The sequence below is a fragment of the Musca autumnalis genome, unplaced genomic scaffold (genome assembly GCF_047663935.1).
Source record: "Musca autumnalis isolate F117 unplaced genomic scaffold, ASM4766393v1 scaffold_5, whole genome shotgun sequence".
NCBI classification, from domain to species: Eukaryota; Metazoa; Arthropoda; class Insecta; order Diptera; family Muscidae; genus Musca; species Musca autumnalis.
The window spans coordinates 178,074,167-178,218,345 of NW_027412088.1; the positions used below are offsets into that span (position 1 = coordinate 178,074,167).

The window sequence follows — 144,179 nt, forward strand, 5'->3', positions numbered from 1 at the left end:
AACCTATGTCAATTTACAAATTTGTTGTTTAATACTGAAAATGTTAGCACATTATGCTACTAATGCTAACTAAAGAGCAAATAAAGAATTATTTTATCGCAGTTTGCCCATCTAAAATAAATAAACGAATTAATTTATCGTTTAGACATCATAAATATTAGTCTGGGTTGATTAAAATCAACTTTGTACATCAAAACAAATTTAATTTTTCCGCCTTGTTTACAAATTTTTACATTTTAAATTATTTTTAGTGTAGCAATTCACCGATGCATCTACCTTGTTTCTTGTGCCAGCTTGCAACTTTTTGTATTTTCTAGCAACATGTTGCAAAAACAGAGTTGTATACAAGGATTTATGCCAGATTTAAAACAAATCCACTCAATAGGACGATTTATTTTTGTATGGAAATCCGGTAGATTTTGGCTGGATTTAGCAAATAAAACCTGATAATGCGCTAAATCCGGCTAATGGTGTCATATCTAAATGGCATATAACGTCCTTTATGAGGTTTTTTGCTTAAATTCACTAAATTTGATTACAACTGCCATAAAAAATTAAATCCTCTCACGAGATCTTTTATTTTAAATCCAACACAAAATCTGCCATGCAAATCTGTTTTGTAGAAAACCAATCGAAACAATTACTGTAAAACGCCGTTTGTATTCGAGCTTTCTGCTGGGTTAATCTTCTTCATGAGGATTTATTCAATGGAATTGACATTTGAAACTCAGTGATTTTATTAAATCCGATGATATTCAAACGTGCTATAAAAGTACTATTTCACTATTTCGAAAGAAAATTAACGCGAACGAAAGACACCTAAACTTTGTTTTTCATGGTAATATTGACTTTGTTTTTGCTTCGAACCAACTACAAAATTTGAAAATCATACACGAGTTTAGAAGTTTTTCTTTCGTTTTCATTTTCGTTCGACATAGTGAAACAGGCTGTAAATTCTTTTCAAATCTTTTGTTCTTAAACCGTTAAATAAAATGTAATCAACAGCCATAATTACATTTTATTTAATTGAGAATATTAATGTAATAATTTACAAGAGACTTGAAAATCAATTTTATACTCTGTGCATCATCTACATATGACATTAACCCAGGTCTAGCGCATTTACATACATCAAACCAGATTTAGTAAAGCTCTAATTTGAATTGTCAACTCCATTGCATATTATACAAATTTTACATTTACGAAATCCACTCGTTTTCAACTGTCAATTTCTTTACATATACGTCAAATGAAAACTCGTCTAAAATCCATTGGATTTCATTTGACGTTTGAGCAATGGAATTGACAGTTGAAATCGAGTGGATTTAGTAAATGTAAACGTACTGTTACAGTGTATAGCGTTTAGTGCAACGCTTCTTTAGGTTGTCTGTGTATTTTGCCGAATCTTTTATTTTTCGGGCCAGAGTATTATATGCTGTTTATATTAGAGCTTTTTGGGGGGTTAACCTTCATTATAAGGATATGTTTGACGTACATATATGTAATGGAATTGACATTTAAAACCCAGTGGGTTTGTTAAATCCGGTTATATATAAACGTACTATTATATTCCATAATTACCAACCATAATAATTATGGACTACTATAAAGAAAATTCATGCGGGATATTTAACAAAATTACCAGCCATATTTTTGTTAGTTATACTCAGCATACCAGTTTCAGCTATATAATTCGAAGACCGTCCACAACACATTTTGATAATTAACACTCACAATTATTAAAAAACGTGTAGTATTGGTCATCTTCTTTAAATTTTCTTTTTCTTGTCCTTCGCTCAATCTTTTTGCCCAGAAAAATGTATGATCATCTATTCTGAACGTTAACGTAAATTCTTCTACATGAATCAGCATTGTTTTATCTAATGATTTGCGCAAGTACTTTGCGTTATGCGAAGATATTTTGTCGCCAAGCGATAAACTCTCGATACCCTCCAAAAATATTATGTTTGTTTATTAATCTAGGCAAACGCCCCTCTACAATGTACGTCATTTTATCACAAGACGGATTATTTTTTATCTACGTATGACGGTAGCCAAGTTAGATAAGTTCGGATTAGCACCTTAGACTTTAACAATTTTTGTATACTGACATCACAAGTTATAGAATGACTATAAGTTATAACTGCACGAGATACGTGAACGTGATTATGGGAACGTACGCATTTTTTTCCAAAATTCCCATTGATGCGAAGAAGACTGTGGGCCTGTTCCATAACTTCGTAAATAAAAAGTATTCGCAAGTTCTGGCAAGTACTTCTCAGTTCTTTTTTATCGAACAGCATTTTGTTCGAACAGCATTTTGTACAAGTTTGTACAAATTTTTCCAAAGTTTTGGGTTATCGTACAGAACTTATGAATGAGATGAGATGAAACAGTATTTTCCCCACTGTTTGTATTTGGTATTAATCATGGCGGAATAAGAAGGTGTTGCACATGGCGTAATAAGAAGGCGTTACATCGATAACTATAATAGGGCCATTTACCACACCAAACGTCAAAATAACGCGTTACTGTGAATTGCTTGTTTACCTTTTGTATGTAAGTTTATTTACAATAATGTATTTTGACAACTGATGTGATAATCAGCTGTTTTTGCCGTTGTACCTGTATTATTGTACCATGGTGTTACATCAGTTAGTCAAAATCAGTCTAACTAGGCGTTTACACCAGACAGTTTGTCTTCAAATACAACCCTGATTTACTAACACATACATACATTTGTCGGCTGTCTCCCAGCTGTCTATCAGTTTTTCACAGACAGCAGTGTTAACAAATTTTTGACATTTTTGTGAATAAGAAGTGAGATGATAATTTAAATGTGTTGAAAACAAAAGAATATGTACAAAAACAAAATATGTGAACGGAAAACAAAGGGAAATCTATGGTTTTCATTCATAATTTTACAACTGTTTTTGCAGTTGTCTGGACGCCTACGTCACAGAGGCAAGTTTTGGGTTTTTGACAATCAATACATGAAGTCAACTGTCCTGTCTTTTGTAAACGCAGGGTTAACGTCAACATTTGTTCACCATAACCCGTTATGCTTGGTTTACATTTACGAAATCCGCTCGATTTCAACTGTCAATTCCATTGTTTAAACGTCAAATCAAATACAATGGATTTCGGATGAGTTTTCATTTGACGTATACGCAAAGGAATTGACTGTTGAAATCGAGTGGATTTCGTAAATTTAAACCAAGCATAACAATGAATTGCCTGTTTACGTTTTGTATGTGATTTTATTCACAATAATGAATTTTGACAACTAGGTTAACCCGACATTTACATTTTCATACGATCATTTTACAGGCACAATGAATTTGACAAATTGGGTGCAATCAGTTTGCCTTTCTCTGTCACCTTGTAAATGCACCATAAATACGTCATTGACAGGTATTCAATTGTATTCACAATATAAATTACTTTTTTAATAAAACAAGTTTGATGTAATTGCGGCTGTACCATGGCACAATTACCCAGGCAGTGGCATCGTAAAATTTTGAATATATTTGCTCTGTTCCAGAACCTGCAAGAAGCTACTATTTTTTACTACGATAACATTTTGTCCTTTATGTTATCGAAAAAAATAGCAAAAATTAGTAGATTCTTGCAGTACTGGAACAGACCAATTATGTCAAAACTTTCTTTATGTTGTTGGGGAAATTACAACAAAAATACTTTTTTTATAACGGGATTTGACTTTTCATATTCGATCAGCTGGTGTGATACCACTACCTGGTAGGTCTGCCATGGGCTGTACGTTAAATTACCATATGGTTGAAGCGCCCTAGCTACATGTCGAATATTGAAAGGAAATTGTCATGGTATAGCAAACCCACAACTCTTTTTTCTCTTCCCTCATTTTCCCGTCCCCTTTTCTGACCAAAAGATAAAATAAAACGAATGAAATTTTTGGGAGATAAATCAAAAATTGTATGCCGTTAAAATAGTAGATTTAGGATAAAATATTTATTAAAAATTAAAACCACAAACATACAAATAAATAAAAAGTCTATATGTATATTTCCATGATAATTGTTGAAACAATGAATTCCTAATATTATAAATCAAATAATAAAACAAATATTATTGTTGTAATTATAAATAATAGCATATTCTCGACCGTGAAAATAAAACGTTGCCCTGTACAATAAGTTAAATATACATATTTTTATTATTAGAGTTAAGCAGATTTATTATATTATTTCATAAAGTACCGTTCATACAGTGCAATGTTTGTTGAAGAAATTATAAAGTCAGAATCTCATATCTAAAGGATAAATTGCTTTATAAAATGATTCTATGAATATTGTACCGTGTAAACCGAATCTAATGCTAGGTTTACATTTACGAAATCCACTCGATTTCAACTGTCAATTCCATTGCTTAAACTTCAAATGAAAGCAAATGGATTTTAGATAAGATTTCATTTGACGTATACGCAGAGGAATTGACAGTTGAAATCGAATGGATTTCGTAAATGTAAATGTCATTGTCATTGTTTACGAAGCCTATTAAAATCTTTGTTTGGTATTAAGTTGTTAATTTTAATATAACAAAAAAAGCAATAATGTAAGTTACGTTTTTACTTGGGCTTATTACCATAATAGTGGCTCAATCTTGATCTATTTGACAGTTATTTTTCTACACTTTACATCAAATAAATCGAGATAGAACAATTTATCATAGTAATAAGTGTTAGTGTAAACGTTATCAATGCGTGGTTATAAAAGCAATGTAACACAAATAAGCTTATTTATTCGTATATAAATTAAATAAATTATAACTATTAATATTAAAAATAGTCAAATCTTTATTTCATACACTGTCAAATGAAATGTAATCAACAGCCATTATTACATTTCATTTAAATGAGAAAAATAATTTAAAAATGTACAAGAGAAATATTTTAATGTATTGAAAACCTATTTCATACTCTGCTTCATTATCTAGCCCTGTACGTAAGCAATATTTATAAGTAACCTAATATATACATTTATATTCTTAAATTATTAATAAAAGCAAATGTTTTAGGGAATAAAGGTAAAACCAAATTATATGTAGTTCAATTTGTTGTAATTTTTATTGCATAAATAAAATAATTATGTTACAGTATTATTATTAATTTTAAACAAACTTTGTTCATTATTTGTATTAGCATTGTTTGTTTTGTTTTTTCAATAAGATTTTTATTAAATAATATTTTTTACATTATTTTATAAAACAAAAATGTGTTTTACTTTTTAATAGAGTTGTACTTTCGGGCTCATTTCTTGGAAAATAGGCCGTTCTATTAGTTCAGTAGTTCAATCGTTCGTCAATAAGCTCTACCGGTCAATAACATCAATAGCAATAATTGTGCCATGAACCACACTAATGTTTGGTTTACATTCGGCGCTGTTTCGTGATTTCGAAGACGTTTCGTGATTTCGCGCGGAATCAAGCAAAATTTAACATGATTTCGCATACAAAAATGAAATCATCTCATTTCGTTATTTCAGCGAAATCAACATCGAAATCACAGTACACATGATATGCAACCCTGATTTTGCCTAAAAAAGTACCAAAAGTTGCAACACTTTTCACGTATCACAATAAACAAGGTAGATGGTCAATTGTTACAACAACAAATTTTAGTATCAAAATTTGCAAACAATTTGTAAAAAAAAATATTAAAATATTTTGTTACAATTCTATTTTTCATTGTGTTCACGTACTTTTTAAATGGTAATGTTAGAAAAAAGAGCGAATTGTCAAAAATTGGCTCCCCATACAAATTTCTTAAAAAAATACGGGAACGGAAAGTGACGGAAATTGCAAAAAATTCCAGCAGAAATGTCAAAATTAACGTATCAGCTATCGTATTTAGATGCCAAAGAACATAGTTTCTACTAGGCCTGTACTGTATCGCAGAAAACAAGAGAAGAGGGTGTTATTCGGCGCTATTCGGCGTATTTTTAGCACCAAACGGGAAAACTACTGCAAGTAGTACTATTTTGCAGGTTCCGAACACAGCTTTTATCTATCAAAATTTATTATTATGATGTCTCAACGATAAAATCATTTTTTATTTTTTTTTTCATTTGTTAGTACCATACATAATTAATACGATATATATACACAATAATTACGATAATTTTCGAAAAAAAAGTTGTAAAGTTCTATATTGTCGTATATTTTGATGACTAATTCAATTTACAACAACTTGTTTTGAAAATTCATGTTCGATCAGCTGCGCATAAGCATCTACCTTGATCATTGTGATATCTCTGAAATCAACAAAAAATAAGTGTAAACACCAGGGTGTATTTCAGGATTTCGTGAAATCCAGTGGATTTTGGAGCACAAGTATAAACTTGGCATAAACGTCAAAATTTGTTCACAATAATGCATTGCTGTGTATTGCTTGTTTACCCTTTGTATGTCGAAGGTCACACTAGTGTGGTTTCATTGAAACTTTTAGGGATTCTTAAATCGAGTTCCCCACTACAGTAATTTCATGATTTTACTCTAGTATGGAAATCGACCTAGGAACCCTGGATTTCATAAAATTTTTTCAATGAAACCATCCAGTGTGACCAAGGACTGTATGATTTTATTTACAATAATGCATTTTGACAAGAAGAACGATAATCAGCTGTTGATCAGCGTAGTACCTGTATTATAATGCCCATGCTGGAATAATAAGGTGTAAAGCCAACAGCTGATCTTCATACCAGTTGTCAAAATGCGTTATTGTGAATAAAATCACATACAAAATGTAAACAAGCAATTTACAGAAATGCATTATTGTGAGCAAATTTGACATATAAACTGTGTTTCGTGTGGCGGCAGAGACTGTTTTTTTTGACGACGATGAGTGCTGCTCCTTGCAGCCGGTAACGAAAAAGAAACCGGATACATATAAGGCCGCCGGTTCATAGGCAGAATTCTGAGTGTTGCCAACCCATATGAAATTATAAAATACAACACTGTGGGTATCTATAGGGATCTATAGATTAGTTTCAGGACGAAAGCGACAACGAAAGCGATAAATGTCGGGAAATCTAGGGAGAAGCCTGAAAAGCGGGAAAATATGCATTACTTTATGCGCTATAAAAAGGGCAAAGAGGAAAATGTCTTCCTCATTAAAGCTTGGTATAGTATAAAGGAAACATTTTCGTGGCGATAAGCTCCTACAAAGGAAATTCCCTAATAATAAAACAAACAGTGAAAAAATTCAAATTTGTTTACCAAAAGATATTGGTGTACTTTTATTGTGTACTGGCTGGTGGTTTAAAAACGTTGAAGCGAGAAAAAAAACGTGAGCTAATAATAATTAGGTAGCAAGTAGAGGCACAAATGTGATAGTGTTCCTTTTTTAATGTGGATTAAAGATATCGCCAAACCAAACCGGAACCTGGAACGATAAAGTCCGGCCCCTCCAAATACATGACTGGAGGCGGTCGGCAATACTTTTTGGAAGAGTTGACGCAAATTTTTTGGATTTAGAAGTCTTGTAATTTTGCTTTAAATGGCTGCTAGTTTTATGGGGAGTTGACCAGGATTGATGTTAAGAATATCTCCACATACATTAAACGTTTGCCGTAAAGTTTCATCCAGGAGTGAGGTGTTATTGCCTGGAATATTATGCATTAAATTCATCGTCTGAAAATATAAAGAGAAGATATCATAAATAATTGGCCACCAGGTAATTATTTTAAGTTTATACGTACCGAGTTCTAACTGAGATCTTTGACGAGCTGAGTTGCCATTTTTGATATGCGCACGCGCGCTAGATGATGAGTGTGGCCTAAAAAGAGATTAATGTTTTTTATAATTGGGAAAGATGATGTCATCAAAACTTAACAAAAACTACAATAATTAAAAGATAATTAAATTATTTTTTTTTTTGCTAACGATCATTTTCAAATGAACTTATTTGTCTCCTAGGTTAAGTGTGATTGTCTGTAGTGAGTAGATAAATAATTAAGTTTTAAATTGTGTGGATTTCTAACGCCCGTATTTGGGCGTAGGGTTACCCATATGATATAGGATTCATTTGATTTGTGTTTGTTGGACATACATATATTAACGTCCATGAGCACCCCTTAACAGAGCTCTTTTAGGGAGGTAATACATTTTAGAGAGGCCAGTTTGGCAATAATAAATATCCTGAATTATTCTTTGGTAGCCTGAGCGATTGACTCATAAAACAATCAGGGGGTTAGAATTCTATGAAGAATTTTTACTTCGATTATATGTCTCAATGTTAGGATTAAGTTAACAAAAATGAATAAATACTTTTATATTTGATTGTTTGTCATATAATATGAATTGCTACACTGTATTTTTTTTTTGTAAGAGAGATGATTAGTATGTAGGTTATTAAGCGGTAAGTGTGTGTGGCTACTGGGGCCCTTTAAAAAAAAATTTGTCTTTATTTCGTATGGACCAAAGGGTCAAGGACTATGGCGGGCTATGTGTGGGAACGAGCCACCAAGTTCCCTTGTCATGGTTGTATATCGTGTTTGTGTCGTTTTATTTCGTGTTTTATGCTGTTCTTTTTTCGTTCCTTTCGATTGTTTGACCCCTAGGGCTGACGGTGGAAGGGTACGCCCCGACTGAGCTTGTCGGAACGCCACCGTAGCGCCGCATTAGGCGGTTCATAACAACTGTATGCTTTTAAATGTAAGGGAACACTTTGGGGGTATAATGTGGTAAAAACTGGTAACCTCAGGCACGTAAAGGAACACGACTCTTGTTATTCCACCATGATTATGCCAAGACAAAAGTCATTAACATGATGCAATTAATAAGATGAACCAGAAACTACAAGATCAATTTACCAGGTCACGTAAGTAGCACAACAACAACTCTTTTTTGGTCGAAAATTCTTCAAGATCTCAAAAGGTTTGTTTAGGTTTTCATACAATTTATTCACAGTAACAAAAAATTGACAGATAAACCCATGGTGGAATAAGAAGGTGTTATATCAAATCATGTCAAACGTCAAATTTGCTTACAATAATGCATTACTGTGAATTGCTTGTTTACATTTTGTATGTGATTTTATTCACAATAACACATTTTGACAACTCATCAGCTGTTTTTGGCGTTACACCTTATTATTCCACCATGGATACTGCGACGCTGGTGTTTTACGCCATGACACAATAATACAGGTACAACGGGAAAAGCAGCTGATTACCACACTAGTTGTCAAAATGCATTATTGTGAATAAAATCACATACAAATGTAAACAAGCAATTCACAGTCGTGAAGAGTGGGCCAAGGAGTATACTAGCTGTTAATTTTCACCCAAAAAAAGTAATTCTCAGCAATGCGTTATTGTGAACAATTTTGACGTTTGGTATGATTTGATGTAACACCTTCTTATTCCACCATGTTCTACGCCCTCTTATAATTTCATCATGAGAAGCTACAACAAGACTATTTTGATTGAAAGTTCTTCAAGTTGTCAAAATTTTTGTTTACATTTTCATACGAATTATTCACGCTAACAATGAATTTGACAAATTGGGTGAAAACAACTGGCCTTAGTGTTCCACCTTGATCATTGCCATCCGTTCAACCGGGGAAGTGCGTCGAAAGAGGGATTTCATGAGATTCGTCAGAGTTTTCCCATCAGGTTCCATTACTTTTCTTTATATAATTGGGATTTGGGCGCCCCTTTGCAATAACTTTACTTAGTTCCATAATAAAGTAATTTTATAAAATTGCTACAGTGGGGAACTTGATCTAAAAACGCCTCATTTCATTAAATTATTTCTTTGAAATCACTTTAGTGTGGACCGAAACTTATAGTATGTCTACATTTACGGAATCCAATTGATTTCACACATTGTTTAAACGTCAAATGAAATCCAATGGATTTCACATGAATTTTCATTTGACGTATACGCAAAGGAATTGACAGTTGAAATCTAGCCTATTTCGTAAATGTAAGCATACTATTAGTCTGGCTGTATCTTTGGTGCTATCTTACGATCCGAAGAATTCTATCCAGGGGCTCAATTCTGTTTCTATGAAAATGTGAAATGAAAACTTTTATAAAGGAGAAAACTGTCAAATGAAAAAAAAATTATAAAGGAAACTTTTTTCATTTCAAATTTTCATAGAACAAGAATCCAGCCCCAGGATTGCTTTTTTGCTTTGACTTTAGGATTTTTGAACTCCTTCAGCTTATCCTTGTATTTCGGCCTGAATCCGCTTTGGTAGCGGATATTGAAAGCTTTTCTTGACAGTTTACCTATGTTTGAGAGTTCGGACATTCACCATTGTGTAAAGTGTTTCTCTAAGCGCATCAAGGGGCATGCTAATTTATAAGTTGTACGGATTCCTCTATAATGGATACAGATTTTCCTATATCAGTTGTATTCCGCAATTCCCAAAGAACGAATTTGGAGAAGTTCAAAAGGGCTTAGAAAGATAACTTCCACACATTCCACACTATTATCTATTGAACTTATTTTCCCTGTTCGTTCTTTGGGAACAGCAGAAAATTTATCTGGCGTTAATTTTTTAGATATGTTGAAATACTTATATACAATTGTGATCTGAGAAAGACATCTTATCGGATACTGCCCAATTAAAAATTTCGATTTGTCTTCTATCGGAAACTAGAGTGAGATCATTGACCATCTGCCATCCGAGCTTGGAAATACAAAAGTTGGCTTAGTACATTGTTAGTATTTATGAAATCAAAGACTGACTCACTGGAAATAAGAAATGGCGTTTTAACAATAAGACACGATCCAGCCTTCGTTTTCGAAAGCGTAGGGTTCTTGTATGATGTATATGTCTAGATCCTCTCCTTATGCCAAAGAACAGTCACATGAGAATGCTAGTACAATTATAGGAACACTGGGTTCATGATATATGTAAAGAGGTACATCTAGATGAAAACAATTTATAGAATCCTGCTTTTCCCGAATTCTTAAAACTTCAAATTTGTTCAATATATAAATATAAATGAAGCGTGAAGGTTTCTCCGCATAATCAAAATGTGAATATGATAAAATGTTTGAAAATAATTGAATTCGATTGTTTTTAAAATTGTTTGGCGTATTTTTCAAAAAATAAGGTGTGTATTGAAGTTTTAGAAACACTCGATAAGAAAAAAATTTAACTGGCACAAAGCTTTTAACGGCGTTTGCATTAGAGCTTTTTGGCAGGTTAACCTTCTTTATGAGGATTTATTTGACGTTTGCGCTATGGAATTGACATTTGAAACTAGTGGGTTTTTAAATCCGGTTAAGTGCAAACGGGGTATTAGCCAACCTTTCTGATTAAATCATGGTTGGATTTTTCAGTAATAACAGTGTTGTATACGTTGATTTTAGCCGGTTTAAAAACCAATCCAGTCAATATGAGGTTTAAACATCTGTTAGTCTATGAACTTATACTATGATTTAAACTGTCAATCCCGTACAATATACGTCAAATAAAATCATGGGGATTTACAGCAATACCTAATTTAAGTCGTGACGTACAAAAAATATTCACCTACCTACAACAACAACGCTCTCTGAGCGTCCGTATTACCCAAATACGTTGAATCCGAAATCTTATTTAAAACACAAAAACCGCGACTGAAACTTTATTAAATGTTTTCATTCGTAAAACAAACATTTTTCCTTTGCAATAAATTGTATTTCATGTTTTGTTGGGCTTTTCTTTTCAAAATACAAAACACACACATACATACATTCAATAACATATCGTACGTTCTGTCAAAGTTGAAAATGTTCAACATACAAAAACTATACGCTCGACGTATTTCGGTAGTTCTCATTAGAATACATGTGTTCTACTTTTTTCACCACACACGCCCTGGGAATACGGTCGTATTTAGGCATAGCAGTTAGAACTACGATTTATTTGACGTATATACTAGAGTTGTATAGTTCATGAACGAACTAGTTCAATTGAACGATTCAATAGGTCTGTACGATAACTCAAAAGTTTGTACAAATTTGTACAAACTTTTACAAAATGCTGTTCGATAACAAACTTGTTCAGTATAAGAGAACTGGGAAGTCTTGCAAGTAGTTGCAAGAACTTGCAAATACTTTTTACTTGCAAAGTTATCGAACAGGCCTAATGAATAGAGCGTATGAACTAGATCAGTCGATATAGTTCATTATAGTTCAATACTTCACTGAACTATAATCAGCGACCGTACGATCAACGAACGAACGATTCACAATCTAGTTCAATATGTCGTTCACATATGCATACAGTTACGCCGTCGTCTGTGTTAAGTGGTGCCTTCGTAATGTGATGAGTTTGTTTACGTATTGGATAAAGGTACAATGAATATCTGTTCGAAAGTGAAGATTTCTTCAAAAACACAACAAATTCCACATATTCCCATATTGAATGTGCCTGGTTTTTGATAGAAAAAAAAAAAAACAAATAAAAAGAAACACACACGCACAAAGCTTTTTCGCATTGACAGTTTCTACACAAACACACAACATAAGATTTTTGCCAGCCAACTAAATGAAGAACGTGTATTCTTAAATTAATACCAACTTAATCTTTCTTTATGAATGGGATAAAACACGTAAATTTAATACTTTTGTTCTGGTGTATTTAAATTATATTATTCTATTGTTTTTTCTATTTGGTGTATGTATGCGTTTGATTGAACGATTATGATCCGAATGATTGAACTGGATAGTGAACTATGAACTAGATTACTGAACTAGTTCAGTTAAAAGAGCTGTACTATTGAACTAGATCTTTCAAATGAACTAGATTCTACAACTCTAGTATATACTATGGAATTGACATTTGAAATCTAGTGGATTTATAAGTCTAAACGTACTATTAATTTTGTATGGCAAATCTGATCGTATTTAGCAAATAATAGGCACTTAATATTTTTGTCGGGTTAACCTTCCTTATGAGGATTTGTTTGACGTACAATATGCAATGGAATTGACATTTAAAAATCAGTCCGGTTGTATATTATCGTACTATTAATCCTGATAATTCACTTAATTCAGGTAATGATATCATACCTAAATGGTCTATTAGTATTCTCATGACGTCAAAAGTTCCTGTAGCGAAGAATTTTTACTTGAAAGTAATGCCTGTTAAGGCCTGCGTACATAAGCTGCCTCGCCTGCTTACCTTGCTTGCTTCTGATAAAAGAATAAAAAAGAAAAGGGCAACCCAGTCCGAAATTTGCTCGGCCTTCTTTATTCTTTAGGATGGTTAGGATGGACGTTTTATCACAAAATAAAACGAATTAGGCCCAGAAATTTTTGAATTTTTTGCATATCGTGCATATTTTGACATATTTTTATATATTTGCATAAAATGAGCATATGCAAAACCATATGGAAAAATATACATAAGTCTTCATTAGGGATATGAAACTTTACACCTGAAATTTGTCCGCATGGGTCCACATCTTCATATAGCCCCCATAGAACCGTACCTCCCGATTTCCGATATTTTGAAGGTTGTGGCATCAACATCACACTTAAATGGCTGACATTTTGTATAAAGTCTTCGTTGGGATTATAAAACTTTCCACCTGAAATTTCTCAGTATAGGTTCAGGCCTTCATATAGCTCCCATAGAACGATACCTCCCGATTTTTGGTATTTTGAAGGTTGAGGCTGTGGTTATACTTTTCTGTATTTTATTGGCTTGTCTGAAAAGAATTTTAAACAGAACAATTCTACATACATTTTTGTGGCTATTATTGAAATATTTGTTAGATGAGAAAATATGCAAAATGCATAAATTTTGCATATGCAAAAATTTATGAATTTTGCATATGTCATAGGTTTCGATTGCAATTTAATCAGAAGCCAAAAATATGCCTAGTCCCAAAATTTGACATGAATCGGACCAAAAATTAGGGTTGCATAAAATTCCGAATTTTTACATTTAAATTTGTTGTTGTAGTAATTCGCCTATGCACCAACCTTGATTATGGTGTTGTGCATGACTAATTGTAGCTCTTGTTTCTACTATTTCATTTGGCTATACAGTGGAATACAACTCTGCGCTTAACATAGCAGAGACTTCTCTGCTACTTAACGAAACTTGGACGAAAATCATAAATAGCATTAGATGGCAATGCTATGTATTTAGTCTATGGCAATACCATGTAAGTAGCAAATATCTAAACCTTATATACTTGAGTCGATGCACAAACCTCAAATCGGCTATTGTGAATGGCCAATCGCAAATGACAATCCCACACACACACTATGTTGTTCCTATACTATATTTTCGTAACGTGCATCAACATGGCGCCGTGGCTTAGTTGGTTAAAGCGCCTGTCTAGTAAACAGGAGATCGTGAGTTCGAATCTCGCCGGGGCCTATCTGTTGCAAAACTGAAGAACTTTTTTTTATTCAATTTAAAATTTTTATTAATTGAAAATATGTATTTCAAATGTTTTTAATTGAACACGATGGACATTTTTGTTTCTATTTTCTATGTACAATATTACAAAAATGTTACTTTATGTTATAGGCTGGATTTCTAATTGCGAAATTAAGAAATGTTGGGGTTTTTTGGAAACTTATGCGATGAATATGAATGTGTTCGTTCAATCCATCACACTTTTTATTACGAGCATATTTTAATCGCCTGTAAATGACAATGTTATAAACCCTTTAATTATTATGAAATAATTTTCAAAACCCTAAATTCACGTAATCTTTATAATATTCACAAACAAACATATGCCTCATACGTAGGTATACCTTTATTTGTCAAAAAAATCAAAAGAACAGCCACGCCATACCTATTTGTCAGTCACAAAAGGCACACAAACACAGACCACACAATCACGAAAGGCATTTTGTGAATAGGTAAAGGATAATAGAAGAAATCCTGCGGAAAAATCAAACACACAACACACAAAGGATACCCCAGCTTGTATTTATGTATGTGCGTTTAAATCCTAACGCATTCATATATACATACCTAGCTACCTATCGTGAGTATACAACTCAACGCGAGTCCTTTAATAGAAAACTAAATGAATTGAACATTTCAGCTGCCGTTTTGTCATATTTGTTCCTATGGATTTCAGCAAATACCTGTGCACATCTCTAATGATGCGTAATAGTAAAAGACTGTACATTTTATCTGAACGTTTCAAGCAGAAATTTGCGAAAATTTTCCTTAGTTTCTTAGAAAGAAAAGTGTATTCTTGTCACTTAAAGAAATATGATAATCCTATTTGAAGGCCTTATTCTACATGGCAATCAAATTAATTATAAAATTATACCTACATCTCAGGTTATTAATAAAGTTCATAATTCTTCTTTTTTATCATAACGCTGATTTATGCAAAATAAATCATTGGTCTGTTTCAGAACTGCAAGAATCTACTATTTTTAACGATAGCATAAAGGAAAAAATTTTATCGTAGTAAAAAATAGTAGCTTCTTGCAGGTTCTGGAACAGATCACATTAGAATTAATTGTTGTTCATATTTATAAATTTGGTCTATATTCGTTCAGTCCCAATCATTTTTCATACCTAATTCATTCAAACGGGGTTATTCACCCTACATGCAGATCTGGCAAAATGTTTCTCCAAGCACTTCTTTATTCAAAATATTGTAACAGTTAACGTTCATTTCATTGCGGAGGGTAACAGCAGCACAGCAATAAATGCCATTTGTTGCAAAAACAAAAAAAAAACAGCTTAAATAGAAATATCCCTTACGGTAACAAAAGCCCGCACCAAAAGGCGCAATTACATGCAATTCATACAGGACATGCAACCCTTTTATGGCCATAGACATTCTTTTCATTTTTCGACTTATGAAAAGACGTGCAGATGTACAAGTAATCGTGGTGGTCTAAGGATATTTACATAAAACAAAGTCCTTGAGATGAAATAAAAAACACGGGAAGCTGCAACATAAGGCATATATTATGAACAAGGACTCACATAGAAAGATGAACGCTCTGGCAAAATGTGGAAAAAAAGAATTTGTGGAACATGAAAGGAAATATTTCAAAATGGACAACAAGTAGAACGGGAGAATGCAAGAACATGATTGCAATATAAAGGATGCATATATGACAGGAGAATAGATTCTTAAATACTAGGCTGACTTCCATGCTTAAGTTATATCTTCGCGCCGGAGAAGAGCAAGATAGTTCGAATTTGGCTCGACCGTTCTTTATTCCCTTATCAGAAATGTCTTAAGGCATCGGTACATAAGAAGCCTCGCCGGCTTAGAGGTAGTTCACACCATCTATCAATGTTATATGACACGAAATAAAAACATTCCATATCTACCCATGCAGGCAATGTGGAGATGTAATTTTATTAAATTTTTTCTGGTGTGGACGCGCAAAGTAAATGGCGTAAGGAAAATCCCCAATATTGCACATATTAGCTACTATATAATGATGGAAAATTTCATGTCATATGACATTTACATAAAGTGTAAACTACCCCTTACTTTCCTGCTCCGCTTTATTTCTAATAAAAGAATAAAAAAGAAAAGGACAACCTAGTTCGAAATGCTCTGCCTTCCTTATTCTTTTATCGGAAGCAAGCAGGCGAGGCAGCTTATGTACGTAGGCCTTAAAGGCTTTTAGACTCACATAAAGTAGGGTTTATTGACGCCTAAAATTGGGGGTACCCAATTCGTGTACTTTAGTCATTTTAATTAATGCCGGCAGGTTTTTCTAGAACTTTTGGACCAATATTTCAGGAAGCATAGTGTTGCCCCCGAAGAAAGTGTACCGTCGTTATAAGGACAGTCTCTCGCAAAAATGCGTCTAAAATCCTGTTTCATAAGCGTGCCTATTTAAAGGCACATTTATTGGCGTCTCCCTTTAAAACGTTTATATCAGCGGCTTAATGGTGTTTGTAAAACGTACCTAAAACTTAGTTTAGACTATGCACTTATACTATGATTAAGTGTATTATATCAATTTATTTGACATACATACAGTATCGGCCAAAACTAAAGCACCCCCTCAGTACATTTTTTTAAATGATAATTTTTTTAAGAAAACAAAGTGATAAATTTATTTTTTATTATTCTTTTTATTTATTTATATCATTATTATTGGAAAACACAATAATAAGCAATTCAGAATTTAATAAACAAAAGTTAAAATTCAAAAAACATTTTAGGTCGCAAATATAAGCGGACAAAACTAAAGCACCCCCCAATTTGAAGTACAACAAAAACTGTTGAAATCAATATTTCGTTGCGTATCCTCTATTCTGGATGATACAATCACATCTTTTAGGCATAGAGGATACTAAATTATTAATTATTGCAGGCGAAATAATTGATTTTCGGAAAATTTAGCTTAAATCCCCAAAATACTGAAAATGGGAAGTTACCGTTATATGGGAGCTATACCCAAACGTGGACCCAGGTTCACGATTTTTGGTGGGTATATTTAGTGACCACTAGGAACCCTAAGTACCAAATTACAGCTACTTTAGTAGGAAAATGTGGCTTCAATATCTAAAATACCGAAGATCGGAAGGTACCGCTATAAGGGGGCTATACCAAAACATTAGCCGATATTGTTCATATTCATCCAAAAATGATGCTACAGCATCCTCTGGTCAAATACAAAATCGCTTAGGTTTAAAAATTAACAAAAGAACGATTCACAGAAGAACGGTAGACGCCGACTTATTCAGCCGACGACAAGCAAAAAACCCTTCCGCCTCCATGTTTTACAGTGTAACGGTTGCCAAGTTGGCCCACGCCTTTTACCATCTGACTACTTTAAATTAATCATAGATTCATCGGAAAACCGCACAGTCCTCGATTTTTTCTACTCCAGTTCAAATGGTTCTTCCAGTCTGGCTCCTTCATTTTTAGTCGATATGAAAGGTTTTTTTGCTGACTGAATAAGCCGGCGTCTGCCGTTTTTCTGTGAATCGTTCTTTTGCTAATTTTTAAACCTAAGGTATTTAGTATTTGACCAGAGGATGATGTAGCATCATTTTTGGATGAATATGAACAATATCGGCCAATGTTTTGGTGTAGCCCCCTTATAGCAGTACCTTCCGATCTTCGGTATTTTGGGTATTTAAGCCACACTTTCCTACTAAATTAGCTGTAATTTGGTACTTAGCGTTCCCAGTGGTCACAAAACATATCCACAAAAAATCGTGGACCAGGGTTCACGTTTGGGTATAGCCTTCATATAGCGATAACTTCCGATTTTCGGTATTTTGAGGATTTGAGCTAAATTTTCCGAAAATCAATTATTTTGAACGCAATAATTAATAATTTAGTATCCTCTATGCCTAAAAGATGTGCTTGTGTCATCCAGAATAGAGTATACGCAACAAAATATTGATTTCAATAGTTTTTGTTGTACTTCAAATTGGGGGGTGCTTTAGTTTTGTCCGCTTATATTTACGACCTAAAATGTTTTTTGAATTTTAGCTTTTGTTTATTAAATTCTGAATTGCTTATTATTGTGTTTTCCAATAATAAAGATATAAATAAATAAAAAGAAAAATAAAAAATAAATTTATCACTTTGTTTTCTTAAAAAAATTATCATTTAAAAAAAATGTACTGAGGGGGTGCTTTAGTTTTGGCCGATACTGTATATTGTATGAAAATGACAACTTAATTCCGCTGGATTTGCTAAACCAAACATAAACACATTTTATACTTGCACTTAAAACTGGTGTTTTGGGAGTTTACGTCATTTATTTGACAGAAATGGTGTGAAATTGACAACTTATATAATGCATGTTTTATAAAACATGTTAAATGTAAAATGCGTTGTAGTCTAAACCAAGCATAGTCTATATGCGTCTATTATAGTACGTTTAGATATAACCGGATTTGATAAACCCACTGGGTTTCAAATGTCAATTACATTGCGTATACGTCAAATAAATCCTCATCACGAAGGTTTATTCGGCAAAAAGCTATTATATAAACAGGATATTAAAGCCTAGGTACATAGGTTAGGTTAGGTAGAAAACTGTCAGAGAAGTAGTTACGCTTATGGGTCGCGCCGTCCCAGCCAATTCAAATTTTTGATGATGTTATTGATGATTGTTGGTTCCATGTTCGAGTAGAAGGTTAAGCTTGTGGGAAAGCATTCTCCTGTTAATCTATATCGCTTTCGAGTTAACATCGGGCAACGACATAAAATATGCACAATAGTCTCCGTTTCCTCCTCATCTTCACAGAGCCTGCAATAGTCCACGCCATCATCCTGCCGATAAAAGCTCGGATGTTGCAATGACCGGTAATGACTCCCGTCAATACCCTGATTTCTGATTTGCTCAAATTTAAGAGTGAAGTTGTTCTGTTTGTTGATATAGTAGGCCAAATGGCCCTTGACACGTTGCACCTTGGTTCATTATGCCATAGTTCCTTGGCTCGTTCTTCAAAGAACGTCTCCACTCTCCGAAAAAGGTGACATATGGGTGGTTTGATTGAATCAGTGATTACTAGACTTGTTGATTGGGATCCATGTCTTGCCAGTTCATCTGCCTTCTCGTTTCCCACAATGTCCCGGTACCCAGCAGAGTCGGACAGCGTTTGTGAGGTTCGCCAAAGCAGTTCTACACTCAAGAACGGCCTCAGACTTGATGTTGGAGGATTTGATGGCTTTAAGAGCCGGCTGACTATCAACGAAGATTCAAAGATTTCTGCATCCAGACTTTTTATCAACTCTGCAGCCATTTTGATCGCGAAGATTTCTGCTTGGAAAACACTACAGTCGCTGTTCAACCTATATGAGTATTCGAGACAAAGCTTTTCGCAGTAGACGCCAGCTCTGGTACCTTCTTCCATCTTGGAACCGTCTGTGTAGAAAGCCAGACCGTCCAGAGGAGCGTTACTACGGATCCAGTCATCTCTACTAGGGATAACGACCTCAAAATCTTCAAATCTTTGGATTGGTGATAAGTAGTCGCTGAATTTCCCCTGCAGATTTAAGCTAAGGTTTGGTCCTAGCTCCCGAAGAATGCATGCATGTCCATAGGTGATGTCACGGCAACGATTCAATTCATTTAGCCTTAGGGCACTACGTGCTGCTTGACCTTTGATGCTGAGTCTCATGGGCAAGAGGTTCAACATCGCATTTAGAGCTGCTTGTGGTGTACTTCTAAAAGCTCCAGTTATCAGGATCGAGGCTGCCCTTTGCACCTTGTCTATGTTGCCGGAGTTCGATTTATGTCGAAGCGCATGCCACCAGACAAGACATCCGTAGGATAAGATGGGTCTCACAACAGTATTATACAGCCAGTGTATAATAGATGGATTTAATCCCCAGCTTTTCCCAATCGAATTCTTACATGAATAAAGTGCAATAATACCTCTCTTCGTCCGTTCCTCGACGTTCTTCTTCCATCTCAATTGAGAATAAAGGATTGTACCTAGGTATTTGGCCTCAGGAGATAGATGTAATTGTACTCCATCCAATGTTGGTGGCACGAAGTCGCCGAGCTTACGCTTTCTGGTGAACAATACCAGTTCTGTTTTCGTTGGATTTACACCAAGGCCATTTGCGGTGGCCCAAAGGGACAGCTTTGATAAGGCTCTTTGTATAAGCTCCGATATTGTGGACAAGAATTTACCAGTTATTAGTATAACCACACCATCCGCGTATGCGACAACCTTGATGCCCTGATTGTCGAATTCCGCCAAAATATTGTTTATCACAAGTAGTTAGAGCAGCGGTGAGACTACACCTCGCTGGGGGGTACCTCTAGTTACTGTCTTCTTTATTGTCAACTCCCCAATACTGGAATTAACGATCCTGCTCTCCAGCATCCTATTTATCTAGCATATCAGGGTTTCCGGGGTGTTGATCGCTCTAAGCGAGAAATGAATGGACTCAAGTTTTACGTTGTTAAAAGCTCCTTCTATATCCAGGTAAGCCGCCAAGATAAAGTTTGAATTCTCCATGTTTCTCTCAATAAAACCCATGACCTCGTGAAGAGCGGTTTCCACAGATTTACCTTTGATGTTAGCATGCTGCGAGTTACTCAGCGAGGCAGTGTCTGCAAAACTCATAATCTCCAGATCGATCAGTCGTTCGAGTGTCTTGAGGAGAAAGGAGGATAAGCTTATAGGTCTGTAGTCTTTCGGTGCAGAGTGACTGGCTTTCCCCGCTTTGAGGATGTAAGTTACCTTTACCTCCTTCCACAGATCTGGTACGCAGGGAAGAAACAAACGGGTCCTGAAGATCTCCTCCAGAATTAGGTATATCTGCGGTGCGGCAAAATGAAGCATCGCAGGAATTATTCCATCTGGACCAGGCGACTTATAGGGTTTGAATGTACTTACTGCCCACTTTATCTTGTTTCTGCTTACAACCTTATCGATGAGGCTCTCGCCCACTGACTCTTGGACTTGGAAGTTGTCACATTCAATGTGAAGGTTAGTGGCGTCCGGGCAGTCAAGGAAGTGGGTCTCAGCTAGAAGGTTTAGAGTCTCAAGACCTAAAGGTCGGCGTACATAAGCTGCCTCACCTGGTTGCCTTGCTTTCCTACTTCATTTCTGACATAATAAAAATAAAAGAATAAAGAAGGCCGAGCAAATTTCGGACTGGGTTGCCCTTTTCTTTTTTATTCTTTTATCAGAAGCAAGCAAGGTAGGCAGGCGAGGCAGCTTATGTACGCAGGCCTTAAGTCTGTCCACGTGCCGTCCGGTTTTTTGATACTACCAATGGATTTGGGGTCCTTGGAGAGTATCTTGCGGAATCTGGCAGCGTCGTTTACTCCTTCTACAGACTCACAGAAACAAACCCATGACTTCTTTTTGGCGCGCTTGATTTCACTCTTGTCTTTGTTGAAACTCGCTTTATACGATTCCCAGTCACTGTCAAATTTCGTCGCGTGCTCCCTGTTATACAGATTTTTGGTGTTTTTCCGCAGTTCGCCAAGATCCTTGTTCCACCACACCGGTTGGGATTTCTTCCCAGGATAAGTTAATGGACAGGCATCCTTATGGCAGCGAAGAAGGGTTTCTGTTAGGTTGGACACTTTACTGTTAAGCTCAGCAACCATTACTATCCTTCTGGTGAGTGTCAGTTGATGGTTCGTCAGATCAGTGAACCTGCCCCAGTCCGTCCTTCTCGGGTCCCTAAAAGGATTTTGGCGGACTCCGCCAAAAGAGATTTCAAAGTATATCCTCATATGATCCGAAAAGGAGCATTTGTTGGATACCTCCAGTTCTTGACGACAGAATCATCTAAATTTGACAGAGTTAGATCAATGACCTCCTCCCTGTCTCTAATTTTAAAGGTAGGGTCATTTCCTTTATTACATATTCTTAGATTGTAAGATAATATAAAAGTGAAAATTGACTCACCTCTAGTGTTTGTATCTTTACTGCCCCAGTGGAAATGGTGGGCGTTGGCGTCACATCCAAGGATTACGTTACAAACGCCCATGTTCTCCTTTAGCAGCCTGTGTACCCCCTGATTTGGTGGATCAGGGTCCTCATGGGTACATAAGCTGCCTCGCATGCTTGCCTTGCTCACTTCTGATAAAAGATTATAAAAGAAAATGGCAACCCTGTTCGAAATGGTATGGTAACCCTTTGCCTCTCCACACTCTCTCACCTACAAACTGACAATTGCCGCAAAGAAAATTGCCTAATGTAAACATGGACTATATTTTTTTCAAACCCAAACAACAAAATACCAGACATATGCATGTTCGAAGTTGGGGTTGGACAACTGAATTGCGACTCAAATGTGGGCGGTCTCAAGTCAATTTAGCTTGAATTTTCACAGGCAAATATTCACTATTCTGGCAAGAAAAGAAAAGGATTGAAGTACGAAATTAAATGTGTTTATGTAACAATTTGAGTAACCATATAGACCTGTTGTTTTCACATTTGTCATGTATATGGACATAATTGCTCTATTCCAGAACCTGCAAGAAGCCACTATTTTTTACTACGATAACATTTTTTCCTTTATCTTATCGGAAAAAAGTAAAACTTAGTAGATTCTTGCAGTTCTGGACGAGACCAAATATTGGAAATTTTAGATGAAGGCCATCCTAACGATGAAATTGAGGATACTACATAACCAGAATTTCAATTACTGTCAGAGGCATGTCTATCTGTAGAAACTCTGCAAACATTAATAGGTCTGCTCGATAAACCAAAAGTTTGTACAAACTTTTAGACAATGCTGTTCGATAACAAACTTGTTCAGTAAACGAGAAATAGAAAGTAGTTGCAAGTACTTGCAAGAACTTACAAGTACTTTTAACTTGCGAAGTTATCGAACAGACCTAATTTATTCAGAAAACTTATAGTACCAAGGTACATTTATAGAAGGTAGAAGTGACAATCAGCTGTGTTCTTACTTTTTTTGTAAATTTAGTTTTCAAAATGTAATAGGGTCTAGTCATGGAATTTCACACTTCGAAATTTGTTACCACAAAATACTGTTTTTCTTCCTAAACGTGTAATAAAAATGATCTACGACAGTTCTGGATGCTTTATATTTACATTGTCATTCAAATTTGTTCTATTTTGGAGGATTTTCAAAATGTATTTATGTTTTTCCTGAGAAAATTTTTGGAACGACCCTATTATTCAATATTTTCTTTGACAATTAATTTTCAATACCAACAATGTTGTTTTTGTAAATTTGTTAGTTGTTGTAATTCATGCACATACCTTCTATAAATTTACCTTGTATAGTACGTTTATATATAACATGGTACAAATACACAGGTAGCCGCATCGGCAATTTTTGGTAACATAAGGTGTCAAAATTTGACATCAATTCAATGCAGTTGACACATTATGTTACCATCAGCTGGCATGATAATGCTACCTGTATGATTGTACCATGATATATAACCCATGGCACAATTACCAAGGTAGTGGAGTCACACCAGCTGTTCGAATATGAAATGTCAAATACCTTTATAAAAAAATTATTTTTGTTGTAATTTCCCCAACAACATAAAGAAAATTTTGACATAACATATTCAAAATTTTACGATGCCACTACCTGGGTATTTGTGTCATAATATAACCACATGGTTTAATAAGAAAGGTTAGCTAAAGCTTCCTGTCAATTTAATTTTTTTTCTTTCGACTGTTCCTAAAACTTCAACACAATATACACAATCTTTGTATGTGTGTGTGCTGTTTGAATAATATGCCAAACAATTTCAAAAGCAATCGAATTCAATGGTTTTTAAAACAGTTTTGATAACATTTGTATGGAAGAAATTTGTCAGTTTTTCATTGAAACAAACATTTTATCATTTCCACAACTCGATTATGTGGAGAAACCTTGGCCCTTCATTCATTTTTCTTGTTTTTTATAAAATGCTCAACATTGGTATTGTAAACAAACCCACTTGTTGCTTTTGTGTTTACGAATTTTGATGTTTTAGGAATTCAGGAAAAACAAGGGTTCTATAGATTTTTTTCCATTTAAATCTACCTCTTTACTTATATCATGTATAACCAGATTAAACAAACCGACTGGGTTTCAAATGTCAATTCCATTGCTTATATTTCAAATAAATCCTCATAAAGAAGGTTAACCCTACAAAAGGCTATAATATAAACATGGTCTAAAGGCCTGGGTACATAAGCTGCCTCGCCTGGTTGACTTGCTTTCCTGCTTCATTTCTGACATAACAAACATAAAAGAATATTCTTTGTGTTTATTTCAGCTTTAGTCCATATTTTGTTGTATTCAAGTATTTGAATAACAACAAAATGTTTTACAGTGGATATGAAATTGATTAGTTGCGGGCGGAGGGTAGGGAATACTATAGTTTCAGTTGTCACCAAACAACTTCATCAGTTCCCTTTTCCGCCGACTCTGTATCGATAAACAGGTCAATAAGCCCATCCAGCAAATTAAACAAAATGAGAAATTTGCTATATGGCCCTAAAGCTGATTACCCTACAATTTGAGTCGAACTAAAGAATTTCATATCCACCACTGTTTTTATGTCGTCTTTGCTTTGCAAAGAATACGAACATAGGATTGTTGCTTCAATAAGCGGGGGTAAAGAATATAAATTAAAGAAATTAAATATTCTTTTATTTTATGTTATGTCAGAAATGAAGCAGGAAAGCAAGGCAACCAGGCGAGGCAGCTTATGTACCCAGGCAGATCTGAGTTAAATTTAAAACTTATACCCCGGTTTCACTTAACCGGATTAACTCAGTGGGTTTGGGTTTCAAATGCCAATTCCATAGCGCAAACGTCAAATAAATCATATAAATCCTCATGAAGTGGGTTAACCAGGCAAAAAACTCTAATGTGACCGTACCAAAACCCTGTTTGGTAAAAAATCTAATCTTCTTCTTCTTTATTTGCAAATCCGTATTCGGATATTAGCGATCATACAATGTTGATTATTACAGAGTTGTTTGATTGTATATGTATAATAAAATAAAAAAAAAAAAATATTTCATTCAATTATAGCTAGATCTCTATTTCTGGCGGCGCTTAAAAGGCTTGTTTCATCTTGGTGTCCTGTCCATTCCTGAATGTTTTTGATCCATGTTATTTCTCGTCTCCCTCTCGGACGGCGTCCTTCTATTTTGGATCTTATGATTGCTTGGAGGAGATTATATTTTCTGTTTCTCATAAGATGTCCCAAATAAGCAGTTTTTCTCGTTTTTATCATTCTGATCATTTGACTTTCGGTATTCATTCGCCTCAGTACTTCATTATTTGAAATGTGATCTATCCAGGATATCTTTAAGATCCGTCGGTATATCCAAATCTCAAACGAGTGCAGTCTTCTCTCGTCTGCTGCTTTTAGTGTCCATGTTTCTGCCGAGTATAATAGTACTGACCATATGTAGCATTTAACAAATCGTTTTTTTTGTTTCCAGGGTTATGTCATGGCTTGTTAATATTTTTCGATACTTAAAAAAAGAGTTTCTTGCCATTTCAATTCGACATTTTATTTCCATTGATGGATCCCAGTTTTCGTTAATTTGAACTCCGAGATATTTGAATGTTGAGACTCTTTCTATTGGAGTACCATTGATGCTTAAAAGAGTGTTGGATTCGACGCCTCTTCTACTTATAATCATGAACTTTGTCTTTTTTATATTAATTTTTAAGGCATATGACGTACTTGCATGTTCAAGAGCATCTATTAATTTTTGTAGTCCTGCGAGGCTGCTTGCAATTAGGGTGGTGTCGTCGGCATAACGAATATTGTTTATAATTGTGTTGTTTATTCTTATTCCGATATTTTTCCCACATATTGACTCCTCAAATATTTTTTGAGAGTACAGATTAAACAGAAGGGGCGATAGTATGCACCCCTGCCTTACACCTTTTGAAATTGGAACATTTCCAGTAATTTCACCATCTACTTGAATGTTTGCGGTCTGTTGCCAGTATAGGTTTCTGATGCATTTTATGTCGCTATCCTCTAACCCAATTGAAATCAAAATTTCCATTAATTTGTGGTGGTTGACCGTGTCGAATGCCTTTTCGTAGTCGACAAAACATACGTAGACATCTTTTTGTACATCGCGGCAGTTTTGTATGAGTACATTCAAACTAAGTAGGGCCTCTCGAGTTCCCATGCCTTCCTTGAAACCAAATTGCGTTTTCCCCATATGTGCTTCACATATTGGGTATATGCGCCTATGTATTATCTTTAAAAATATTTTTAGGGCATGACTCATAAGGCTTATTAATCTATAATCTCCGCACGTCTTCGCATTGTTTTTCTTGGGAATCATAATAAACGTAGATTTTAGCCAATCTTGAGGGTACTGTCCTGTTTCATAAATTTGGTTGTATAACTTCAACAATAGTTGTGTATTTCTTCCATCTAGTAATTTAAGTAATTCAGATGGGACTTCATCCGGCCCGGTAGCTTTGTTGTTTTTCATTGAATTTATGGCCACATCTAATTCGCTTTCTGTAATGCGTCTTCCCCCAAAATTGGCTTCTCCATCTGTGCTATGCATTTCGGTTCTTGCGGTATCTGTGAACAGACTTCTAACATATTTTTCCCAGTGTTTTTTCTTTTCTGCAGTTTCATATATGGCTGTATTATTCTCATCGAAAATAAATGTAGATGATCTTTTTGAATATATTCCAGATGCCTCTTTTAACTTTTTGTGGAGATTGAAATCGTCATGTAAGATTTGGAGTCTTTCAATTTCCTGGCACTGTTTGTTTAATTGCGCATTTTTTGCGGCCCGAGTTGCGATGTTCAAATTAGAACTTTTTGCCGTGTTAACTACTTTTCTAAGGATTTTTTTTGCTCAGCCCTTCACATCAAATTCCCCTCTCCTACATACGCTTTCTTAAAATCCACCTTTTCATAGTGGCCATACAAAGTACTTGTTCCATACCACAAATTCCATTCCTGTTAATTGGTGCGATAACTAACTACTAACCACACCAGTTGCTTCCCTCAATCATAATGGTGATTTGTGATTCTACGGGCTTTTGAAAGTGGTCAAACGTGATTGCATTCATCGTGGGTGGTGGTGGTCGGTTAATTGATTTATTTTCTAACGTTGAATGTCTGTCTGTCGTATGTCTACCAGACAATGGATGCAGAAAGGATAACGAATCACGACGACTGGCTGGTTGGATTGCATGCTGTATTTGGGCTACCTAGCTAAATATGGTACTACTAACGAACAACCGACTAACCATCCAACCGTTACTCGAAATTGTGTTAAGGATATACGATGACAACGAACAACATTTCGATGTGCCATAAGGGATTCTGAATGAAAGGCATTAGAGATGAAGGCTATGCTAAAAATGGCATACGATATGTTGGCGTTATGCTGATGATGACGACGTTAGATGTGTTCTATAGACTGGGAGGGTTACGTGGCAACCCACGTGAATGTTGTAGATTACGCTAACGATGATGGTTATGTGAATGTTGACAAAGGAGATCAGCAAGAATGAATTTTCGTTTGTCGTTTGTTATTTTGCAAATTTGCAATGAACGTGTCTGTCGGCCTGGATGTCGTCGCCGTCTGTCTGGGTGTTTCACTGACCCCGTCTCTCTTTGTCTGCTGAGGAAGGCATCACATTTTTGGTATATTTGTCTAAAGTGAAACATGTGTCTTGTGCATTCGGTCCTTAATATCCTTATATGTATCTACATAGGTATTCATGATTGTTTAATGGGTTAGTAAAGTAGGTCACTTGGTTTTGGGAACACGTGAGTTATGTATTCAATCCAGACTGCAAGTTGAAAATATCGATGATAGACATACTCGTAGTAACCGTGTTGTTACTATGTCTACAAGCGAAGGAAGTGACTTAGATGGCAACAGGGAGATTCCTTTAGAGGGACTGGAAGAGAAGCCTAAATAGACGGATGTACAGACCGCTATCAGGGAACGTTTTTAAAAGCCTATAAAGGAGTGTTTTTAGACGCGTATAAAGCAGCGTTTTTAGGCCCCTTTAATTAGTGTTTCTGGACGCCTTTGAATGTGCCTTTATACACGCCTGTCAAGGAGAGTTTTTAGAGCCTTTATAGACGCCTATAAAGAAGACTGTATAGACGCCTATAAAGGAGGCTTTGTAGAAGTCTATAAAGTAGTCTTCATAGACGTCTATAAAGAGGTTTTTAAACGCCCAATTTGGGCGCTTTACCCTTCATAGATACCTGTAAAATGGTCATTACTAATGCGTGCCATCCCGCCTATTGTAGTATGTTAGGTATAATGCGATAATGCCATGAAATTTATTTCAAGTATAACCAAGTCGCTTCTAATATGTGCCAAGCATCCCATAACCTAATCAATGTTTGTACAATGTACATACACCCGCTGGGTGTATTACACACTTCCTAACACACATGTCATTTAGTCCACGACACCCCGTGTGCCCATGTGTTGTGTTGTTTGTGGTTATCTTCATAAGTCTTCATTGTATTTATTATTCCTCGAAAGCGTCATTTTATTCTGATACCCTGTGAATTGGTAGTGACACAATGAGATGGCATATTGAATTCGTCATTTGAATTGTATGTACTCGTATAGCAGAAGAGTTTTCCAAAGCGATCTAAACAGATAGATTTATGTCTAAATCCGATATCTGATGTAACAATATGTTTATCCAGATTAAATGGGTTGGCTCGGTTTTAAGATGGATTTTCTTTATTTATTGACCTTGAAAATTGTGTCACAAAATCTGTGCATCAAAATTTCAGCATAACCTTAAATCTCTGCAATATCAGACTTATGTACCTAGAAAGTTGCCAATAGCAACAACACATCAACAACAATCGTTTGTCATTCGTTTAATAAGCATAAGTGTATTTGTTGGTTGCTGCATTTGTGTGTAAATAGCGCCCACCCCACAACCGCCCAAAAAATTTAACAACCGAAGCTAAGACCAACTGTACTGAAATGTGTCAAATTGAAATTTATCTGCTCGTTAGCTGACTGACTGATATCGTTGTCGTCGTTGTTACATATTCCTCAGCCCACTTTTAAACATTTGTTTACACATTGAAACACTTTCGGTCGTCGTGAGCGTCACTGTTGCCGTGCGTTCTCAGTGGGTGCTTAATGTTGTCGTTATATTGTTTACACAAACAATGCTGACGTCAACGCCAACGTCGCCGTCACTGATAATGGATGGTGGAATGGAGAAACAAGTAAACGTAAAACTGTTAGGTAGGCAAAGAACGCGAGAAACGTTCAACATTTAGAGAGCAGAGCCCGAACAATATAACAAAAAATAAGAGTGTCTCAGTCGTCGTCGTGTGCCACTGACAAACAGAAATTTTGAAATTTTCGTTAATCATACAACGTTTATCAACGAAAATGCAACTTTCGTTCATAAATGATTTATGAAGAAAAAACAGTGGAGGTTAAAAGTTAAGAAACACATCGTTCTATTTTCATTAAAATAAAAAGATGAAAGGACGGTAAATACTAATTTCGAACTAGGTTGCCCTTTGCCTTTTAGTCTTTTAACATACAAATAACTTTGTTGCTTGCTTCACGCTTAATTTCATGTAAAAGAATAATGAATGCGATTTTGCATTTTATTATTTTACACTAGCAAATGCCCGCTACTTCGTATGCGGAAAGGAAACGAAATATATATAAACAATATTTAATACGGGAATGGTGAATACTGGAGATTCTGTTGTACTAAGACCTATTTTTATTACCAATATTTTTTCGATTGTAGTCAGAATTTAAAAAAAAACAATCTGCCGAATCGCATCCCTACACAGCTACCACATTTTTTATTGCGAATTTCCAAAACTACGTATCATATTGCAAACTTCAGATTTGACTCCTGGTTTTACCCCTTCATTAACACAGCATTCCCTTCCAGTACGAATTTCCAAACACTTAACTTTATCTCACCCCTTCACAACAACAATCACGCACATTCACAATTCAAGGTTCTAGCTTTAGCGGTTTCGCCCAGAACCCGAATAGGTCCGTTAAATTTTCGTCATTCAAAATGGCCATAAAAATCCACGTTTTCGGATATTCTCATATAACGGCACCTCTCGACTAAGTGTCCAATTTTCTTTAAATTTGGACCTTGAATACTCAGAGGATATAAAAGTTTAATTTAAAAAATCTCCACTTCAATCCACGTTTATTAGAAGAGATATTTTGAAGATTTAGAGTATTTTGAAAATCTTCTGCACATTTTCCAACCGAAATTCGGAATTTGTGTTTTCTTTACAAAAAATTGTACTTAATGTGAACGGGTATGTCAACCGTATATAACGGAAAAATTTTTGAAGGCATTTCAATTTAGGATTTTTTAATATCATGGGGTTAATACCTTCTAGTTAACAAAATTGTCGTATTGGACCACGTTTTCAAATTTACATACCAAAGCGGTCAGAACAAAAAACATTTTTTGAAAAGATACTTCACGTTTGACTACTTAATTTCAGTACATTATTTATAAACTCCTTGGCGTTAACATCAAATCAATGGAACAATATTCAGTACAATTTTTCAAACTCAGAACTTTGTCTCAAATTTTAGAGCTATCTTCATAACAAATATTTTTTCTATTTAAAATGGTTTTGGTGCCAATATGTTACCCAACTTATCGTACACATAGGTAAACGTTTTAAAAATTACTTTCTTAAGTCCAATTTACATATGCACATTAAATGATTTCGTTTTACGAAATCCTAGAATCAAATAAAGTGTATTTACATCTGTTTTTTGCGTCATTTGCTTACGCACACAATCGCACATACACACTTATACGATAACACAAACACACGCACGCAATATATTTATTCAGAGAAATAGGAATTTCACAACACAAATGTGTATCAAATAACTTAAATTAATTTTAAAAACAAAAAAACATAATTTTTGCAAGTTTTTTAACCATTTATTTTCACTTTTTGTCATCGTTTGAGTATTTTTGTTTTTCTACAACGCACACAAACAAACAAAGACATCATAAAACAGTTGCATTTTTTGGTAGTTTATGGCGAAAAAGCTGGGTTGCATATAATAGTATGGTGTTTTCGTGCGTTGTTTAGAATAAATGACGCAGCTATCGTCATTTATTTTTGTATGGTAAATGACGCAAAATGTTGCCTGTTTTAGCAAATAAATGACGAAACAGCTCTAAATGACGAAAAAGTTGCTAATGTAAATTGGACATTATATTCAACATATATCCTAACCCCAATTTACTTTTCCAGTTGTACCAGTTCCCCTGAAACCCAATTGGGCACTATTTAGTAGTTTTTGTATAAATAAGTACGAATTTTCAAAACTTCCTCCCTACCTCCACTCTAAACACGAATTGCTAATCTAATACCGAATTTCAAAATTCCAGTTCTACCCTTTACAAAATCACAAATTGTACAAAATTCTATACCATATAGCAAATACCAAAAGGTACCAAATTTTGTACCATTTAGCACTTTCCGTACACGATTTCCAATGATAGCACTTTTCCATAAGTACGAATTTCCAAAACTACCTCAATCCTACACTCCAACAATAATCTGTTCACGCAAATACAAATTATAGCGAATTTCGTACCATTTAGTACTACTTCGTGCACACTAGTACGATTTCCCAAAGCTACCTCCATATCTCAATTTTATATTCCAACAGTAATCTTAATTCCAAATTTCAGGATTCCAGCTCTTCAAATCCAAATCATACTAAACTCAGTACCATTAAGGACTTTTCGACCTTTGGTACATCTTTCTTACTCTTCATCAGTGACCCCCATTCCAAATTTCAGGATTCCGGCCCTATTCGTTAACCCATATCCAAATTCTACTATATTTAGTACCATTTAGTAGTTTTCGTATACTTTTAATTCGAAAATAAATTTAGTACCATTTAGTACTTTTCGTGCACTTATAGTTCAAATTTCTAAAAACCTTTCTGTGCTACTCTCCATCAGTGACCCTCATTACAAATTTCAGGATTCCAGCTCAATCGGTGCACCCAAATCCAAATTGTACTAAATTTAGTACCATTTAGAACTTTTCGTGCACTTATAGTTCAAGTTTCCAAAAACTTTCTTTGTTACTCTCCACCAGTGACCCTAATTTCAAATTTCAGGATTCTAGTGCCATCCGTTCACCCAAATCTAAATTGTACTAAATTTAGTACCATTTAGTACTTTCTGTACCCTTATAGTTCGAATTTACAAAAACCTTTCATTGTTACTCTTCATCAGTGACCCTCATTCCAAATGTCTGCATTCCAGCTCATTCCGTTCACCCAAATCAAAATTGTACTAAACTTAGGACCATTTAATTCTTTTCGTACCCTTACAGTTCGAATTTCCAAAAACATTTCATTGTTACTCTTCATCAGTGACCCTCATTCCAAATGTCTGTATTCCAGCTTTATCCGTTCACCCAAATCCAAATTGTACTAAATTTAGTACCATTTAGAACTTTTCGTGCACTTATAGTTCAAGTTTCCAAAAACCTTTCTTTGTTACTCTCCACCAGTGACCCTAATTTCAAATTTCAGGATTCTAGTGCCATCCGTTCACCCAAATCCAAATTGTACTAAATTTAGTACCATTTAGTACTTTTCGTACCCTTATAGTTCGAATTTACAAAAACCTTTCATTGTTACTCTTCATCAGTGGCCCTCATTCCAAATGTCTGTATTCCAGCTCAATCCGTTCACTCAAATCAAAATTGTACTAAATTTAGTACCATTTAGTAGTTTTAGTACCCTTACAGTTCGAATTTCCAAAAACCTTCATTGTTACTCTTCATCAGTGGCCCTCATTCCAAATGCCTGTATTCCAGCTCTATCCGTTCACCCAAATCTGAATTGAACTAAATTTAGTACCATTTAGTACTTTTCGTACCCTTGTAATTCGAATTTCCAAAAACCTTTCATTTTTACTCTCCATCAGTGACCTTCATTCCAAATTTCAGGATTCCAGCTCTATTCGTTCACCCAAACCCAATTTGTACCAAATTTAGTAACATTTATTACTTTTCGTGCACTTATGGTTCGAATTTCTAAAAACCTTTCTTTGCTACTCTCCATCAGTGACCCTCATTACAAATTTCAGGATTCCAGCTCAATCCGTTCACCCAAATCCGAATTGTACTAAATTTAGTACCATTTAGTACTTTTCGTACCCTTGTAATTCGAATTTCCAAAAACCTTTCATTTTTACTCTCCATCAGTGACCTTCATTCCAAATTTCAGGATTCCAGCTCTATTCGTTCACCCAAACCCAATTTGTACTAAATTTAGTAACATTTATTACTTTTCGTGCACTTATGGTTCGAATTTCTAAAAACCTTTCTTTGCTACTCTCCATCAGTGACCCTCATTACAAATTTCAGGATTCCAGCTCAATCCGTTCACCCAAATCCAAATTGTACTAAATTTAGTACCATTTAGAACTTTTCGTACCCTTGTAATTCGAATATCCAAAAACCTTTCATTTTTACTCTTCATCAGAGATCCTCATTACAAATTTCAGGATTCCAGCTCAATCCGTTCACCCAAATCCGAATTGTACTAAATTTAGTACCATTTAGTACTTTTAGTGCACTTATGGTTCGAATTTCCAAAAACCTTTCTTTGTTACTCTCCACCAGTGACCCTAATTTCAAATTTCAGAATTCTAGCTCCATCCGTTCACCCAAATCCGAGTTGTACTAAATTTAGTACCATTTAGTACTTTTCGTACCCTTATAGTTCGAATTTACAAAAACCTTTCATTGTTACTCTTCATCAGTGACCCTCGTTCGAAATGTCATTATTCCAGCTCAATCTGTTCACCCAAATCAAAATTGTACTAAATTTTGTACCATTTAGTACTTTTCGTACCCTTGTAGTTCGAATTTCCAAAAACCCTTTGGTACATCTTTCTAGCTCTCCATCAGTTATCCTCATTCCAAATTTCAGAATTCTAGCTCTTACCGTTTGCCTAATACAAAGGGTACCATATTTAGTACCTTTTAGTACTTTTCGTACACTTCTAGGTCGAATTTCCAAAAACCCAGCCTTATCTCACCCCTACACACCAACAGCAACCTACAACCAAAATTTCAACTTTCTAGCTTCAGCGGTTTCGTCTGGGCGCTGATGAATCAGTCAGTCAATCAGTCAGTCAGTCAGTCAGTCACTCACCTCACTACTCTTTTATATATATAGATAAGTTGAGGCTTGAATGCATTTTGCATTGTGTTCTTACCCTTATGTACGGAGCTCTTGGCGCTTGCTTATGTTTTTCACATGTATGACATCAGCTGGTCTGCATATTAGAATACCCAAAGTGACTACATACATGTGAAAAACATAGGTGTAATATAGCCATTACGGTAAGCAGGCGTGGCAGCTTATGTACGCAGGCCTTTAAAGACCAAGGGCAACAAACGTCGGTTGTGTTCCCGGTTAAAGAATCCCATGCTGCTTTAAACAAGAATGCCATGTTGCTTATGTACCGAGGCCTTATCAGCTCCGAAAGGAGTAAAGGTAGAAACACAATGAAATACGGCCAAGTACTACCTAATTCAAATGAATTAGGCAGCATTTGAATTAGGTAGTACTTGGCCTTTAATCTTTTACATGAAACTGAGCGTGAAAAAAGCGGCGTATTTCATTCTGTTCACACCTTAAACCCGAAAACACTAATTTCGGATAACAGATTAAAGGACAATTTGAAGCTATGTTGGCCTTGCTCTTTTATTATTTTATAGTAAAAAATGACGCCAAACTTTAATGTAACGTTCAATGTGTTTTCGCCTTAATACTATGTATGTATTTATCGTTTCTATGTATTTACCAAAAGATCGTCACATTTGTAATAGGATATTTCCCACACTTTCCTTCGCCACATCACATGAATGACCTCCCATTGATAACTACAATTGAACCATGTGGTGTTTAGTTGTCACGTGTTAAAGGCTTCCAACCATTAGCACACAACGGCATGTAATATTTCTGTTTTTGGCGCCTTTTTCTTTCCTTGCGGAGACCTACTACAGTTATGGGTACTTTACACGATATGTTTTTTACATATGAGTTGTCACTTTGCATATACATTGTGCATTGGAGAAGTGACAACTCATATGTAAAAAACATACCGTGTAAAGTACCCATTAGATGCGATTGCTGTCACAATACCCAACAAGTGCTGGGTAATAAATAAAAGGGGAGAATGGGAACTATGGAAGTGGACATCTTTAGAAGGATGTATAAATTTATCATAGGAAGATAGAATTAACGCTAAAAGAGTTAAGAAGCCAACAGATTGAAGGTAAAGCTGAAAACAGATACAACGTTTGATTAAAGTTTTGCGTTGGGCGACGAGAAAAAAACAACAACAACAGGGCGACGACGATACCAAAGTCCAGCGTTTATGTGTTTGCCGGCATATATTTCAAATGAATTTGAATTTTTCGGCATCATGCCCAACAGTGTAAAAACGGCCAAAACGACACAAAACTTTACCCAAACGTTGTATCTGTTTACAGCTTTAGTGAACAATGTGGCTTCTTTGTTCACTTATACTATGTTTACATTTACGAAATCCACTCGATTTCAACTGTCAATTCCATTGTTCAAACGTCAAATGAAATCCAATCGATTTCAGATGAGTTTTCATTTGACATATACACAAAGGAATTGACAGATGAAATCGAGTGGATTTCGTAAATGTAAACATAGTATAAGTGAACAAAGAAGCCACATTGTTCACTTTCCTTGAATCTGTTGGCTTCTTAAAGCTGAAAACAGATACAACGTTTGATTAAAGTTTTGCGTTGGGCGTCGAGAAAAAAACAACAACAACAGGGCGACGACGATACCAAAGTCCAGCGTTTATCTGTTTGCCGGCATATATTTCAAATGAATTTGAATTTTTCGGCATCATGCCCAACAGTGTAAAAACGGCCAAAACGACACAAAACTTTACCCAAACGTTGTATCTGTTTACAGCTTTACTCTTTTAGCGTTAATACATGGTAGAACAAATACAAGGTAAAGTTAATACTACAACAAATACAACTCGAACAACAACCACAAAGGAATATGTTTTTGTTTGTAACGTTACTTCCAGTTGTATTTGTAAACAAAACAAGGAAATGTCTATAAATTATTGGAATTTAAAAAAACTAATAATTTTTCACATTTGGTTGAATATTTTGGAAAACATGAATGAAAATTCGTTACATTTTCAATTTTTATGTTTCCACATCATTCCACTAAATGCATAAATTCTCGCAGAAAGTAGAATTCTTGCAGAAAAGTTTGGGGTCGCTGGAAATTCTTAGAAAAAGGAGAAGCTGTTCAATGTTTTGTTTTAGAAATCAAAGAAGCACATGTTTATTAGGGCTTCATTTTTTTAAATTTTAACAAAATACCTCACATATTAACAAACGTTGTATCGCCTCTACAAGCGGGGATTTACTGCGCGGCTTATCGTTCGAACTTGGAGGAGGTTACATATCATTGATATGAAGAAGTCTTTCTGGGAAATGTTTTTTTTTGTTTTGAATGATATATTTTTTCTCAAAAAATATATGTCCCTAATGTACATCGAAATAGAAATAAATGTATAAAATGACATATGAAATTTGACACTAACGTTACAACCCAGTTCAGTCAGCTGTGTATTGCTGCTACCTTTTCTTATTCTACCATGGTATGGAACCCTTTGTGCTTGCTTATGGGTACTTTTCACGATATGTTATTTTACATATGTATGTGTTGTCACTTTGCATATACATTTTGTATATAAAAAGTGACAACCCATATGTAATAAACATATCGTGTGAAGTACCCATTACGTGTTTCCGCTATGAAACGACTTCTTATTAACCCACTTAGCGGCGATATTTTTTTTTTTTTTTTGCTAGAAAACTTAAAATTATGTATGAAAATTATATGTTTGAGACTTTTTAAGCATTTTTTAATAAATAAGTTTTTTTTTTCTAAAACGTATAGTTTTCCTGTAATCGGGTCTTCTTTTAAAAGTGCCAAAAACTTAGGAGGGTAATATAGGTGTATTCTCATATGCCAATCCCTCGGTTTTTATGAATAAACTTTAATCGCATATTTAAATATTCCATCAAAAGTGGAAAATTACAAAAAAAAATTAAAAAAGATTGGGTTTTCGGCCAATTGCGTAGAAATGGAGCTTTATAAGCGTGAAATGGCAGATAACAGACAATACTATAACAAAATGCAATAAAACACAAACATATTCGAAAAACGTCAAATTTGGACCCGCGAGGAGTTCTGAGGAATTCTCACAAAATGATCTATTGATCCACTGGCATTTTTACATATTATTGTTGGCATATTGTTTTCGATCTATAGATCCACTAGCACTATTAACAGCCAGTTTCTGTGTGTCGAAAGAAGAATGTGTGCGAATGAAACACGCCCGAACTTTAGTTTTCGAAATCATTTTACCTTTGCTTTTGCTTCAAAACAAAAAACAAATTTGAAAAACACACAAGAGTTTGGACGTGTTTCTTTCGCACACATTCTTCTTTCGACATACAGAAACAGGCTGTTAGTCTGTCTGGTTACTTTTCCAGCAAGAATTGTCCAGCAAGAACTTTCTCAGAGATTAAGGAGTTTTTATTCTCTTTTGCAGGAAAATTGTAAAAAGTAAACAGAAACCTCCCCAGCAAGCAATCAGCTGACTTGCCAAAACAGAACAATTTGTCCGCCAATGAAGGAACCAAAGGAAGCAAATTTTATTAAAAATAAAAAGAAAAAGACCCAAAATGGATTTTTCCACTTTGCAACTTTGTTCTACCAAAAAAATACAATTATACTATGTTTACATTTACGAAATCCACTCGATATCAACTGTCAATTCCATTGCTCAAACGTCAAATGAAATCTAATCGATTTCAGATGAGTTTTCATTTGACGTATACACAAAGGAATTGACAGATGAAATCGAGTGGATTTCGTAAATGTAAACATAGAGTTAGACTTGCTACTTCCGCAATAATTTTTTTTTTAATTTTTACAAACGTAAATCAACGAAAAATTAAAACCAGATGATTGATTGTTTTCAGGAAGAAGAAGAATTGCTAGGTCTTGCTAGAAGAAATTTGTCCAGCAAGAATTTGCAAACTCTCAGTACAAGAACTGTCAAAATATCTCTCTCGAATCGCCCTCTTTTCCTGACTTTTTGTGTTAACAGACGACTTCCAGCAACAATTGGTACAAATTGTAGGGTAACCAGACAGACCTATTTGGCATTTTTGCATATTATTTATTTCTTTGCAACCATTTTGTTGTGGCGTTTAAACGACCAGTGGCTTTATGTGGTTTAAGACGCCTACAAAAGAGGTTTTAATAGGCGTTTACACCAAACAATTTGACTTTAAATACAACTCTCATTTACTAACCCATACATACATACATATGTATGTCGGCTGTCTCCCACTTTTTACTTTTTATTGCCGAGTCCGAACGGCGTGTCTTACGACACCACTTGTAGAGAAGTTTTTCATGGCTTAAATACTCAGGAAATGTCGCCAGCATTACTGAGGGGGAATTTTGCCACCGTTGAAAATTTGATGTTGCTTGGCCTGGGATTCGAACCGCAGACCTTCTGAGTGCAAGGCGGACGTGCTAACCATTGCACCACGGTGGCCGACAGTCGAATTAAGTGAGATAATAATTGAAAAGTGTTGAAAACAAAAGAACATGAACAAAAACAAAATATGTGAACGAAAAAGAAATCGACGATTTTCATTCATAATTTTACAACTGTTTTTGCAGTTGTCTGGCCGCCTACGTCACACAGGCAAGTTTTGGGTTTCTGACAATCAATACATTAACTCAACTGTCCTGTCAAGTGTAAACGCAGGGTTATAAAGGTAGAATTAGTTATGACATAACCATAAGGCCATATCAATCAGCAGATTGAACCAAACCTATGGAAATCAATCATGGTAGAACAAATAAGGTAAAGTAAATACTACAACAAATACAACTCAACAACAACCACATAGAAATTAGATTTTGTTTGTAATGTTAGTGTCACCTGTATATGTAAACAAAATAAGGAAATTTCTATAAATTATTGGAATTTAAAAAAAACTAATAATTTTTCACATTTGATTGAATATGTTGGAAAACATGGATGAAAATTCATTACATTTTCAATTTGAATATATCAACATCATTCCACTAAATGCATAATTTCTCACAGATAGTAGAACTCTTTCAAAATATTTGGGATCGCTGGTAATTCATTGAAAAAGGAGCAACTGTTTCAATCTATTGTTTTTTTTTTTTTTTTTTTTTTTTTTTTTTTTTTTTGAAAACAAAAAAGCACTTGTTTATTAGCACCTTATTTTTCCATTTTAACAAAATATCACACATATTAACAAATGTTTTACCGCCTCTATAAGCGGTGTTTTAGTGTGCGGCGCGTCGTTTTGACTTGGAGGAGGTTGCATGTCATTGATATGAAGACGTCTTTATGGGAAAAAGTTTTTTTCGGAATGATATATTTTTTTCCTCAAAAATTATATATCCCTAATGTACATCGAAAATAGAAATAAATACATGGCAGAACTACCAGGTAGTGGCATCGTAAAATTTTGAATATGTTATGTCAAAACTTTCTTTATGTTGTTGGGGAAATTACAACAAAAATAATTTTTTTTATAAAGGTATTTGACTTTTCATATTCGATCAGCTGGTGTGATACCACTACCTGGTAGTTCTGCCATGAATAAATATATTAAATGTCCATGGTACAATTACCCAGGTAGTAATTTTGAATATGTTATGTCAAAACTTTCTTTATGTTGTTGGGGAAATTACAATAAAAATAAGTTTTTATAAAGTGATTTGACTTTTCATATTCGAACAGCTGATGTGATACCACTACCTGGGTAATTGTGCCATGTAAATGTCGTATGGAATTTGACACTAACGTTACAGCTCAGTTCAGTCAGCTGGGTGTTGCTGTTACCTTATATTATTCTACCATGGAAATCAATGTATTCGATTAGCTGTGACCATGGTGGAATAAGAAGGTGTTACATCAAATCATACCAAACCTCAAAATTGTTCACAATAACGCATTGCCGTGAATTGCGGGAACAAAGCTTTAATGTCATAGCCATAAAGCACCCTTGTCGCCTGGCTTTCTTGCCTTGCTTCATTTCAGACATAATATAAATAAAAGAAGAAAGGTAAACCTAGTTTGAAATTTGCTCGGCCTCCTTTATTCTCTTATTTTTATTATATCAGAAATGAAGCAGGCGAGACAGCTTATGTAGCTAGACCTTAAGGATCTCTCGCTTAAGTCATTTCTGGTAAAGGATTATACCGAGGCGTCTATAGACTATAAAGGCCTAGGTACGTAAGAAGCCTCGCCTGCTTGCCTTGCTTGCTTCTGATAAAAGAATAAAAAAGAAAAGGACAAACTAGTTCGAAAATTGGCTCGGCCTTCTTTATTCTTTATCGGGAGCAAGCAGGCGAGGCCGCTTATGCACCTTGTCCTTAAATGCTTTTAGACTCACATAAAGTATGGTTTTTATACGCCTAAAGGTGTGAACAGAATGAAATACGCCGCTTTTTTCACGCTCAATTTCATGTCAACGATTAAAGGCCAAGTACTACCTAATGCAAATTCTGTCTAATTAATTTTAATTAGATAGTACTTTGCCTTTAGTCTTTTACATGGAACAGAGCGTGATAAAGCATCGTATTTCATTGTGTTTCTACCTTAAATGCCTAGGTACATACACGTCTGGCTCTCTTGAACCGCTTCATTTCCGAAGACACCTAAACAGGAGAATTTATAGAATATAAGGCCTCGGTATATAAGAAGCTTTTTATTGTGTCAGAAATGAAGCAAAGCAAGAAAGCCAGGCGACGAGGTTGCTTATGTACAGAGGCCTTTAAAGTGATGACTTATAGACGCCTATTAAGATGACTTTAAAGACGCCACAATTTTGAATTAACGGTTTCGGTACATAAGAAGCCTTGTCTCCTTATCTGCTTCATTTCTGACGTAACAAAATTTACCGAGTCCTTGATACCTTGGTAAGGAAGCAACATGGCCTTCTTCCTTAAGTCATTTCTGGTAAAACAAATAAAACACGACCTAGACCTTTACCTTTTAGTATATAAGCGGCTGCTTTTCTTTCTCTGGTTCATTACTGAAAAAGGGGAAACTTGTTCGAAATTGACTCGGCCTTCTTTATTATTTTATCAGAAATGACTTAAGCAATGAATTAAAACTTTAAAGCCGTACGTACACATATCCAACGTTTCAGTAAAGTTGGGCGTCATTTCTAATAAAATAGTAAAGAAAAATTCGATCTATTTTGCCCTTGCTATTTTATACTTTTATCAGAAATGGCGTTCATCTTTACTGAAACATTGGATGTGTTTTCAGCTTAATAATGTATAGACTTTTATAAAGGCTTCGGTACAGAAGCATGGAATGAATAAAACAAATTCGAACTAGGTTTCCCTTTACCTTAAAGTTTTTTTACCAGAAATACTTTAACAAGAAAGCCTGTCGCTTATGTACCGAGACCTTAAAGCCTTTAATACAATCGTTTGAGTAAAGTTTTGATCCATTTCTGGTGAAGGAATAAAAGACCAAGAGCAACTCAAACGTCTGTTGTTTTTTCTGCTAAAGAATGCCATGTTGCTTTAAACAAGAATGCCATGTTGCTTATGTACCGAGGCCTTATCAACTCCGAAAGGAGTAAAGCCGAAAACACTCATTTCGGATAACAGATTAAAGGAAAAATTGAAGCTATGTTGACCTTGCTCTTTTATTCTTTTATCAAAAATGACGCCAAACTTTAATGTAACGTTCAATGTGTTTTCGCCTTAATACTATGTATGTATTTATCATTTCTATGTACATATTTACCAAAAGATCGTCACATTTGCAATAGGATATTTCCCACACTTTCCTTCGCCACATCACATGAATGACCTCCCATTGATAACTACAATTGAACCATGTGGTGTTTAGTTGTCACGTGTTAAAGGCTTCCAACCATTAGCACACAGCGGCATGTAATATTTCTGTTTTTGGCGCCTTTTTCTTTCCTTGCGGAAACCTACTACAGTTAGATGCGATTGCTGCCACAATACCCAACAAGTGTTGGGTAATAAATAAAAGGAGAGAATGGGAACTGTGGTAGTGAACTTCTTTAGAAGGATGTATAAATTTCTCATAGGAAGCCTCATAGGAAGATAGTATTAACGCTAAAAGCGTTAAGAAGCCAGCAGATTGAAGATAAGTGAACCAAGTAGCCACAGGCATGTCAAAAAGGCGTGTAAAGAAGTAGATATCGTTTATAGATGGACTCGTTAGAGAAGCTACAAAGAGATCTATATATAACTGTTCCACAAAACATCCCAGACGGAACAAGGGAGTCTTCTCTCAAAGAGGTCTATATAGTAGTCTACAGAGGAGGGAGTCATAGATGCATATAAAGTAGGCTTTATTCGCCTAGGTTCATAAGCGGCTGGTTTTCTTGCTCGACTCGATAAGACTTCATAGACCTCAATAAACAAAGCTTTGATATACATACCTATAAATGAGACTTTTTGCCATGTTCACATTAGAGATTTATCCTTCTTTATGTGGATTTATTTGGCGTATACACAATGGAATTGACATTTGAAACCGAGTTGATTTACTAAATCCTTTATATGAACGTAGTATTACAGACTTTAAAGGCCTACGTACATAAGCTGCCTTGCGTGGTTGCCTTACTTGCTTCTGATAAAAGAATAAAAAACAAAAGGGCAACCCAGTTCGAAATTTGCTCGGCCTCCTTTATTCTTTTATTTTTATTATGTCAGAAATGAAACAGGAAAGCAAGGCAACTAATGTACGCAGGCCTTAAGAATGATTTATGGAAACCTATATAGAAACGAGGCGTTAAGGTTAAAACACAATGAAATTTATTGCTTATTGCGCTATCAATTGCATTTAAAAGAATAAAGACCAGATACTACCTAATTCAAGCATGAATTCTGCATTGTGCTTTCACCTTTATATGAGCATATAAAGTAGGATATTTAAACGCCTCTAAAGGAGGACTTAGGGTAGAAACACAATGGATTTTTCTTGCTGGCATGGCTTCATTTCTGTTAGAAGAATAAAGAACGGCCGAGACGAAATCGAGATAGATTGCTTTTTGCATTTATTCTTCTACCAGAAATGAATGAAGCCACGCAAGCAAGAAAAATCCATTGTGTTTCTACCCTTAAGGTCTGGGTACATAAGCTGGATCGCCTACTTGCCTTGCTTCTGATAAAAGAATAAAAAAGAAAAGGGCAACCTAGTTCAAAAATTTGCTTGGCCCTCTTTATTCTTTCATCAGAAGCAAGGCCCCATTAAATATACTTTAAAGACGTCTATGAAGAAGGCTTTACAGATGCATAAATAGTAGGCTATGTAAACACCTACAAAGAAGGCTTTAAAGACTCTTATGCTAAGTTTACATTTACGAAATCCACTCGATTTTATCTGTCAATTCCATAGCTCAAACGTCGAATGAAATCTCATCTGAAATCCATTGGATTTCATTTGACGTTTAACCTATGGATTTGACAGATGAAATCGAGTGGATTTCGTAAATGTAAACATAGCATTACAAGGAAAGTTTTAAAGACGCTTATATAAGAGGATTTGTGAACTCCTTTAAAGGAGCTTTTATAGACGTCCATTAAGAAGATTTTATAGCCATCTATAAAGATTCTTTTATTAATGCCAATGGAGGGGGTAGCTATAAAAGAGCTACATATATAAAGGAGACAGACATGCAAAATTACACATCATCTTTAAACAGTGAAACTAAATACATATGTAGCTTTTAACCTTTTTATTTTCTTCTTCATAAAGGTCAAATAAATCGAAGGAAAACAAAAGCAACACCAACGAATTCATGTTAACAAGATGTGTATAACAGTTATCGAAAAAGTGATGCATAAAACACAACATAACCCCCAACTCTTTGGATATTTTCCCCCACAAACCTAAAGAATCAACTGAGTAGCTAAGGAGAATTTTTCTCTCTTTCGTTTGGCAAACACTTTGTTGCTCTTAGAATGGGGGGCACGGCTGTTTTATGGTATGATGCTTAGCAAATACCGGTTCATTATTAAGCATATTGCTGCTGCTTCTACTTTCTACAGGAGCATTATAGTTGGCGGCCTGTTGACGCTGTTCGAATGATAACTGCAGACCAACTTTGTTGGTTTAAACTTTAAACTCTTAAAATATGTAATAGAGAAAATAAAAAGAAACCAAAAGGCAGGGATGTCGAACAAGAACGAACATAAATGGTTTTTAATGTGACGCTCAACATCAGTTAAATAAAGGACTCGGTACATTAAAAGAATGACATTCTTGCAATTGTAAGTTTACATTTGCGAAATCCACTCGACTTCAACTGTCAATTTCGTTGCTTAAACGTCAAATGAAATCCAATGGATTTCAGATGAGTTTTCATTTGACGAAAGATCTATTTAACAGGTTACGTAACTAGCACAACAACAACTCTATTTTGGCCGAAAATTCGTCAATATGTCAAAATGTTTGCTTACGTTTTCATACAATTTATTGACAATAACAAAATATTTGACAGATTGAAACCAATCAGCTGGTCGTTTTACGCCATTTCATCATGATTTGACGTATACGCAAAGGAATTGCCAGTTGAAATCGAGTGGATTTCGTAAATGTAAACCCATGGTAAGTAATTTCAGATAGAAGAATAAAGAATGACAAAGCTAAATTCGCACTAGGTTGGCCTTCTTCTTTTATTTTTTTACCACAAATTACGTAAGCCAGAAAGCATGCCGCTTGATACCAAATACGTTTATTTTACAGATATTCAAAGGAACTGACAACTTAAGACCTAAACACATCCAACGTTTGAATAAAGTTTTGTGTCATTTCTGGTGATGTATAAAAGACAAAGTGCTGCCAACTTTAAATTTTTCATTATTCTTCGACCACAAATGACACAAAACTTTACTAAAACATTGGATGTGCTTTTAGCTTTAAAGCCGAAAACACGTCTAAATGTACTATAAGTCGTATTTACACCAAAGGGACTTTAATATAACGCGTCATTTAAACCGAAAACACATCCAACGTTTCAGTAAAGTTGGACGTCATTTCTGATAAAAGAATGAAGAAAAGTTCGATCTATGCTGTCCTTGCTCTTTTATCAAAAATGATGACCAACTTTACTAAAACGTTGAATGTGTTTTCAGCTTAAATGATGCGTTATATCAAAGCTCATTTGATGTAAATACGACTTATAGTGTAAATACGACTTTAGACTATGCTGGATTTAGCAAATCCATTGGATTTAAGTTTCATTCACATACAACATATGCCAAAAAAATCTTAAGGTCTTGAGGTATATTGAACTTATACCCCGTTTGCACTTAACCGGATTAAATAAACCCACTGGGTTTCAAATGTTAATTCCATAGGGCAAACGTCAAATAAATCCTCATAAAGATACCCAGCAAAATAAATTGGAAGTAGTGCAATGTAGACTAGTTCTTTTACGGCATGTTTTTATGCAGTTCAAACGGAGTCGTGAAAAGGGCACTCCATTCCTCACATTTTAACCGCATTTGGATGCACTCCAAAGAATCACATCCATTTGTCTCATTTTAACAACATCCGGAGGCAGTTCAACGGAGTCGTGAAAAAGGCACTCCAATTCCTCACAATTTAACAGCATCCGGATGCAGTGCAAACGGAGTCGTGAAAAAGGCACTCTGTTCACTACATTTTATTAGCAGTTGTTAGAGATCCCTACATGTACATAAATCAGTTTGTACATCTCTACAGGCAGCGGAATACATTTCCAAAAAGAGATAATCGTGTTAACATTTCCAAACATTTGTTAATACAAACTAAATAAAATTTAATTTGTGAACATTTTTTCGATAACTCACGAGAAGAAAATTTCCCAATGGAGTGCAGTTGGAGTACATGTCGAAATCTTAACTGGTGATGGGAAGGCAATATCAAACCCATTTAGCAGATGAAGCAAAAGCACTTAAGCTTGGATTAAATGAAGAGCGGAGGAAACACACATATTTGCGATTGAATTCAATAGAGAATTTTCATAATTTGTGTTAATTTAATAAAGTTATTAATATTTTTGTTTTACACAAATAATAAATGCATTTTATTTTGTTATTAAAAACACGTGCTCTGAACTGCCTCCTATTCTACCCCAAAGGGTCAGTTAAAATGCAATGCCAAAGGTCAGTTAAAATGCAGTGCCAAAGGTTCAGTTAAAATGCATTGCCAAAGGGTCAGTTAAAATGCGATGCAATGGAGTGCCTCTTTCCGGGGTCACTCCCTTGTAAAAATCATGAGTGAAAATGCATAATTTGATGCACTTCCAAATCACTTGTACATATCATTTAACTGCCTCTTTGGAGGCAAACTTTTCGCTGGGTAGTTAACCCGGCAAAAACTCTAGTGCAAACGTCGTTTTAATCACAGTATGCGAGATCTTCTGTGATTATTTTCTGTACACAACAGAATGTCTCCTGACGTATTTTGTACACAGCAGAACTTCTGTGGACAACAAAAGGGAGTTTGAGATCTTCTGTAGACAACAAAAGGCCTCTTGAGGTCTTCTGTACACAACAGAAGGCTTCTTGAGTTCTGTAACCAACAGAATGGCTCCTGACGTCTTCTGTAGGCAAAGGGGTGCTTCCCTTTTTCAGGCCTTCTATAGGTAACAGAGGCCTATTGAAGTATTTTGTAGACAACAAAAGGTATCTTACAGTCTTCTGTAGACACAGAAGGCCTCCTGTAGTGGAACTCTGTAACACATTTTTCGAGTTATCGACAACAATCGGAAAAATTAAAATGCTTATAATTTCGGTAATAAACGAAATTTTTCGGTATGTTAACAACCAAAATAAAAATTTACCAATTTTTGTCGGTAACTCAAAAAATTAGTTACAGAATTCCACTGCTGATGTCTTCTGTAGACAATATAATGTCTCCTGAGGTCTTTTGTACGCCACAGAACGCCTCTTGAGTCCTGATGTCTTCTGTAGACAACAGAGGTATTTTGTACACAACAGATGGCCTCTTGAGGTCTTCTGTGGACAATACAATGCCTCTTAAGGTCTCTCTCTCTCTCTTGTGGTAATCTGTGCACAACAGAAGGCCTCTTGAGGTCTTCTGTGGGCAAAAGAAAGCATCTCGAGGTCTGTAGACAACAGAAGGCCGTTTGAGATCTTCTGTAAACAACAGAATGTCTCTTGAGGTCTTCTGTACACAACATAATGCCTCGTGATGTCTTCTGTGCACAATAGAAAGTCTCTTGAGTTCTTCTGTGCATAATATAAGGCCTCTTAATGTCTTCTGTCTGACGCCTTCTGTAGACAAAAGGCCTATTGAGGTCTTCTGTGGGCAACGAAAAGCCTCTTGAAAGTTTGTAGACAACAGAAGGCCTCTTGAAGTAATCTTCAGACACAGGAGGCTTTTCCAGGCTTCTGTTGTTCACAGAAGGCCTCCTGATGTCTTCTGTACACAACTGAAGGCTTCTCCTGAGGTATTTTGTAAACAACAGAAGACCTCTTGAGGTATTTTGTGGACAATAAAATGCCTCTTAAGGTCTCTCTCTTGAGGTCATCTGTGCACAACAGGAGTCCTCTTGAAGTCTTCTGTGGACAACAGAAGCCCTCTTGAAGTCTTTTGTGGACAACAGAAGACCGTTTGAAGTCTTCTGTAGACAACAGAATGCCTCTTAAAGTCTCTATCTCTCTCTTGTGTTCTTCTGTGCACAACAGAAGGCCTCTTGAGGTGGTCTGTACACAACATGAAACCTCCTTAAGGCCTCGACACATAAGAAGCATGGCATTCTTGCTTAAGTCCATGGTGGAATAATAGGGATTGAACGCCAAAAACAGCTGATCTTCATACCAGTTGCCAAAATGTGTTATTGTGAATAAAATCACATACAAAATGTAAACAAGCAATTCACAGTAATGCATTATTGTGAGCAAATTTGACGTTTGACATGATTTGATTTTGATGTAACAACTTCTTAGACTATGTTTACATTTACGAAATCCACTCGATTTCAACTGTCAATTCCTTTGCGTATATGTCAAATGAAAACTCATCTGAAATCGATTGGATTTCATTTGACGTTTGAGCAATGGAATTGACAGTTGAAATCGAGTGGATTTCGTAAATGTAAACATAGTATTATAGCTTTTCTACATTGACAGCCCTAAATCTCTTGACTTTTTGTTGGACGTTGGTTTTGCAATGTTTGTTGTTGCTTTTTATTATGACGGTGTTTACTGTTTCGCTTCACATGTGCAATTAAAATCGTTTGAACTCCAAAGTGGTCGAGTATGAAGATGGCGGGGATTAATACAAATTCCGAAAAAGTACTCAGAAATGTGGCTAAAACATTAATTTTTTCACAATAATTATCCATTTGTATCCAAGTTACAACAATAAATAATTAAATGTTAAAGAAAAGTGAGGCACTTACATATCTCATACAACACGCACTATATGAACCCAAGTGGTTCGGGAGGAAATTTTAGGTAGAATCAAAGAGAAATGAGAGTTCCCAATGAATAAAATGTTTTCAACTCTCTGCTGGGGGGAAATGCATATGTATTTGTGTGCGAGAGAGATTAAGGCCCCCACATACTACAACATTGCGTTGCGCTTTGCTGATGCCTTCTTTATGGTTGCAAAAACAATGCAAACCAGCTGAAGAGCATTCAAAACAAACGAATGAATAAAATCAGCAAGCAACGAGACCATTCAAATACGAGTTCTCATATCTACGAAATACGAACATTGTCAAGCATATTGTTGTACTTGTTTGGGTGGTATTGACTAACCTGCTGCTATCTACAAAGAATATCTATTGGGGCAAAATTTCGTTCGAAGAGAGTAAACTTTTGCTCCCTCCAACAAATACACAAGCACCGACGACACAACAAAAAGAATAACAAAACAATTCATAATAACAACAAAGCAATCTCCTTCACCAAAGTGAATTCCAAGTGAAAAAATAATCAAATATTGGCATTTTTGTGCCATAATTTGTTGAAAAAAATCATCAATTTTTTCCACAGGTAAGTGAAAAATGTCAAACTATGACCTCTCCCGCAACACTTGTAGTATTTTATTTTGAAAATGTCACAAAAATCAGTATTGGTTTATTATATAAAAAATCGTATTGAATAAAACGCAAAATCTAAAAAAATCGCTTTAATGGGGCATTTTTATTGTATGCGATGGAGACGAGACGATGATATGTACATACATTCATTGTGTACACACCGCACCGGCCAACAAATAAAGTGAATTTTTGCTAAAGAAATGCTTTTCGATTGAAAACAAATTTGCGCGGGATTTTTTTGTGTGCGGAGGTTTTAGAAGCTTTTGTTTTGGGGAATAAATTTTTTAAATGGATTTCTGAAGTTGTTTGTGCTAATAACTTTGATTATTTATGACTCTGATTACATTAAATACACAAATTTATACATATTTACTTTATATACTTATGTATCTACTAACACAATAGGTATATAAACTTGTATGTCTACCTGTATTTGTAGAGAATGTATTGAATGTTTTTGTCTACACTCATATTTAAAATAAGAAATTTGTTGAAATTTTTTTTGTATTATTTATTGCCACTTACTGGACGTCTGAGAGTATAGTCAACTAACAGATAATTGTTTATATTGCTGTACGTTATAAGAGTGCGTTTACACCGGTGTTTATTAAAATTATAGCGATTCAATCATGAATTAGTTAACAGATGTTTCATACATTTTACGTCTAATGGGTCCTTTACACGATATGTTTTTTACATATGAGTTTGCATGTACATTTTGTACGGGAGAAGTGACAACTCATATGTAAAAAACATATCGTGTAAAGTACCCATAACGAAATCGAGATGAATTAGTTATGGCTATATTACACCATATGCTTTTTCACATTATACTGAAAATAACGTTCTAAAGGGCTGAGTACATAAGCTGCCTTGCCTGCTTACCTTGCTTACTTCTGATAAAAGAATAAAAAAGATAAGGGCAACCCAGTTCGAAATTTGCTCGGCCTTCTTTATTCTTTTCTTTTTATTATGTCTGAAATGAAGCAGGAAAGCAAGGCAACCAGGCGAAGCAGCTTATGTACCCAGGCCTTAAGTTTTAAAACCTAATATACACTGATATCTAATGGGTCGATTCCGTATTGCAACGCGAGTGGAACTATTTTTTGATGATAGTGAAGAAAATATAGTTAACGTAGCATCTATCAGGCGACACTTAAGAGATAAATCGAATCCTTTAGAATTTCCAGTATTGTGAGTATGTTTGGTTTCCAACATTCATCAAAATAATTGTTAATTTTTTAGGTTGAAAGCCTATTTCGGCTTCCAAAAGATGTTGTTATTTATATAGTAGAGGTATTAAAAATTACTTGTAAAACCCCACAGATCAACAGCAATACAGCCACTCCTTAAAGTGTGTGCTGCTTTAAGATTTTCTGCAGAAGGTAGCTTGCAAAAATCCCATGGCAATGACTTTAACCTCGGGATGGCTCAGCCCACATTGTCAAATGTATTAAGTGAAGTTCTGGAGTTTATAGAGGAAAAACTGTGTAAAATTTGGATTGTTTCCAAATTAACAGAAGAGGAAAAGCGTCAAAATGAAAACTACTTTTATTCAAAAACAAATTTCCCGGGCGTTGTCGGATGCATTGACGGAACACACGTACATGTAATGGGACCAAAGGAAGATTTTCGCCATTTATATCTGAATAGAAATTTTTTTGAGACATGTTTTTCTTTAGTTTGGATTTAAAATGGGTCCATACTCTGTGCCATTCCATTAATTGCTCCGCAACATCCTTCCACACCTCATCAGAAGTGGCTTTAGTTTCGCCAAAAAGTCTGACTCCACGAGCTACGTTTGGGTGGGCTTCCATTTTTCAAGCAGCACTTCAAATTGCTGTTTTGTAGTAATTTTTACCAATATAAGAACTGAAAACCAAAAAACGTACATAATATTAAATAAATTCACTTAAAATAAATGAAAATGTTACTTACGTTTCAATTTTTCGATTTTATTCGTTGGTGCAAATGCACGGCGACAGCTAATTTGTTGTCGCCGGAAAATGAACTTTATGGCGACAGAATTTGACGTCTTCGGGCGACTTTTGCCATACGTAATGGAAAAATTGCAACTGGCAACGCGACACGACTCGCGTCGCAATACGGAATCGACCCAAAAATTCGAGTTTTTGGAAAATATGCAATTTATTTGACGTATCCCATTGCATTAATTGACTATTGACATTCCGAGCTTTACTATATCCCGTTTGGTGTAAATGTGCTTTAAGAAGTGGTGCATTATATGTGTGTTCGTTTACTCAAAATTCGTACAAATTGTTACTGGATGTTGTTCGTTTACTCTACAGTACAATGCAAAAGACCTTAGTCGTTTACAAGAAGTTACTGGACTTGTACAAATTTGTACAAATTAGTGAGTAAACGAACACACCTTATATCAGGTGGACCAGTATTAGTTAGAGTTGTACAATCTAGTTCATTTGAGAGATCTAGTTCAATAGTTCAGATCTTTTAACTGAACTAGTTCAGTAATCTAGTTCATAGTTCACTATCCAGTTCAATCATTCTGATCATAACTAGGCGTTTACACCAGACAGTTTGTCTTCAAATACAACTCTGATTAACTAACACATACATACATTTGTCGGCTGTCTCCCAGCTGTCTATCAGTTTTTCACAGACAGTAGGGTTAACAAATTTTTGACATTTTTGTGAAAAAGAAGTAAGATGATAATTTAAATGTGCTGAAAACAAAAGAATATGTACAAAAACAAAATATGTGAACGGAAAACAAAATGAAATCGACGATTTTCATTCATAATTTTACAACTGTTTTTGCAGTTGTCTGGACGCCTACGTCACAGGGGCAAGTTTTGTGTTTTTGACAATCAATACATGAAGTCAACTGTCCTGTCTTTTGTAAACGCAGGGTAATCGTTCAATCAAACGCATACATACACCAAATAGAAACAAACAATAGAATAATATAATTTAAATACACAAGGGGCTGAATTCTTGTTCTATGAAAATTTGAAATGAAAAATATTTCCTTTATAATTTTTTTCATTTGACAGTTTTTTCCTTTATAAAATCTTTCATTTCACATTTTCATAGAAACAGAATTGAGCCCCAGAACAAAAGTATTAAATTTACGTGTCTTATTCCATTCATAAAGAAAGATTAAGTTGGTATTAATTTAAGAATACACTACCTTCATTTAGTTGGCTGGCAAAAATCTACTGTTGTGTGTAGAAACCGTCAATGCGAAAAAGCTTTGTGCGTGTGTGTTTCTTTTTATTTATTTTTTTCTATCCAAAACCAGGCACATTCAATATGGGAATATGTTGTGAATTTGAATTTGTTGTGTTTTTGAAGAAATCTTCACTTTCGAACATCTATTCATTAGAGGTAGTTTACACTATATGTAAATGTCATATGACACAAAATAAAATCATTCCATATCTACCCACGGAGGCAATGTGGTGACGTAGTTTTATTACATTATTGCTGGTGTGGACGCACAGAGTAAATTGCGTAAGGAAAATCTCCAATATTGCACATATTAGCGAATATATAGCGATGGAAAAGTTCATGTCATATGACATTTACATAGTGTAAACTATCCCTTATACCTTGATCCAAAACGTAAACAAACTCATCACATTACGAAGGCACCACTTAAAACAGACGACGGCGTATCTTTATGCATATGTGAACGACATGTTGGCCTAGATTGTGAATCGTTCGTTGATCGTACGGTCGCTGACTGATTATCAACATATTTAGTTCATACGCTCTATTCATTGAATCGTTCAATTGAACTAGTTCGTTCATGAACTATGCAACTCTAGTATTAGTCCGTTTACATAAACCTGGATTTAGTAAATCCACTGGATTTCAAATGTCACTTTCAAATTAAATATCACAAATAAATCCTCGTTATAAATCCAGTGGATTTTTTTTTTTTTTTTCATGTATTCGTATATCTAAACGTACTATAAAGACCTGCGTACATAAGCTGCCTCGCCTGATTGCCTTGCTATCCTGACATAATAATCAGTTTATTGCACGCTGATGACTTTCTTGCTTAAGTTACGCCATGTATATATTAGAGTTTTTGCCGGATTAGCCTTCTTTATGAGGACATATAAGCAATGGAATTGAAATTTTAAATCCAGTGGATTTCTCAAATTTTGTTATATGTACATATATGAACTAACCCCCTGTTTTTGTAACTTATTTTTGTTCGTTCGTCTATATTCGTAATAATTTAGGCATCCATAGCTCAGCCCACAGATGACATACAGACTTAATTTTTCGTAGATGACTTCCACATATAGTTAAGAATTCCTCATTTAAAAGTCAGCGCTCTACATTTGCGCTAAGGCGAGTAAATCGATCTACAAAATTTGACAGTTCGTGTGAGAAGAATACAATTTTTTACAAAAACAGGGGGATACTATTAAGAAACTAAAGCGGGGTACACACCCACAGTCGAAACCATGGTGGAATAAGAAGGTGTTACATCAAATCATGCCAAACGCCAAATTTGGTCACAATTATGTATTATTAGCTATGTCTTTTTACGTGATAATTAGTAATAATTATTACTAATGTTGCAGATTTTGACAGTTGTATAAAGGAAAAGTTGCTGGAAAAAATCCCAGCAAAATAAATTGGAAGTAGTGCAATGTGGACTAGTTCTTTCACGGCATGTTTTGATGCAGTTCAAACGGAGTCGTGAAAAAGGCACTCCATTCCTCACATTTTAACGGCATTTGGATGCAATCCAAAGAATCACATCCACTTGTCACATTTTAACAACATCCGGATACAGTTCAACGGAGTCGTGAAAAAGACACACCAGTTTCTCACAATTTAACAGCATCCGGATGCAGTCCAAACGGAGTCGTGAAAAAGGCACTCCGTTCGCTACATTTTATTAGCAGTTGTTAGAGATCCCTACAAGTACATAAATCAGTTTGTACATCTTTACAGGCAGCGGCATACATTTTCCAAAAAGAGATAAGCGTGTTAACATTTCCAAAAATTTGTTAATATAAAAAAAATATTTAATTTGCGAAAATTTTGTCGGTATGAAAATTTCCCAATGGAGTGCTGTTGGAGTACATTTCGAAATCTTAACTGGTGCTGGGAAGACCCATTTAGCAAATGAAGCAAGAACAGCTCAGCTTGGATTAAATGAAGAGCGGAGGAAACACGCACTGTTGCGATTGAATTCAATGGAGAATTTTCATAATTTGTGTTAATGTAATAAAGTTCTTAATATTTTTGTTTTACACAAATAATAAATGCATTTTATATGTTCTGGGATATTTTGTAATGGCTTGCACACATTCCGCAGAATGCATCAAAACACGTGCTTTGGACTGCATCCTATTCTACCCCCAAAGGGTTAGTTAAAATGCAATGCCAAAGGGTCGGTTAAAATGCAGTGCCAGAGGGTCAGTTAAAATGCAGTACCAAAGGGTCAGTTAAAATGCAGTGCAATGGAGTCCATCTTTCAGTAGTCACGCTCTTGTAAAAATCATGAGTGAAAATGCATAATTTGATGCACTTCCAAATCACTTGAACATATCATTTAACTGCCTCTTTGGAGGCAAAATTTTTGCTGGGAATGTTTCAGCAACATTTAATAAGTAAAAAGACACCCCTATTGTGATATGCTTGTTTACATTTTGTATGTGATTTTATTCACAATAATGAATTTTGACAACCAGCTGTTTTTGCCTAATGTAAATTGGGACTTAGTCCCAATTTACATTGGACGAGTTTACTTGCGACAATTGTCATTTTGTAGGAGAGAGAGGTGAGGCATATGGTAACCCTTTGCCTCTCAGCACCCTCTCTCACCTACAAACTGACAATTGCCGCAAGTAAACTCGCTCAATGTAAATTGGGACTTAGGAAAGTAATTACATAAGCTTCGTTCCAGAACTAAAAAGTTTTTACACATTTTGCACATTTTCACCCGAAATGCGTTCCCGTACACCAAAAAAGTTGCAAAATGTTCACACCTCTTTGAACAAAAATGGCGCTGAATAGGTTTCTCCTTAGAAATTTTTTACACGACAAATTTGAGCGAGCAAAAATGGGACTTTGACATTTGTTCCAGATTTTTTGACGTTTCTGCCATTTTTCCGTTCCCGCACATTTTGGAAAAATGTGTGCGTTGAACTAATTTTTGACAGTTTTCTCTTTTGCACATTTTACCATTAAAAAAGTACTGGAACGAAGCTATATTCAACTCGACTTTGATATTAACGAAATAGACGTCGATGACTGTCAGTTTTGCTGGTCAGTGTGTACTATGCTTAAAAGGCGAAAGGCAACCTAGTTCAAATTGGGTCCGCCTTTATTCATTTACCAGAAACGACTTAGGGGCCGTTGTAAGCCGCGTCGCGCGTTAAAAACAACAACCATGTGAAAACTTCAAAATAAAACTTGGACTTCACTTAGATTTCTTCATGTGACCTCGGTATAAAAGCAGCATAGCATCATTCTAGCTTAAATCATTTCTGGTAAAACAATAAAGAACGGCCGAGCCAAATTCGAACCAGGTTGCCCTTTGCCGTTTAGTTTTTTACCAGAAATAACTTAAAATGTATTTACATCCATGGAATAAGTAAAGAGGTAGATCTAGTTGTAAACAAATTAAAGAACCCTGGTTTTTCCTGAATTCTTAAAACGTCAAAATTACTAAACACATTTGGGTTTGTTTACAATACTTTTTTGAGCATTTTATGTGTAAAATTAATGAAGTGTCAAGGTTTCTCCACTCATCTAGTTGTGAATATCATTATATGTCTATTCAAATGCAAAACTGAAGAATTTCTTCCACAGAAATGTTCAAAAAACAATTTTAAAAATCATTGATTTTGTTTGTTTTTAAAATTATTTCAGATATTATTCAAACAGTACACACACACAGATTGTATATATTGTTTTGACGTTTTAGGAACACTCGAAAGAAAAAATTTAAACTGACACAAAGCTTTAGCTAACCTTTCTTATGAAACCATGTTTACATCTAAAAGCCTTGGTACATTGGCGTCCTAATTTCATTTTCTTCTACTAGGAGACTTATACTATGTTTACATTTACGAAATCCACTCGATTTCATTTGTCAATTCCTTTGTGTATACGTCAAATGAAAACTCATCTGAAATCGATTCGATTTCATTTGACGTTTGAGCAATGGAATTGACAGTTGAAATCGAGTGGATATCGTAAATGTAAACATAGTACTACTGGCCTTCCATAAGCAATATAACATATTGCGCTCAACATATGGGCTGTTCCCGTACTTTATAAAGTGGTAAAAGTCGTAAAAGTTGTAAAAGTCGTAAACGATTTTCATATAAATTTTGTGTACGGGAACGCAAAATGTGGAAAAGTGGTAAAAATTGTAAAAACTTTTTAGTTCTGGAACAGAGCTTTAGTGAAGAAGACCTAACAAATTCCAAAATTTTTATGTTACACTCAAACGCTGATGGCTGATGGTAATGATGATTGACAGATAGTAGTAGATTTCTTTGCTTGCTATAGTTGCTAAGAAATTTCATTCACTGTGTCATTCATGTGTATTTATTAAGCATTTGATTTGGTTTCTCTTCTTCCTTCCTGGCATACGCCACTCATCTCTATTAGGGGTATTACGTTCAATGCTCATACAAAACAGAGTTTTCTTCAACGTAATCTTCCTTTTTTCTTTTTGTGACTATGAAATTGATTCGTTGAAATGAACGTATCTACTTACGAATGAAGAACCTTTATTTTTCGTTTGCATTGGACGGTTGTTCATCGACCGTCTGTCTGTCATTACGTATGGGTTACATTCTCAATAGACTGTTGTTTTTGTTTGAGTTTATGTATTTGCTTGTTGACTTTGTTGGTGTTGTTGTTGACGAGTTGCTTAGTAGGTATTATACATGTTCGCACAATTTTGGTTTGCTGCCTTCCCCTAAACCTCGCATTGCTTTCGTCTTACTTCTTCCAAGAACAAGCAATGACGGACGGACGGACGGCCAGCCTTAAGTAGATTTTGCAGCTCTACTCAGCTCTAAAAAATACATATTTGTTACAGTAGTGGCAAATATGATGACAGACATGACACATTACCTCAGGCCAATATTTTTAGTAATTAAAGCCAAAAATCTCTACCACTTCACTGCTTATCACATTGACCTGTTTTTATCTAAAATTGCATTGCAAATTTAGGTTATTACGCAGTTTCTAGCCATAATTCGCCAGCTGTCCTTATTCCTCATGCCGATGAGTGTTTTTAGTATTAATCGTTGAATTGCTTAACACAGCCAGGCCATACAAATGCTCTTCTCTTTGTACCAGATGAACAGTGGTGGCGAATGTAATAGAAACTACTTGACGTCGTTGTTGTTTTCCGTACTTCACATGCTGGGTGATTGTTATTTTGATAAATACACACTCTCGTCCCCTTATCGCTTTTTCATTGTCACCCTTTTTCCATTGCTATTCAATAGAACGAACAATAGTTGCTTGGGGTGGGCTTTCATTCCTGTTCGCCACCACTGTAACTCAGTGGAAACAATCATTTGCCCATGTTAAGTATGCCATTCAAATGTTCTCGTTTGCCTACTAAAGCAACAGTAAAGGAAGGATATGCATTTTTAAAATGAATGCCGTAAAGGATTTTTAGAAGTAAAAACGAGGCTTTAAAACATCCATGAATCCGCCGCCTATACGAAAAAGGTGATAACAATTCACACTGACTGACACTTTAAGCCCTAAAAACATCCAACGTTTGAGTAAAGTTGAACGTTATTTCTAATAGAAGAATAAAGAAAAATTCAGCCTATGGTACCCTTGCCGTTATCAGAAATGACGCCCAACTTCACTAAAACGTTGGATTGCTACGGCTTAAATTGAATCGAAATTGTCTTTATTCTTTTATCAAAAATGACGCCCAGCTTTACACAAACGTTGGATGTGTTTTCGGCTTTACGCTTATTTGAATCAGTGAGTGTTGAGGAGGCAACGAATAAACATGCGTACGGGACTTAAGGCCTCGATACATAAGAAGCATGACATTCTTGCTTAAGTCATATCTGATAAAAGACTAAAGACCAAGTTCGACCTAATAAAAAGATTTCAGAATCATATTTGAATTAGGTCGAACTTGGTCTTTAGTCATTTACCAGATATGACTGAAGCAAGAATACCATGCTTCTTATGTGTCGAGGCCTTTAAGGCCTGGGTACATAAGCTGCCTCGCCTGCTTACCTTGCTTGCTTCTGATAAAAGAATAAAAAGGAAAAGGTCAACCTAGTTCGAAATTGGCTCGGCTTTCTTTATTCTTTATGAAGTAGGAAAGCAAGGCTCGACATAATGATACAGGCTGTAATAAGAGTATAAACAACGGCCGAGACAAATTCGAACTACATAGATTGCACTTTGTATTTATTCTTTTACTCGAGCGAAGAAAGCAAGCAACGAGCTGATTGAGTTTGGGCCTTTATACGTTTTTCTTTAAAATATGTTCGATCTAATAGCATGTTTACACATAACCGGATTTAACCAAAATCCACTGGATTTCAAATGTCAATTTCATCACTTATACGTCAAATAAATCCTCATAAAAAGGTTAACCCGACAAAAAACTCTAATGTAAACATGGTGTAAAACTGTTTATATTTTAGGGACTAGCGAAGTCTTATCGTATCTTTAGCTATGTTCCAGAACTAAAAAGTTTTTAAAATTTTTACGACTTTTACACATTTTACCCGAAAACCCGTTCCCGTACACAAAAAAGTTGTAAAATGTTCACTTCTCTTTGAACAAAAATGGCGCTGAATGACGCTCTCTTTAAAAACATTTTACTCGACAAATTTGAGCGTGTAAAAAATAGTAACATAGTCGCCGGCGTCTGATTGGCTGATACGCCGACTTTGACATTTGTTCCAGTTTTTTGACGTATTTTCCATTTTTCCGTTCCCGAACTATTTCAAAAAACTTTTGTGTGAGAACAATTTTTTTACAGTTCTCTCTTTTATGAGTTACGGAGCTTTTGTTATGAGTTATTAGCCGTATGTAAGTATTTCAAGTGAACAAGCGTTTGTGAATTTCATTCCGTACTTCCCCTGCGGACTTTTCTCAACTGGTTAAAAAAAATAGTTAGTTATAAATGCATTATACAACTAACTACAAATTGGTTCAAAAGTCATCTTTAAATCAACCAGATTGAAAACTAACAAATGAACAACTGACTATCTCTGCACTATTTTTCAACTAGTTTGAAAATAGTCAGTTATAAAGCAATTATTCTACAACCAACTACAAATTAGTTGAAAAGTCATCTAGAGATTAACCAATCGAAAACGTTGAATGTTCAATAGTGTGTTTTCGACACAAATAATTCTCATATACACCTTCGTAATTATTTCGATATACATAAATTCAACATACAATTATACAAACTAGTTTTGATAGACTCGCCATACCAAAAGATTAACCACAAGGAAACATATCTGAGAAACAACTGGTGTCAAAAAAGACGTCAAAGATAAGAACAAAAGAGAAAATTAGAAGAAATAAAACATAAAAAAATTTTTTTTCACTCTCTTTATGACAAAAACAACATTTTTAAACTGACTATAAAAAGTCAAATAATAGTTAGATATAAATTAGTCAAAAATAGTTGGTATATAACTAGTTCAAAGTAATGCAGAGATGGACAGATGTCCACTGCCCAGCTCATCCCCATGTTAAAATAGTTAGTTGGCGTAATGGAAAATAATCGAAAAATAACCAGTTGTGGTTATTTTTAAACTAGTTATAAACTACTTTTAAACTAAATTATTTCCCCGCAGGGTCCCTAACAATGCTATGATGTGAGTGTGTGTGTGTACTATCCAATGCATGCGCGTCCATTCATACACACATTGGTATCATTCAGTTTGGCGTCCCCGTGCAAAATTGTAGTACGGAGGCATCTTTCTATAAAAGGCCTATTATCACTACATTAATACACACATCATAACATTTTGACGAAATGAACGGTTCTACAGATGCGTCTTTAAATTTTTGCCGGAAGAAATTGAATCAACAACAATTTCCAGCTTATCAGTGTAAACATGACTTTACATCATGGTGCAAGCAAGAATCTGATACAAGTTGTGTTCCTTTCCTTGCCTGAGATTAAAATTTTTACCATTTTAAACCTGCAAATCGTTCCTTATAGCCCGTTTAGATTATACCCTTATACGATGATTAAGGGCATTATCTCGATTTAAGTGCTTAATCCACCCAAATCCACCCTGATTTACCATACAAAATTAAATCAACTCAAAACTAGGATTTGTTTTAAATCAAATGTTAAATCGAAATATTTTGATATACAACACTGCTTTTTGCTCCTAAAAATGCAACTATTGCAGTCTGTACCAATATTGGCAACTATGTTCATGTGTCGTTTATTTACTAGGGTTATGACTTTTTGACCTTTTTTCTCAAAAATGATTTCCTGTAGCGAGAGTGAATGAACTTTTGCCTATTAGAAATTTGCTCCAAAATTTTTTTCCTGTTGCACGAATAAATGACATTTTGCCTATTAATGACTAAAATAATTTTTAATCCATTTAAATATTGAAAAAGGTCCCGCACAAAGCACTTTCAATTTATGTGATACATGGAATAAAGCTATATATGATATAAAATCATATATATGTAATAATATGACGATAAAATTGGTAAGAAACAAAAGCTTATGTCATTCTGGATATGTCGTGTGGCTTTAACGATTGTTTTGAGTTATTTATGTACTTAAAGTGACTCCAAAATTTTTTCCAAAAAGCTCATCTATAAAAACTTTTTGTGCGTGAGCTTTTTTCTATCGAATCACCTTGTAATTAAGATTTTATCTAATCTTATGCAAAAGCTCATCAAAATATGACACAGGGATGTGAGGTTGTAAAAAAGTCATAACCCTATTATTTACATTTTCAAATAACTGTAAACACAAACACACAAAAACAAACAGAAGCGGAAAAATAGAAAAAATATTAAATAAAAATAAAATGGATGTAGCTTTAATTTAATATAATTTGTAAACAACATATTTAATAGCAATTTGTCAGATTATTTTTTGCAGTATTCCATTACATTTTTAATTTTCAAGCAATTCTCTTTGTAAATTCGCGTATGTATACGTAAACAAAGATCAGCTGACTGACATCTTATATCATTTTAGACTAGTCTAAACAACTAGGATTTCAAAGTTGGATTTAGAAATCGAGTCGATTTAAAATGACTAGTCTAAACGGGCTATTAACCCCAACAGGTGGTAAAACTGGTAGCTATTTTTAAGAGAGAAAGAACAAAAATGGTTTTCTCTTTTACCACAGGCTACCAGACAAATTTGTTCGGTTAAAAAATGGTAAAAATGATTTTCAGCATTTGTTTGACGATTATTTGGCAATGATGAACAAAAAATAACAATAACATAACAAAAGAAAAGAAAAAAGTGAACACTGACAAAACAAAATTAAAAAACAAATTACTTTGGAAACTTTGACGCCCAGTGGCACGTTTTAACATATTCCGATTGTGCTCAAACTAAGGCAATCTTATGCTTGGTTTACATTTACGAAATCCACTCGATTTCAACTGTCAATTCCTTTGCGTATACTTCAAGTGAAAACTCATCCGAAATCCATTGGATTTCATTTGACGTTTAAGCAATGGAATTGACAGTTGAAATCGAGTGGATTTCGTAAATGTAAACCAAGCATTAAAATCTATGAAAACTAAACACTTTAGGGGGGTGACGCATGAGAAAATCCGACATCAATTTTCCCCCCTTTGAGTTAAAACCAGTCTAACGTACATACAAACGATAAATACATATGTACATACATACATATGTATGCCAAACATCGCACTGAGATCCAGAATTGAAAGGAAATTATTGTATTATCAATGAAAAATCAAATAATTTTTCAATTGTTAAATTGAATCTTTTTCCTCCAAACTTCTTGTTTGTCAAATCAGTAGTGCGATTCTCTAACACGTTTTGAAGTAACCGACAAAAATTGGTAAATTAAAATGCTTAACTAAAATGCTAAGTTAGCAATCAAAATAAATTTGTCGCTAATTGCTAACGATAGCAACAGTTGGTCTGTTCCTTTACTTTTGAAAATAGTAAAACCGACAAAAGTATTAAAAGTTTTAAACGGCTCCCATATGAATTGTATGGTGTTTGAAGTAAAGGAACGCTTTTCGAGTAAAAAGTGGTAAAACTTGAAGATTCTTGCGCGTAAAGGAACAGAGCTAGTGTTTTCGGATTTTTGCCGGTAACTTAAAAGGAGTAAAGCTGAAAACAGATACAACGTTTGATTAAAGTTTTGTGTCGTTTTGGCCGTTTTTACACTGTTGGGCATGATGCCGAAAAATTCAAATTCATTTGAAATATATGCCGACAAACAGATAAACGCTGGACTTTGGTATCGTCGTCGCCCTGTTGTTGTTGTTTTTTTCTCGACGCCCAACGCAAAACTTTAATCAAACGTTGTATCTGTTTTCAGCTTAAAGCTGTAAACACATACATACAACGTTTGAGTAAAGTTTTGTGTCATTTCTGGTAGATGAATTAAAGACAAAGTGCTGTCAAGTTTCAATTTGTCTTTACTCTTCTATGAGAAATGACACAAAATGAGAGAAAATTATTCCTAAACAAGACACTAGGGTGACTTGATAAAGAAAAAGACTTCAATAAATACTTCATAATTACAAATTTGTAAAAATGTTTGTATAAATAGAAGTTATCAAAATCAGCCTTTGTCTTCTAGCCATTCAATTAATTAAATATAAACAAGTGCACTGTTCCTTTACGTACCTGAGGTTACCATTTTTAACCTGCCAAGCGTTCCTTTACTTTAAAAAGCACGCAATTTATATGGGAGCAGTTCACCACTTTTACCATTTTTAAAAGTAAAGGAACAGACCAAAGTTTAGTTGGTATTCTTTTGTTTTCATTTTCGTTCGACATAGTGAAACAGACCCTTAGGGGAACGAAAAACATCTAAACTTTGGTTTTCATGGCAATATTGACTTTGTGTTTGCTTTAAAACAACTACAAAATTTAAAAATCATATATGCCATTTAGATATGACATCATTAGCCGGATTTAGCCCATTATCAGGTTTTATTTGCTAAATCCAGCCAAAATCTACCAGATTTCCCATACAAAAATAAATCCTCCTATTGAGTGGATTTGTTTTAAATCTGGCATAAATCCTCGTATACAACTCTGTTTTTTGCAACATGTTGCTAGAAAAAACAAAAAGATGCAAAGACATAAATACAACTAAGACTAGACAAAATGCATGCAACAAAAAAATGTTTACGAAACTTTGTATAGAAACATTACCCTTAACAGGTTGCAGTTAATTCAAAATCGCAACCAAGGAGGAACATTTCATGTAATGGTATCAGAAACGAAATTTATGAATTCAAGGATCTATTCAAGAATAATTCTATGTCAATTGGATCGGTAAATTCGGTTAAATACGTAAAAATGTATAAAAGAAAAAAATGTTACATCACCATATCGTGATATAACATTATGTTAAATTCAAAAGCCATTCACTGAAGAATGATAGCAAACAAAATGTCTTATCTTGTTGTATTTATGTCTTTGAAAGATGCAAGCTGGCACAAGAAACAAGGTAGATGCATCGATGAATTGCTACACTAAAAATAATTTAAAATGTAAAAAATTTGTAAACAAGGAGGAAAAATTAAATTTGTTTTGATGTACAAAGTTAATTTTAATCAACCAAGACTAATATTTATGATGTCTAAACGATAAAATAATTCGTTTATTTATTTTAGATGTTCAAACTGCGATAAAATAATTCTTTACTTGCTCTTTAGTTAGCATTAGTAGCATAATGTGCTAACATTTTCAGTTTTAAACAATAAATTTGTAATTTGACGTATGTTTTTTGAGATGAATTCAGTTTACAAAAAATTCTTTTGATGTTTCAAATTCAATCAGATGGGCTGATGCATCTACCTTGGTAATTGTGCTATGAACAAAAATCAGCTGACTGCCATTTAAATCCTTCAAAATGTATATCTAAATGCAATGAGATTTGTACTGGATTTATTAAATCCAGTCGAGGATTTATGGCTAGTCTAAATGAGCTTATACACAAGTTTAGTTGATTTTCGTTCGTTTTCATTTTCGTTCGACATAGTGAAACAGTGCGTATAAGTCAAACAAATCCTCATAAAGAAGATTAACCCGGCAAAGAAGACCTATAATAATAACAGGCTATAGGCCTAGACGACTATTTTGGTTGCTGTCAACATGATACAAACTATACTGATCAAGAAACGACAACAACAATAACAATAACAGTTAATTTGACGGATTGTGTGAAATCAGTTGGCCTTATCGCTTCACCATGGCTGTCAAAATACATACATTGTAAACATTTTCATTTGTAAACACCATGAAAGGCCTCGGTAATAAGCCGCTTGGTATTGTTCATGGTGGAATAAGAAGGTGTTACATCAAATCATACCAAACGTCAAATTTGGTCACAATAATCTATTATTGTGAATTGCTTGTTTACATTGTGTATGTGTTTTTATTCACAATAATGAATTTTTACAACTAGTGTGATAACCAGCTGTTTTTGTTGCTGTACCTGTATTATTGTGCCATGGTATTGTTGCTTACATGGTACAATAATACAGGTAGCATTATCATGCCAGCTGATGGTAACATAATGTGTCAATTGCATTGAATTGATGTCAAATTTTGACATTTTATGTTGCCAACAATTGCCGATGCGGCTACCTGTGTACTTGTACCATGGTTGCTTAGTCCCAATTTACATTAGGCGAGTTTACTTGCGGCAATTGTCAGTTTGTAGGTGAGAGAGGGCGCTGAGAGGCAAAGGGTTACCATATGCCTCACCTCTCTCTCCTACAAAATGACAATTGCCGCAAGTAAACTCGCCTAATGTAAATTGGGACTTACTAGGCGTTTACACAAGACAATAGCTTCGTTCCAGTACTTTTTTAATGGTAAAATGTTCAAAAGAGAAAACTGTCAAAAATGAGTTCAACGCACAAATTTTTCCAAAATGTACGGGCAGAAACGTCAAAAAATTTGGAACAAATGTCAAAGTCGGCGTGTCAGCGAATCGAAAGCCGGCTAACATGTTGCACATTTTTGCTCGCTCAAATTTGTAGTGTAAAAAGTTTCTAAAGAGAAAGCGATTCAGCGCCATTTTTGTTCAAAGAGAAGTGAACATTTTACAACTTTTTTGGTGTACGGGAACGCATTTCGGGGAAAAATGTTCAAAATGTGTTAAATGTGTAAAAACTTTTAAGTTCTGGAACGAAGCTAATATGTCTTAAAATACAACCATGATTTACTAACACATACATACATTTGCCGTTTGTCTTCCAACTGTCAACAATTTTTTTAAATTTTTGTAACAATAAGTGAGAAAATAATTGAAATGTGTTAAAAATATGAACAATAACAAAATATGTGAACGGAAAATAAAGCGAAATCGATGATTTTACAACTGTTATTGCAATTGTCGGGACGCCTACGCCACAGGCAAGTTTTGCGTTTTTGACAAACAATACATGAACTCAACTGTCCTGTCATATGTAAACGCAGGGTAATTGCTGTGCAGTTGATCCACTTTCCCCATGGTAGAACAAGAAAAGGTAACAGCAATACCCAGCTGACTGAACTGGGCTGTAATGTTAGTGTCAAATTCCATACGACATTTTATATATTTATTTCTATGTTCGATGTATATTAGGGATATATATTTTTTGAAGAAAAACTATATTCTTCAGAAAAAAATGTATTTCCCATAAAGACTTCTTCATACAAATGACATGTAACCTCCTCCAAGTCCGAACGCCGTGCCGCACACTAAAACACCGCTTATGGGTACTTTACACGCTATGTATTTTACATATGGGTTGTCACTTTGCGTATACATTTTGTATATAAAAAGTGACAACCCATATGTAAAATACATATCGTGTAAAGTACCCATTATAGAGGCGGTACAACATTTGTTAATATGGTGTGGTATTTTGATAAGTTTGCAAGAATTATACTTTCTGCGAGAAATAATGCATTTAGTGGAATGGTATGGAAACTAGGGTTATGACTTTTTTACAACCTCATATCCCTGTATCATAGCGTGATGAGTTTTGCCATAAGATTACATAAAATCATAATTATAACGTGATCCGGTTAAAAAACCTCACGCACAAAATGATTTTAAAATTTGAATTTATCAAAATAATGGACAATTTTTTGAAGTCACTGTAAGCAGATATATAATTGAAATTAAACTATACGAGTCACATGAGATAATTAAACTGACATAAAATTTATTTCTCACTAATTTTCTTCAATTCTGAGAATCGTAAAAATGTCGTAAACGCTTTTATTAAAAGATATAATTTTTAACAAAAAACAAAAAATTTAAAAATTTTTCAAAGTGGTTTGTGCATGACCTTTTTCAATATTTGAATGAAATAAGCATTATTATAGTTATTAGTAGGCTTATATTTATTCATTCGTGCAACAAAAAATAATTTTTGAAAAAAAAAATTTTTTTTCATTTCATACATTTTTTCAAAAAAAACTGCTGATTTGTATTTATGTTGTAGTTCCCTGATGATGATTGGAGATTCCAATCGAAATATTGGAAATAAAACAAATTATTAAAAATCATAACATCGATTTTTATTTGTGAAAAGCCTATAGCCAAACAATACGTCAAGCATCAAAATTCATAAGGCAAACGATAAACAAACCAAAAAAAATTATATTTTTAAAATCGATTTGTGCGTGAACTTTTTTTATATTTCAATGAAATAAACGATAGCGTAGTGATTATTAGGCAAAAGTTCAATCATCCCTGCTACAGGAAATCATTTTTGAGAAAAAATGTCAAAAAGTCATAACCCTAATGGAAACATTCAAATTGAAAATCTAACGACTTTTCATTCATGTTTTCCAAAATATTCAATCAAATGCGAAAAAATATTAGTTTTTTAAATTCCAATAATTTATAGACATTTCCTTATTTTGTTTACATTTATATTTGACACTAACTTTACAAACAAATTCCTACGTGGTTGTTGTTGAGTTGTATTTGTTGTAGTACTTACTTTACTTGCTTTGTTCGGCCATGAGCTTCCCCATACCTGTGCTACGAATCGACAAACAAATAGAAACAGTGTACATTTTGTAGTTTACCGTCTATTCAGATATAAAAGTTTTCTAAGTCGAGTTTAAGGACATTATATCCTTTCCAAAAGAGAGTTTTGGAATTAATAGAACTCCTAGGCATTTGTACTCACTGGAAATTCGTTTGCTGCAAGTTTACCTCTACTTTTAAAAAGATCCATTTTTTGCAGAGTTTTGGCTTTTATCGGTCATTATTACAATGTCATCGGGGTACATGTGTAGTCTGATGTTTGTTTCTTTCATATGAAAAAGTTTGCCTCCTCCAAATAGACAATTTTTTGAAAAGTGTTGGGATTATCGGTCATTAATACAATGTCATCGGCGTGCATAAGTAGTCGGATGCATGTTTCTACGATATGAAGCCCTTTCTCTAGATGTTCAAGTAGGTTGTTGAGGTAGATTTGGAGATAAAAGGGAACCTTGTTTTACTCCAGTAGCGGTATCAATATAATCAGACTTTTGATTTCCTGGGTTTCTTGCTCTGCTTCATTTCTGACTTAGTCCATATTTACATTGGGCAATTTTCCTTGCGCCAATTGTCGGCTTCATGGAGAAAGAGGTGAGGCATATGGCAACCCTTTGCTCTCAACACCCTCTCTCACCTTCAAGCTGACAATTGCCGCAAGGAAAGTTGCCTAATGTAAATATGGACTTAATAAAAATAAAAGAATTAAGAAAAAAATGACAACATACTTCGAAATTGGCTCAGCCGAAACCTTGACACGTTTTTTGAGATATCGACAAAAATGGGTAAAGTTAGAATGCTTATAATTTTGATCATTTACCATATTTTTCGGTAAGTTAGTCCATATTTACATTAGGCAATTTTCCTTGCGGCAATTGTCAGTTTGTAGGTGAGAGAGGGTATTGAGAGGCAAAGGGTTACCATATACCTCACCTCTCTCTACCGCAAACTGACAATTGCCACAAGGAAAATGGCCTAATGTAAATTGGGACTTAGCGACCGTAAAGTTCTACCGATAGCGAGTGCTGTCAACTTTATTTGAACTTTTCATTCATAATTTTGCGTTTTAACGATTTTTGTTGGTAACTCAAAAAATAAGCTGGAGAATCGCACTAATCGTGCCTGTCTATTCAACTCACTATTCTTCTGTTTATCATACCAATCATGAGTTTTCCAATACAGTTCTTGAATGTAAAGGCCTCGGTACATAAAGCTGAGTACACATTGCCAGTTTTGAATGACAGCTTTGTTGTTGCTTGCTAGTGTGGCCGTTCATTTTTGTCATTCATCATGCAACCACAAAATGTTTTGTGGTTGCTGGGCGGTTGGACAGTTATCGATAACTGCAAAATATCGACATTCAAAACTGACAATGTGTACTGCTCTTAAGAAGCCTCGCCAGCTGATTTTCTTGCTACGCTTGATTTCTGAAGGCCTCCTTAAATAGGCGGCTGGCTTCCATAGTTCGAAATTGACTCGGCCTTCTTTATTCTTTTATCAGAAAGGAGCAAGAAATCTAGCCGCTTATGTACCTAGGCATGGTACAACAAGAAAGGTACTTCCATGCTAACAGCTGATTACAATTTTGTTTTCAAATTTTTAATTTGATGTACGGCCATTGTCAAATTGATTTTGGCAGAATGTCAGTTAAATTTAAAATTTCATTCGAATGAAAAATTGTTATTGTATAGTTTTGTTCCTTCCGGTGTCGTGTTCCCGCTGTTGGTGGCACTTTGCTGATGTTAATGGTAAATATCATACCAAACCTGCAAAGATTCGGACAAATGTTAAACTGTCTTGTGCATCTTACCCTGCGTTTACAAATGACAGGACAGTTGAGTTCATGTATTGATTGTCAAAAACCCAAAACTTGCCTGTGTGACGTAGGCGTCCAGACAACTTCAAAAACAGTTGTAAAATTATGAATGAAAATCATCGATTGCTTTTCGTTTTCCGCTCACATATTTTGTTTTTGTACATATTCTTTTGTTTTCAGCACATTTGAATTAACATCTCACTTCTTTTTCAAAAAAATGTCAAAAATTTGTCGACCCGACTGTCTGTGAAAAAATGATGGACAGCTGGGAGACAAACGACAAATGTATGTATGTGTTAGTAAATCAGAGTTGTATTTGAAGACAAACTGTCTAGTGTAAACGCCTAGTTAGAAGGGTTATTTTATTAGATGAACAGAACTACAAGAAGTTTGTTGATGACAAAGCATGAACAACAAATCGTTGATGCGTTTGATTCCCACAAGAACTTCGAAAAATGGACAAAGATGACCACGTGCTGCATGTTTTGGGGTTGTTCCGTTGGTGTTATCAAGGACTTCGGTGAATGCACCAAAGAACTAATTCCATAATAGAAATAAAAACAGTGAAATAACATATTTTATGGATAGAGATGTTTTTATTAATAAAGTTAAATAAAAACAGAAAAAATAAGATCTTTTTATTCGTTTAATAAAAGCTTCGTTCCCGTACTTTTTAATGGTAAAACTCGTAAAAGAGAGAACTGCAAAAATTTTTTTCTTACACACAAGTTTTCTGAAATAGTTCGGGAACGGAAAAATGGAAAATACGTCAAAAAAACTGGAACAAATGTCAAAGTCGGCGTATCAGCCAATCAGACGCCGGCAACCATGTTACTATTTTTTACTCGCCCAAATTTGTCGTGTAATGTTTGGTTTACATTCGGCGTCTTTTCGTGATTTCGAAGGCGTTTCGTGATTTCGCGCGGAATCATGCAAAATTTATCATGATTTCGCATACAAAAATGAAATCATCTCATTTCGTGATTTCAGCGAAATCAACATCGAAATCACAATACACATGATATACAACCCTGTTTTTGCCTAAAAAAGTACCAAAAGTTGCAACACTTTTCATGTATCACAATAAACAAGGTAGATGGTCAATTGCTGCAACAAAAAAATTTAGTATCAAAATTTGTAAACAATGTGAAAAAAATTTTAAATTACTTTGTTACAATGCTATTTTTCATTGTGTTCTCGTACTTTTTTAATGGTAATGTTAGAAAAAAGAGCGAATTGTCAAGAATTGCTTCCCCATACAAATTTCTTAAAAAATACGGGAACAAAAAAAGTGACGGAACTTGCAAAAACTGCAGCAGAAATGTCAAAATCAACGTATCAACTATCGTATTTAGATGATAATGAACATGTTGCTAGTGTCTACTATGCCAAAAGTGTATGGCAGAAAACAGAAGAATAGGGTGTTATTCGGCGCTATTTTTGTTTAAAGAGAAGTGCAAATCTTGCTATATTTCGGAGTAGGGGAACGCATTTTTAGCTCTAAACGGGAAAACTGCTGCAGGTATTAATATTTTCCAAGTTCTGAACACAAATTTTATCTATCAAAATTTTTTATTATGATGTCTGATAAAATCATTTTGTATTTTTTTATTTGTTAGTACTATACACAATTTATACGATATATAGATAATTTTACGATAATTTTCGAAATAAAGTTGTAAAGTTCTATATTGTCGTATATTTTTGATGACTAATTCAATTTACAAAAACTTGTTTTGAAAATTCATGTTCGATCAGCTGCGCATAAGCATCTACCTTGATTATTGTGATATGTTCGAAATCAACAAAACAATAAGTGTAAACACCGGGGTGTATTTCAGGATTTCGTGAAATCCAGCGGATTTTAGAGCTCAAGTATAAACATGGCATAAAAAGTTTTTAAAGAGAGCGTCATTCAGCGCCATTTTTGTTTAAAGAGAAGTGAACATTTTACAATTTTTTTATGTACGGGAACGCTTTTTCGAGTAAAATGTGTAAAAGTCGTAAAAATTGTAAAAACTTTTTAGTTCTGGAACACAGCTAAAGTTATGATTACAAAAATATCATTTTTCCGGGTATTTTAAAAGATCTTAATAGTGTTTATTAGGTTTGCAGTTGAAGGAAATCGTTTAGTCGTTGCAAGATATCTCCTGCTGATGTTGCCTGTTGTTGATGAACTGAAGGATGCAACTGTTGTTGTTGCTTTGTTGTTCATTCTGTGAGGAACTTTGGTTGGGGGAGGCTCGTATCGTTTTAGGTTATTACTCCTTACTGTTGGAAAATCGAGAGGCATACCAACATTAAAGAAATTGCTCTGCATATAAACATCAACACCTTTTCTGCTGTCGATATGATGGGTATTGTTGCAGGAAAAATAACGTTTGCCAAGGGAGCATTTGTTTTAAAGACGGTCCATGTTGTTGATCCTGTTGAAGCTGCTGTTATTGCGGTTGATCACTGCTCCACAGCATGAATAGCCGGAGGATTAATAACAAACTTATTTTGTTTTTGTTATGAAATGTCATGACGTATTATTGTTGCTCTGTACTTGGCACGCTCCAGTACAGACATACAGAGTTGTATTTACCCAAATTTGCCGGATGCGACTACCTTTTATCATTCTACCATGTACCTAGGCCTTCACATTATAAAAATAAAATAATAAAAAAGGACAAGCCAATTTCGAGCTTCCCTTTTCTTCTATATTCTTTTATTTTTAGGCGAGGCCTTTATACCTCTATATTTGTTTACATCCATAGCATCTCTTTTTATGAATTGGAAATATTGTTGTGCAAAAGGATTCGTAATCATCGAAACCATTTAAAATCCCTGATCAGATGTGTGCATGAAAAACTCATAGGGGGTACGGTCTTCCCCTGGTGTGTTTTAATTTCCTCAATTGTGATATTTCCGTCTAATAATATGTACAGTTAGTCAACTTAATTATTGCAAAACCAAAATTATTACAAAATTTTAAATAAAACATCATTTTATTGGTATAAATAAATATCATTATTAATATTTTTGTTAACAATGCAATTCTTACACATGTTTATTAATATAATAAATAACAAAGCAGCTAAATTTCACTAAACATTTTCTTAAAATTAACAAAAATGAGTACAACTCATTATTTGCACTGTCAACTAAAGAATTGCAAAATTCACAACTTTTCAGTCTTTCACGGTATTTTCGAAAAGTTGATTCTAATATTTTGTATGCACACACTTGGCATCAAAAACAGCGTGTAAACGTATCTGAATTTAATAAATAGTTTCGGAATGTCATATTCCAATGCTATTTTTTAGCCATTCTTCATTATTGCATTTCATTTAGTCCCCTCAGGTTAGTAGGCGACTTTTCCCAACTTTTTCCTTCAGGTGTACCTATGCATTTTCGATGGGGTTAATATCTAGACACTGGAACAGGGTGTAAATGACTTTGGTACAGTTTTATAACAACCAAGTCTTACATAAATTAGATTTATGCTTAGGGTCGTTGTCTTGGTAGTACTTATATTGCAATTTGTTTGAATTTTCAGGGTCAACAGACCCAAATTTCTTGACGCTTTTGGTTAAATATTTTCTTAAAGCATCTAAATAAACCTTCTATGTCATTGTTTCTTCCAAAATCAGGATTTTACCAAGGTCACTGCTTGGTATACAACCCCATACCATAAGTGACAGTTTTCCGAACTTTACCGTATGTATTAAATTTTTGTTTTCCATGGCTTTCAAGGGTTTTCCCAATACTTTTTGAGGTCCATTGTGATAGTATAACATAATTTTAGTCTCATCAGAAAATATAATGCCATCCCAATACCAAAGATGGCGTGAAAAGTTGTCTATAACTAGTCGGAATAGTTTCTATATAGTGTGATGGGAGGGCAATGGTTTTTACCTAGTCTCGCGTGATGGGGGCTTGTTATTATGTACCACTTTTCTGACTTTTCCATGTGACACACTTACTCCAAAATCATTTTTAATTAGAAAAAGCTATTTTCTGGTGCTGCTTTGGGCTATTTCGTTAATTTCTTTAATCATTCTATAGTCAATTCGTGAGGTTACTATTTTGGACCTGCCATGTAACGCCCTCAGTTTGAGCCTGGCTTCTTTCACGGTGCGGTATATGATGTTGTATACACTTCTCAGCTTACGAGAGGTGATTTTAGGGATTTCTCTTTCGGATTTACCATTATTATAATTGGAATAGACCAAATGTAGCATATTTTCCGAAACCGTTTACCTGACTTTCTCTTTTTCTAAATATACCGTCTATGTTGCACACACAAAAATTAATTTATGATCAAAAATTATGGATCTACATGTCCACATACCATAAAAGTCTTAAAAATTCTTAAATGCAAAAAATCGCGGGGAAACCCCACGATTTTATTGCACATTCATTCATTTTGCAATTATTTAGTTGACACCACGAAAACCAGGTACCTATCCTTTTTGCCCGTTGTTTTTGTTATTTCCAACCGATTTCTGGATTTATTGGCTTGATGTTGTCATTAACAGGTTAATCAACAGATATTTACAAAAAGTCCCACATTATTGAACGAATTTCTTGTAGTAATTCCTAATTAAACGTCTAAAATTTTAAAAATTCGTCGTTTGCAATAATATAGTTGACTAACTGTATGTATGTCTGTAGTGTTGGAACGCGCATACAAAATCGATCCAGATATAATTATTGGGTTCAAAAGTTTCTTAAGTATTTCCGTTATGTAAAACTGCTCTACAAGTAGTGTCTTAAGACTTGTCATTCTGACTCGGCGATAAATCGAGCGAATATTTATAATTGATATGATAAAAGTCTCTCTTTTAATTCTTATTACGAAAAAACTTCAATCTTAAAAATATTATTTTAATGAAAATATTAAAACTTACTTTTCTCCCATTATCCATGCAAATATTCATAATTTCTCCACTCCATTTAATCGCATTTAATATCAGCTACAATTTGCCATCAAAAAATTTCCAAAAATCTAGCCAAATGTCCTTGAAAAGGTCATTTTATTCATTTACACTGTACCCATTCATCTGACCATGACTGTAGTTCGCCATATTCTCATACAAAATTCAACATTTGTTCGAAAAGCTATGGCTGGCATTGCATGCGCCACACCAAGCAATTAACAATTCCGGTCAACAACTTAGGGACAGGTTTAGTGATAACAAAAATTCCTTGTTTTCCAGGTGTTTTCCACATTTCCCCTTTAGTTTTCATCTAAATTCCATCTGGGACTTGATTTTTGTAAATCCCTCAACGAAAATTCGTGATTTTTAATTTTTTTCATAGCCGTACTTGCTGCAGAAATTTCTACTGTACTCTCTAGTACATTTACTGAGAACAGAGTACTCTTGTTGGCGTTGATTTTGTATACATAACCGTGACAGCGGTGGCCGCCAATGAGGATAGTTCGATTTTGATGAAAAAAGCTATCTTTCAGGGATTTTTTGTAGTCTTCTACTTCCCAGAAGGGTAATTAAGAGTTTTCATTAAAAAGATATGGAAATTTCAAATAAATTCTCCAATTTTAGGCATATTTTTGAAAAATTTCAACCATCTTTCTAGGTGGAAACGACTGTGTTTATTTTTCATATGGCTGTGCTGTACTCAATACAACGGCTTTCGTTCTTTGGCTGGTCGTTGTTGTTCGGTCGTTTGTGTTGTTCAACGACATCATCTACGAGTGGGGTAGTTGCTGTGTTTGTGTGTGCCCTCTTTTACAGTCAGTTTCAGTTTCTCATACATTTTTGCTTGTGAGGCAAAGCAGGCATCTCGTTGCCGGTTTCTCGTTGTACAAGCAAGCAAAGTACGTACGTACGAACGAAACCAACCGACCACACCACACACCAACCTTCCATTCACCAAGAGATACTAGATAGGGAGTACTTTGACACCAATAACGAGATACACTGACGCTGCTGTCGTTGACTGCCTTTTACTGCGTACGTAGAGTTGCTACGTTTTGAATGCGACGGCTCTTGTTGTTGGTGTTGTTGTTGCAGTTATATTGTGCGAAATGTATGTTGTGTGTATTTTATCCGCCTATACACTGCTTGACTGCTTGGCTGGCTTGCTGTGTTGGTCGACCACCGCTACGTACGAAAGTCGACCCCCTTTACTGCTCTTTAATGCCATAATCGTCTGCTGCCCCTCTTACATTGACCGTACGTACATAAACACACATAGCATATCCTCGTTTATTCGTTCGTTTGGTCTCGTTCATTGTGAGACTTTGTTGACTTGCTGTGTGAACAAAATTTTTACTTTAGTACAGCCATCAACAAGCCGTTACGGTAAATACACTATGAGAAAACTATGGCTTAGAATTAGAAGAATGGTTGAAATCTGTAAGTTTTTACCCAACTAATACCCCGGTTACACTTAACCGGATTAACCCAGTGGGTTTGGGTTTCAAATGTTAATTCCATAGAGCAAACGTCAAATAAATCCGCATGAAGTGGGTTAACCCGGCAAAAAAAAAATCTAATGTAACCGTACTATAATAGTACATTTAATATAATCGGATTTAATAAATCCGCTGGGTTTCAAATGTCAATTCCATTGCGCATATGTATGTATGTATTATAGCACGGTTACACTACAGCTTTTTGCCTGGTTAACCCACTTCATGAGGATTTATTTGCTTAATCTGGTCAAATCTGACCAGATTTGCCATACAAAAATTAAATCCTCTCACGGCTGGGTTTATGCAGTGTTGTATTCGATGTACATGTGCAAAAAATGCAACTATGCTCAAAAAGTACGAAAAGTTGCAACTGTTTTTATAACGGAGTTTGTCGTGTTTTACACTTTTACGATTGGTCGTATGAGATATTATGGCCTTTATAAATCTATGAGCTTAAAGGGTCGATTATGGATAGCAACTCAACTGCCCAGCAAAAAGTTTGCATCCGCGGATGCAGTTGAATCACTACAAGTGTATAGTACATTTGCCGTTGGAGTACATCTTTTCCTATGAATTCACTTATGAATTTTACAAGAGAGCGCACAGCTAGGATGCACTCTATTTTGCTTCCACAGCACACAGCTAGGATGCACTCCGTTTTCGATTCAATCAGTAAAAATGCAAGCCATTGCGAAATATCCCAAAATAAATAAAATGCATTTATTATTTGTGAAAAACAAGAACACAAAGAATTTTATTATATAAACACAAATTTAAAAAAGTTTCCATTAAATTCAATTACAATTGAGTGTACTTCCTCCGTTCTACATTTAATCCAAGCGCAACTGATTTTGCTTCGTCATCCTACTGATGAATGTAATGCATGAATGCGTTCTTAAGGCCTGGGTACATAAGCTGCCTCGCCTGGTTGCCTTGCTTTCCTGCTTCATTTCTGACATAACAAAAATAAAAGAATAAAGAAAAGGGCAACCTAGATCGAAATTGGTTTCTTGCTAAGAAGCTAGACGAAATACCGTTATGGAAAGTTAGCTTTGTAAAACTGACTAAAACGCCTGTTAGACTATGAACTTGTACTATGATTTAAACTGTCAATCCCATAGAATATACGACAAATAAAATACAGTGGATTTAGAACTATTTGACGTATATACTATGGAATTGACATTAGAAATCGAGTGGATTTATAAGTCTAAACGTACTGTAATAGTAACCATGTACACGCGCAATGCGTCCATTGCGATCGGACCAGCTGTTGAAGTTGGTTCCTATAATTTTGAGGTAGTAAAAGACTTCGTATACCTCGACACCGCCGTAAACACAACAAAAGCATCAGTTGTGAAATAAAAAGAATAATTGTATTGACCAACAGATGCTTAAGTAAGCACTTTAAAAACAAAGCCACAACTCGTCAAACAAAAATAACGCTTTACAAAACACTGATACTACCCGTGCTGATGTATGGTTCCGAAGCCTGGGTACTTGCGCAAGCAAATAAGGCAGTGCTTGGCGTGTTTGAGAGAAAATTTCTTCGAAAGATCTTCGGACCGATCTGCGTTGACGGTGAATATCGACGTCGTATTAAGCACGAACTGTATCTGCTATACAACGACATCAATATAGTTAAACGTATCGAGATGCAGCGATTGCGTTGGCTAGGCCATATAATAGAAATGAGCGATGATGAACCCGCTAAAAATGCGTATAAATTCGCGCTACATGGCGGTGCACCCAGAATTGGCAGGCCAAAGAATAGATGGCGCAAACAAGTGGATGAAGAGATGACAAGGCGCAGTATTCCAGAAAGCGAAGCACTAAACAGAGAGAATTGGAGATCTTTTCTTAGTTCGGTCTATGGAACACGTCCACCAAGGAAATATGGATGTGGGTACATCCATACATCCAATATTAGGTCTGTTCGATAACCTCGCAAGTAAAAAGAATTGGTAATTTCTTGCAAGTACTTCTCATTCGCAATATTAGGTCTGTACGATAACTTCGCAAGTGAAAAGTACTTGCAAGTACTAAGCAAGTTCTCAGTAAAGTCTCTCCACCAATTTTACTCTCTCGAAACTAAAAATTTGCAGATTGTTATCGAACAGCAATTTGCAAAAACTTGCAAGAAGTCAGGTAAGTTGAAGAAGAAGAAGATGTTGGCGGAAAAGATTAAATAAATAAATAATAAAATAAAAAAGTAGTCACCACAAACTACAAAATAAGTTATTTTATTTACATACATTATCGTTTTCCATAATTTATTTAATAATTTTTCTTTTTTTCTATTTATTTTAATAACCAAACGTTTTATGTTTTTGCCAAGAAGTCCGCCACAAAACATTCGAATTTAAATCAGCTGATCAAACTTGCAAGTTCTTACAAGAAAAATTTTAATTGCAAAAACTTGTAAACAAAACTCTCCAAAATTCTCTCACTATTGTCTCCAAATTTGCTCTCTTTTACTTTACAAGTTTGTTATCGAACAGCATTTTGTAAAAGTTTGTGCAAATTTGTACAAACTTATTTTGTCCAAACTTATTTTAAGTTCGAAGAAGGTCAATATCAATCCACTTTTTGATGTAGCTCCCACATAACGTTAACTTCGGATGTCAGAAATATTGAACGATTTAAATTTCATTTGACGTATACGAAATCCCCATTAAGGGAAAACATTTTAAATTTTTGTTTAGATAATCCATTTAATATTTAAATAAACGTTTTTACAGGTACACATTTGTAATTCCTAAAGTAGTTTAGGGCAATCTTTAACATTTTGAATGAATAAATAAAAAATATATACATATAGAAAAAAAAAATAAAAATTTACATATTATTATGTAGAAAAACAATCTTATTAACCTTTGAAGGCTTTAATAGAGTCCGTCCGTCAGTTATAATCAGTCCGGTGGCTGGGAATATTCGTTCACATGGAACGGACGTTGCTTGTATACATAGGCGTCCATGGTTTAATAATAAAGGTTAGCTAAAGCTTCCTGTCAATTTAAATTTTTTTCTTTCGACTGTTCCTAAAACGTCAAAACAATATACACAATCTTTGTATGTGTGTGTGATGTTTGAATAATATGCCAACAATTTTAAAAACAATCGAATTCAATGATTTTCAAAATTGGTTTTAGAACATTTGTATGGAAGAAATCCTTCAGCTTATTATTGAAACAAACATTTTATCATATCCACAACTCGATTATGTGGAGAAACCGTGGCCCTTCATTCATTTTCGCGTTTTTTATAAAATGCTCAAAATTGGTATTTTGTAAACAAACCCACTTGTTGCCTTTTTGTTTACTAATTTTGAAGTTTTATGAATTCAGGAAAACAAGGGTTCTATAGATTTTTTTCATTTAAATCTACCTCTTTACTTATACCATGTAGGCGTCTTAAAGCTAATACATAAACACGAGGATATATTTTCTTTTGCTCATTCCACCACTGTAATGGGTTAATTTTTCTGTCGATGTACTCCTCGTTGAGGTATTTGTCGAACTCTCTAATTGCAGCTGGGGTATTATTTTCAGGCCTTGCAGTTCTATTTAAATCGTCATCAAATAATTTCCAATAATCTGGCTCAGAAGTACTTTGGGAATCAGGTACGTGGACAGCTGGGATATTGTTTTCAGTGTTTGGCAATTTTACACTGCATAAAAAAATTTCTTCAATTATGGCTCACTCATCAAAAGAAAGACTTAATTTTGGTTTAGTCAAGGACAGTGTTTTTGTAACGGGTTGTCTAAGCTTATGAATGCGTTCCAACATTTCCACCTTGTCTCGACGTCATGTTTCAGCTTTAAGATTGGCAGGTTCAGCTGTTTTTGCGCATCCGCCAGTTGTTCCCACGCACCTGTACTTCTATGAAAGAAGGTAACTATAATGCGGACTTTTATTAATGCATCTTCTATCACAGATAATGAATTGTTGACTATCAGATTCAACAAATGCGCAAAGCACCCAACCCAGCGCCAACCTAACAAACCAGCAGCTGATATTACATTGCTGGCATTGTCAGTTACGATAGCAATTATTTTACTTGAAATACCGAACTCATTCGTTACGCCTCTTATAGTTTTCGCAATATTGTCGCCAGTGTGCTTTTCAGAAAATTCTATGCATGACAGTAAGTTTGACGTTAGTACGTCTCCATCAATATAATGTGCAGTAATAGCCAAATATGAACAATTAGCTTTGGAAACCCATTCGTCTGTTGTAAGGCACATAGCAGAGGAAGACTGAACTTGGCTTTTGACAACTTCCAGAATCTCACTATAGTTACTATCGAGAAGATTATTAGATTGTGTTTTTCTCGATGGCAAGGTATAGTTAGGACATTGAGAAACCATGTTTATAAGGTTTTTGAATTCGGGCTCTTCAACAATTCTAAAGGCATGGTGTCCTTTTGTAATCATCTTCAACACCTGACGGTCAATTTTTCTAGTTGGTGGTCTTTCGATATATTGGCTTATTTGCGGTTGTGGATTTTGAACTAGAGCCGCGGCACTGTTAGATGGTCGCTCAGAAACCACTTCCAATTCGTTTGTTTCCAGATCTAGAACCTCAGTCGGTGCTTTCCTTTCCATTCTTTTGGGCGTAAACGGGTGCTTCCTATTCATATGCCGGTTTAAATTTCCATGTGAGCCCGCGGCAATGCTTATTGACGTTTTGCAGTATTTGCATTTATCTCTGTCAGGGCCATCTGCATCATAATGAAGCCAAATTGCACTTGTTTTTGCTTTAATTGACATGTTTCAGATCAATTTAAAGAAGTCCGTAAGTTTAATTATGGTTCAAAGTTCTATCGTTTTGCAATCTTTTGTAACGTTTTGCTTTGGAAAATCACTCTTACAAACATTTATTTGTTTTGTTTAATCCAATAGTTAGAAAAGTAAATTTAAACGTTTGACGCCGTTAACGCCAAGTGTCGACGTTCTCCAGAAATGTAACGTAATGTATGTTCATGCAATGTTAGTTTATTAAACAATGTGGCAGCATTAGAAAAACGAGCGAAAAGGGGAAGAGAAGAATGCGAAATAAAAGGAACTATGTGAACTAAAGGAACTATATAAACTAATGGAACTATATGAAGTAAAGGAACTATATGAACTAAAGGAACTATATAAATGAAATAGCCGGATATAGTTCCTATAGTTCCTCGTCCGGAATAGTTCCTTGGAACTAGTTCGTTCCGGAACTACACAACTTTAGCTTCTGGCATTGCCATTGTTGTTGTTGTTGGCTTGAAGCGCTTTCCACCTCCCTCGTACTTTTCCACTACTTTTCCACTATTTTCGTCTTCATCAATGACGTTTTCAATTTCAGGTAGTGGTGGAATATTAAGATTTTGAGTTTGTCCCTCTACTGGCGTCGATCGCCGCTCGTCCCTGTAGTTCTTTCTGGGTACCTTGGCTTAAGTAGATGGCGGCCGCTCCGGTCTCCCGGTAAAAAGCTCTAATGTAAACATGACGTAAGGAATATTTCCCCTCACACAATTTCTTTTAGTGTATTTTATATGTATGTACGGCGGTTACAATGCAAAAACATAAACAAATGCTGCTATGCTATGCCAAACTCTTCTCTGGCTTGTCTAAATGATTTTCGTTTACATACGAACATGTACTTTCGGCTGGCTGGTTGGGTTGGTTGGCTTGAGTGTGCAATGAATGATGGCGGCAGATGGTGTTGATGCCTCTGCAATAAAGAAACACACGCATACACATACTCCAACATTGTCACCCACAGTACTTCTGCTGGTTCATGCAAAAAAACTGAATGTTTGTCCAATAACGCTGTAATGTTGTATCTCTTATTATTGAGATTTTGTTTTTGATACAAAATAATTTTTCATTGGATTTCTGTTGCTTTAGTGATGCTATTTTATGGACCCAAGAGGGGGGCGGCGATGTGTTTTATGGCATATTGTAGAGGTGAGAGGAGGCTAGGCGCGCATTTTTGATGAAATTGTCTACTACTGTGACGCGTTTAACTAAGTTTGAATGCATGTTCAGTGCAAGTACGACAACCACCCCCTTCCCCCCATTACAACCCAACTCCCAACTCTGAATAGAGCAGCAGCATAACCCTCAAAAAGCCAAATCCCAGCCTTTTCATCAACAACAAACAACATTACAATCATCATCATCGGCATTGTTGTCGACATCATCATCGTTGTCGTCGTCAACAACCATCACAAAATTCAATGTAGAAGAGCATTAAGACACGTCTGTCCTTCCTCTTCATATCACATTCCTGCCCCAGCATTAAATGTGCACAGATGAAGAAGAAGAAGAGCTCTGCTGTTATACTCGCATACAACAAGCTATGTGTAGTGGATGATGACTGTTATAGGCATCCAAGCAAGCGACAGGCAGCCAGGCAGCAGGGTAATATTGTGGTGCTTTGCCTCACACAAAAATTATTCTTGGTTTCTTTCCCTCATATAAAAATTTTGTTCGTAAAATCGTCAACGACTGACTACTACTATGATGTTGGCTGGCTGGCTGCTTTGCTTGTTGTTTGCCTGCCTGCTTGCCCGTTTGTTCGTTCGTTCAGTTTATTCGTTCATACACATACGTACATGTACTGGTAGAGGAGCTGTGAGCATTTTTCAAACGTATGAAAACGTTTTCATAGCCGTGCCGTTGTGTTGTTGAGTTCAGTTCAGTTGATTTCAGTTCAGTCAGTATACAGTGAAATTTCTTCTTGTTAACCAGTAGTACTATTGCTTCTATACTAGCAGCCTGGCCTGGTCTTCGTTCTTGCATCGTCTGACTGACTGTTGTTCATAAAATAGTAGATAGACTGACTGTGTGTGTTGTGTGTTTCCAACAATCTTCTTCGATATAATAACGTTGTGTGGACTCCTCTGTGTTTTGTGCTGTAGTATCACAAAATATTTTGTTATTTGCAAAAATTGTTCTTCTATATAGTGAGTGGTGATTGTGACGACGAAAACAACGACGATTTGTATTCTTCGGAGGCCCCCAAACTAACAATAAAGAAGCCAAGCAAAAGCGACTAAATAGTCAGACAGCCAATAATCGGAAGAAAATCTAAAGCATATTGTTGCTAATCTGTGCAAAAAACAAATCTCAAGTAAGTTGGAAAAAGAAATAGATTTTAAGTTTTTTTGTTTATAAAAAAATACTTACAAAAAAATCAATATTAAAAATAATCAAAAAATTATCAACCTTTAATCTTGTCTGGTTTTCTTATCATAACCCAATTTTTGTTGTACTCTGAAAACCTGAAAATAGTTTTTTTTCTTATTAAAACAATTTAAAAATCGTAACTAAAAAAATAATAAAAAAGCCAATAAATTGTATAGAGAAAATAATTTATTACCACCAGCCCAATAAAATATTTTTTTTCAAATTTTCAAATTATGGCGCTAAACAACGTTTGGCTTTTTGAATGTGCCATACACACATCCATCCACACACACTCGACAATCGAACGACCAACAAATTGCTTCGTTTCTTTTGCCATATAAAAGTCCACTTCGTTTATATCTTCGGCTATCGACTTGTGAAAGAATTACTGCTGATAAAAGCCAAAAAAATATTAATGGGAATTGCTTGGTGACTAACACTCCTTTAAATAATTCTCTAAATAATTATATTTTTATTTAAAACCCCTGATTAATTAATAATAAATTCACCTTCATATAAATAAAACCTATAATCATCTTTAAATTAATAAAAAATCAACTCTGTTGTTTGTTCCCCTTTGCCAAACCACACAGACAGATAGCCGAGTTCTTGGTCAGAGAGAGAGTATGTGTGTGTGTGAGGAAGGGAGAGTACAAAGAGCCACTTAGAAAACTGATACAGAGAATTAGTCATAACACAACAAATTAACGGTAATTTGAGGTTCGTTTTTTTCTGAAGTGAGAAAAAAGTGTTGTCAATATACAGATATACACAATAAAATGGCGTTTTTTTTTGTAAACCGTATAAATTATATGGGTATACAGGTCATATAGCTCGATTAGTTAATGGTCTGTTCCCGTACTTTATAATGTGGTAAAAGTTGTAAAAGTCGTAAACGATTTTCATATAAATTTTGTGTACGGGAACGCAAAATGTGTAAAAGTGGTAAAAATTGTAAAAACTTTTTAGTTCTGGAACAGAGCTTAAATTAATGAAAAATGTTGTGGTTATCAATTTTGTGTGTTTTTTCGTGTGTATTCATCATTCTAAATAAATTATTTAAAGTGTTTTAGCAAAATAAATGCAGTAAAGGGCAAAAGTTTATGCTTTTTGAGAAAAATTTTACAATGATAATTTATTATTATTTTTTTTTTTCGATATGCGTTCGATGTGTGCGTTACTTTAACTTTTTATGGAAAGTTCTAGTACTACAATATTTGAACATTATAAAAGATAATCTTAAACAAAGAGGGTATTATACAGATTTTTCATTTTTACCAAGATAACAAGCTAATGCAGACGTTGGTCGTTAAAGAATCATAGAGCGATTGTCTCTGATTGATTAAAATACCTTCTGAAACACCAGTTTTGTACCAACCTCAAAATTTGTTGGAAAAACTGGAGCAAGAAAAAAGAAAACAAGTAGGAAAAGCGTTAAGTTCGGTCGGGCCGAACTTTTTATACCCTCCACCACAAATGTCAGCCATTTCGGTGGATTAATGTGGCCACAACCTTCAAAATACCGAAATTCGGAGGTACCGTTCCCTGGGGGCTATATGATGGCGTGGACCTATACCTACAAATTTCTGGGGGAAAGTTTTATACACCTAAAGCAGACTAAATACCAAATTTCAGTCATCTCGGTGTGATAATGAGGCTAAAACCTTCAAAATATCGAAAATCGGGAGATATCGTATTATGAGGGCTATATCAACACGTGGACCTATATAAACATTTTATGGTAGAAATGTTTCTTAGCCTCTGGAAACACAAAAATACAATGTTACAACCGATTCTTTGGTCAAATGGGTCTAATACATTCAAAATATATTAAAATGACGCTTACTTTATAAGGGGCCTTATGTGGGGCTATACCAAAACGTGGACCTATATAACCCAACTTTGGTAGCAATGTTTTCTGGCCTCTGAAGACACAAAATACCAAATTACAACCAATTCTGTGGTCAAATGGGTCTAATACATTCAAAATATATTAAAATGACGCGTACTTTATATGGGGCGTTATATGGGGGCTATACCAAAACGTGGACCTATATAAACCAACTTTGGTAGGAGTGTTTTTTGGCCTCTGGAGACACAAAATACAAAGTTACAACCAATTCGGTGGTAAACTGGGACAAATATCTTAAACATTCCTTAAAAAGACGACGCGTCACGCGTCATTTTATATGGTGTCTATACCAAAGCGTGGACCTACATAGCCCGCTTTCAATACCACAAGTCCTACGTACAAATAATAGATTTTCCCAAAATTTCATCCACCTACGTCAATCCGTTCGGACGCTAGAGTGATTTCCACAGACAGACGGAAGGACATGGCTATATCGATGTAGAATTGCACGCTGCTCAATAATATATATAGTCTGTGGGGTCTACAATGATTATTTAGAGTAATTACAAACGTAGTGACAACCTTAATATACCCCCATCCTATGGTGGAGGGTATAAAAAGAAGTTTCCAACAAAAATGGCTTTAAACGCTTCCTCCAGCTGGAATGGAATATAATTAAGGCCTGGGTAGATAAGCTACCTCGCCTGCTTGCCTTGCTTTCCTGCTTTATTTCTGACATAATAAAAATAAAAGAATAAAGAAGGCCGAGCGAATTTCGAACTGGGTTGCCCTTTTCATTTTTATTCTTTTATATACTGGTATACTGATATACAGACCAGCTGATGTCATACATGTGAAAAAGCATATGGTGTGATATAGCCATTAGTTGGTCCATATTTACATTAGGCAATTTTCCTTCCGGCAATTGCCAATTTGATGGAGAGAGAAGTGGGGCATATGGTAACCCTTTGCCTCTGAGCACCATCTCTCGCCGACAAACTGGCAATTACCGCAACGAAAATTGCCAAATGTAAATATGGACTTGACATCACTGAAAAATAACCTTACCGTTTGTTAACACATATGGTAGAAGAAATGTGAGTGAGTACATCACACACTTCCTATATTCTTCAAAATGCAAACAATAACAAGCAATTGGTATTGGCTGTGATCTCGCAAGTGGTGGCGACGGCATAGTGAGACACATTCATGCCAAATTTTCGCTCGTAAAAGATGTGTGTAATGTTGATGCGTATGCAACAATTAGAATGCCCATGATGATGATGGTGCTGATGCACACATTCCTTAGGTGTTCTTCACACAAACACACAGAGATACCACTTGATATGACCACAAAACGGTAACCAGTCTAATATTCTCTTAGTGTTGTGAACGATTTTAGGCGTACATATACATATATCTAAATACAATGTGCAATTTGCTAATATACCTTGTTGCATCATTTAATATTCGACCGATGGAGGTGATAAGGTTAATTGTGGGTGTGTTGTGTTGATTACGCTTGAGGAATTTGTGGGATATAACAAAGTTCTGGGTCAGGATTAGACATACGAATGTTTTTTCTGGTAATGTTTTAAAAAATACTTAAATTAATGAAGTTATTTTGTGTGGAAAAATCGAGATTTTCTAAATGTATGTTCATTTACTTTTTAAAATGGTAAAACCGGCAAAAGTGGTAAAAGTTGTAAACTGTTCACATATGAATTGTATGGTGTCTGAAGTAAAGGAACGCTTTTCGAGTAAAAAGTTGTAAAACTTGAAGATTCTTACACGTAAAGGAACAGAGCTTTTATTTCTGCTTTTATGCTTGGTTTACATTTACGAAATCCACTCGATTTCAACTGTCAATTTCCATTGCTTAAATGTCAAATGAAATTCAATGGAATTCGGATGAGTTTTCATTTGACTTATACGCAAAGAAATTGACAATTGCAATCGAGTGAATTTCGTAAATGTAAACCAAGCATTAGACTATTAACTTATACGAAGATTAAGTGCATTATCTCGATATATTTGACATATATTGTATAAATTGACAACTTAAATCCACTGGATTTCCTAAATCCAGCGTAGTCTAAACGCACTGTTAGCCGTATCCTTTAAAGTAATAGAAAGTTTACATTTATGAAATCCGTTGGAATACAAGTGGCAGTTCCACTGAGAATACGTCAAATAAATCTTCATAATAAATCCAGTGTATTTTCTTTTTTCTTCTCAACCAATAACCCATTCGGAAGTGTAATAACGTCCCTCAATATAACTTCATTGTTAAAGTAAAGGCCAGAACAGAATCTGGCCTTAATGACCGACTTCATAAATGCAATATTTACATTGCAAATATTGACATATTAAAAAGACAAAGTAAACATGTGTGGCAACACTGACATTGTCAAGAAAGAGACATGTCTCTCCTGCTTTCTGTCATACAATAGCTCTGTTCCTTTACGTACAAGAATCTTCAAGTTTTACCACTTTTTACTCGAAAAGCGTGCCTTTACTTCTGAGACCATAGGGCGAAACCTACAGCTCTGCGTGTTGCGTGTGCGTTCAAAAATACAAAAACAAACAAATACATGTATTTTGTTTTTGTATTTTTGAACGCACACGCAACACGCAGGGCTATAGGTTTCGCCCATACAATTCATATGGGAGCAGTTTACAACTTTCACTACTTTTGCCGGTTTTACCAAATTTTGGCCTAGTAGACACTAGCAGCATGTTCATTGGCATCTTAATACGATAGCTGATACGTTGATTTTGATATTTCTGCTGGAGTTTTTGCAATTTCCGTCATTTTTCCGTTCCCGTATTTTTTTTACCAAATTTGTATGGGGAAGTAATTTTTGACAATTCGCTCTTTTTTTCTAACATTCCATTAAAAAAGTACGGGAACACAACGAAAATAGCATTGTAACAAAGTAATTTAACATTTTTTTCACATTGTTTACAAATTTTGATACTACAATTTTAAGTTGCAGCAATTGACCATCTACCTTTTTTATTGTGGTACGTGAAAAGTGTTGAAACTTTTGGTACTTTTTTAGGTAAAAACAGGGTTGTATATCATGTGTACTGTGATTTTGATGTTGATTTCGCTGAAATCACGAAATAAGATGATTTCATTTTTGTATGCGAAATCATGATAAATTTTGCTTGATTCCGCGCGAAATCACGAAAGTCCCGGTTCACACTAGAGTGATTTCATTGAAAAAATTGCATGATCTGTAGGGATCTCTACAGCAACTGCTTATAAAATGTATCGAACGGAGTGCATTTTTCATAACTCTGTCGGACTACATCGAAAGATGTTGCGAAATCATAACACCAATTGCACAACTTCCAAAATTTTTTGCTGGGTTATGAAGACAACCAACATTTATAGGTTGTTTACATTAGAGATTTTTGCCTTATGAGGTTTTTGCTTTATGAGGATAAGTTTGGCGTATATGAAATTATTAAAATCCACTGGGGTTACTAAATCCTGTACAGTGGAAACTATGAAACTCTTAACTAATAACTCCATCTAAAGTGTAATAAGGGCGCTTAATTTAAACAATTAAAAAATATATATCCCTGGGGCTGGATTCTTGTTCTATGAAAATTTGAAATGAAAAATAAATCCTTTATATTTTTTTTTTCATTTGACAGCTTTTTCCTTTATAAAAGTTTTCATTTCACATTTTAATAGAAACATAATTGAGACCCTGATTTATTGTTTATGTTTTTAACATTCCTTTATTTTGCGGGTTTAAAAGCTGAAAACTGCGAAACTCTCAACAATTAACTCATTTGGTCGTGTACTAACGGTCATTAATCTAGTTCTTCATTGTTCAAAAATATCTATCCGTGGTTTCTTGACGTCGTACAGTTCCTACATATGTTTTATAAATTCAATTAATTCCCAGTTCATTTTTTAATATTTTTTCTTGTGTTCATCCTTAGAAAGGCTCCTAAATTGTAGTTAAGATTGTCATAGCCTTTTCTTTTTAACGTATCTTTATGTCTTTATCACTCTAAATTAATTCATTTTGTCTAGGTCCACACTAGAGTAAATTTCATTAAAAAGTTTCATGAAATTAGGCGTTCTTAGGTCGAATTCCGCACTACAACAATTTTATGATTTTGCTCTACAATGGAACTCGATCTAGAAACGCATAATTTCATGAAGTTTTTTCAATGAAATTACTCTAGTGTGAACCGGGACTTTCTCATAATTTTCTTGCCACAGAATTTGGTGAGGCCTTTAACTTGAGGTCATGATTGTCATATTATTCTGTTTTAAAATTATCTTTACGTTATTAAACCCTCTAAATTCGTTTATTTTGCTGGTTTAAAAGCTGAAAACAAGCCAATTTTCATATTCTTTTTGCCATAGAATATTGTCCAAACTTTTGTCTTTAAAATTTGTGTTCATCTTTGGGAGAGCCTCTAACTTGATGTTAGGACCATCATAGCATTCACCTTTTAACGTCTCCTTTTTTTTAAACACTCCAAATTAGTTTATCTTGCGGGTTTAAAAGCTGAAAACTATGAAACTCACAACCGATTGTTTTGCCACAGAATTTTGTCACAACTTTTGACTATAACATTTGTGTTAATCTTTAGAGCAAGCATGGCCACATTTGGCACGGCGGTGCCGATGATTTTCGGCAATTTACACGCACACGACCCGAATGCACAGAAAGAGCGTACAAACGAGAACAAATGTTTTGATATGTTATTGTTTTATAGCTTGCGTGAATACAAACTTACTAACACACTATTATAAGTTGCCAATATTTTGAATACATTCACAATTTCTCCGTTCTCTTTTTGGTCATGTCTGCTTTAGAGAGGCCTTTAACTTGAAGTAAAGTACCTCATAGCTTTCACTTTTTAACATATCTTTTTTTAAACAATTTAATTTAGTTTATTTTGCTGTCTTAAAAGCTGAAAACTATGAAACTCACAACCAATAACTCCTTCCACAGTGTAATAACGGCCCTGAATTTAACTCTTCCTTATAATAAAGACTTTGAAATTAAATTCCCATTGATTTCTTGTCTTTATTTTTGTATTACCACAGACGGAATCTGTTTTCCCGTCCATTCCCTTGCAAAAGTAAAATGCAAATAAAATAACTAAATAGCAATTTTTTCCAACAAGACCTTCATAGCGTTCTATCTATTTCACACGAATGAGATCAATTCTCCAAATTGCATACTCAACAATTGTGCAATGTCTCTCTTTTTGAAATACCTTGCTCTCAGGCATAGGTAACAACAGCTTATTGCCGGCATTTGTTGTTTTTTTATGTGTTTAGCGTAAAAATAACAACTACATATTAAAATAGCGTGAAAAATAGATATTTATTTGCGCCATAATTTAATTGAACACAACAACCGGTGCTTATTATTGTCGACACTTAACAAAAAAGAAAGACAAACAATACTTAACTCACACCACAAACAGGTCTCTCACAAAAGTGAGCGCCAAAAAAACAAATAATGGTCAGTGCTGTTGTCATCGTTGTTGTTCACAAGTATTTCAATTTGGTCTTTGTTGTTGTTAATACGACTTGATATCACATACTAACAATTATTTAGCCATTTATATATACTTCACAAAATTTAGAAGTATATTAAACGGCAACAACGAATAAAATAAAGAACCCGGTGCCGAGACATGCTCTCTCATTTCATTCTCTCAGTTGAGTTTGTTGATTAGTAATCTAGGTGACATTTAGACTAGCTGATTAAGTCATATACATTGTGTGAATAACGATTATCAATTATTCTCTTTCTTGTTGTTTATCTTTCATTGAAAATGATCTTATGATTCATGAAATTAAATTCTAAATAATTAATTAATTAATTCTAATAATTAATTTAAAAAAAAAATTTAAAGAATTATTAGATTAGCCTTATCTGGTCAACTTATTTTGGACTGATAATCCAATTGTTTTTTTATTTATTTAATAGTACCAGAGAAATTAGTTATCTTTAGGAAAACTTCAATTCAGCCTGGCTGAATAAGGCTTCCCGTAGAAAAACTTTCATTCTGCCTAGCTGAATTGAGGTTTTCCATAGGAAAACATTCATTCAGCCTTGCTGAATATGGGTTTCCATAGGAAAACTTCAATTCAGCCTGTCTGTATATGGGATTCCGTAGGAAAACTTTAATTCGGCCTGGCTGAATAATGTTTTCCATTTGAAACCTGCTATTCAGCCTGGCTGAATAAGGAAAACTTTCATTCAGCCTGGCTGAATTAGGTTTTCCATAGACAACTTGCAATTCAGCCTGGCTGAATTAGGTTTTCCATGGGAAACTGGCAATTCAGCCTGGCTGAATTAGGTTTTCTATAGGAAACTTGCAATTCAGACTGGCTGAATTAGTTTTTCCATGGGAAACTGGCAATTTAGCGTGGCTGAATTAGGTTTTCTATAGGAAACTTGCAATTCAGACTGGCTGAATTAGGTTTTCCATGGGAAACTGGCAATTCAGCCTGGCTGAATTAGGTTTTCTACAGGAAACTTGCAATTCAGCCTGGCAGAATTAGGTTTTCCAAGGGAAACTTGCAATTCAACCTGGCTGAATTAGGTTTTCCATGGGAAACTGGCAATTCAGCTTGGCTGATTTAGGTTTCCGATAGGCAACCTTCAATTCAGACTGGCTGAATAAGGTTTTCCATGGGAAAAAACCTCTTTGAAATATTAATATTTCCCTTAAAATAGACTTGAACCTTTTATACATTCTAAAGACCTCCTTTCAAAGCCAAAAACCATTGCATACTTTTTGTATACGTAATTATTATATAGCAATTTCACATATTTTTCCCTTTTTTTATTTATTTATTCATTCAAAAGAGAAACAAAACCAATAAAAAATTCTAACAAAAAACAAACTTACTCCCCCAGAAAAAAAGTTATGCAATTTATATCTACTCGTTGGTTTTTTGCTACCACTTTGTCGCCATCGTTATTCTTTTATATTGACGTTATTTGATTTGATTGTATGTATGCTGGCTGCTGCTGCCGTTGTTATGTCTATTCATAGAAAAAGTTCTTCATAATATATTTTCCACTGCGCAAATTCCTATAAAAGTATGTATTCACAAACCCTCTTACAGCGCACAAGCTCAAACTTTTTCCCCACACACAGGCACACACACACACACTAAAGAAACGAGGACAACAACGAGCAAAAACCAACGAAAAAATACCACGGCAATAATACAAATAAAGTGCTGCACACAACGAAGAACCCCATATTACACTCACACATGCATGCCCGTCATCCATTTACACAAGTTGTTGGTAGTGCTGCCAGCTTTTATAATCCCCACACAAGGGGGGGCGCACACACACCCAACACTCGTAATGCAAAATTCAGCAGTAGCACAGCCGAGGTAGTTTGATAAGTACACGAACGAACACACAACGAGAAACGATAACACAGCACCACTCAGTGAGTGGGGGTAATCTCCTTCCTCTTTTATATAAAACTGTTATACTCACCCAAAGTTTTAATGCTCTGTGTGTGAGAGATAATGGGTCGGTTGGTTGGCTCTGTTGTCAAATGAATTTTGCCCTTCACTGTAATTTTTACGGTTTTTGTGGGGGGAAAACAAAGAGAAAACTTTCTTTATTACATCATAAAAGTGGTCTCTTTTGCTTTTACTCTTTTAAATTATAAATTATTGACTTTTTGTTGCATTTGAAAAAAATAACAAAATAACAATGTTGTTGTTGGGGATAGTAATAAATGTTTGGTTTGGTGGGGGCTTCAATATGTTTTAAAATCATTTTTATTACTGTTTTGTAAGTAAAGTGACTGATGGACTGACATCGGGGCCCTATCGATGTAAATTATAAATTATTGACTTTTTGTTGCATTTGAAAAAAATAACAAAATAACAATGTTGTTGTTGGGGATAGTAATAAATGTTTGGTTTGGTGGGGGCTTCAATATGTTTTAAAATCATTTTTATTACTGTTTTGTAAGTAAAGTGACTGATGGACTGACATCGGGGCCCTATCGATGTAAAAAAAAGAAGAAATGACACTCAAAATTATCCATTATTTTACAATCTATGAAATCATGCAATTTTGCAATAATTTTCTTTAAAGTATGCTGTAATTCTAATACAAAGTAACAATTGGTCGTTATTACACCAACCGAGATACAGTTATGACAGAAAGTCTGCATTGCATTAAGGTGGCCAGGCCACATATTCATTTTCGGACTTTGATGTAATAAAGTCAAATTATTACTTTTTACATAAACAATGGCTAATAATAAACAAATATTGACAGAACTTTAGATTTAGTGCCATTTTTGAATCAACAAAATGAATTATGGTCTTCAAAGTTGCGAAACTAATGCATATTACCCAGCAAAAAGTTTGCATCCGCGGATGCAGTTAAATCACTACAAGTGTACAGTACATTTGCCGTTGGAGTACATCTTTTCCTATGAATTCACTTATGAATGTTACAAGAGAGTGCGCAGCTAGGATGCACTCTATTTTGATTCCACAGCACACATCTAGGATGCACTCCGTTTTCGATCCAAATCACAGCTTTTGATGTAGTCGTTTGGATTGAATTTAAAGGCACTCTTCGGATTGTGTTTTTAATCAATCTAAAGTAAAAATGGAAGCTACTGCGAAATATCCCAGAACAAATAAGTACAATTGAGTGTACTTCCTCCGTTCTCAATTTAATCCAACCGCAACTGATTTTTCTTCGTCATCCTAAAGGTTTTTTATGTTGCCTTCCCATCACTAGTTCAGCTTTCGAATCTAACTCCACTCCATTAAAAATTTCCGTCTCGTAAATAACCACAAAAATGTTCGCAACTTTAAGGCCTACGTACATAAGCTGCCTCGCCTGGTTGCTTGCTTGCTTCTGTCAAAAATGAAGCAGGAAAGCAAGGCAACCAGGCAAAGCAGCTTATGTACCCAGGCCTTTAGTTTGTATTTTTTTATTTTATAACAAATTCTTCGAAATATATTCACACTTGTTTCTCGTTTGAAGAAATTATGTCGGCAGCGACGGGTAGGGATCAACCAACTGTTTTTGTTTTGTAGGGATCTCTAAAGCAACTGCTTATAAAATGTATCGAACGGAATGCATTTTTCATAACTCCGTTGGACTACATCGAAAGATGTTGTGAAATCATAACTTCAATTGCACAACTTCCAATTTTTTGCTGGGTTATAATATGATGCCTCAAAGTAGGCTTTAGTTCTGATACAATGTGTGCATGGCCGTTGTTACACCATCAGTGAGACAGTTATTACAGACAGTTGAAATTACATTAAGGTGGCAAGGTCACATGTTCATTTCCGCTCTTTCAAGTGATAAAGTCACATGGCCACCCGTCAAGTTGTTGTTATTATTTGCTTGTACATAATCTTTAATACAAAATTAAACATAATCAATCAAATTTATAATAAAGAAATATATTTTGGAGATTAATCCGGAAACTAAAATTATCCGGACATAACTATTTTTTACACTAAGGGCATTTTTTACTTGTATATTTCATTTAGGTGTTCCGTTGTAGCAATTTCAATTAAAATAGTATTATTAGATGCCTTTCCCGATAGAAAATAATTTATTTTTGGTACTATTCGGTAATTCGGTCACCGCCGAGCATGTGCCGTCTGGATTATAGAGTCTATACTGCACTTTCTTAAGCAACTTTTGGAGTTTTTGAGATAGAACTGATATGAAGAAGCTTTTTCCTAGCCGTTCTCTTCCTACGAAACTGGTTGTTATCACAGTTAAAATTGCATAAAGGCGCAAGGCCACACGATAATAAGATTATCCATACCTTTATCCTGTAAGCTACCCTTTAAAGATACAACAACACATTAAAGTGTTTGAATAACTTTTTTGAAACATGTAAATTTTATAACGCACTCAAATGGTGTGGCATAAATTATGGTTGGCAATGTTCAACTGTTTCCATCTTTGGCGGGGAGAAGTTTTTTTGGGTTTGTTGACACCAACAACACACATAAAACACCAAAAGGCGAGGATATAATATGAAAGGTTATTTAACGGTTGAGAGTAAAAGTTTTGCTGCCATGAAAAATAATACAATACCGCCACACACCACCACAACTATTAAAACAAAAGAAACAAAAGAGAAGCTCAACCTACCATATCAACCACACTCACTGCGGAGATGATTATCATGTAGTCAGTATCTTTTTGATAAGTGGGTGGGTGGTGCAGGCCATCTCTTCCAAATACATAACATGTAAATAATATAAATTGCCGCACAGAGATTTGTAAATGATTTTATAACTATGAGGGAGCGGGTGAGCAAGTTGATGGTATTGTTAAACGTCAATAATTGGCATTTATTTTGCAAAGAAATTGTAGAAAAATGATTATGTAACTCAATAGCCTAGTGATTGGCCTAAAAGTATGCTTTAATTTTTATTTCAATTAACTAGTGGTCGTTATAACACAACACTAGTGTGCTAGAGTTGTATTTTTATTAAGGTATGTGGTCACATGTCAATTTCTGGATATTGAAACAGTATAGGTACATGGCAGCACATCAAACTATTAATTGTTAACCATAAAAATGCAACATTTATTGAAAATTACGAATAAAAAGCTTCATTCGAGAATATTCTTTAAGTAGGTATTTTTGATATAAAGCTAATGTTGGCCGCTTTTACACCATTAGGGTGAGAGTATTATAAAGAGAACAATTACGTCATTAAGTCCCGGGCCACACTACAGTAATTTCACTGAAATTTTTATATGAAATTATGCGTCTCTAGATCGACGCCCATAGTAGAGTAAAATCATAAAATTACTGTTGTGGTAACTTCGATTTTAGAACATCTAATTTCATGAAATTTTTTTAATGAAATTCACGCTAGTGTGGACCGGGACTAATTAGTATTTATTTTGCAAAGAAATAATATGAAATTTGACAATGTTATACTATGTTTACATTTACGAAATCCACTCGATTTCAACTGTCAATTCCTTTGCCTATACGTCAAATGAAAACTCATCTGAAATCGACTGGATTTCATTTGACGTTTGAACAATGGAATTGACAGTTGAAATCGAGTGGATTTCGTAAATGTTGATTATTGACCTAAAAGTATGCTTTAATTTTTTTTATTTCAAGTAACTAATGGTCGTTATAACACCACAATAGGATGACATTTGTTAAGGGGTGTTTACACTAGCCATCAATGTCATATGAACCGAAATAAAAACATTCCATATCTGCCCATACAGACAATGTGGAGACGTAATTTCACTGCATTTTTGCTAGTGTGGCGCAAAAAGTAAATAGCATAAGCAAAATCCCAATATTGCACGCATTAGCGACTGTATAACGATGGAAAATTTCAGGTCATATGACATTGATGACTAGTGCATGGCACAATTACCAGGTAGATGCATCAGCCGACAACTACAACAAAAACGAGTTCAGTACTGTGAAATGTCAAAAATGTTTTCCAAAAATAAAGCGATTCCCACAATTTTTTCAACAAAATGTTGTTAGGCAGTTATTAATAAACACATCATTACAAAAATCCGTCAAAAATTCACAATTTTTCTTTTAAATTTTTGTTTTTTAATTTTGTGTGTTTCAATTACAACAACTTTTTTGACAGCTCGCAGTACATCAGCTGGGCTGATGCGGGTACCTGTATGATTGTGCCATGGGCTAGTGTAAACACCCCTTTACCCTGGGTTTACACATGACAGAAGAGTTGAATTCATGTATTGATTGTCAAAAACCCAAAACTTGCCTGCGTGACGTAGGCGTCCCGACAACTGCATGGACAGTTGTAAAATTATGAATGAAAATCATCGAATTCCTCTTGTTTTCAATTCACATATTCTGTTTTTGTTCATGTTCTTTTGTTTTCAACTCATTTCAATTATTATCTCACACATTTTTACAAAAAACGTCAAAAATTTGTTAATTTGAAAAAATGATGGACAGCTGGAAGACAGCCAACAAGTGTATGTATGTATTGGTCTGTTCCAGAACTGCAAGAATCTACTAATTTTTCGTTAACATAAAGGAAAAAATGTCATCTTAGAAAAAAGTAGTAGCTTCTTGCAGGTTCTGGAACAGAGCATATGTGTTAGTAAATCAGAGTTGTATTTGAAGACAAACTGTCTGGTGCAAACGCCTAGTTAGCTAGAGTTGTTTATTTATTAAAGATGCAGGGTCACATGTCAATTTAAGGATATTAAAGCAATAAAGCTACATGGCAACACTTCAAACTATAAATTGTTAACCTTAAAAATTCGCAATTTTATAAAAATTATGAATAAAAATCTTTATTGTAGTATATAGGAATTTGCCACTGTTCAGAAAATTCATAAAGTCGGCAATTTTGAGTAGATAGGAATTTTTAATTGATAAGAGTATTCTTAAGCTCAGCAGTACTGATATTGGCCGTTTTACACCAATAGTGCGAGAATAGCGTGTCTTTTTACGTGATAATTAGTAATAATTATTACTAATGTTGCAGATTTTGACAGTTGTGTAAAGGAAAAGTTGCTGAAAAAATGTTTCAGCAACATTTAGTAAGTAAAAAGACACACCTAATATTGCAAAGCGGACAATTAAATTTCATTAAGGTCCAAAGCCACATGCCAATTTCAACCTGGTCACACACCAAACTTTATAAAAAGGTTTAATTTATTAAACCCGAAGCGAAATAACGAAATAGAAATTGCAAATTGTTGAGGTCACATTTTATACTTATAACAATTTTTTGGGCAAGTTCTCCGATTTAGCCTTTATGTTGTAACGCCCGCCACCTTGCTCACATATTAAATTTTCGACTTATTTTAATAATCACTTCTTTGATATGTGATTCACGATAAAAAGTATTGAATTGCATCGAATTTGTTATATATAAAGGAATGTTTACGTATGACTGTCCCAAGGAAAATCTTTAGCTTAACACAGTTATGTATTGACATTTCATTTCAAAGGGTCATTGGCATTTAAGTTTCAATACATATGTATAAATAATTATGTATGGAGACTAATTAAGCACATATGTTGAAATATATGAAAGCATGTACAAATGTATATTCGTATGTATTTAAATACATATTAAGGTATACACACATTAACGCAAACTGTCATCTTTACATTAATTTCAACGAAATGAAAAATAAACATTCATATTTCATCTGCATAAATGAAAAGTAGCTTAAGCCACATTATTACGGAGCTAAAATGTCTGATTAAAAGGAGAGCGAATCTGAATCAAATCGAATTGGATTAAAAATTGTTTCCCTCGAGTAATTCAGAAGAAACAAGGGGAAACTTATCATATCTAAAGAGCAAATTGCTGCCCATTCTATTTTTAGAAGAATCATTTGAGAGGATGGCTGAAATTCTTGGGAAATGCAAGTCAATATTACCCTGAGGGTTTTAACCTAAGTTATATACTGCCTTTGATACGAGATCCCATACCCTACAACTCTATGCGATGTTTGTGACCTATTTTTATGTTTAGGCCACGTTTACATAAGTCTTTAGGTCTTATGATAAAACCAATTCGTTTTTTATTCTCTACTTTTTTTTTAAATATTTTATATAATTGTTTGCTTTACTTGTTCCTATCTCTTTCTAGCTTCACTTTTTAATCCTTAACTAACAAAAAACAACAAAACAATGGCTGGCGAACGTCCAAAACGCCCATTGTCCGGCTATATGCTGTGGCTCAATGAACATCGTGAACAAATCAAAAAGGAAAATCCCGGCAGTAAAGTTACTGAAATCGCCAAACGTGGTGGTGAAATGTGGAGAGCTATTAAGGATAAGACTGTAAGTATTTTGGAAGACATATAAAGTTAATTCAACTTCTACTATAAAATTAATTAATATAAATTTTAATTACCAATACGAAATGAATTTTATTCGCTTTGTTAACAAATTTTGACTTTTAAGTTACACCAAAGCATTTTTGACTGCTAGTCTGGTGCCGCTATGCGTCTACCTGTATAAATGTGTATTACTTTGTCCCAATTTACATTAGGCGAGTTTACTTGCGGCAATTGTCAGTTTGAGGGAGAGAGAGGTGAGGCATATGGTAACCCTTTGCCTCTCAGCCCCCTCTCTCACCTACAAACTGACAATTGCCGCAAGTAAACTCGCCTAATGTAAATTGGGACTTTCATCTAAATTTGGCCGTTATTACATTAATAGTCATTAAACATGGTCACACATCAAATAGCTTCTATTATCCTAAAGCTGAAAACAGATACAACGTTTGATTAAAGTTTTGCGTTGGGCGTCGAGAAAAAACAACAACAACAGGGCGACGACGATACCAAAGTCCAGCGTTTATCTGTTTGCCGGCATATATTTCAAATGAATTTGAATTTTTCGGCATCATGCCCAACAGTGTAAAAACGGCCAAAACGACACAAAACTTTAATCAAACGTTGTATCTGTTTTCAGCTTTAAGGCCGCGGCACATACGGTCCGTTGAGCGTCGTGTTACAACAACCACATGAAAACTTCAAGAACAAACTTGGCATCACTTACACAATTTTTCATGTGGTTGTTGTGTTCAACGCGCAACGCGTCGCACAACGGACCGTATGTATTTGACCCTTAAGTTACGACAAGGTGTCATGGTGGTGTTCATGCCTACGCAGACCTACTATGATTTCAATTAAAATAATGCATCTTCACAGCTGTACACACCTACCTTTATAAATGTGTCTTATGCTTGGTTTACATTTACGAAATCCACTCAATTTCGACTGTCAATTCCTTTGCGTATACGTCAAATGAAAACTCATCTGAAATCCATTATATTTCATTTGACGTTTAAGCACTGGAATTGACAGTTGAAATCGAGTGGATTTCGTAAATGTAAACTTATTATTAGTCCATGGGCTGGATTCTTGTTCTGTGAAAATTTGAAATGAAAAATATTTTCTTTATTTAATTTTTAATTTGACAATTAATGCCTTTAGAAAAGTTTTCATTTCAAATTTTCATAGAACAACAATTGAGCCCCATATCTACGTTAGGCAATTTTTCATGCGGCAATTGTCATTTTGTCGGAGAGAGAGAGGGTGTTGAGAGGCAAAATGTTACCATATGTCTCACCTCTCTCTCTCCATTAAACTGCCAATTCCGCAAGGAAAATTGCCTAATGTATATATGGACTTATGCTAAGTTTAAATTTACGAAATCCACTCGATTTCATCTGTCAATTCCATAGCTCAAACGTCAAATAAAATCTTATCTGAAATCCATTGGATTTCATTTGACGTTTAACCTATGGATTTGACAGATGAAATCGAGTGGATTTCGTAAATGTAAACTTAGCATTACTTTCACATAATATTGGCCGTTGTTACATCAAATGGCACATCACATTCAATCTATATAGTGGCCAGGTCACACACCAAATTACTCCTATTATCCAAAAAAAAAAAAAACACAACTATTTTGCAAATTTCCATCAAAAATACCTTAAAATTCTATTTATAAAATAAAAAATATTTATATTAATTCTTGTTTATTATTTTCTTTCTCTTTTTCCAAGGAATGGGAACAAAAAGCTCTCAAAATGAAAGAAGAATACAACAAAGCCGTTAAGGAATACGAAGCCAATGGCGGTACTGACACTGGTGCTGGCAAGAAACGCAAGAGCAAAGCTGCCAAGGCCCCAGTCAAGAAGGCCAAGAAGAAGGATACCTCGGAAGAAGAGGAAGAAGAAGAGAGCGAGTAAATTAATATGGCGGCAAAGCAAAAAACCAACCTGCAAATCTTTTTCTAAATACAAAACATAAATATTTAATTTAAATACAAACAAATTATATGTTTAACTTACAAATATAAGTTTTAAACATTTTATAAATGTAAGCTTAAGGTGGCATATATTTACAAACAGAATATTTCAAAAGAAAAAGGAGAAGATACTTTTCAATATATTTAAAAAGAAATTATATATGTACATGTCAAAATATACATATATATATTCTAACGTGAAATATATGCATACATTTGCAATAAGTATAGAGAATTAAAAGAAAAAGAAAGAAAAAAACACAAGGATTTTCCCTTTTTTTGTATCTTTTATAATTCTTTTTCTTTTATTTCTAATTACATTTAAGGTTTTCTTTCTTTTTTGTAAATTGAAATAATTATTTTATAAAAATAATTATAAGTTTTAACACATTTTTCCAACTTGTTTAGATATTTTTTTATTTATCTACTTAGTTTCATGCTTCATTTGTATGTATGTGTTGTGTATATTACATCAATACATATGTAACAATGTTAAAATATTTTCATTAAAAAACAACATTAAGGATTTAATCCCATTTTGTTAATTTTGAATTAAGGCTATTCTTATATTGAGCGCTAATTATTTCTGTTAAGTGAATCATTGGGATTTATTTGATGTAAATATATAAAAATGTATCAAAATAAATCCGGATAATGCACTTAATATTGATAATTAGCCCTACTTTAAATGTAGTCTTACGTTTAAGTCCAACGGTAGTGGGTTTCATTTAAGCCATTCATAAAGCAAAACCACCTGGTCACACATCAAGTTTAATTTGTGTATTTAACAGTACACCTTTTGTGTGGTTATTCGGCTTCTTGTGAGAACTAAAATGTAATCCTATAACCGTGGGACCTTGAAACGCTACTCTATTTTATTATCAAAAACAAAAATACATACATACAAATTTTAAAAAATACAAACCTTAACTTTAAATGTACATGTAATTGTAGATTGAATATTAATGAGAAAAAAAAAAAACAAAAAATCAACAAAAACAAATAAAAAAATTATGACAAAAAATCCAAACATTTAAATATGTATAACAAAAAAATAAACAAAACCTAAAGAAATAAAAAAGAACCAATGTTTTTATTTAAACTTCAAAATACCTGCACACAATTTGGGAAGGGAAGGCTGTCTTCCGTGTCATCAGTTGCTTTACAAATGACTTCAAATCTGCGATGTATTTTGTTTCTTAACGCTGATGTACATAACAACTGCGAAGCTACGTGTTTCAAAACGTCAAAAATACGTATTTTTAACTTTACCTGCGTTAAAAATACGTATTTACATGTACATGTACGCATTAACATGTATCATTTTTATTTCTGATGCATTTAGTTGCATTTTCGAGGAACAATGTATGAGTGTGCAAGTGAAATATTTTGACGAAGTTTAAACAACACAAAATCTGTGTTTAGACACACAAATTTCTCGGGAAAGTAAATTGAGTTTTTTTGGGAGAGAGCGGAGAGGAAAGAGCTCTTCAATACTCTTTACTACCCCCTATTGCCTAAAAACTGAATTTACTTTCCCGAGAAATTTGTGTGTCTAAACACGGACAAATCAACTGATGATACAGAAGTCAGCCGAAGTTTTATCACCACTAACCCTGCGTTTACACATGACAGGACAGTTGAGTTCTTGTTTGCCAAATACCCCAAACATGCCAGTCGTAGGTTCCCCGACAACTGCAAAAACAGTTGCAAAATTATGAATAAAAATCGTCGATTTCTTTTTGTTTTCCGTTCACATATTTTGTTTGTCTTTGTTTGTCAAAAACTTTTTACGTCTACTATCTGTGAAAAAATAATGAACAGCTGGGAGACCAACTACAAATATATGTGTTAGTTACTCAGGGTTGTATTTTAAGACCCTTAATTCCTCGCATGACATTCTTCCTTAAGTCATTTCTGATAAAAGAATAAAAAACGACCGAGCCAAATTCGAACTAGGCCTTTAAGGTGCAAACACAATAAAATAAGCCGCGATCCTCCATTTCTTTATTCTTTTACATAAATTTAGGCTTGGGTAATCATGAATTTCTCATTGTGTTCTTACCTTTAAGGCCTCGGTACATAAGGAGCATGGCATTCTTGCTTAATCTGTCCAGTCTGAATTTTTGACATAAAAGTAAAACCGGTCGGTTCTGTTTTGAGGGCATCTCTGGCAACGTCGGAGCAGTGTTTGCGACTGCCGCACTTTCATCAAACATGGGAAAGCTAATTGGAGAGTGTCACAGTTCACCAAATATAATTATCGTGTCAACTGGTCTAACAAATGACGTCGCCTGGCAAGCCGTCGTCTTTCTTGGTCGCCCGATCTCATCGCATCTGTACGGCGCACTTTCATCAATTATGGGAAATCCTAAATGGCCTAGTTTCAAAGAGAGTTCACGAATCATCGCTCCAGAGATCTGCCCAACCCTTCTGTCGTTCGGGTAGCAGAAAGGACGTTACGAGACATCATCACTGCTGCAGCCACTCGCTATATACCTGCTGGTCGAATAGCCGAAGTGAGACCCAATTTCCAGGCAGAGACGAAGGAATTAGCAAATGAGCGTGAACTTCGTCGAACCAACCTCAGAGAACCCAGAGTCAGTGAGCGGACACTGGAAGTTAACAGGTTGGTCGGTGAGCTTAAGCGAAACAGAATTACACGTATGACCGGCGTCCACACATTTATGAGGTTATTCTGTGCGAAAATTCCCCATGAGTTTTTTCACATTCTCCATTAAGTTGAAACGGCGGAAAGACAAAAACTCATGGGGAATTTCCGTTCAGAATAGCCCCCATAATTGATTATCCAACGTTTCAAGCTTCAAATAATCGGTTGCATGCTAGTGTGTCTGTTCATGTTTGTCTTCATCATTGGTCTGTTCCACAAATGCAAGAAACTACTAATTTTTACTATTTTTTTTTTTGTTAACATAAAGGAAAATATGTTATCGTAGTAAAAAATAGTAGCTTCTTGCAGGTTCTGGAACAGACACATATACTATGTTTGTATTTACGAAATCCACTCGATTTCAACTGTCAAGTCCATTGATCAAACGTCAAATGAAATCCAATCGATTTCAGATGAGTTTTCATTTGACGTATACACAAAGGAATTGACAGATGAAATCGAGTGGATTTCGTAAATGTAAACGTAGTATTATAATATGTATACACTTGCACTTAAAACAAGTATTTTGCGAGTTTACGTAATTTATTTGATAGACCTTCAAGAATCTACAAATTTTACTACGATAACATATTTTAACAAGTTTTCCTTTATGTTATCGAAAAAATTGTAAACATTAGTAGATTCTTGCAGTTCTCGGCAGCATGGCAGAACTATCAGGTAGTGGTATCATACCAGCTGATCGAATATGAAAAGTCAAATCCTTTTATAAAAAAATATTTTTGTTGTAATTTCCCCAACAACATAAAGAAAGTTTTGACATAACATATTCAAAATTTTACGATGCCACTACCTGGGTATTTGTGCCATGGCACAGTGTTCGATTTTCGAAAAAACCTGGCCAAAACTCTAAAAATGGATGGATCTCGGCCAAACCTTGGGTTTTCATGTTTTTCGGCTCGCTGGTTTCATTTTTCATATCATTTAACCCTCAAGTGGTCATTTAAGGGATCATTTTGGTCCCTCCTCCTATAAAATGTGATCTTATCGGATCAAAATATTCTACAAATTTGTTCGCCATCAATTTTTAGTATAGGTCCTAGAATACACCAAAACTCTATATCTTACATTTGCTCCAGAAATATGAAAATTAGAAAAACATTTTAGGGTTAATGTCGTACTTCATCAAAGTTTTGGCCAAATTGTCATACAAAACATGAGTATAGCAGAATGGTGTCAAAGACAAAAATTTCTCCCGCTAAATTTCATTATGAGTCATCAATGAAATGAAATTTGTAAGGTACTAACAGGGTGTTTTTGTAAAAATGCTTGCCTGTCACACGAACCGTTCGTACTAAAACGTATACGTTCAAAATTTGGTTCTTGTAAAATTTTACGAACCATTCGTTTTTATCTGAAAGCTTTCGTCTATTTCATAAAAGCTTTTATATTTCAGGGTTTCCATGATACTTATTTTGTGAATTTTTCATAGGCATCTGCACGTAAAATGTGTTACTTGATGGCAACCCCGATAAACAGATGCAAAAACAAAAAATAAGAAAAAATGTAATCAAATTTGTCTAAAAATAATTGTGATAATATGAAGAAACGGATGTACATATACGCGTGTGCTTCTATGGAAATAAATAAAATTGCATTCCCTTCCAGTTTTCGTGTGTTTTGTGCCATTTATTACTCAAATTATTTAATTTTCATTCAAAACGATGGGTCTTTTCCATTAATTTATTTTTGACGTATTCGTTCGTCTGATTTTGTTACGAAAACCAAAAAAAAATTACGAAAATAAAAAGCTTTCATTTGTTTGTCACACGAATACAAACGTCAATCGCTATGAAAACCAAATTGTGTCTTCGTTCATGAAATCGACGAACGAATGGGCAAAAACCTTTTACAGAAACACGCTGTAAATAAATAAGAAAACAATTTTTTTTTTAAATTTTACAACCAAATTTTCAAATATTTTTTCATATTATTTTTGATCATTTAAAAAAGTTTAAATTAATATGATGATTATAAATAGGGTGAAAAGGACCATTTTATATACATACATGATATATATGTATGTAATTGCTTCGTTTACTATTAAAATACACACAATAAGTCAATACTATTCGCTGTCAGACTCGTACTCGTCTGATGATCCAGAATCTATATTGGGGTTTACAGGTACTACCTCAGCATTCCCAATGACGTTAGTAGATAATAATTTAATAGCAGCTGAGGATAGCTTTTTGTTTCTTTTTGGAGGGTTTGAACGCAGACTTGAAATGAGAGGATCTGAGGATACAAGTAACCAATTCATTATATCTGTCATTGTGTTTATTCTAGAAGATTTTCGAGAAAAGTTTTCCCGATATTTCTTAATATCCTTATTCCTGGACTCCTGAGCTTCTTCGGAAAGGTGACCGATGGGCAGTGGTGCCCACTCAATAATGAGAAAACCATGGATGAGTACTTCATGAATTGATGTGGGCATGTAATACCACGGATACGTGTTTATTAATAATGTTGGAGTATCCAAGCAATACTGCTTAAAAAGATTTATATCTACTGCAAAACCACAAGATAAAACTTGCATTATAACGTGTGCTCGTGTTTTTCATGTAGCTTAAAAAATTTTTTAAATTTTTTTTCGATGGAAAACTAAAAAATTTTTATTTGAAAATTTTGCCTATTAGGCGAAGGTCATTTTTTTATTAATTTTTTAATTAATTTCTCGTTAGAGACGAGCTTACTGACCAAGATGCCATGGTATAAGTAAAGAGGTAGATTTAAATGAAAAAAATCTATAGAACCCTTGTTTCTCCTGAATTCATAAAACTTCAAAATAAGTAAACAAAAAGGCAACAAGTGGGTTTGTTTACAAAATACCAATTTTGAGCATTTTATAAAAAACGCGAAAAATGAATGAAGGGCCAAGGTTTCTTCACATAATCGAGTTGTGGATATGATAAAATATTTGTTTCAATAATAAGCTGAATGATTTCTTCCATACAAATGTTCTAAAAACAAATTTGAAAATCATTGACTTCGATTGTTTTTAAAATTGTTGGCATATTATTCAAACATCACACACACATACAAAGATTGTGTATATTGTTTTGACGTTTTAGGAACAGTCGAAAGAAAAAAATTTAAATTGACAGGAAGCTTTAGCTAACCTTTATTATTAAACCATGCAAGATGCTTTTTGAAAAAGGAAAGCCGACGATACGAACCCACACAATCACCACTGTGTGACATGCATGTTTCGCCTTTGGTTTAGGAAGGCTCCTCAGACACATCGACTGTGGGGCGGCTTCGCTATCCTCTAACTTATTTCCTCTTTCAAATGCAAGTTGTTTTTTTACAAAGTTGAATTTTTTGTTCAAATCTTTGTATGGCTTTCATGACAAACGCTTAGCGTAGCCTTTGAAAGTTATGAGTTTGGTTCTGAACACTAACACGCCGTGACAACACTTTTTTCCATGTGTTTTTCAAGGACGTGGGTTCGAACCCCAGCCTGGCTCAAGCTGATTTTTATTTTTATTTGAAAATTTTGCCTATTAGACGAAGGTCATTTTTTTATTAATTTTTTAATTAATTTCTCGTTAGAGACGAGCTTACTGACCAAGATGCTTTTTGAAAAAGGAAAGCCGACGATACGAACCCACACAATCACCACTGTGTGACATGCATGTTTCGCCTTTGGTTTAGGAAGGCTCCTCAGACACATCGACTGTGGGGCGACTCTCTAACGAGAAATTAATTAAAAAATTAATAAAAAAATGACCTTCGCCTAATAGGCAAAATTTTCAAATAAAAATAAAAATCAGCTTGAGCCAGGCTGGGGTTCGAACCCACGTCCTTGAAAAACACATGGAAAAAAGTGTTGTCACGGCGTGTTAGTGTTCAGAACCAAACTCATAACTTTCAAAGGCTACGCTAAGCGTTTGTCATGAAAGCCATACAAAGATTTGAACAAAAAATTCAACTTTGTAAAAAAACAACTTGCATTTGAAAGAGGAAATAAGTTAGAGGATAGCGAAGCCGCCCCACAGTCGATGTGTCTGAGGAGCCTTCCTAAACCAAAGGCGAAACATGCATGTCACACAGTGGTGATTGTGTGGGTTCGTATCGTCGGCTTTCCTTTTTCAAAAAGCATCTTGGTCAGTAAGCTCGTCTCTAACGAGAAATTAATTAAAAAATTAAAAAATTTTGTCTTTTCTTCATGTACCTGAAAGACAAAATATCACATAAAAACGAAAAGTGCAAAAATGTGCAGGATGTTTCGATGGAAATTGGTAAAAACTCTTCCCTTTTTATGAAATGATAAGTTACACAGCCCAACTCGATCTTATAGGGCGTTTATACTATTGAAGATTAACCCAGTGGGGTTTAGAGATCCAGTGGGTTAATCTTAACCGTTTATATATGCCTTTATGAGGATATAAACGACAGCTGATTTTTGTTTGTGTATACATACATGGCTTAATAAGAAAGGTTAGCCAAAGCTTTATGTCAATTTAATTTTTTTCATTCGAGTATGCCTAAAACTTCAAAACAATATAAACAAACTGTGTATGTGTGTGTGGTGTTTAAATAATATGCCAAACAATTTTAAAAACAATCGAATTCAATGATTTTTAAAATTGTTTTTAGACCATTTGCATGGAAGAATTGGTAAGATTTGCATTGAAACAATCAGTTTATCATAATCACAACTCGATTATGTGGAGAAAACTTAACTCTTCATTCATTTTTCGCGTTTTTTATAAAATGCTCAAAAAATGTATTGTAGACAAACGCACCTGTTGCTTTTATTTTGAAGTTTTAGGAATTCAAGAAAAACAAGGGTTCTATAGATTTTTTTCATTTAAATCTACCTCTTTACTTATACCATGTATACATACATACAAAACAAAAAATTTCAGATCATTAAGCTTAACTCTAAACGAGAAAATTAATAAAATCATTAAAAAAAATGATCTTCGCCCTAACAGGCAAAATTTCAAAAAATAAAAAATAGGCTGAGCCCGGCTGGGATTTGAACCCACGTCCTTGAAAACATATCAAAAAAATGTTGTCACGGCGTGTTAGCGTTCAAAGCCAAAACTCATAACTTCAAAGGCATCGCAAAAAGCGGTTGTTGTGAAGAAAATACATTTCAAAACGGCCAAATATCCGTTAATGTATAAAAACACATTTGCATTTGAAAAACGATAAGTTCTAGGACAGAGAAGCCATTACATAGTCGATACGTCCGAAGATTTGCTTTACCACCAATGAAACCAGGTAACGTAATTTGGTGACTATGTGGGTTCGAGTCCATGGCTTTCCTTTTTCACTTGCAAATAATTTCAGATCATTAAGCTTAACTCTAAACGAGAAAATTAATAAAATCATTAAAAAAAATGATCTTCGCCCTAACAGGCAAAATTTCAAAAAATAAAAAATAGGCTGAGCCCGGCTGGGATTTGAACCCACGTCCTTGAAAACATATCAAAAAAATGTTGTCACGGCGTGTTAGCGTTCAAAGCCAAAACTCATAACTTCAAAGGCATCGCAAAAAGCGGTTGTTGTGAAGAAAATACATTTCAAAACGGCCAAATATCCGTTAATGTATAAAAACACATTTGCATTTGAAAAACGATAAGTTCTAGGACAGAGAAGCCATTACATAGTCGATACGTCCGAAGATTTGCTTTACCACCAATGAAACCAGGTAACGTAATTTGGTGACTATGTGGGTTCGAGTCCATGGCTTTCCTTTTTCACTTGCAAATAATTTCAGATCATTAAGCTTAACTCTAAACGAGAAAATTAATAAAATCATTAAAAAAAATGATCTTCGCCCTAACAGGCAAAATTTCAAAAAATAAAAAATAGGCTGAGCCCGGCTGGGATTTGAACCCACGTCCTTGAAAACATATCAAAAAAATGTTGTCACGGCGTGTTAGCGTTCAAAGCCAAAACTCATAACTTCAAAGGCATCGCAAAAAGCGGTTGTTGTGAAGAAAATACATTTCAAAACGGCCAAATATCCGTTAATGTATAAAAACACATTTGCATTTGAAAAACGATAAGTTCTAGGACAGAGAAGCCATTACATAGTCGATACGTCCGAAGATTTGCTTTACCACCAATGAAACCAGGTAACGTAATTTGGTGACTATGTGGGTTCGAGTCCATGGCTTTCCTTTTTCACTTGCAAATAATTTCAGATCATTAAGCTTAACTCTAAACGAGAAAATTAATAAAATCATTAAAAAAAATGATCTTCGCCCTAACAGGCAAAATTTCAAAAAATAAAAAATAGGCTGAGCCCGGCTGGGATTTGAACCCACGTCCTTGAAAACATATCAAAAAAATGTTGTCACGGCGTGTTAGCGTTCAAAGCCAAAACTCATAACTTCAAAGGCATCGCAAAAAGCGGTTGTTGTGAAGAAAATACATTTCAAAACGGCCAAATATCCGTTAATGTATAAAAACACATTTGCATTTGAAAAACGATAAGTTCTAGGACAGAGAAGCCATTACATAGTCGATACGTCCGAAGATTTGCTTTACCACCAATGAAACCAGGTAACGTAATTTGGTGACTATGTGGGTTCGAGTCCATGGCTTTCCTTTTTCACTTGCAAATAATTTCAGATCATTAAGCTTAACTCTAAACGAGAAAATTAATAAAATCGAAATACATAACTTTAATTATTTATTTACTTTTTTTGTAGAACTGCAAAATAAAAACGCATCACCAATGCAAGATCATAAAGTGACTGAGCCGGAAATGAAAAACTGGCTGCCGCTGACTGCCCAACTGGAGGAAGATCCATCACGGTTTCCAACCTTGGAGGAAGCTGAACAAATAGCTAGCAAATTGCCACAGAAAAACTGGAAGAGGACGGCGAAGAATGATATGAGGTGGTTATGATTAATTTCCTAAGGGGAACTGTTGATCTAAATAACTCCTTATTTTAGATGACGAAAGCAGCAGCGAAGAAGATGATAAAGATAATAATGGCGAAGATGATGCCTCCGAAGAAATAGTTATGGAAACAAGAAAAAGCAGTATAGACCATAAAATTCCTGAATCATTTCTTAAAACTGTCCGTTACACAACAGATACATTTATGATATCAATTCGGATGGCAGTGTTAAGGAGGCTTTACGCATGTTTGGCCATAGAAACTTTCGCAAGAGTCAATATCTATCGGGTATGTCCACTTTGGTAACATTATCCAGCTGACCGGAGAGCTGCTAATCAAAAGACCCAACAAAGAATGGAAATCATGCGGTTCAAAAGTGATGTAGAAATTGATGTACTGCTTGTATATGCAGAAGCGGTGGTGTCGGGGGAACGTTCCACGTCTACGTCAACTACCACCAATAGCATTTGCCTGTATTGACGAGGCCCATAGTGTTTCCAAATTTTCGTCCCAGCCACAATTTCCGTCCCAGCTATATGATGATCTGTAAAGTTTTAAAGAAGAATTTGGGCGTAAAGTAAGTTTTGGGTCTTACCGCCCGGGGCATAATCAATGGAATACTTTCCGTGTCCAAAGATGAAAATCGTGATTCTGCCCTATTGCAGCTGCTACTAATTAAACGTAAGTAAGTGAAAATATTTAAAACATATCTATGAGTGAGGCTAATCAATTCTTCTATAATGTTTTATATAGCAGCAGTAATTGGTTGGAACAGTCCACGTGTGTTAATAGCGTTCCATTAGCCCAAAACAGCTGACGCTAAATATCCGTCTTTTCTCTCGTAGTCACTGGCTATCCAAATCGATCTTCCATTACGGTTAGTTTTAAAGCACCGGGAGACTTGGCAAATGAAGTAATATGAAATGCTTTAGATATATTACAACGCAATTAACCCAGGTAAGAAAACACTAATGCCTAAAAATAATACGTATCGCCTTAATAACAATTTATTTTTTCCCCGCCAGTTACAATAGGCCTGTTCGATAACTTCGCAAGTAAAAAGTATTTGCAAGTACTTGTTATCGAACAGCATTTTGTAAAAGTTTGTACAAACTTTTGGGTTATCGAACAGACCTCATGTTTTTCAAGGTTTATCATCGGTGGCCTATAATTGCCATGTTCCGTGTTGCAGTAAAAATGTTTCTCATGATAGATCGGATCAGCTGAAGGTCATTATACGTGACTAATTCGTAACGACTATCCCAATGATTTGAAATTGGATGACGAGGTATGTGGTCTCAACAGGGAGTCTATATTTTACAATGATCATAATGGTTTTTTTACAGGAATCAAATGTCCTGGATGGTGATATTAAATCAGGTGTTATAGCTCTTATTAATAAAACGCCTGGTAGACTATGAATTTACTATGATTTAAACTGTCAACCCCATACAATATACGTCAAATAAAATCCAGTGGATTTATAAGTCTAAACGTACTATAAGTACCCCGAAAATAATTTCATGGTATTCCAAGTCCCAATTATCCAGCTATTATGTGAGCATATTGTAAATTTTGATGGGCCCATTCAAAGACTGATTTTAATTGTATTGTACGATATGTATTTTTTTTAAAAAGTCATTTCACTGCTAATTGTGTCCTTTCCCCCAAACCATTTGTTAATAATTATTGTAGGATTGTGCGATTTTAAGTGTTTGTGATTCGAATTGTAATTTAAAAACGAGCAAAATTGTCCAAAGATTTTAGGTGAATTTATTCATAACAAAGTTTACAATTTTTGTTTGCTTTAGACCTCCGCGTTTCTTATTTTTTATTTTTTCAGGTCAACATTCAAACTTGCAGTTGTGTTGTTGTAGCTACGCAAATATGTTAGTATATTATTTCAGTTAGTCCCGGTCCATACTAGAGCGATTTCAATGAAATAATTTTAAGAAATTAGGCTTTCTTAGATCCAGTTCCCCACTACATCAATTTCCTTATATTACTCAACAATGGAACTCGATCTAGGGATGCATAATTTCATGAAATCACTATAGTGTGGCCCGGGACTTATCAGGATCTGGTTCCTATGTATCCAGAGTGAAAATTCAGCAACCCGGACTGGTTGGGTCCATAAAGACTTATGAGACAGGTGAGTGGGCTTGCTTACAGCTAAACAAATGCAACATGTCGCGTGGTCCCAAATCACATGCCGGACATATGTTGGGTATCGTGGCATCAATTCGGGGCTAATACGAATCGTCTGGATCTTAACTGGGTTACGGCATTCACTTCATATCTCTATACTGCGTGCGCTACTGAATGATAGTGAAGGCTGCTTGATAGGATCGTTGGTCTAGAGTTTCTCGTTTATACCTTTGGACCTCTCTCTCTAGATCATGAAGGTGCCTGAGTGGGAGAAGCCTGACCATTAAATCGTGCCAGAGATGTTTACTGCGATAACGACTTTAACATGCTATGGAATGCACACCCAATAACATGGGGTAGTTAGTGGTTGCAATCAGGGCACCATCTATCAACACGTTCAGGGGGAGCCTTATTCAAGCCATCCGCATTCATTACGATTTCCATGACGCCTAAAGGGTGTGGAATTTTAATAAAATATAATTTAAAAAAAATTAAGTTACAATGTTTTATTTATAAGTGCACCAAAAAATTATAAAATAATTGTTCGCGTAGCCTTAGTAAGTATATTCTTCTTCATGATGGAATCTCTCAAATAAAACACTTGCCTTCAAATTAAAAATGGGAACAAAATTAAACGGCAAGTGTTTTATTTGAGAGATTCCATCATGAAGAAGAATATACTTACTAAGGCTACGCGAACAATTATTTTATAATTTTTTGGTGCACTTATAAATAAAACATTGTAACTTAATTTTTTTTAAATTATATTTTATTTTTAAGTTTTTAGTTAACAACAACATTTTAGATGCCTGAAATCGGGTGGTACCGCTATATGGGGGATATACCAAAACCTTGACCTATGTCCAAAATTTTTGGTGGGAAGTTTCTGTACCATTGGAAACTCCAAATCCCAAAGTACAGCCAATTCGGACTAAAAATGAAGATAAAATCCCCAAAATCCCTAAAATCGGGTGGTACCGCTAATGGGGGCTATAGGAAATAATGGACCCATATTGGTTTTGGTTTCATATTCATGTATTGTCATCCAAATCTGTAAAGTGTGCAAAGTTTCAGTTCGATTGGTCAACCGCAACTGTGTGAAAAATGAGTTACCAGATTTGAACTAAACAGACAACGAAGCAAGTTAAATAAAACATAGTAAAAAGTAGAGTTATACGAAGATATGACCCCGTCTTGGGGAACTTCCTGTTTCGCTCTACGCGTTTTGGACTTCTTGTTTCTAAATTCCACACACGACTTGCGTCCACACATATAGTTGATTATCCAACGTTTCTAACACTGTTGGAGGGTAGTCCTCTCCATATCCTCGAACAGCTTTGCACTGTTCGATATGTCAAGAGACTGTGGCTGTTCGGTCGCACGGATATGGCACTTAATGCTGTTGTACTATGTATTGGAGTCGGGTTCTTCTTGCTTCTGCTGTTTGTTGTGCAAGCTTTTAAGCTTTCTGATTTATGACCAATCTTGTTGCAAACTTTTTCTGTAAGGAAATATGAATGTTTTTTAATTTTGGTATTCAAATAAATATTAATTTACTTACCTCTGCGAATTCATCTTAATATTCTTTTTTTGTTTTTATTTGCGTTGCTTTTATTTTGACAATGACAAAATGTAAACAAGAAAACGCTTGCAACTTTTCGCACCATGGGAAATGAGTTGCATTTTTTAGTACAAAAACAGTGTTGGATTGTATTAGTATCCAGATTTCGTGCAGGATCTTAAACAAATCCGGTCATGAAAAGATTTAAATTTGTGTGGTAAATCTTCATAAATTTGATGAGATTAGGCAAACAAATCCTGATAATGAAGGTTAACCCCGCAAAATGTTCTAATATAAACAGCATATTGCTCATAACTATTTTCATTATTTTTTGTGAAAATTGATCTTAAAAAAATTAACAAGTACGGACATCAATTATTAAAGAACGCACAATTCATTGGCGACACTGAACATCATAAATACGTTTCACATACCTTTCATTACAATTACGAAAAGAAAATTTTTAATAACCGTTGTTTATTTCGCATATTATCATAGATTTATAAACATCTTAAATATTTAAAAAAAAAATCCAAATAGGGTCACTTTGACCTGGTTTTATACCCACTTATTAAACAAACCTAATGTTGTACACGTAAAATGTCACATTTGTTGTGTTTGTATGAGAATCTAACTGAGTATCTAACTGAATTGACAGAAAAGAAATTCGCCTCAAAAATTTGTTCGCCTCTGTTTATGAATTTTGACATTTAAAATCTTCGTTTTTCTTTGAATTCGCTTGATGGAGGACCTATTATTGGGCCATGGTGAGGTCGTTAGTTGGTGTGGCAGTGAATATGTGTGAGTGCATTGGTATTTTTCGAACTGTCACTTGCATGTGTAAACGGGGGGTAAACTGAGGGTAACTGATCTTTGTTCTGTGAACTAAAATGAACCGGTTGACCTAGTTCATTTGCTCTTTTCCATGAATAATTTACTTGAACTAGTTGTAAATGAAAATTTGCTGCAACCAACCGCGCAGCAAACTAAAAAATATAATATTGTATTTCCCCGGTTTCGGCCAGTGTTTTATGGACACGTAGGACAAGTAGCCCCCCCATTCGAAGATTATAAATAGAGTCGCCTTAGCGTGTAATTTCATCATACCAACAATATTCGTGTTCATGGAAGGAAGTGAAGCGCTAAACAACAAGAAGAGAAAATATATTGTAAAAACAAAATAAATAAATATTTATTGCAAACAAAATGGTGGTGGACATTTCATCCGACGAAAATAATAAGCAAGTTGTAAGTTTGCTTTAATCTTTTCTTTAAACATAAAGAAAATGATAAGCAAGTTGTATCGAATTAGATTTGTTGAATGTTTGTTTTTGTATTTCTTTCAGATAAAACCTCGCCCATATCAATTGGATTTGGTGGATTATGTTACGGAAAGAAATGGTATTATCTATTTGCCAACTGGCGCTGGGAAAACATTTGTCGCTATATTGGCGTTAAAAAAATTTGCCCATACATTTCAAAAGTAAGTCTCGCCTCTGTATATAGTTTTGTGAGTCACCAAAATTACAGCTGTGGAAAAAAGCCTACAAAGTGTATTCAAACAATTTCTTTGTTGTTTTAAGATTATTGCCGGCGTGCGGTCAATTACGAAATGTACTTGTTTGTGTGTGTAATAACTTCACTTGATTTGTTGCATTTTGAGTAGAACAAAACAAAAAATGAGCTTAAATGTCATTTAGGGTCACCTCTCGGATCGGGCTGAAATTTTTACAGTAGATTTTTACAATAGATAGATACAACCATATATAATTTACCGGGGGGATAGTCCATACTTCCCGAGATATGGGTCTTGACTTTTTTATCACCTTTATTTCTAAAGCGTATGCAATATGGGACTCGTTTTAAAGCTTTCGAAGAGTACTTTCCATTGCTGCCAATATTTTATAATGTTAATTATGTTATATGTCAACATAATAATAAAAAAAAACGTTCTTAAGCCGGCCTTCTGCCGGGGATTTAAGACTTTCTCCTATGAACAGGTGTAAAAACAGATCGCGTGCACAAAAGTACTCTCCATAAGCTTTAAAACGATACCCATATTTTCCACGTTATAATTGTAAAATGTCAAGACCCATATCTCGGGAAGTATTACCCATATTCAGACCGATCCGAAAGGTGCCCCTAAATGCCACTTGTTCCAATAAATGTAACGAAGTAAATAATATTTTGGACAGCGACTGAAAGGAAGATCATAAGTTCAATGATTGGACTGGATTCGGATTGATCATAAAAAATCCATGTTCATAGGATCAAGTCTTAAATCTCCGACAGAAGGCCGGCTATGTATGAAAAGTTTTCGATTTTAAGTAAACTTATGTCAAAACCAAGGGATTTTCTGAACTTTCGGAGCCTACATCTCGGAAAGCATGGGTTTCTATATTTTAAATAAACAAAACATTTTTCCATCGCGTTGCACTTATATTCGCGGACCAGACTGGCGCTTGGAGCCTTGTCTGCTCGATGTCCTAAAAGAGCAAGAAGTGCTTGACAGTAAAAAGGCTTTTAATATGTTGCTGATGATCGGCAACTGGATAGCTATTTCTGACGCTGGGAGGATTAACGCCACAAGGGTTTTTGCTACTAGCGACGAAAATCGAGATCAATCCCACGGCAGCGAATTCTTTCGTACCAGATTGACTCGAAACCATAATGTTTCGGCCAGCGGCTGCCAGCCCAGCATCAACCCTATGCTTCTACGTAGGTTCCCAGCAAACCAAATGTCGGATGTCCGACATGTCTGAACAATTTCGGAAGCAACGTCGTTCAGATTTCGTTCCGATTTCTAAACGATTTTTCGGAGCGGAATTAGAATGACGGAAAGAAATTTCCTTTCCGAATTTGCCAAGGATTTTCTTCAGATTTCGTTACGAAATCGGATCGAAATCGATACGATGTCGCTCCGACATTTCGTTCCGAAATTATGTCAACCACTTCATACAACTTTCGTTAAGATATCGTTACGATTTCGGATCCGACATTGGACGTATCGTCCGAATTTTGTTCCGATTTCGTTAAGATGTCGGTACGATTGGTTTGCTGGGTTTATATGCTGCTACAACAACAATAACAAAAGCGAGATAGTTCTGTACCATTCACCTTTGCTGGCTTAGTAGCGGGACTACCCTGTCCTTTTTCCAGGCTTCGCGAACGATGAGGGTGGCGAGCGACAAGTTGAGAATTTTAGTGAGATACTCTACACCCGGCACATCCAACTGTTTCAGCATTATCATGGAGATTCCATCTGGGCCCGTTGGATGTTTTAACGTTTCTGATGACATTTGCAACATCATCCACATCATCCGTTGTAAATTGTGGTGGTTCATCCTCTGCAGGAAGAGATCTAATGCTTTGTACTCTTCTCTTTCTTCGCTCTGTCACTCCAGGGATGCTGGACAAACTGTCGATTGAAATAACTTGCGCCCGTCTTCGGATCAGTCAGCGTAGCGTCGCCAAACGTGACTGAGGTCCTATCTTTATTTTTTCCAGGGCTCAAAAGTGACTTAACCGCTCCCCACAATTCACTTATTCCGGCTCAAATGTTGTAACTCTTCAGATGATTTAACCACTGTTAACTGCCTGTGTGAGTTCTGGATAACTGGTGTCGGTTCGATGAAGCTCATCTCGCTCATTTGCTAATCCCTTCGGCTCTGCCTGGAAATTTGGTGTCACTTCGGCTATTTGACCAGCAGGTATATGGTGAGCGATTGTAACAGTGATGATATCTCGGAACGTCCTTTCTTTTACCCAAACATCATAAGGGTTGGGCAGATCTAACCCTCTGAAGCTTTGGCTTTACCATGATTGATGAAAGTGCGACGTACAGAGATGATCAAATCGGTAGATGTGTGGGAATTCGTCGTCATTGTTCTTTTCCTATTTTCTCAATGTAATATTTTGTTTTTTTTTTCTCTCTTGCAGAACCATTAAAAATGGTGGAAAACGTGCCATTTTCATGTGTAACACAGTTGAATTGGCTCGACAACAGGCCCAGGAAATTAAGAAAACTACCAATTTAAAAGTCGGCTTATATATTGGTGATCGTGATGTTGACAATTGGGCACGTCGGAAATGGGAAACGGAAATAGAAGAAAATCAGGTATAACCTTTAATATACATATTTTTAAACATTTGATTTATTTTGTCTTCATCCAACCTTCAGGTACTTGTCGGTACAGCTCAAATATTTGTCGATATTGTTACACAAAACCTAATTAAAATATCCGATCTAACTGTGGTTGTAATCGATGAGTGTCATCACGCAACTGGTGGTCATCCAATGAAAACATTTCTCAGTATGTTTCCACCACAAGCTAATGAAGGTCCGCGTGTTATTGGCTTGACTGGTGTCCTAATTAAGGGTAATAAATTGGGTAATGTTATATCAGATTTGCGAACTTTGGAATCAACAATGCGTGGCAATATAATAACAGTACGTTCGGCGGAAGAAATGCAAAATGTTATGGTGTAAGTTCAAGAAGTGTGTCTTTTCAAAAGGGTAACCAAAGTTACAATTTGTTTTTTTTTTTTTCAAAAGTTTCTCCACCAAACCGCACGAGGAATTGGTTACATACAACAGTAATCGCCACATCTTTCAAGTGGAAAATAAAATCATCCAATTGATTGAAGAATGTAAGGCCTTTATTGACAATTGGAGTATTGGCACGGTCTCGATTAAATTGACAAAAGGACTACAAACACAACGTGAACCAAGCAAAAAAAATTCTGCAAAAAATTTACTCACAGATTTCCTCTACCAAATGAATGATTTGGGTTTGTATGCCGCCTCCATTGCAGTCATGTCCCTCATCATAGAATTTGAAGTAAAAAAACGACAAGCAGAAACTATAGCTTTGCGTAACATGTATCGTCGTATACTACAGGACTGTGAACGTATACGTCACATTATTGTCAAAGCACTTAAAGATATGCTAGATGAAGATGATGATGATAAGGTTACATTCTGTGATAAGGACATCCATACATTGCATGTTATAGAAAATTATTCCACACCCAAACTGAGATCTTTGTTTGGTTGTATAAAGGAAAAGTTTAAGAACAAACAGCCGAAGGATATTGCATGTTTAATATTTGTAGATCGCCGTTACACAGCCAAATGTCTATTTCATGTTATTCTACGTTATGTTGAACAATGTCCGGAATTGCGCAACGTTGTAAGACCCCAATTTATGGTTGGTCGTCAAAATATCTTGTGTTCCATAGAAAGCATATTGGATGCTAAATGGCAAAAATCGGCCATAGAAGAATTTCGCCAGAATGAATGTAACCTCATTATTTGCTCGAATGTCCTAGAGGAAGGTATCGATGTGCAGGCATGTAATTATGTCTTTGTTTTTGATCCTCTGAAAACCTTCAATTCGTATATACAAACAAAGGGTCGAGCACGTAGTCAAAATTCCTATTATACGATATTTGCACCAGCCGTCGATAATCAAAAAATTGTGGAACAAATACGAAAATATCGTGGAATCCATGAACAAATTAAAACATTTTTGGTAACACGTTGTCTGGAAAGGGATGATCCAAGTGAGCAGGAAATTGCTGAACAATTTGTCGATTTAATACCACCATTTGTAATACCAAGTGGTGCTAAACTTTTGGCGGCATCAGCATTGGCTTTATTAAATCGTTATTGTGCAAGTCTGCCGTGGGATGCTTTTGGCCAATGTCTGCCGTGGTATGTGAAGTTACCACCAAATGAGAAATCTAAGATAGCTGTATCTGTAACACTACCACTTCAGTCGACGGTCAGAGAAACAATAATTGTAAGTCGGTTTTCTTCTTCTTATTCTTTTTTATTTTTTTTGTTAAGTTTTAATCATCTACTCTAATGGTCATATAATCTGTTGTAGATTACACCAATGGTCATCTACTCTATTGGAGTTGACATCAATGGTCATCTACTCCTTACTTTTTACTTTACTTTATTGTAGATGACACCAATGGTCATTTATTCTATTATAGATGACACCTATGGTCATCTACTCTATTGTGGAAGACATCAATTGTCATCTATTTTATTGCAAATGACACCAATGGTCATCTACCCCATTGTAGATGCCACCAACGGTCATCTATTCTATTGTAAATGACACCAATGGTCATTTATTCTATTATAGATGACACCTATGGTCATCTATTTTATTGCAAATGACACCAATGGTCATCTACTCTAAATTAGATGACACCAACGGTCATCTACTCTATTGCAGATGACATCAATTGTCATCTATTTTATTGCAAATGACACCAATGGTCATCTACCCCATTGTAGATGCCACCAATGGTCATCTACTCTAAATTAGATGACACCTACGGTCATCTACTCTATTGTAGATGACACCAATGGTCATCTACTCTATTGTAATTGACACCAATGATCATCTACTCTATTGTAGATGTCACTAATTTTCTTTTTTTTTTGTTTTGTTCCTCCTTAAATTTTTAAGTGTTTTATTTTTCTGTTTCCCCTTTTCAGAGTGACTATATGAGTACTGCTAAGGAAGCAAAAATTTCGGCAGCATTCAAGGCCTGTGTTAGGCTTTATCAAAACGGTGAACTGAATGATTTCCTTTTGCCCATAACGAAGAAGGAATGTATTGCCAAGGTTTCAAATGAACTTTTTAAACATTGGAAGAAGTTTGATGATGATGGTAAGTTTTATTATAACATTTGAGCGCATTTCGTTACATAATTTCAAATTTTCTCTTTAATTTCTTCAAAGTCTGTTCCAAAGTAGTTGGCAAACAACAAGCGCGCATCTATCAACATAAATGTCCAGATGAACTATATAACGCCATGCCTCGTTTGGGTGTTACAGCCTATGCCTATAGCATTGAATATACCACAGACTTCCCATTGAATTGCTATAATGAGCATATTGACAAATATTTTAAAACAGCATCAACCTATGCCATATTGGTTAGTAAACAACTGCCAAAATTGGCTGAAATGCCACTGTTTATGTCGCAGGGCAAAATACGCATTAAAATCAATGAAAATCCCATTGCTGTTGTTGTGCACACCGAAAGAGAATTGCAACAGTTACAACTTTTCCATACAATGATATTTAAAGATATTTTAAAAATGTGGAGAAGTTTTCTTGTTATGGATCATCGTAATAAGGATTATTCCTTTTTAATAGTGCCTTTAAATGAACAACGAACAACAATTGATTGGCCGCTTGTAAGTGCATTCCCTCAGTTACAACCAAAACGTGAACCATCATTGGGTGAAAGACGTGCAACGGACTACAATCCTGCAGATTATCTCGATAAGGTGGTAACCAAATGGTATAGTGATGTGGAACATGAAAATTTCCTCGTGACCAAAGTGCGGGAAGATTTAACACCCTATAGCCCGTTTGATGGTCAAAGTTATGCTTCATATGCGAAATTCTATGAGACACGTTATAATGTTCAAATTGCCAATCCAAAACAATTTCTTCTCGAAGTAAAGCCTTTAACACACCGCCGTAATTTCTTCAACAATGCCTATAATAAAAGCAGTGAAAAGAAAAAGGAAACAAATCGCATTATTCTAATTCCGGAATTATGTCATAACTATCAATATCCGGCCAATTTGTGGTTGAAGTCCTTGCTGTTGCCCAGTATTCTACATCGCGTTGTCTATATGTTACATGCTGAGCATTTGCGTCAACGTATTAATCGTTATTTGGGTTTGGAGCGTTATTTCCACAACTACAAGCCGAAGCCGTTGATAATAGATGTATCACTGAAGCGAGTACTCGACGATGATGATAATTTGGTAAAGGAAAAGGAGGTATGTAAGAAAACATTACTTAACCATATTCTATTTGATGGGAAACTTGAATATTTTCATAAAGGGTGCTTGGAGACACTCTTTCTTTCAGCAAGTGCTTTTGGAGGCACCGTTCCTTTCAGAATTGATCTTTGGAGGCACCCTTCCTTTCAGAAAGGGTCTTTGGTTGCATCCTTTCTATCAAAAAGGGTCTTTGGTTGCACCATTTCTCGAGGAAAAGGCCTTTTGAAGCACCCTTTCTCAAGGAAAATGTCATTGGAAGCTCCCTTTCTCGAGGAAAAGGTCTTTGAAAGCACCCTTTCTTTTAGAAAGGGTCTTTGGAAGCACCATTTCTTTTAGAAAGGGTCTTTGGAAGGACCATTTTCTTTAGAAAGGGTCTTGGGAAGCACCATTTCTTTTAGAAAGGCTCTTTAGAAGCACTCTCTCTTTGAAGAAGGGTCTTTGGAAAAACCCTCTCTTTCAGGAAGCGTCTTTGCAAGCACCATTTCTTTCAAAAAGTGTCTTTGGAAGCACCATTTCTTTCAGAAAGGATCTTTCGAATCACCCTCTCTTTCAGGAAGAGTCTTTGGAACACCCTCTCTTTCAGGAAGAGTCTTTGGAACACCCTCTCCTTCAGGAAGGGTCTTTGGAAGCACGCTTTATTTATTTGTTTAAGAAAGGTTATTTGGAAGCACCCTTTATCCAGGAAAGGTTCCCACCCTTTCTTCCAGAACGTGTCTTTTGAAACACCCTTTCTTCTAGAAAGGGTCTTTGGAAGCACCCTTTCTTCTAGAAAGGATCTTTGGAAGCACCCTTTCTTCTAGAAAGGGTCTTTGGAAGCACCCTTTCTTCTAGAAAGGGTCTTTGGAAGCACCCTTTCTTCTAGAAAGGGTCTTTGGAAGCACCCTTTCTTTCAGAACGTGTCTTTTACACCCTTTCTTTTAGGAATTGTCTATAGAAACACCCTTTCTTTCATAAAGGGTCTATAGAAGCACCCTTTCTTTCAGAAAGGGTCTGTAGAAGCACCCTTTATTTCAGAAAGGGTCTTTAGAAGCTCCCTTTCTTTAAGAAAGGGTCTTTGGAAGCACCCTTTCTCAAGGAAAGGGTCTATGAAAGCACCCTTTCTTTCAAAAAGTGTCTTTGGAAGGATCGTTTCTTCCAAAAAGACTCTTTGGAAGCAGCCTCACTTTCAGAAAGGGTCTTTGGAATCACCCTCTCTTTCAGGAAGAGTTTTTGGAAACACCCTCTCTTTCAGGAGGGGCTCTGGAAGCACCCTTTCTTTCAGAACGTATCTTTTCAAACACCCTTTCTTGTAGAAAGGGTCTTTGGAAGCAGCCTCTCTTTCAGGAAGAGTTTTTGGAAAGACCCTCTCTTTCAGGAAGGGTCTTTGGAAGCACCCTTTCTTTCAGAACGTGTTTTTTGAAACACCCTTTCTTCTAGAAAGGGTCTTTGGAAGCACCCTTTCATTCAAAAACTGTCTTTTGAAACACCCTTTCTTCTAGAAAGGGTCTTTGGATACCCCCTCTCTTTCAGGAAGGGTCTTTGCAAGCACCCTTTCTTTCAAAAAGTATCTTTGGAAGCACCATCTCTTTCAGAAAGGATCTTTGGAAGCACCATCTCTTTCAGAAAGGATCTTTGGAATCACCCTCTCTTTCAGGAAGAGTCTTTGGGAACACCCTCTCTTTCAGGAAGGGTCCTTGGAAGCACCCTTTATTTAAGAAAGGTCATTTGAAAGCACCCTTTCTCCAGGAAAGGTTCCTACCCTTTCTTTCAGAACGTGTCTTCGAAACACCCTTTCTTCTAGAAAGGGTATTGGAAGAACCTTTCTTTCAGAACGTGTCTTTTGAAACACCCTTTCTTTTAGGAAGGGTCTATAGAAACGCCCTTTTTTCAGAAAGGGTGTTTGGAAGCACCCTTTTTTTCAGAACGTGTCTTTTGAAACACCATTTCTTTTAATAAGGGTCTATAGAAACACCCTTTATTTCAGAAAGGGTCTTTGGAAGCACCCTTTCATTCAAAAAGTGTCTTTGGAAGCACCCTCTCTTTCAGGAAGAATCTTTGGAATCACCCTCTCTTTCAGAAAGAGTCTTTGGAAACACCCTCTCTTTCAGGAAGGGTCTTTGGAAGCACCCTTTCTTTCAGAACGTGTCGTTTGAAACGCCCTTCCTTTTAGAAAGGGTCTTTGGAAGCACCCTTTCTTTCAGGAAGGGTCTATAGAAACACCCTTTCTTTCAGAAGGGTCTTTGTAAGCACCCTTTATTTTCTCAAGTAAACGATTTTTGGAAGCACGCTTTCTCAAGGAAAGGTCTATGGAAGCACCCTTTCTCAAGGAAAGCGTCTTTGGAAGTATCCTCTATCAAGGCAAGGGTCTACCCTTTTCAAAGGAAAGGGCCTTCGAAAGCAGCCTTTCACAAGGAAAGGGCTTTCTGTCCTCTCATAGAATAGCTTTGGGTCTTCTCATAGAAGAGCTTTAGGTCTTCTTATAGAAGAGCTTAAGGTCTTTCTATAGAAGGGCTTTAGGTCTTCTTATAAACGAGCTTTAGGTCTTCTTATAGAAGAGCTTTAGATCTTCTTATAGAAGTGCTTTAGGTCTTCTTATAGAAGAGCATTAGGTTTTCTCATAAAAGAGCTTTAGGTCTTCTTATAGAAGAGCTTTAGGTCTTCTTATAGAAGAGCTTTAAGTCTTCTTATAGAACATATTTAGGTCTTCTTATAGAAGAGCTTTAGGTCTTTTTATAGAAGAGCTTTAGGTCTTCTTATAGAAGAGCTTTAGGTCTTCTTATAGAAGAGCTTTAGGTCTTCTTATAGAAGAGCTTTAGGTCTTCTTATAGAAGAGCTTTAGGTCTTCTTATAGAAGAGCTTTAGGTCTTCTTATAGAGGAGCTTTAAAAGTTTTCTCATAAAAGAGCTTTAGGTCTTTCTATAGAAGAGCTTCAGGACTTTATATAGAAGAGCTTTAGGTCTCCTCATACAAGAGCTTTAGATCTTTTCATAGATGAGCCTTAGATTTTTTATAGAAGCGCTTGAGGTCTTGAGGAAATTAGGCCTACTTAAATCAGATGTTAGTGTCCTCTCAAAGAAGAGATTCTCCGTGAGGAACTCTAGGTCTCTTCAAGGAAGAACTTAAAGTGTTCTTGCAGAAGATAACTTCTTCCTCATAAAATGAAATATTTTCAAAATTTTTCCTCTCTTCTTCCTTTTTTTTTCAGCACACCAAATCAATTTCTTCCATTCCGCCAAAGGAACAAAAAAGCGATTATCAAGTTCAAAGCTTGAGTTTAGATGATGCTACTGGTTGGAAGGCATATTTAGAACCAATCGATTTACAGCGACGCCTTGATAAATCCTATCCAATTGAAATCGATTATTATTATAAATTTATATCGAATTTGGTTACTCAGTTGGAAAATATACGAATTGATCAGGAGGAGGAATGGAGCAAATGTCAATTAGAGGCTCATGTACCCAAAACGAAACGTGTTACCTTTGTCGATGATACAGCTTCTTCTTCGTCATCAGGGGCTTTACAAAAGCTATCCATTGAGGATGCCACAAAACAGGATAAGACTCATATATCGATTTTGAAAATGAATTTAATGCCAGACACTGGCCTAAATTCGGCTGAACAATATGAATTCCTAGCAGCCCTTACCACTGCTGGTGTCAATGATGTCTTCGATATGGAACGTTATGAGTTGCTGGGAGATGCTTTTCTCAAATTTTCCGCCTCCTTATATTTGGCCAATAAATACACCACCTGGAATGAAGGCTATCTAACCGTTATCAAAAGTCGCATGGTCTCGAATCGTAATTTACTCTACTGTCTGTTGGATTCCGATATATCACAACGAATTTGCAGTTCTTCTTTTAAACCAAATACAGCTTGGCTGGCTCCACTATCAAGTTTACCATCGAATTTGTTGGATTTATTGGCGCAATTTCCCCCCGCTGCTGCCTCAATGCTGGAACCACAAGATTTCTATAATTTACATTTGACAACCAACGAAATTATTCTGGGTAAATGTTTGCCGGAAAAGTTGGAACGTTTTGCCCAATCGTGTGTCCGCAACAAACAGATTTTAGATGGAAATTGTACAATTTCACCCGAAAATGAAATAAATATGTATATGTATACATATGTACTGCGGGATAAAGTGGTCGCCGATACATTGGAAGCTTTGCTGGGAGTTTGTGTAAAGAATTACGGTATACATCGTTCATTCCGCATGTTGGAATTCTTTGGTATATGTAGATCAGAGACGGGTAAACCTTTGACAAATCTATTGGATTTGAAATTGAGCAGTGCCCAGCTGAGGACAAATGTATCTAAAGCCGAAGTGGATGGATTCTTATTGAATGTCGATCATTTGGAAAAGAATTTGGGTTATCATTTTAAAGATCGTGCTTATCTATTGCAGGCCCTAACTCATCCTTCATACCCAACGAATCGTATAACGGGTAAGTGAAACTTGTTTTGGTTATATGGTATTTAAGAAGGCTTTCCGGTCGTCTATAAAAAGGCCTTCTGGTCGTATATAAGAAGACCTTCTGGTATTCTATACGAAGACTTTCTGGTATTCTACACGAGGACTTTGTGGAGCACCCTTTCTTTCCAAAAGTATATATAGGAGCACCCTTTCTTTCCAAAAGTATATATAGGAGCACCCTTTCTTTCCAAAAGTATATATAGGAGCACCCTTTCTTTCCAAAAGTATATATAGGAGCACCCTTTCTTTCCGAAAGTATATATAGGAGCACCCTTTCTTTCCAAAAGTATATATAGGAGCACCCTTTCTTTCCGAAAGTATATATAGGAGCACCCTTTCTTTCCAAAAGTATATATAGGAGCACCCTTTCTTTCCGAAAGTATATATAGGAGCACCCTTTCTTTCCAAAAGTATATATAGGAGCACCCTTTCTTTCCAAAAGTATATATAGGAGCACCCTTTCTTTCCAAAAGTATATATAGGAGCACCCTTTCTTTCCAAAAGTATATATAGGAGCAGCCTTTCTTTCCAAAAGTATATATTGGAGCACCCTTTCTTTCCGAAAGCATATATTGGAGCACCCTTTCTTTCCGAAAGTATATATTGGAGCACCCTTTCTTTCCGAAAGTATATATTGGAGCACCCTTTCTTTCCGAAAGTATATATTGGAGCACCCTTTCTTTCCGAAAGTATATATTGGAGCACCCTTTCTTTCCGAAAGTATATATTGGAGCAGCCTTTCTTTCCGAAAGTATATATTGGAGCACCCTTTCTTTCCGAAAGTATATATTGGAGCACCCTTTCTTTCCGAAAGTATATATTGGAGCAGCCTTTCTTTCCGAAAGTATATAATGGAGCACCCTTTCTTTCCGAAAGTATATACTGGAGCAGCCTTTCTTTCCAAAAGTATATATAGGAGCACCCTTTCTTTCCAAAAGTATATATAGGAGCACCCTTTCTTTCCAAAAGTATATATAGGAGCACCCTTTTTTTCCTAAAGTGTATATAGAAGCACCCTTTTTTTCCTAAAGTGTATATTGGAGCACCCTTTCTTTCCGAAGGTATATATTGGAGCACCCTTTCTTTCCGAAAGTATATATTGGAGCACCCTTTATTTCCGAAAGTATATATTGGAGCTCCCTTTTTTTCCAAAAGTATATATAGGAGCACCCTTTCTTTCCAAAAGTATATATAGGAGCACCCTTTCTTTCCAAAAGTATATATAGGAGCACCCTTTCTTTCCAAAAGTATATATAGGAGCACCCTTTCTTTCCGAAAGTATATATTGGAGCACCCTTTCTTTCCGAAAGTATATATTGGAGCACCCTTTCTTTCCGAAAGTATATATTGGAGCACCCTTTCTTTCCGAAAGTATATATTGGAGCACCCTTTCTTTCCAAAAGTATATATAGGAGCACCCTTTCTTTCCAAAAGTATATATTGGAGCACCCTTTCTTTCCAAAAGTATATATAGGAGCACCCTTTCTTTCCAAAAGTATATATAGGAGCACCCTTTCTTTCCAAAAGTATATATAGGAGCACCCTTTCTTTCCAAAAGTATATATAGGAGCACCCTTTCTTTCCAAAAGTATATATAGGAGCACCCTTTCTTTCCAAAAGTATATATAGGAGCACCCTTTCTTTCCAAAAGTATATATAGGAGCACCCTTTCTTTCCAAAAGTATATATAGGAGCACCCTTTCTTTCCAAAAGTATATATAGGAGCACCCTTTCTTTCCAAAAGTATATATAGGAGCACCCTTTCTTTCCAAAAGTATATATAGGAGCACCCTTTCTTTCCAAAAGTATATATTGGAGCACCCTTTCTTTCCGAAAGTATATATTGGAGCACCCTTTCTTTCCGAAAGTATATATTGGAGCACCCTTTCTTTCCAAAAGTATATATAGGAGCACCCTTTCTTTCCGAAAGTATATATTGGAGCACCCTTTCTTTCCGAAAGTATATATTGGAGCACCCTTTCTTTCCGAAAGTATGTATTGGAGCACCCTTTCTTTCCGAAAGTATATATTGGAGCACCCTTTCTTTCCGAAAGTATATATTGGAGCACCCTTTCTTTCCGAAAGTATATATTGGAGCACCCTTTCTTTCCGAAAGTATATATTGGAGCACCCTTTCTTTCCGAAAGTATATATTGGAGCACCCTTTCTTTCCGAAAGTATATATTGGAGCACCCTTTCTTTCCGAAAGTATATATTGGAGCACCCTTTCTTTCCAAAAGTATATATAGGAGCACCCTTTCTTTCCAAAAGTATATATAGGAGCACCCTTTCTTTCCAAAAGTTTATATAGGAGCACCCTTTCTTTCCAAAAGTATATATAGGAGCACCCTTTCTTTCCAAAAGTGTATATAGGAGCACCCTTTCTTTCCGAAAGTTTCTTTAGAAGCTCGCTTTCTTTCCGAAAGTGCCTTTAGAAGCACCCTTTCTTTCCGAAAGTGCCTTTAGAAGCACCCTTTCTTTCCGAAAGTGTATATAGGAGCACCGTTTCTTTCCGAAAGTGTATATAGGAACAACCTTTCTTTCTGAAAGTTTCTTTAGAAGCTCGCTTTCTTTCCGAAAGTGCCTTTAGAAGCACCCTTTCTTTCCGAAAGTGTCTATAGAAGCAGAATTTCTCCCAGAAATGGTCTTTGAAAGCAGACTTTCTTTCAGAAAGTGTCTATAGCAGAACCTTTTTCTATCTTTCAGAAAGGGTGCTTCCAAAGACCAGTATGTGGAATCTGCCACACTTTTTAGGACTGCAGATAAGAAATCACAACTAATATTTGCCTTTCTTTTTGTTTCTCTTTTCCATTTTGCAGGTTGCTACCAAGAACTGGAATTTATTGGTGATGCCATACTCGATATGCTAATAACCTGTTACATTTTTGAACGTTTTGAAAAAATGGATCCGGGCAAAATGACTGATTTGCGGTCTGCTTTAGTCAATAACATAACATTGGCTTGCATTTGTGTGCGTTATAAATTCCATCTATTTTTGCTCTATGAAAATGGCCAGCTGTCCGAAGCCATAAAAATATTTGCCGATTTCCAAGAATCTCAAGATCATCAGGTTACCGATCATGTTCGCATTCTCATGGAGGAATCATCAAAAGAATTAGATCCGTATAATGTAACTTCATTGGATGACGACGACGACGACGAAGAAATGGATGATGAAATGACTGAGGAAAACCAACGCAGAGCTGCCAGCGCCACTAAACCCACATATAATATGTCGGTTAAAATTGATGTACCCAAAGCCTTGGGTGATATTGTTGAAGCCATTATTGGTGCAATCTACTTGGATTGTCGTGATTTAGAAAAGACATGGCAAGTTATTTATAATCTCTTCGAAAATGAATTGAATGAATTTTCTCGTAACGTTCCCATTGACCCAGTGCGTCAGTTGGGTGAAATTAAACAAGCTAATCCGGTGTATTCGAAACCAATTGTTGAAAACGATACGGTAATGGTGAAATGTATTTTCAATTGTTTGGATCGGTCGGTGACCACAAATGGTTTTGGTAGTAATGCTATTCTGGCAAAGAAGGCTGCTGCCAAACAAGCCTTACAAATTTTGGCCAAGAATGGTAATTAAAAAAATAAGTTTTGCTTTTTTTTCTGTTCTTAGATATTTAGGTTATTATTAAATAACGTCTTATATGAAGGCTATATTAATTGTGTATTAGAAATGCAGATTATTTTATATAAACTAAAGAGTCCGCATTGCGTATCGAACATAGTTAGCAACCACCACTTGTAGAGAAGTTTTGCTTGACTGTCCTGAATATTTTTGGGAAATTAAATTGAATACTAGATGTTAAACTGTTTAGACTTTACTTTTGAATCATCAGAACAACTTGTTATTAGGTAAGGCCTAAATCGAAATTTTTAAAATATTTGCCTTCTGCAATTTTCGTTGCTCTTGTTTGTATATTTGTTATCCAAACTGTCGTATTGTGTATAACAAAAAAAAAAAATACTGTATAATTATAATCATTTTTATATGTATGAATTTAAACTTATAAAGAAATAAACATACCTTAAACTCTATAAGAGGTTTAAAAATATACTTTTGTTTTATGCATTGGTTTTCCATAAAAAAAAACTTATGGCATTCTTTGAGAAAACACATTGTTCTTCAATGATAAGACCTATAGTCTTCTTCGAGAAAACTCATTGCTCTCTTTGAGAAGACTTCCAGTGGTCCTCTATGACAAGACTCATTGGTCTTGTACGAGAAGACACATTGATCAAGAAATAACGTTGATCTTCTTTGAGAAGTCACATCGGTTTTTCATGAGAAGGCATATGATCTTTGTTTAATATATCCATTGTGGGGACCTATCGGTCTTCTACGAGAAGACCCATAGATCTTTCTTTAGAAGAATACCTATTAATCTTTCTATATATGAGGACCTATAGATCTTTCTTTAGAAGAAGACCTATTGGTCTTTCCTTCCGAAAGTGTCTATAGAAGCACCCTTTCATTTCGAAAGTGTCTATAGAAGCACCCTGAGTTGTTTTACTTTTGTCATTCTCCCTCATTCACAGTTTGCATGAACAAAACACGACTGATAAACATCATGTGGTTGTTGTTTTTTCACCTATACATAAACACTTGCTTCAGTTTGATGGTATTCTGTTGGGCGACGCTGCTATAGAAGCACCCTTTCATTTCGAAAGTGTCTATAGAAGCACCCTTTCATTTCGAAAGTGTCTATAGAAGCACCCTTTCATTTCGAAAGTGTCTATAGAAGCACCCTTTCATTTCGAAAGTGTCTATAGAAGCACCCTTTCATTTCGAAAGTGTCTATAGAAGCACCCTTTCATTTCGAAAGTGTCTATAGAAGCACCCTTTCATTTCGAAAGTGTCTATAGAAGCACCCTTTCATTTCGAAAGTGTCTATAGAAGCACCCTTTCATTTCGAAAGTGTCTATAGAAGCACCCTTTCATTTCGAAAGTGTCTATAGAAGCACCCTTTCATTTCGAAAGTGTCTATAGAAGCACCCTTTCATTTCGAAAGTGTCTATAGAAGCACCCTTTCATTTCGAAAGTGTCTATAGAAGCACCCTTTCATTTCGAAAGTGTCTATAGAAGCACCCTTTCATTTCGAAAGTGTCTATAGAAGCACCCTTTCATTTCGAAAGTGTCTATAGAAGCACCCTTTCATTTCGAATGTGTCTATAAAAGCACCCTTTCATTTCGAAAGTGTCTATAGAAGCACCCTTCCATTCCGAATGTGTCTATAAAAGCACCCTTTCATTTCGAAAGTGTCTATAGAAGCACCCTTTCATTTCGAAAGTGTCTATAGAAGCACCCTTTCATTTCGAAAGTGTCTATAGAAGCACCCTTTCATTTCGAAAGTGTCTATAGAAGCACCCTTTCATTTCGAAAGTGTCTATAGAAGCACCCTTTCATTTCGAAAGTGTCTATAGAAGCACCCTTTCATTTCGAAAGTGTCTATAGAAGCACCCTTTCATTTCGAAAGTGTCTATAGAAGCACCCTTTCATTTCGAAAGTGTCTATAGAAGCGCTCTCCTCCAGCAGAGGGGAACGAAGCATAATTTACAATGACGATGTTGCAAATGCCATTGGGAACGCTTTCACTAATGACATTAAAGGCCGCGGCACATACGGTCCGTTGAGCGTCGCGTCACGCGTTACAAACAACAACCACCCGAAAAATGTGTAAGTGATGCCAAGTATGTTCTTGAAGTTTTCATGTGGTTGTTGTAACGCGACGCTCAACGCGCCGTATGCTTCAGAGGTACATATGTACGTTCCGTTTAGCGACGCGTTGCGCGTTAAAAACAACAACCACATGAAAAATGTGTAAGTGGTGCCAAGTTTGTTCTTGAAGTTTTCATATGGACCGTATGTGCCGCGGCCATTATGGGCCAAATACATACGGTCCGTTGTGTAACGCGTTGCGCGTTGAAAACAACAACCACATGAAAAATTTGTAAGTGATGCCAAGTTTGTTCTTGAGTTTTCATGTGGTTGTTGTAACGCGACGCTCAACGGACTGTATGTGCCGGTGCCTTTAGCGTTCCCAATGGCATTTGCAACATCGTCAATTGTAAACAAGCGCTTATCACTTCACTTATGGTCCCGGCACATACGGTCCGTTGTGCGTCGCGTCACGCGTTGAAAACAACAACCACAAAAAAATGTAAGTGATGCCAAGCTCGTTCTTGAATTTTTCGTGTTGTTGTTGTAATGCGACGCACAAAGGACCGTATGTGTCGCGGCCTTTACACATTTCTCATGTCGTTGCTGCACTCACCAGAGCAATTGTGAAGCGACCTAAAAGCCGCTGCACATACGGCGCGTTGAGCGTTGCGTCACAACAACCACACTAAAACTTCAAGAACAAACTTGGCATCACTTACACATTTTTCATGTGGTCACACACACACACAACGGACCGTATGTATTTGACCCAGAAAAGTTGATGTTTTCTGTTTAAAGCGTTAAAACAACAATCGCATGTATGACGAGTTAACTTTCTTATACCCCGGTTACACTTAACCGGATTAACCCAGTGGGTTTGGGTTTCAAATCTCAATTCCATAGCGCAAACGTCAAATAAATCCTCATGAAGTGGGTTAAACCCGCAAAAAAACTTTAATGTAATCGTACTATTAAGCTGAAAACACATCGAACGTTTGAGTAAAGTTTTGTGTCAAATCTGGTAGAAGAATACATAAAAAATAGAAACTTGACACAAAACTTTACTCAAACGTCGGATGTGTTTTTAGCTTTACATTTTCATTTACTTTCCAAATTTTAGTGTAGTGTGGAAGGGGACTTCAACGGATCGATTGTGGTCTAAAGTCTTTTTACATCTAATGGCCCCGGCACATATGGTCCGTTGTGCGTGGCGTCACGCGTTAAAAACAACAACCACATTGAAAAAAAGAGTAAGTGATGCCAAGTTTGTTGTTGAAGTTTTCATGTGGTTGTAGTAACCTTAACAGGTGTTATTAAACAAGTGACATTTAGCAAATCCAGTGGATTTAAGTTGTCATTTCCATACAATATATGTCAAATAAATCGAGATAACGATCTTAATCGTTGTATAGTCCCGGTCCACACTAGAGTGATTTCATTGGAAAAATTGCATGAAATTATGCATCTCTAGATCGACCTCTATAGTAAAGTAAAATCATAAAATTGCTGTAGTGGGGAATTCGATTTAAGAACACCTAATTTCATGATATCTTTTAATGAAATTCACGCTAGTGTGGACCGGGACATAAGTGTATAGCATGGCACAATAATACAGGTACAGCAGCAAAAACAGCTGGTTATCACACTAGTTGTCAAAATTCATTATTGTGAATAAAATCACATACAAAATGTAAACTAGCAATTCACAATAATTCATTATTATGACCAAATTTGACATTTGGTATGATTTGATCATGGTCATGGCACAATAATAAGGTGCAGCGCCAAAAACAGCTGATTTTCACACTAGTTGTCAAAATGCATTATTGTGAATAATATCTCATACAAAAAGTAAACAAGCAATCACAGCAATGCATTATTTGGTCTGTTCCTTTACTTTTGAAAATGGTAAAACCGGCAAAAATAGTAAAAGTTGTAAACTGCTCCGATATGAATTGTATGGTGTCAGAAGTAAAGAAACGCTTTTCGAGTAAAAAATGGTAAAACTTGAAGATTCTTGCACGTAAAGGAACAGGGCTATCGTGATCAAATCATGTGAAACGTCAAATTTGCTCACAATAATGCATTACTGTGAATTGCTTGTTTACATTTTGTATGTGATTTTATTCAGAATAACTCATTTTGACAACTGGTATGAAGATCAGCTGTTTTTGGCGTTACACCTTATTATTCCACCATGGATTTGATGTAACACCTTCTTATTCCACCATGGTGTATAGTGTAGATAGCGTTTAAGTTGGCAATTCCATTGAATATCTGCCAAGTTACCCAATGATTACACATGCAAGTAACTTGCAGACAGTTGTGTATACATATTATAGTCGAAACTTCAATTTTTTCGAACTCACACGTGCATGTGTAAACGTTCAAAGCACTTACATTGATTACTGACAAGGAAATTTTATCGGCAGTGAAGTTGTTAGTTGGTGTGGCAGTGAATATGTGTGAGTGTTTTGGTATTTTTCGAAATGTCACTTGCATGTGTAAACGGGGGGTAAATTACGTATTGAATACACCCATGGTTTAATAATAAAGGTTAGTCCCAATTTACATTAGGCGAGTTTACTTGCGGCAATTGTCAGTTTGATGGAGAGAGAGGTGAGGCATATGGTAACCCTTTGCCTCTCAGCCCCCTCTCTCACCTACAAACTGACAATTGCCGCAAGTAAACTCGCCTAATGTAAATTGGGACTTAGCTAAAGCTTCCTGTCAATTTAATTTTTTTCTTTCGACTGTTCCTAAAACGTCAAAACAATATACACAGTCTTTGTATGTGTGTGTGATGTTTGAATAATATGCCAACAATTTTAAAAACAATCGAATTCAATGATTTTCAAAATTTGTTTTAGAACATTTGTATGGAAGAAATCCTTCAGCTTATAATTGAAACAAACATTTTATCATATCCACAACTCGATTATGTGGAGAAAACTTGGAACTTCATTCATTTCTCGCGTTTTTTATAAAATGCTCAAAATTGGTACTTTGTAAACAAACCCACTTGTTGCCTTTTTGTTTACTAATTTTGAAGTTTTATGAATTCAGGAAAAACAAGGGTTCTATAAATTTTTTCCATTTAAATCTACCTCTTTACTTATACCATGAATACACCCAGTTGTTCAATAAATAGCAATTGTCTACTTTGACATAGGCATGTAACTAGTTACTCATTGATCCTAGTTACTTTACACCCAAAAATGGCACACAAAATAGCCTATAGCCCGCTTTTGTCACTGGAAATGAGCTTCCTTGCCTATCATGTCAATTCACTAGTTACAGGTAATGCGGCGTGTAGTATATTGCCTATTTTATAGACTACCGATGGATAGTGTAATAGACAATGTTTCTCTCTTGTAATCTCTTTTCAACATTATTTCTTTTTTTTTAACAAAATAGAAAAAATATTCTGTCATTTTGTTTGTTTATTCATAATTAAAAAAATTATTGATGCGTTTGTTGTGAAAAAAATTTAAGATGAAAAAAGAACGTGTTATAGCTCGTTTAGACTAGTCATTTTAAATCGACTCGATTTCTAAATCCAACTTTCAAATCCTAGTTGTTTAGACTAGCCTAAAATGATTTAAGATGCCAGTCAGCTGATCTTTGTTTAAGTATACATACGCGAAAAAGAAAAAAGAGTTGCTTGAAAATTAAAAATGGAATGAAATACTGCACAAAATAATCTGACAAATTGCTATTAAATATGCTGTTTACAATTTATATTAAATTAAAGCTACATCCATTTTATTTTTATTTAATATTTTTTCTATTTTTCCGCTTATGTTTGTTTTTGTGTGTTTGTGTTTACAGTTATTTGAAAAATGTAAATAATAGGGTTATGACTTTTTTACAACCTCATATCCCTGAGTCATATTTTGATGAGCTTTTTCATTAGATTAGATAAAATCTTAATTACAAGGTGATTCGATAGAAAAAGCTCATGCACAAAAAGCTTTGAAAGTTTTTATAGATGAGCTTTTTGGAATCACTTTAGAAGTCACTTTAAGCACATAAATAACTCAAAACAATCGTTAAAGCCACACGAGATATCCAGAATGACATAAGCTTTTTTCTCACCAATTTTATCGTCATATTATTACACACATACATATAATTTTATATCATATATAGCTTCCCAGCTAACAATTTTTTCCGATTTTTTTCCGAATTCGGAACGAAACTCTGCACAAGTATGCGATTCTGATGTCGAATTCGTTCAGAAATCGGAACAAAATTGTGTGAAGGTGCCCACGAATTCGGAAAGTTTTATCGGAAAAAAATCGGAAGGAATATTAGAGTTTCTTTCCGAATTCTGAACGAATTCGCAAAAAAACTCGAATGAAAAAAAGGGAAATTTTAAGAGAATTTTCGATTATCTGCACAATTTCGGAAAAAACTCGGAAGGAACATTCGAAAATCGGAAAAAATTCGGAAGATTATCGGATGTTTGGTCCGATATTCGGAAAAAAATCGGAAAATTATCGGATGTTTGATCCGATATTCGGAAAAAAATCGGAAGATTATCGGATGTTTGATCCGATATTCGGAAAAAAATCGGAAGATTATCGGATGTTTGATCCGATATTCGGAAAAAAATCGGAAGATTATCGGATATTTTATCCGATATATGGAAAAAAATCTGAATATTTTCGTAAGGTTTTATCCGAAAATCGGAAAAAATTCCGGTGATTTATATTTCGGAAAATGTTCGGATGTTTAATGCGAATTTTTTTATTCTTTATTTCATCATCTTCACAAGTTGGATTTCATAGTATTCATTGCTGCTGCCCGCTGATATTGTGTGTTTGCAATATTATAAAACACAACTTTTCCTAATAAAGTTTCCATGTGTCATCACGATGTTGTTCTTTATTTGGCGTATCTAAAATAGAATTAACAATAGCTCTGTTCCAGAACTAAAAAGTTTTTACAATTTTTACCACTTTTACACATTTTGCGTTCCCGTACACAAAATTTATATGAAAATCGTTTACGACTTTTACAACTTTTACGACTTTTACCACTTTATAAAGTACGGGAACAGGCCAAATATTTGTTATCATAAACAGCTTTTTACAAAATGTGTATGCAAACTTCCAATTTTAATTTGTTTTAAAACACACAATAATTTGTTCCGCTACGTCTTACTCACTTAACTGCTGCGAAATAACTAAAAAACAAGGTACAGCATGCAAACAAAGCAAAGAAATTTCCCTTGCCGCTGGCGTTGTTTGTATAGAATCAACTCTCAACCAGAGTTCGGGATTTTTGCTCGCGAGAAAAATACACAGATCAAAAATTCTTTCAGATTATGTGCAGAGTACTCGGAAACTAATCGGAAAGAAAACAAATCAAAATTTCCCTTCCGAGATTGTGCAGAGCACTCGGAAAATAATCGGAAAGAACGGTTACGAAATCTCGGAAAAAATCTGATATCAGAGCCATCGGCAAAAATTGTTGGCTGGGTTTATTCCATGCATCACATAAATTGAATGTGGTTTGTCGGGGACCTTTTTCAATATTTAAATGGAATAAAAATTATTTTAGTCATTATATGCAAAATGTCATTTGTTCCTGCAACAGGAAAAAATTTGGTGCAACATTTTTTTTTCATTTCATAGGATTTTCCAAAATTTTTTTTCAAAGTGTTTTGTGCATGACCTTTTTAATAATTAAGTGGAATGAATGTTGTTATTTTTGGCATTATTAGCATTCTCGCTACAGGAAATCATTTTTGAGAAAAAAAGGTCAAAAAGTCATAACTCTTGTAAATAAACGACACATGAACATAGTTGCCAATATTGGTACAGACTGCAATAGTTGCATTTTTAGGAGCTAAAAGCAGTGTTGTATATCAAAATATTTCGATTTAACATTTGATTTAATATAAATCCAAGTTTTGAGTTGATTTAATTTTGTATGGTAAATCAGGGTGGATTTGGGTGGATTAAGCACTTAAATCGAGATAATGCCCTTAATCATCGTATAAGGGTATAATCTAAACGGGCTATTACCAGCTAAATCATAAGAAGGATGAATAATTTAAAAATAATATTTATAATATATATGTGGTAAGTGTCTTGACACAATTTATTATCGCGTAACTTCATTAAACTTCTATACATTTCATTTCAGCAACTTTTGAATGATCTAAAGGACCCACGAGAAAAACAGTCCAAGGACCAGATAAACACAAATCGCTATATCAAGTAGTCATACACTAGTTCCAGTATCAAGGATCAAGATCTATATGTATACAAGATTATATTGTCCTTTGTAACATGTATTAAAATAAAGTTTGGCTAATGCATATATGCATTAACCGATTTATCTGACTTCAAGTTACTAGTAGTTTTGGTTATCATTTCTGACTACCGAATTGACTGGTTACTCGTAATGCACTGAGGAGACAATGGTTTTTCACATGACTATCGAATTGGGTGGTTACTGGTAATGCGGTGAGGGGACAATTGCCTTTCACATGACTATCGAACTGGGTGGTTACTGGTAATGCAGTGAGGGGACAATAGACCCCTTCCTATGACATCCCCATGTTAAATTCACCAGTCTATAACATTGCGAGTAGATTGGGTGGTAACTAGGGGTGTTTACCAGTAGCCAGCAAAATTGCTAGTTATTCCCTAGTTACCCGAACAACTGGGACATGTTTTGGTCAAGTTGTGTTTGCTTGTGGTGTTGCCGTTCATGTTTGTCAATCACTGCAAAACCCCATTATTATGCCCTAAACACATTCAACGTTTGAGTAAAGTTTAGTGTCATTTCTGGTAGATGAATAAAATACAAAGTGCAGCCAAGTTTCAATTTTTCTTAATTCTTCTACCAGAAATGACACAAAACTTTACTCAAACGTTGAATGTGTTTAGGGCTTTATGACTTTAAAGGCGCGTTCAGACGTTACCCATATATCATGTTATAGTGAATTATGCCGATTTATTTAACCACCTCTTTGAAACAAATCGAAATTGCAAAAATAAACGCTAGTCTAAACATACTATAATAATCCTTAAAAAAACACTCCACTTCACTCACCAATTGATTTATCTAAATCCAATTTGATTCCATTTGTCTGATTCACGTCTCGACTTTCCCCCCATTACAAAATACAACTCTGCACCCGCACACACGATTACTTTTTGCCGACAATTATTCGGTTATTCGCCGTAAATAACAGCAGGTGGCAACACACACAACAAGTTAGCTTTTTGGCTTGGTACAAATATTTCATAGAGGTACAGTCAGAGTCTGCAGAATACTTTGAAGGTGATTCGATTTGTTTGGTGTGTTTTTCGGGTTTCGCAATAAAGAAACTAGTTGTGTTTTTTGTGTAGAAAGGATCTAATTTGTGGAAAGGATATTCTAAAAATACTTTAGAAATTCTACGGGCAAGGTTGCTGTACAAAATTCAGGTAAGAAAAATGCAATTCATGACGGCCAGAGTCGCTCGTTTTTCACACAAGCAATTTTCGGCACGCGTTCCCCCATTATCGTTTAGATAGCAATTGGAATTTTGTTTCAACAGCCTCAATGGCTGGATTTCCAATTGGAAGATGAAAAAATGCAATCAAATATGAATAATTTTAAGAATTCTATTTTATTTTCTCTATACTAATTTTTGATTAAAATTGAGACTTTTTTTGCACAAAGTGTCATTTACCCCTCATCATCATTTCATTTTGTTTCTCGTTGTGGTGTCTGAAAAAAGTGCTTTGCAAAAGCCGCCAGCCAGCCATATTGATTTTCTGCCTTTGCTGTCGATTTAACCTAACCGGTTTATATGAAAAAAGATAAAAAAATACAACACGCTTAATACTTTTTGCAATTTGTATAAAGTATTAAGTATATAATATAAAATTCGTTTTCTTAATCGTTAAACATTAACTGGAAAAACGCCGGCTTATGTTTTTTTTTTGTTTTCCCCAATTACCTTCAAGCAGAAATTTGGTGGCTTGCTTTCAACGGTTTTTGTGTTCCCATTTATTTGATTTTTCTCAGAAGAAGAGCGCACTTGCTCAGCATATTTTCTCTTAATTGTGAATTTCTTTTGGAAATTTTGGCGCCATTTTTCTTCCCCTTTGTTGATTTGCCAGCTCTTAATGCTCTTTAAGAGAGAGTACGAGGCTCCTTGAAACAAAAGAGTAACTGTTTTTGTTTTTTTTTTTTTTCTTAGTGGGAGAGAAATCGGTTTGCAATTTCAAATGCAGTCATAACGAATGTTTGTGTCGTGTGTATTACAAAATAAAAACACAGAGCTGGGAGTTGTTATTTGTCAAGGAAATGGAAATAATTTTACATTAATTCAAGTAAATTGACGTGACTTGTATATAAACTTGATACCATTACTTTCATTAAATTTAGTGGTGATACCGCTCAAACTCCAAGCAAAGGGGCACACGTGCCCTTGATGAGAATAACAACAGAACAATCACCTCCAATAACTCTGGAAGGAAGTTTGTTATCAACTTTTGTTTCTCAACATATTTGTTTCAAACTTTAATCAAGTTCCAAGAAGAAGATCTATATCGGACAAATCTTCGAAAGTACCACCACCGCAACATTTCAAACTATTCGCTTAAGTGCAGTTTAAGTACTGTTTGAGGATCGTTTTGAAATCTTTACCAAAGATAGTCCTTTTGGTGCTGATTACAAAGATTATAATTTTTGTAATGAGCAAGTCCATGCTTTTCCAGGTAGTAGCGGATTACATTTGTCCAACCATGGACAGCGTTAGTTTTCTTTCAAACTTAAATTAAGTTTTAAGAAGGTCTCTTCGGGTACTTTCGTCGTAAAAATTCAAACTTTTAGATCTAGTAAAGTTTTAGAGCTGCTCGAGGATTGTTTTGAAATTTTCACTGAAGGTAGTCCTCCTTCTGGTACTGATTACAACGATATAATTTTTTCGGGAGCATGTTCATAACAGCTGAAATAAGAACCAGAAATGGTTAAATAACATCTACGGCGAACAAATAAAATGACTGGTAGACATGAAAGGCGTGACTCCCAAACGTAGATCAAAGTTAGAACATGGGGGCTACTATCCATCGGTCCAATTCTTCAGGTACCTCATCTACAGAAGTTCAACATTTTTCTTGGTTTAAATCCACTTTAAATCCACTTCTTGGATAGTATTGAAATTTGAGTAGCGGTTAGTCACTGTGATCATGACAGTATATTATTGACATGACAGTTTTTTATTTTCTAACGGAAGCCAATATTTTCCGAGATATGGTTTAGGACTACACCTCCCGCACAAAAGTGCAGTTAAGTCCTAAACTCAAGTTTAACAACGAAAATTTCAAGACTCTCATTTTATATCTTCCCACGTTCCCCGAACAAAATTTATGTCGTTATGACAAGCACTCTAAACCCTACTTGTTAGAGATAATTTTCAAGTAGAGTCCCAAAACTTGTGGAGTCCCTTGGGCTTAAATGTCGTTTAGGGGCACCTCTCGGATCGGGCTGAAATTTTTACAGTAGATAGCCCTTGGCATCCTGAATACAACGATATATAATTTTCCGGGGGGAAGTCCATACTTCCCGAGATATGGGTCTTGACGTTTCGGAAATTTCGTACTTTCACACCTTTAGGTTGTTTAGGGGCACCTCTCGGATCGGGCAGAAATTTTTACAGTATATCGTTGGAATCAGGGTCCCAAGGGCTACCTATGGTAAAAATTTCGGACCTATCCGAGAGGTGCCCCTAAACGACACTTGTTCCGTCCCTTGTCCTATGTGCCATGGAGGTCGATTTTCCCGAAGAAATTACCTTCTCAGTACTGAGCTTATTCTCCTTGGCCCTCTGGTCAAGGACATCTGTATAGGAGGTCGCTGTTGTTGTTGTTGTAGCAGCATGGACACCAATCATAGGTTTGTTATCATCATCATCATCAGGAGATCGTTGGCTTGACTGTTCCCGATAAACTGGGTGATGAAGGTTGAGGGCTTTCGAAAGAGCGAACACGTTTCCACAGTTTTTGCTATGGAAGTTCATAAAATCGTTTTTCCATTGCTTTTCCCATTGGATCATCGTCAAGTGATCTCCTTTACGGATCTCGTTTGGTTTTGGTGTAGGTTCTTTGGCCTTTTCCATTTCTTTTTGGTTTGGTTTGGCTTTGGATCAACATTTAATTCCACCTCGTTGCTTGAGTGAGGCAACATGGTCTGGGAAGAAGATCATATCCACCTGCAGCTTGCGATGAGGTACATGCGGAAAAGTTCTTTCGAATTCTCTCATGTACCTCTCATCTTGCTTCTGATGGAGAAGTCCTCCTTCTAAGAATGCAAATTCGCAAATTCGTGGGGCAATTTGAAGATACATCTCAACAAATTTGTATGTGTTCTTGTTCTATCCACCATATGTTGATTAGGATCGCTCCCACGGAAACACCCAAGGAAGTACTGCAACGAAAGCAGGGTTGTCAATTGTTACGAGGTAAAAATCGCTACAGACCATAGATCTGACGCGATTTTTACCTCGTAACAGTTGGGATGTCAACCGCTGAAACATTGGTTTTCGTACGTAAAAAATCACCAAGTTTCTTGGGCAGCTAATTGTCGAAATTTTGTTTCCATAGACCGGGACATTCAACTCTGTGCTCATCTCCGCAGTCCTTGTGCTGAACAGAGTGGCCGTAGATTTAGTAGCGGATATCTGCATATTCCTCGTGTGGAAAAAGGTGATAAGATCTGTCAAATAGGAGTGGAATTTAAGAGAGGTAGAGCTTTAATAATTCCTCACTATCACCACACCTTTGTAAACTTCCTGTTTCACTCTACGATGCTTCGATTTTTGTCCCAGAATTCCATGTACTTCTGGCGTCCAACCATATAGAGCTTGGTCATTAATGTAAACTCCCCGTGAGTTTTGTCTCTCAACAGTTGCAATTTAAATCAGAGAGTGAAAAAACTTTGAAAGAAATAATTTCGTCAAATTACATTGAAATCGTGGTGAGTGTAGAGTATCATATAGTCGGCGCCGCCCGACTTGCCGATACCTTCCTTACTGCATTTTACTTATTTTGTTTTATAAATAGGAAATTATTCATTGTAGAGAAGAAATTTGTATTGAACCTATGTTTGACATAAATGCGCCCAATTAAATTTAACTTTTGCAATTATCTTTAAGTATATATTGATTACACATTTCACATTGCCCTTCATCAGACGCGATTTAATCATTCTTCAAACTCCACACCACCCACACATTTTTTACAACTTCTTTTCTCATTCCCAACCACCTAAATTTCTCACATTTTCATGACCTTTCCATCACACAACCTTCACATTACACTATTCATTACCCCCTCCTTCCATTACACTATACATTACACAATTCATTATTATTCCATATATATTTATATAAATATATAAAAAATACGTTTTTATCAAAGTGTGTGTAACCCCGTGTAATTGTAATGTGAAAAGCAGTGTACAAATGAAATGTTCCCGATTGTTGTTGTAAACGACTTTTTGTCTCAAGGTAAGTCCAATCAAAATAATTTTCAATAATTATTTTATTTTTTCCTCATCCCAAATACACATCAACATATTTTTTCCAATTTTATATGTCACTACGTACCTTGTTCCTTGGGGAATAATTTTTTTTTACCTAAATAACTATCCCCCTCCAACTTTTTAAAAAATTTACTTTGTCCTTAGAGAACTCACCTGTTCCCAATTCAAAACTCCTATCAAAATATTTTATACCTATATAAATTCATAATAACTCATCTGTTCCTTAAATGTCACGGCCTGGAGTGCGGGTCCCTTAACTACAACATTCACAGCTTTAAAGCAAGGATGTCGAAAAATCAGGGACTTTCTACATAAAAAAGGAACATCCTTTTGGTCACACCACTCCAAATCCATACCCTTAGCTGCGATAAAAAATTGTAAAAGTATACAATTGTATGGACTACAAAAGTAATTGAATCGACCT

At 35.2% G+C, this 144,179-nt stretch overlaps 4 protein-coding genes and 1 non-coding gene across 6 annotated transcripts in view; all 5 read left to right on the plus strand.

The window, feature by feature from the left end:
• Positions 1-14,300: 14,300 nt before the first annotated feature.
• On the plus strand, positions 14,301-14,374 carry TRNAT-AGU (transfer RNA threonine (anticodon AGU)). Its single transcript has one exon. It is a non-coding gene; the product is annotated as a tRNA-Thr (tRNA).
• Positions 14,375-48,743: 34,369 nt separating this feature from the next.
• HmgZ (HMG protein Z) lies at positions 48,744-102,053 on the plus strand. Of its 2 annotated transcripts, none has more exons than XM_073955956.1 (3): positions 48,744-49,600; positions 98,796-98,989; positions 100,728-102,053. In XM_073955956.1, exons 2-3 carry the CDS (start codon positions 98,837-98,839, stop codon positions 100,911-100,913), a joined length of 339 nt encoding a protein of 112 aa, XP_073812057.1. In that variant the 5' UTR covers positions 48,744-49,600; positions 98,796-98,836; the 3' UTR covers positions 100,914-102,053. The 2 variants fall into 2 exon arrangements, with proteins under 2 accessions (XP_073812057.1, XP_073812056.1); XM_073955955.1 differs by lacking the exon at positions 48,744-49,600 and adding an exon at positions 78,404-83,233.
• A 13,101-nt stretch (positions 102,054-115,154) lies between these two features.
• Dcr-2 (Endoribonuclease Dcr-2) lies at positions 115,155-130,595 on the plus strand. The gene is made up of 9 exons (XM_073955958.1): positions 115,155-115,487; positions 115,586-115,722; positions 118,179-118,356; positions 118,420-118,724; positions 118,795-120,043; positions 120,757-120,931; positions 121,003-122,060; positions 125,248-126,496; positions 129,345-130,595. The coding sequence occupies exons 1-9, from the start codon at positions 115,446-115,448 to the stop codon at positions 130,121-130,123; spliced, it is 5,172 nt and encodes a 1,723-aa protein (XP_073812059.1). The 5' UTR covers positions 115,155-115,445; the 3' UTR covers positions 130,124-130,595.
• An 8,913-nt stretch (positions 130,596-139,508) lies between these two features.
• The window catches only part of LOC141386982 (high mobility group protein D-like), a 26,085-nt gene continuing 21,414 nt past the window's right edge, over positions 139,509-144,179 (plus strand). The window contains exon 1 of the mRNA XM_073955960.1: positions 139,509-139,650. The gene's annotated coding sequence lies outside the window, so the exon portion shown is untranslated. The remainder of the gene's footprint in view (positions 139,651-144,179) is intronic.
• The window catches only part of LOC141386981 (high mobility group protein D-like), a 13,828-nt gene continuing 9,157 nt past the window's right edge, over positions 139,509-144,179 (plus strand). Inside the window, exon 1 of the mRNA XM_073955959.1 lies at positions 139,509-139,650. The gene's annotated coding sequence lies outside the window, so the exon portion shown is untranslated. The remainder of the gene's footprint in view (positions 139,651-144,179) is intronic.

Excerpts from the sequence above, each read along its gene's own strand:
- Dcr-2 (XM_073955958.1), top strand. The coding sequence starts at position 115,446 with ATGGTGGTGGACATTTCATCCGACGAAAATAATAAGCAAGTT. Across the intron at positions 115,488-115,585 it reads ACGAAAATAATAAGCAAGTT|ATAAAACCTCGCCCATATCA; the intron begins GTAAGTTTGCTT and ends TATTTCTTTCAG. Across the intron at positions 120,044-120,756 it reads CGGTCAGAGAAACAATAATT|AGTGACTATATGAGTACTGC; the intron begins GTAAGTCGGTTT and ends TCCCCTTTTCAG.
- HmgZ (XM_073955956.1), top strand. The coding sequence starts at position 98,837 with ATGGCTGGCGAACGTCCAAAACGCCCATTGTCCGGCTATATGCTGTGG. Across the intron at positions 98,990-100,727 it reads GAGCTATTAAGGATAAGACT|GAATGGGAACAAAAAGCTCT; the intron begins GTAAGTATTTTG and ends TCTTTTTCCAAG.